Source organism: Syngnathus floridae, chromosome 12 (genome assembly GCF_059516105.1).
Source record: "Syngnathus floridae isolate MCC-2025c chromosome 12, RoL_Sflo_1.0, whole genome shotgun sequence".
Classification (NCBI taxonomy): domain Eukaryota; kingdom Metazoa; phylum Chordata; class Actinopteri; order Syngnathiformes; family Syngnathidae; genus Syngnathus; species Syngnathus floridae.
In genome coordinates this window covers 773,304-908,866 of record NC_142424.1, presented here as the reverse complement: position 1 = coordinate 908,866, position 135,563 = coordinate 773,304, and the positions used below count along the sequence as shown (strand labels likewise).

At 50.1% G+C, this 135,563-nt stretch overlaps 12 protein-coding genes and 1 long non-coding RNA gene across 52 annotated transcripts in view; 6 read left to right on the top strand and 7 right to left on the bottom strand.

The window, feature by feature from the left end:
* Positions 1–4,714, bottom strand: part of LOC148389318 (uncharacterized) — a 9,065-nt gene extending 4,351 nt beyond the window's left edge. Inside the window, exons 1-6 of one of the 9 annotated variants that reach the window (XR_015861897.1) lie at positions 4,598–4,714; positions 4,276–4,379; positions 3,688–4,016; positions 3,558–3,612; positions 3,436–3,490; positions 2,435–2,683 (exon numbers count right to left, since the gene is read on the bottom strand). This is a non-coding gene — a long non-coding RNA (uncharacterized LOC148389318). Of the gene's footprint in view, positions 1–2,434; positions 2,684–3,435; positions 3,491–3,557; positions 3,613–3,687; positions 4,017–4,108; positions 4,134–4,198; positions 4,380–4,445; positions 4,476–4,597 lie in introns of those variants that run through there. The other 8 variants (XR_015861893.1, XR_015861898.1, XR_015861896.1 and 5 more) reach the window with 8 other exon arrangements.
* Positions 4,715–14,111: 9,397 nt separating this feature from the next.
* Positions 14,112–24,617, bottom strand: nup188 (nucleoporin 188). The gene is made up of 43 exons (XM_088392779.1): positions 24,208–24,617; positions 23,811–23,865; positions 23,402–23,475; positions 23,251–23,335; positions 23,100–23,180; positions 22,965–23,009; positions 22,792–22,884; positions 22,579–22,698; positions 22,289–22,500; positions 22,085–22,199; positions 21,800–22,000; positions 21,638–21,718; positions 21,457–21,549; positions 21,253–21,372; positions 20,994–21,120; positions 20,758–20,916; positions 20,565–20,691; positions 20,399–20,486; positions 20,221–20,297; positions 20,021–20,135; positions 19,823–19,943; positions 19,674–19,740; positions 19,441–19,566; positions 19,124–19,364; positions 18,827–19,033; positions 18,577–18,746; positions 18,431–18,500; positions 18,269–18,336; positions 17,901–18,099; positions 17,749–17,826; positions 17,580–17,665; positions 17,373–17,518; positions 17,030–17,220; positions 16,761–16,961; positions 16,571–16,663; positions 16,351–16,503; positions 16,067–16,204; positions 15,919–15,993; positions 15,543–15,770; positions 15,273–15,404; positions 15,136–15,209; positions 14,918–15,047; positions 14,112–14,730 (listed from the first exon to the last, which is right to left on the bottom strand). The coding sequence occupies exons 1-43, from the start codon at positions 24,234–24,236 to the stop codon at positions 14,536–14,538; spliced, it is 5,286 nt and encodes a 1,761-aa protein (XP_088248905.1). The 5' UTR covers positions 24,237–24,617; the 3' UTR covers positions 14,112–14,535.
* dolk (dolichol kinase) lies at positions 24,601–28,072 on the top strand. Of its 2 annotated transcripts, none has more exons than XM_088392818.1 (2): positions 24,601–24,760; positions 25,243–28,072. In XM_088392818.1, exon 2 carries the CDS (start codon positions 25,324–25,326, stop codon positions 26,902–26,904), a length of 1,581 nt encoding a protein of 526 aa, XP_088248944.1. In that variant the 5' UTR covers positions 24,601–24,760; positions 25,243–25,323; the 3' UTR covers positions 26,905–28,072. The 2 variants fall into 2 exon arrangements, with proteins under 2 accessions (XP_088248944.1, XP_088248945.1); XM_088392819.1 differs by lacking the exon at positions 24,601–24,760 and adding an exon at positions 24,809–25,095.
* phyhd1 (phytanoyl-CoA dioxygenase domain containing 1) lies at positions 27,949–30,832 on the bottom strand. 2 transcript variants are annotated; one of them, XM_088392838.1, is made up of 10 exons: positions 30,690–30,832; positions 29,883–30,041; positions 29,430–29,505; positions 29,241–29,344; positions 28,986–29,048; positions 28,890–28,911; positions 28,689–28,817; positions 28,510–28,626; positions 28,283–28,409; positions 27,949–28,210 (listed from the first exon to the last, which is right to left on the bottom strand). In XM_088392838.1, exons 1-10 carry the CDS (start codon positions 30,720–30,722, stop codon positions 28,162–28,164), a joined length of 879 nt encoding a protein of 292 aa, XP_088248964.1. In that variant the 5' UTR covers positions 30,723–30,832; the 3' UTR covers positions 27,949–28,161. The 2 variants fall into 2 exon arrangements, with proteins under 2 accessions (XP_088248964.1, XP_088248965.1); XM_088392839.1 differs by lacking the exon at positions 30,690–30,832 and adding an exon at positions 30,319–30,468.
* Positions 30,833–31,135: 303 nt separating this feature from the next.
* Positions 31,136–35,944, bottom strand: lrrc8aa (leucine rich repeat containing 8 VRAC subunit Aa). Of its 3 annotated transcripts, XM_088392811.1 has the most exons (5): positions 35,512–35,944; positions 34,877–34,978; positions 32,612–34,748; positions 32,230–32,536; positions 31,136–31,284 (listed from the first exon to the last, which is right to left on the bottom strand). In XM_088392811.1, exons 3-4 carry the CDS (start codon positions 34,736–34,738, stop codon positions 32,261–32,263), a joined length of 2,403 nt encoding a protein of 800 aa, XP_088248937.1. In that variant the 5' UTR covers positions 34,739–34,748; positions 34,877–34,978; positions 35,512–35,944; the 3' UTR covers positions 31,136–31,284; positions 32,230–32,260. The 3 variants fall into 3 exon arrangements, with proteins under 3 accessions (XP_088248937.1, XP_088248936.1, XP_088248938.1); XM_088392810.1 differs by lacking the exon at positions 34,877–34,978; XM_088392812.1 differs by lacking the exons at positions 31,136–31,284; positions 34,877–34,978 and having other exon boundaries at positions 31,391–32,536; positions 35,512–35,943.
* Positions 35,945–35,950: 6 nt separating this feature from the next.
* dnlz (DNL-type zinc finger) lies at positions 35,951–37,122 on the top strand. Its single transcript, XM_088392846.1, has 3 exons — positions 35,951–36,289; positions 36,360–36,499; positions 36,700–37,122. Exons 1-3 carry the CDS (start codon positions 36,011–36,013, stop codon positions 36,845–36,847), a joined length of 567 nt encoding a protein of 188 aa, XP_088248972.1. The 5' UTR covers positions 35,951–36,010; the 3' UTR covers positions 36,848–37,122.
* Positions 37,123–37,246: 124 nt separating this feature from the next.
* On the top strand, positions 37,247–39,498 carry uck1 (uridine-cytidine kinase 1). The gene is made up of 7 exons (XM_088392843.1): positions 37,247–37,445; positions 37,718–37,877; positions 37,974–38,070; positions 38,185–38,327; positions 38,392–38,486; positions 38,578–38,626; positions 38,762–39,498. The coding sequence occupies exons 1-7, from the start codon at positions 37,353–37,355 to the stop codon at positions 38,959–38,961; spliced, it is 837 nt and encodes a 278-aa protein (XP_088248969.1). The 5' UTR covers positions 37,247–37,352; the 3' UTR covers positions 38,962–39,498.
* Positions 39,499–41,118: 1,620 nt separating this feature from the next.
* On the bottom strand, positions 41,119–120,000 carry rapgef1b (Rap guanine nucleotide exchange factor (GEF) 1b). Of its 12 annotated transcripts, none has more exons than XM_088392787.1 (32): positions 119,653–119,998; positions 119,479–119,573; positions 119,219–119,349; positions 118,796–118,959; positions 59,953–60,069; positions 56,864–57,508; positions 50,584–50,729; positions 50,330–50,511; positions 49,911–50,067; positions 49,751–49,839; positions 49,524–49,670; positions 49,306–49,371; positions 48,716–48,830; positions 48,468–48,651; positions 47,892–48,398; positions 47,276–47,478; positions 46,034–46,195; positions 44,795–44,935; positions 44,381–44,473; positions 43,884–43,969; positions 43,647–43,743; positions 43,203–43,278; positions 43,031–43,115; positions 42,842–42,934; positions 42,573–42,758; positions 42,407–42,491; positions 42,235–42,329; positions 42,080–42,158; positions 41,905–42,006; positions 41,725–41,822; positions 41,504–41,632; positions 41,119–41,417 (listed from the first exon to the last, which is right to left on the bottom strand). In XM_088392787.1, exons 6-32 carry the CDS (start codon positions 56,880–56,882, stop codon positions 41,267–41,269), a joined length of 3,573 nt encoding a protein of 1,190 aa, XP_088248913.1. In that variant the 5' UTR covers positions 56,883–57,508; positions 59,953–60,069; positions 118,796–118,959; positions 119,219–119,349; positions 119,479–119,573; positions 119,653–119,998; the 3' UTR covers positions 41,119–41,266. The 12 variants fall into 12 exon arrangements, with proteins under 12 accessions (XP_088248913.1, XP_088248912.1, XP_088248914.1 ...); XM_088392786.1 differs by having other exon boundaries at positions 56,855–57,508; positions 119,653–119,997; XM_088392788.1 differs by having other exon boundaries at positions 49,321–49,371; positions 56,855–57,508; positions 119,653–119,996.
* Positions 87,581–118,564, top strand: ntng2b (netrin g2b). 8 transcript variants are annotated; one of them, XM_088392797.1, is made up of 22 exons: positions 87,581–87,932; positions 89,449–89,962; positions 96,190–96,833; positions 104,592–104,764; positions 105,273–105,302; positions 109,189–109,284; positions 109,370–109,435; positions 109,517–109,654; positions 109,743–109,856; positions 109,990–110,148; positions 110,224–110,307; positions 110,383–110,463; positions 110,543–110,737; positions 110,814–111,011; positions 111,088–111,168; positions 111,263–111,478; positions 111,572–111,670; positions 112,713–112,835; positions 113,117–113,191; positions 114,670–114,837; positions 115,998–116,132; positions 117,173–118,564. In XM_088392797.1, exons 2-22 carry the CDS (start codon positions 89,675–89,677, stop codon positions 117,397–117,399), a joined length of 3,390 nt encoding a protein of 1,129 aa, XP_088248923.1. In that variant the 5' UTR covers positions 87,581–87,932; positions 89,449–89,674; the 3' UTR covers positions 117,400–118,564. The 8 variants fall into 8 exon arrangements, with proteins under 8 accessions (XP_088248923.1, XP_088248921.1, XP_088248922.1 ...); XM_088392795.1 differs by having other exon boundaries at positions 110,224–110,322; XM_088392796.1 differs by having other exon boundaries at positions 110,218–110,307.
* Positions 120,001–122,428: 2,428 nt separating the features above from the next.
* On the bottom strand, positions 122,429–126,180 carry dolpp1 (dolichyldiphosphatase 1). The gene is made up of 8 exons (XM_088392845.1): positions 126,068–126,180; positions 125,137–125,237; positions 124,961–125,045; positions 124,775–124,874; positions 124,581–124,679; positions 124,367–124,495; positions 124,127–124,216; positions 122,429–124,047 (listed from the first exon to the last, which is right to left on the bottom strand). The coding sequence occupies exons 1-8, from the start codon at positions 126,141–126,143 to the stop codon at positions 124,011–124,013; spliced, it is 717 nt and encodes a 238-aa protein (XP_088248971.1). The 5' UTR covers positions 126,144–126,180; the 3' UTR covers positions 122,429–124,010.
* A 153-nt stretch (positions 126,181–126,333) lies between these two features.
* Positions 126,334–132,316, bottom strand: miga2 (mitoguardin 2). 3 transcript variants are annotated; one of them, XM_088392815.1, is made up of 15 exons: positions 132,171–132,316; positions 130,529–130,747; positions 130,156–130,366; positions 129,972–130,087; positions 129,714–129,846; positions 129,504–129,634; positions 129,317–129,434; positions 129,102–129,217; positions 128,913–129,025; positions 128,731–128,803; positions 128,459–128,545; positions 128,228–128,326; positions 128,018–128,152; positions 127,779–127,949; positions 126,334–127,654 (listed from the first exon to the last, which is right to left on the bottom strand). In XM_088392815.1, exons 2-15 carry the CDS (start codon positions 130,622–130,624, stop codon positions 127,463–127,465), a joined length of 1,791 nt encoding a protein of 596 aa, XP_088248941.1. In that variant the 5' UTR covers positions 130,625–130,747; positions 132,171–132,316; the 3' UTR covers positions 126,334–127,462. The 3 variants fall into 3 exon arrangements, with proteins under 3 accessions (XP_088248941.1, XP_088248939.1, XP_088248942.1); XM_088392813.1 differs by lacking the exon at positions 132,171–132,316 and adding an exon at positions 131,729–131,871; XM_088392816.1 differs by lacking the exon at positions 132,171–132,316 and adding an exon at positions 131,729–131,871 and having other exon boundaries at positions 129,102–129,214.
* st6galnac4 (ST6 (alpha-N-acetyl-neuraminyl-2,3-beta-galactosyl-1,3)-N-acetylgalactosaminide alpha-2,6-sialyltransferase 4) lies at positions 132,089–134,057 on the top strand. 2 transcript variants are annotated; one of them, XM_088392841.1, is made up of 5 exons: positions 132,089–132,315; positions 132,413–132,574; positions 132,730–133,139; positions 133,236–133,343; positions 133,493–134,057. In XM_088392841.1, the coding sequence occupies exons 1-5, from the start codon at positions 132,304–132,306 to the stop codon at positions 133,551–133,553; spliced, it is 753 nt and encodes a 250-aa protein (XP_088248967.1). In that variant the 5' UTR covers positions 132,089–132,303; the 3' UTR covers positions 133,554–134,057. The 2 variants fall into 2 exon arrangements, with proteins under 2 accessions (XP_088248967.1, XP_088248966.1); XM_088392840.1 differs by having other exon boundaries at positions 132,096–132,315; positions 133,489–134,057.
* st6galnac6 (ST6 (alpha-N-acetyl-neuraminyl-2,3-beta-galactosyl-1,3)-N-acetylgalactosaminide alpha-2,6-sialyltransferase 6) overlaps positions 133,950–135,563 on the top strand; it is a 3,147-nt gene continuing 1,533 nt past the window's right edge. The window contains exons 1-4 of one of the 7 annotated variants that reach the window (XM_088392830.1): positions 133,981–134,067; positions 134,775–134,824; positions 135,157–135,363; positions 135,474–135,563. The exon at positions 135,474–135,563 is cut by the window's right edge and continues 326 nt beyond it. In XM_088392830.1, the coding sequence (XP_088248956.1) occupies positions 134,813–134,824; positions 135,157–135,363; positions 135,474–135,563 (309 nt within the window). In that variant the 5' untranslated portion in view covers positions 133,981–134,067; positions 134,775–134,812. Of the gene's footprint in view, positions 134,068–134,103; positions 134,577–134,774; positions 134,825–135,156; positions 135,364–135,473 lie in introns of those variants that run through there. The other 6 variants (XM_088392835.1, XM_088392829.1, XM_088392832.1 and 3 more) reach the window with 6 other exon arrangements.

Sequence of the window (135,563 nt, the reverse complement as noted above, 5' to 3'; positions counted from 1 at the left end):
TACATACAATACAAAAAAAAAACAAAAAAAACACATACAATACATACAATACATACAATACAATACATACAAAACAAAAAAACCAAAAACACAACCAAAAAAACCCAAAAAAACAATACATACAATACAATACATACAATACATATAATACAATACATACAATACATACAATACATACAATACAATACATACAATACAATACAATACATACAATACAAACAATACAATACATACATACATACATACAATACATACAATACAAAAAAAAAAAAAGAAAACAAAAACAAAACAATACATACAATACACACAATACAATACATACAGTACATACAAAACAAAAAACAAAACAAAAAACAAAAAAATTAAAATAAAATAAAATAATACATACAATACAATACATAATACAATACATACAATACGATACATACAATACATACAATACAATACATACAATACAATACATACAATACATACAAAACAAAAAACAAAACAAAACAAAACAAACAATACAAAACAATACATACAATACATACAATACAAAAAAAACAAAAAACAAAACAAAAAACAAAACAAAAAATACATACAATACAATACATACAATACAATACATACAAAAAAAACCAAAACCAAAAAAAAAACCCAAAAAAACAAAAAAAAAACCAATACAATACAATACAATACATACAATACATATAATACAATACATACAATACATACAATACAATACATACAATACAATAGATACAAAACAAAAAACAAAACAAGAAAAACAAAACAAAAAACAACAAAACAAAAAACAACAAAACAAACAATACATACAAATCTTGGGATTTCCTGGGTTGAGCTGGATGAAGTGGCTGGAGAGAGGAAAGTCTGGGAGTCCCTCCTAAAGCTGCTGCCGCCGCAATCCGACGTCCGGATAAGCGGTGGATGGCTGGGTGGCTGGATGGATGGGTGGCTGGGTGGATGGATGGGTGGGTGGATGGGTTGGATGGATGGGTGGCTGGGTGGATGGATGGGTGGATGGGTTGGATGGGTGGGTGGCTGGATGGGTTGGATGGGTGGGTGGCTGGATGGGTTGGATGGACGGGTGGGTGGACGGACGGATGGATGGATTGACATAGAACACATACAATACCCTGCCATACGCTACCATACACACAATGCATACAATACAATACATACAATACAATACAATACATACAATACATACAATACAATACAATACATACAATACAATACAATACATACAATACATACAATACAATACATACAATACAATACATACAATACATACAATACAATACATACAATGCAAAAAAAACAAAAAAAACAATACATACAATACAATACATACAATACATACAATACAATACATACAATACATACAATACAATACATACAATACAATACATACAATACAATAGAAACACATACAACACATACAATACATACAACACATACATACAATACAATACAATACATACAATACATACATACAATACATACAATACAATACAATACATACAATACAATACATACAATACAATACATACAATACAAACACATACAATACATACAATACATACAATACATACAATACAGACAATACAATACATACATACATACATACAATACATACAATGCAAAAAAAACAAAAAAACAAAACAAAAAAACCCAACAAAAAACAATACATACAATACACACAATACAATACATACAATGCAAAAAAACCAAAAAAAACAAAACAAAAAAACCCAACAAAAAACAATACATACAATACAATACAATACACACAATACAATACATACAAAACAAAAAAAAAAACAATACATACAATACATACAATACAAAAAAAAAAAAAAAAATACATACAATACAATACATACAATACAATACAAACAAAACAAAAAAACCAAAAACACAACCAAAAAAAAAAAAAAAAACAATACATACAATACAATACATACAATACATATAATACAATACATACAATACATACAATACAATACATACAATACATACATACAATACAAAAAAAAAAAAAAAAAAAAAAAGAAAACAAAAACAAAACAATACATACAATACACACAATACAATACATACAGTACATACAAAACAAAAAACAAAACAAAACAAAAAACAAAAAAATAAAAATAAAATAAAATAATACATACAATACAATACATACAATACATAATACAATACATACAATTACATACAATACGATACATACAATACAATACATACAATACAATACATACAAAAAAAACAAAAAACAAAAAAACCCCAAAAACAAAAAATACATACAATACAATACATACAATACATATAATACAATGCATACAATACAATACATACAATACAATAGATACAAAACAAAAAACAAAACAAGAAAAACAAAAAACAAAACAAAAAACAACAAAACAAACAATACATACAAATCTTGGGATTTCCTGGGTTGAGCTGGATGAAGTGGCTGGAGAGAGGAAAGTCTGGGAGTCCCTCCTAAAGCAGCTGCCGCCGCAATCCGACGTTCGGATAAGCGGTGGATGGCTGGGTGGCTGGATGGATGGGTGGCTGGGTGGATGGATGGGTGGGTGGATGGGTGGGTGGATGGGTGGGTGGATGGGTTGGATGGATGGGGTGATGGGTGGATGGATGGGTGGATGGGTTGGATGGGCTGGATGGGTTGGATGGGTGGGTGGGTGGATGGGTGGGTGGGTGGATGGGTTGGATGGACGGGTGGGTGGACGGACGGATGGATGGATTGATTGACATAGAACACATACAATACCCTGCCATACGCTACCATACACACAATGCATACAATACAATACATACAATACAATACCATACAATATCATACCATACTATTTGCTCTGCATCTGGGAGTTACAATTATAGACATTGAGTAGAGTGGCAATGGCATGATATTTTTGCAACAATTACACATACCAACTCCAGTTTTATATTTAAAATATGTATACAATTATCAGTATATTGTAATGAGTTATAATAATTACAAAAGTATCCGAATTATAATAATTTAATTTTATCATCCATCAACTCACTCAAAAATGTCGGCATGAATCGAGCAGTCCACTAAACGGGAGAAAATCACGCTCGCAAATGTTTGTTGCATAACGGAAGGCGGGCGGGCGGGCGCCATCTTGGAATAGATTTGAACATGACGTAACAAATTTGTCACATTCATCAGTTTGCATAACACGGAAATAGCACACTATATGTAATGCAACATTGTTAATTTGACGAAACACAACGCCAAAGAGGTTTGAAATACTGTAGCGGCAAAACGACAGTCGCGGTGGCCGGGACGAGTGTGAAAAGGTTTTCAAGATATTTGTTCGCATCAAACAAACAAGGCGTCCGTCGTGAGAAACGGCAATGAACGACAAACATTTGATAGCTTACCCGAGAAACCGCCACACGGTCGGTGGCGCCTGCATTTGATGACTCGCCTTGAATCCTGCAACAAACAAACAAGGCGTCCGTCGTGAGAAACGCCAATGAACGACAAACATTTGATAGCTTACCCGAGAAACCGCCACACGGTCGGTGGCGCCTGCATTTGATAACTCGCCTTGAATCCTGCAACAAACAAACAAGGCGTCCGTCGTGAGAAACGCCAATGAACGACAAACATTTCCTAGCATGTTAGCTTACCTGAGAAACCGCCCGCTGCGCGGGTGATTGCACCGGTATTTGACAACTTCCCCAATTCACCCGAAGACATGACGTCACATCCGTCAATTCAAATCTTCCTCGCCTGCTCGTCCAATGGTGCTTTGCACACTAGCGTACCACGTGACAGGCCACTTCACACGCGGGCGGTTGCACCTGTCGCTCACCTCAAGACTGAAAACTGCCTTCAAAAACCTAAGTGCCACTTTGCCCGCCTCCTACCTCTGCCCAAATTCAGTCTGACCAATCACAGCGCAACTGAAATTGGCTTGACCACGCCCACCTCTCCGACAGGCAAGACTGAAACCTGCCTTCAAAAAAAAAAAAAAAAAGTCACAAACTTTATGCAGAAGTGAGTGAAAATCGACAAAGCACAGCTCGCGGGTAAGGTCGGGTCCCGAACCATGGTTCCATCGTGTTAGAGGCAATGACGTTTACCACTTCACCAAAGACTCGTGTCCATGACAGTGACAAAAGGGCAACCAACGCTCACCTCAAGACTGAAAACCCAAATAGTGTTGGCTCGTGAGTGAACGATTCGTTCAAAGAGATTCTAAAGATTCAGTTCACCTAAAAGAACTGGAATGCACATCAGTACTTGGGGAGCTTCCGTAGTTGGTCTTTTAGCAGGCCCCGCCCACAAGTACCTCCACATTGGGTCACGTGACTAACAGCTATTTACATACAATAAAATAAAGTATGAAAACGTTATTAAAAAACACACACAAAATCATACATACACAAGACCAATGCCGCTGGAACGAGCTGGACTAAAGGAAGACATCCGTTTAAATTTGGTCAGTTTTAAGAAATAAGGAAATCATGAATATTAAAAGAGGATTTTTTTTTTAAACGACAAAGACGACAAACATTTGCGAGCATGCTCGCTTACCTGAGAAACCGTCCGCCGCCGCCGGCCCGCGCTCGGTGGCACCTGCATATGATAACTCCCCTTGAGCGAGCACACCTGTCTTCAATTGACCTAAAGCCCTGACGTCACATCCGTCGATTCAAATCTTCTTCTTCTCCTGATCGTCCAACGGCGCTCGGCACACTGACGCCACCAGGTGGTCGCCTGTCATGGTGACTACTGTGGAAAGGCTTGCTTCGGACTATCCGTTGAAACTTTCAACACCGAACATGTTTGGATGGAGGATACCCTATCAATATGACCAAATCTCCTTTGGTTCCCGAGCAGGCTCTGGTCGAGTGGTTAATGCCATTGCCTTCAATCAAATGAAAATATTTATATCGAGTATATTTGTATTGTATATTTGTAAACGTGCTTTTGTTGTGCAATTAACCCTTTATTTATTCTCTTTTTTTTTTAACCTCGTGTAGTGTACCTACACATATTGTCATATAAAATGTCTGATTTTTATGTTTTAATTGGCGAATATAAAAACAAGGAATAAGACGCCAGACACGTTTTAACATAAATGTTTATTAAAAATAATAATATCAAAAGCAAATTTCAAACCAGCAATCTAATGTGAAATTGCAGTAGATATATTGGATGACAATATTTAGGCGTATATAGGTATACACGTTATTTAAAAACGACTATAAGTGTTATACTACGACACAAGTGTTTACCAGCTCAGTGGCCTAAGAGGAGAGTGTCCGCCCTGAGACTGGGAGGTGGTGGGTTCAAACCCCTGCCGAGTCATACCAGTGACTATAACAATGGTACCCATTTCTTCCCTGCTTGGCACTCAGTGGAAGGGGTTGAAATGGGGCCCCCCCCCTGCTGCTCACTTATACTCCGGTGCGACTTACAGTCCGAAAATTACGGTAAGTTCAAAAATATCAGAGGAAGTGATAAACAACTGAGGTGATTTGGTTGCATAAGCAAGCCTAACCCTAAGCACAGCAAAAGCGAGAGCAAGCCTAACACAAACCCTAAGCACAGCAAGAGCTCTGGTCGAGTGGTTAACGCCATTGCCTTCAATCAAATGAAAATATTTGTATCGAGAGTTCATCCTAAAATGAATTGTTCTTGCAAAAATTCTGCCGCCGTTGCAGTGCTCCCGTGGACTCATTTTCAAGTCAGTTGCTAAGAAACACCACACCGTTGCACAGAGACAATTCTTGAGTCATATCAAATCAATGATTTTCAAACGGGTCCAAACAAGTTTTTCCCTCATGGCTACAAAGATCTTTAGATCTTTTCGTTCACTCTCGTTCACTGAAAACATTCGTTCTTTTGAACCCATCGTTCACTCACGAGCCAACACTACACTGCAGTAGTGATACACACACACACACACACACACAATGATACGACAAACACGATGACACGACTTTTCACGCACCTGCACTTAACGAGGGAATCTTGGGAAACATGTTGGAACGCGGCCCCGAGGACTAGAGCTTGACACCTGTGACCTTTGACCATGATATTTCCCTCATAAAGTGGCCTGTTATTAGGTACACTTGAAAAGGGCGGTGTACCTAATGGAGTGTCCGTGTGATTCCCTCGTTAAGTGCACCTGCGGGAAAACTTTTAGCTCCTGCAGAACGTGAAAGTTACCAAAAACTTTTCCCGCACCTGCAATATGGCAGTAAATGGCAATATTTTTTCATTTTTACATAGCTTGGAAATGTATTATGATGGAGGAGTTTACAGGTGCAGGCCGGAGGGGGCTCGGCCCAAAGGAAATTAACAGATGGAAATATTTAAAAACACTTGAGGTCACCATTAGATTCAGATTTATCATATATATACACACGTATATAAATTAAATTTCCTTGAAGGGGATTTACACTGTACATGAAAGTATTTGTAACACCATTATCAGTATCTATAAAAACCTTCAGAGGGGAAAGAAGACAATAGCAAAGTGAAGGGATGGACTGATTTTAGACATCACCATATTTCATATTTCCACAGACAAATATAATTTTGATGTAATTCAATTCAATAAACAAATCATAATGTTAATGTACATTCTTGAAGCATACATCAAGTTGTGCAGGACTTGTGCCATAATGTATACATGTCTGATCATTTCTTTTTTATGGAACAGTCGCCCACCACCCTGCCCAGCCCCCCCTTGCTGGCACTACAGTGCTAACAAAAGTTCCACAAGCCTTTTTTTAATTTTATTTATTTTTTAAACTCTCATACGTTTCACCCATTCAGTAACATTTTTTAAAACTATATATTGGAGGAAATTCGACCTTTTAATTACTATTTAAAAAAAGCTGCAAGTGCAGCGTCGATAAGTTCGTGCTCGACTCTTATTGTACATAGACAACTAGGGGCACAAACTTTGAAATAAAAACCCCCTTAATTTGATTTCCGATTGAGGTCTGCAGTGGAATTTGAAAAAGATACACAATGGTACAAGTCGTATGGCAAAATTGGACATTCAGCTCCACGTCAAAGTTCAGTTTGACAAGTCCTTGAAAAGTGGTACCACCCAGTACATGTACCGAGGCTGGCCGTGTAGTTACGCAACTGCTTTGAATTGAAAGCTAAGGTCCTGGAAGTTACACGCTATGTTTATACATTAAATTGACTATAGCAGCAACCTGGACTGGACAGCAGCAGCCTTCTTTGTAGTCGGACAGCCAACGGGGACGCCAAGCCCTGCAACAAAACATGCAAGAAGTTTCACATTCAAGAGATGCACCATCGGTTGAGGCACATCGCCAATGATGACTTTATTATTATTATTATTACTTATTGACTTTATTTACAAGACCACCAACAGGAAGCAAACACACCACTGTTGATTTTATTCACAAGAATGCATGACGATTCAAAACAAACCAAAAAATGTCTCTGACCACATTAAAACAGCTTTTACTCGTACAGAAAAATGTACCAACATTCTGCAAGATTCTGAGTTCGGTGGCCATTTTAAAGCAGGGTTGCCAAAGATGACTTACTGATCGCAACAGAGACCGTTTGTACACTTGTCGTTTGCATCTATGGGTGTCTGGCTACTTGGCTTTTGTCAACAATTTAGAATGCATGCAGCTTTTCTTTGTGTGGTTAAAAAAATAAATAAAAAGCCTGACACTGCATATTTAACAAGTCAATTTTGTTTCAGCCTAACTTTACAATTGTCTTGTCATTGAGAATGTCTCAAATGATTCCAGTTTGTATGCGCGATAGACTGCCAATGCCAATGTTTAAAATGGACCACTTGAATTCAGTTCACAGTTTAATTGCAGTTCAGTGGTACACACACACACAATTACAGTACAAACAGTTCATTTCATGATTAAAAAAACAACAGTAAAACAACAATATTGCAAAATGACGCAGCGCTGAGAGAGAAAGAAAGAGGCATCATGCAGATAGCCAGTGTGCACACCCAGTGAAAAAGTGGAGGGAGGGATTTAGGAAAGAAAGGACAAAAGAAAAAAACAGTCATACTCTCCTTAAATGCTGGCTGGGCGTTTTGCCCTCGCCGCATCCGCACCCGTCCGTCTCGTGTCGGCCGCTCATCACGGGCGAATGTTGGCTCCCCCCCCGGCCGGTATTCGACGTTCGACTCATCCTCCGCCTCGTGCCACTGCAAAAAGAAAAACGGCACTCTGTTGCACGCGGTTCACTTCTGTGGACGTACTCATTACCTGTCTATTAAAGCGTGCTCCTATTTTAAGCTCCTTTATTAATAGCGTATGTACACATGAATGTTTTTGTTTTCTTTTTATGTCTGTTCCTATATGAAGAATTCAATGCTTATAATTTCTTTGTTGTAAAGTGCTTTGAGCTGCATTTCATGTGTGAAAGGTGCTCTACAAATAAAGTTTTTTATTATTACCCTCTGGTCTCGCGGTCCTGTCCAGTCCCTCTCTGTGCAGGCACCCATCAGATCCAGTGCCCCAGCAATCCTGAAAGGCAGACATTGTGGTGGTTTTTGCAAGGGGAAAAATTTCACTAGCACCCCCCCCCCCAACCTTGACTAAGGTAAGTTTGAATCAGGTAACTAGCGGCACGCACGGGCTGGCGCATGTGTCATACGGCCCTCCCGCATTGGAGCGATCCGGGTTATGAAATGTTTAACCCCTTACAAAAAGGGAGGGAGGGAGGGAGCGAGAGGAGATGAGAAGAGGCTTTGGTGCGCACTTAAGCGCAACCGGCCAGTTCCCCCTGAGTAGAGCTGGCTTGGCCCCGAGTGGGAAAAAAAAGAGGAAAACGTGACGTCACGGAGAGCGTCACGGAGAATCTCCTTGTCCTCGACACCGTCGACGACACTGGGACCCAGTCTGGCAGACATTATACCCTGGTATTCCACAAAGGGCAAGGTATAGCCACGTTCCACCCTGAGTGCACCAGGCCATGCAGGTACTGCCGGGCGCTTTGGAGAAAGAGTGAGAGAGAGAGCGAGAGAGAGAGCGAGAGAGAGAGAGAGAGGGGGGGAGGGAAGGAGGGAGGGAGGCAGGGGGTGTCTACTTTGCCGATTCGTATCTAGAGGGTCACAGCAACCCAAATGCCCGTGCGTGCTACTAGTTACCCTATTCAAACAGACAGGGGTAGGGAAAGCACAAAAGAAAAAACAAAGTCATACCCCCCCGAAACGCTGGCTGCATCGGCACCCATCAGTCTCGTGTGGGCCGCTCGTCACGGGCCAAGGTCCGGGTCTGCTCCGGCCGGTGTTGGACTCGTCTTCCGCCTCGCACAAGTGCAATAAGACAAATGGCACTCAGTTGCATGCGGCTCACTTCTGTCAACGTACTGATTACCTGCCCCCTCCCTGGTCTTGTGGGTGCAGCCCAGTCCCTCTCGGTGCAGGCTGGCGCTCGCCCCATCCGCTGCCAGCTGAAAGGCAGAAAAATAAGGAAATCAAATTAAAACCATCAGTGTGTACAGTACGCTTGCAGATTGGATTGCCATGTCACCGCCTCTGGCCAGCCTTGGCCAGTCGTGCATCAGGCTCCTCTTCAACACTTGGCGACTGCTTTCTTTGGGTGATTCCTTCCTTTGCACCCCGCTCACCAATCGCGGGTCTGGTGTCCTCCGTCCACCGGCTCTTCGTTTCATACATCGTCTCCCACCTAGCAAGACAAGCACAAAAGTCTCGCTTGCGCTTGCCGTCGCTTGCGCTTGCCGTCGCTTGCGCCTGCCGTCGCTTGCGCTTGCCGTCGCTTGCGCCTGCCGTCGCTTGCGCCTGCCGTCGCTTGCGCCTGCCGTCGCTTGCGCCTGCCGTCGCTTGCGCCTGCCGTCGCTTGCGCCTGCCGTCGCTTGCGCCTGCCGTCGCTTGCGCCTGCCGTCGCTTGCGCTTGCCGTCGCTTGCGCCGTCGCTTGCGCTTGCCGTCGCTTGCGCCGTCGCTTGCGCTTGCCGTCGCTTGCGCGGTCGGTTGCGCGGTCGCTTGCGCTTGCCGTCGCTGCGCGGTCGCTTGCGCTTGCCGTCGCTGCGCGGTCGCTTGCGCTTGCCGTCGCTGCGCGGTCGCTTGCGCTTGCCGTCGCTGCGCGGTCGCTTGCGCTTGCCGTCGCTGCGCGGTCGCTTGCGCTTGCCGTCGCTGCGCGTTTGGCACTCAATGAGGGCTGCACAACATATTGGAAAATCAATGATATGGCAGTATTGGGCCAGACCACTGCATTGAGGCAAGTTGTGCAAAATTCTTGGATGGAGGTTAACTATTTGATCGCAATGAGATCAGTTGGATGAGTTAACTTTAACTTACATCAATGACTTATCGTCTTAACTCATTACAAATAGTTAGGCAAGAAAACGTTTCATTTGAGACATGAAAAAAAAAAACCTTTGCTGTCTTAAAGTGCATGTCAATAACCTAGACCACCATATGGCAGTTTTCCAATACACGTGCAGCCCTCCACACATGTCACCATTGGTGTCCAAATGGCAGCCTCGGGGCAACTTGATCAACACCCCACACGACTGAACACGACACTGCTTTGTAGCACTAAATATCAATGGCAACATTTCGTGATTGATTGAATGAATGAATTTGCGTCAAAGAATTCTGAATTTGTTTCAGTATGCAGCCCTCAGACATTGGGACACCACTGGTGTAATTTATATAAAAAACAAAACAAACAAAAAAAAACATTTCACACGTTGAAGCTGCGCAGGTCGACGCCTCCAGGGAAGCGGCTCTCCCTCAGAACTCTGCGACTTCAGAGGGATGCCACAGCGGTCCGTTCACCTCTGATCAGATCGTGTCACATCCCGGTCGCCATCTGCAGAAACAGAAACAAATGTTTGAAACTCAAAGAGCACCCCAAGCTGTCGGTCACTTGCTTACTTGATCACAGCGGCTAGCTACGGTTGGTGAGCATCGCCCGGTCGGATCGGGCCGTGCGCCCCCCCCCCTTTCGCGTCCGGCCTGCAAATGGCAGAACATGCAATGAGTTGGGTGCTGCTCGCATCATTACGTCTTCCTCGTGGACCGGCTCGCCCAAACACCGCCCCCTACACCTAGAGAACAAAGGACACACAGCTTAGATCAAGCACGACAGTGGTAGGTTAGAAAAAGACACAAAATGTTACCGTCTCGCTCCAATGCTGCCCTACACCTAGGGGAGAACAAAGAACGCAAGTACCACAGCCGTGGTAGGTTAGGGTTAGATGAAGTGCAACAGTGGCAGGTTAGAAAAAGACAAAATGGTACAAGTCAAATTGCAAAATTGGACATTCGGGATCGGCTCGCTCCAACGCCGCCCTACACCGATGGGGGAGAACAAAGGATGCAGCAAGTACAACAGTGGCAGGTTAGGAAAAAGACACAAAATGGTACACATCATATGGCAAAATGGAACAATCGGATCCACATCAAAGTTTCGTTTTGTCTCCGTCTACGTAACCACGTCCTCCCCCAAGTGAGCCGTCAATGGCAACAAAGCACAAGACAACGCTGATCCAGACAAGCCACAACCACAGCACACCTCTTAAGCAAGACCAACCATCAGAGCCCCAAACACTGGCCACACCTGCAACCTTTCCGTCGTGCACCCATAACCAAAGGCAACCACACTGCCCCCTCCTGGGCACATGATCCGCACATGTTGACTTTTGCAGCGTGCTTCTTGATTCTTGACTTGATATAGCATTGCTCCTTTGGATATGGCATTGCTCCTTTGGATATGGCATTGCTCCTTTGGATATGGCATTGCGCCTTTGGATAGGCCATTGCGCCTTTGGATAGGCCATTGCTCCTTTGGATAGGCCATTGCTCCTTTGGATAGGCCATTGCTCCTTTGGATAGGCCATTGCTCCTTTGGATAGGCCATTGCTCCTTTGGATAGGCCATTGCTCCTTTGGATAGGCCATTGCTCCTTTGGATAGGCCATTGCTCCTTTGGATAGGCCATTGCTCTTTTGGATAGGCCATTGCTCCTTTGGATAGGCCATTGCGCCTTTGGATAGGCCATTGCGCCTTTGGATAGGCCATTGTGCCTTTTCATATGGAATTATACTTATCCCATGCGGCTCCTCTTGCAGCCTACAAAAAAAACAGACAGCCATTAATTGTGTGCTGGGAAGCTAAAACTCGACAACCATTGTGTGTTGGGAAGCTGAAACTTGACAAAAACAGGTTTTCACCTGATTCAGTACTACTCTTCCTCAGTGTCAACATCACTGAAAGGGCTCCTTCAAGAGCTTCCCGCTTGCTTTGTATAGAAGGATGCTGGCTGGGCGGCCTTTTTTAGTCCTACAAAAGACAAGCATATTGCAACAAAAATAGACATTGAGTAGAGTGCCAATGGCATGATTTTTTACCAACAATTATACATACTAGGAGTTTTACATTTGAAAAAAAATATTATTATTATATTGTAGTAAGTTAGGATAATTATAGTTAATATTTGAATTTTATACATTCTAAGTAGAGTTTTACATTTGAAAAATATATAATCATTATATTGTAGTAAATTATGATAATTATTTAGGATTATAATTCATATTTTCATTTCATCATTCATCAACTCCCCTCACATTGGACAGATGATCCAGGTTGGCGGGAGAAAATAACCCGCGCAAATGTTTGTTGCGTAACGGAACGAGAGCGGGCGGGCGCCATCTTTGAATGGATTTGGTCCGATTGGACACGACGTAACATACGTTGCATTCACCAGCTTGCCTGACACGGAATTGGCACACGCACAATATAAAATAATAAAAAATGGATTAGTTGACTAGAGTCAAACTAACATTTCCTACAGTCAGACAAACACGCGCTTATCGGCGGCGTCATCGACGAACCGTCTACAGACAGACGAATGAAAAAAATGCTGGCCAGCATTAAAAAAAACAAAAAAAACCGCGAAAGACATTTAAAATACCACCAAAACGCGCAACGACGCGACGCAAAGTGGATTGTGGCGTGGCGTGCCGTGCCGAAACCTCAAGCACTCCCTAGACAGCGAAAATCCTGCAAGAAATAATAAAAATGGCATCGTAAGAAACGGCAAACATTTGCTCACGGGCTAAACGGCCTGCGGCCTACAATTTACCTCCAGGCCCACCGTCGCGGTGGACGTGACGTTGCCGAGTCACGAGAGTACGACAATCCTGCAACAAACAAAATAAAAGAAATAAGAAAAGCGTGCCAATCGTGCAACAAACACGGCGTCCGTCGTGAAAAACGGCAGGAGACGACAAACATTTGCTAGCATGCTCGCTTAACCGAGGGCCAAGCGCTCGGTGGCACCTGCATATGATAACTCCCCTTGAGCGAGCACACCTGTCTTCAATTTGCCTAAAGCCCTGACGTCACGTCCGTCGTTTCAAATCTTCTTCTCCTGATCGTTCAACGGCGCTCGGCACACTGACGCCACCAGGTGGTCGCCTGTCACGGTGACTACTGTGGAAAGGGTTGATTTGGCTGTTTTGTTTGTGACGTGCCTCCCGGACAAATGTGAAATACACCATAAGTGGCCACGCCTAATAACAGCCCATTGCATTTGTAAATGTGGGCAAAATTGTGATAAAGTTTTAAAACTCAATATCTGCTGCGTCAGCGACAAGCAAAAGAAGGAAACTTGGCAAGAACGCGCTTGGTTCTATTTGAATTGAGCTTTCTCGTTTACCGTAGGGACGCCGGTTCACTCAGTGTGACGTCAAGTGACCTCGTAAAAGAGGACGTTATATTTAAATAGGACGCTTCCCCCCCCCCCCCCCCGTCTTAACTGATATTTTGTCGTTCTCCCGTCATTTCCGACAAGTACATGTAGAGAAACGTATACATGTTTTCTCGATGCATATTGATTTTACTGACGTTTTATATTTGAGGCTATGAAGTGAATCACATTGTCCACTGGGTGTCACTGTTGTCCCATCTGTTTGCTTTTCTTTGTCTAACGTTGAAACCGAAGTGACTTTTTTGAAGCCGATGCAATTCTTGAGTCATATCAAATCAATGATTTTCAAACGGGTCCAAACAAGTTTTTCCGTCAGGACCATGTATAGTAAGGCTTCAAAGGTATGATGTATAATAAGGCTTTTATTTGAAAAACTGAACACAAGTTTAATGAGTAAGGAGTAAATTAAAGCTTTGTATGTGCATATAAAAAGCAAGTTTTAAACATGTTCAAAACTTCATTCAGAATCATCTTTTTTAGCATTGAAACAAAAGCTGTGAAGTATGCACATGCTAAATCGCCAATGTTAAGTGAAAACTCGCTTGCAAATACTTTCAAACATACTTGCAGCTCAATGCTGTAAATGCAGCATTTGTCTATAATCACTTGTGCACATTTTTAATCCACACTGGCAACGCATCCAAAGTGAATGGTGAAGGTCGTCAAACGGACCTATAAAACTAGGCCTTGTAGGAAAAAAACCCCATACAAGTTGCCTTTTGGGCAGCTTTTCAATGAACACTGGCTGTGGTATTTCCATGGTTGCATTCATCTTTGCACCAGTCGTACGAAGGCCTGCACCAGCTGGATGATCGGCTCCTGGCCCTCGTGGATCGCCTTGGAGCCTGGGGTGGGTGGTTTAGACTGAGGTGGGCACGGGAGGGCCACTGCACCGCTGCCCCCTGCCGGGGACGAAGGCGAGCCGCGGCGGAAATGGCGTGCGAGGCTGGATAGGAGAGTGCTCTGTGGAAAAACAAAGAACCTATCAAAAGAAGAGAATGCTGTTCCTGGAGAGAGAGAAATTGCATGTGAAGGAAGGCTGAGAGGCTCAATGAAAACATATGGAATGACTAGGAGAACATTTTGAAATGTAAGCATAATAATAAAGACGCACAATCAAGACTGACAGCTTGGTTGAAAACAGCCTTACCAGCTCTGAGCTGAGTTCCTGCTTCAGCCGCTGCTTGTCTCGCGGCGAGATGGCAACGTCTTTGAGGCAGTGCAACGCCTGTGACACCAACACGTAGAAGCAGTTCTCCATGGTGAACATCAAAAGGGACCTCAAAAACACACGAGGAAAAAAAACGTGCATATTTAGGGCATCTACACAAGAAGGCAGTGTTGCTTGCATGGGTTCAAAGTTCTCACTTAAGAGCCTGGATCTCCTCGGAGGAGGCGAGAGCCACGATGCTGAGCAAGGCCGTCTCCTTCTTCTTCTCCATCTGATCCAAAGAAAACAAACCTGTCACGTCACGCATGCGCTTTCTCATGCGTGTTGATGGTACCTCGGTGAGCATCCCGAGCGCCACGTTGACAGTGGCCAAGAGGGTCCCAAAGGACGGAGACACGTCGGGATCGAAGGCTGGGGCCGTGAAGCTCAGCGCAAACAGCGTCTGGTAGGATGACAGGTCCATGCACTGCGCACATTTTGCAAAGTCAAAAAACAAGTCGAATGTAAACCTTCACGTTATTATAGCTGGGAGAGCAAAAAAAAAACAGCAGTCAGACACGAGCGTGCATGCGTGCGTGCGTGCGTGCGTGCGTGCGTGCGGTACCTGATCCAGTATCATCTGGCAGCAGTCGGGCGTGAAATGTTGCAGGCTGGCGAGCGTCTTGCTGAGGATCTTGAGCAGAGCGCACTGGACGGCCAGCACGGCCTTCTGCTCCACTTCGTCGCACTCGTATCGCCCCAGAGCTGACACCGGCACTTCCTTGGAGGGGGTCTGTGAGGGGCGCTGCGTCCTGGGGAGGGGCCCGGGGGGCAACGACTCGCCGTTTTTAGGCTGCAGGAGGAACATTTGCAATTGTATCAACAGGGGAGCATGAAATCACCATTTTTGAAGAGAGTGCCACCGCCGCTTGTCAAATCCCCCCAAAAAGTGCTGCTGGCAAAAACATGACAGATGAAGGTGGCGTGTGGCGGTCGGTCACCTGGAGGTAGTGGTGCAGCATCTTCTTGCTGTGCAGCAGGTATGTGCACGTCTGACAAAGGTAGCACAGATTCACCTGAAAGCACATTCAAACACGTTTCAGGAACAAACTCTTTTTGCATGAGGAGGAGGGGTCCTCCGGGACTTGCCTGCACATCCTGGAGCAGCTTGGGCAGGTGGAACTGCCACTCGTCGGAAAAGCTGGAGAGCTGCAGCAGGAAGCCAACGGTGTGGTCGGCCTCGTCCAGACACGCCAGACTCTGCACGGTGCGCACGGCGTTCAGACACTGCACGAGAAGAGGAGGCGGCAAGTTAGCGCTGGCTGGCTGGCTGGCTGGCTGGCTGGCTGGCTGGCTGGCCGGCTGGCCGGCCGGCCGGCTGGCTGGCCGGCCGGCCACAGTCGTGTGGAAAAAGTCATTCGATGCCGACACACCTGCAGGATGCGCTCCTGGTGCACGCCCACAAAGTCCAGCGCCTCGCTGATAAAGTTGTAGCGCAGCGTCTTGAGCAGACTCTCCATCAGGGACACGCACAGGCGGTAGACGCCGGGCCAGCACGCGCAGTCTTGAGATTTGCGGTTGAAACTCTGCACAGGAGAGGGCGCCGTTTCACGTCACAGGCCAAAAGGGAGAGGAGAAAAACGACCGTACTACCTGGGACGCTCCGTTGGTGGAGACTTCATAGACGCTGAGGAGAGGAAGACATATCGTTTGGATGACTCCTGCTCCAGCCACAGCTGCTGCCCCCTGGTGGAGGGAGGAACAAAAGCTTGAGACTTCTGAGCGCGCGAGGAGCTGGTCGTTGAAGGCATTTGTGGCGGCGGCCATGTGCGTTTGCGCTGACCTGCGGCGTGCGCGCCAGCGTGAGCAGCAGGTGTAAGGCGGCCTCGGTGAAGTAGAGGTTCTGCTTGGAGCGCAGACTGAGCTCCATGGCGCTCAGCACGGACGGCAGCACAGGGACCTTCCTCATCACGGCCACCCAATGCTCACCGTCCTCGTCGCTGCGGCACAGCTCCTTGGCCAGGTGCAGCGCCAACACGCACACCTGAAGAGCGCCGGTGTGAAAAAAGACGGCAACGTGTCCCAAAGACCAAAGGGCTGAGGCGGACTCACCCCGTCGCTCTGGTCCTTGTGGGGTCCGCGGGGGAAGTCGGTCTCCATGTTGTCGTCGTCGTCGTCGTCGTCCTCCGGAGGCTCGGCCGAGCGCTGCGCCTGACGGGTGCTGTCCCTCAGCGACGAGGCTTCGTCTTTCACCGTCTCGCAAACGCACAACAGCAGCTGGGGCAGCTGCGACACCTCGCCGCCTGGGTCGGACACATTTTCACATCATCAAGCGCCTTGCAAGTGGCTTTTTAAAATGTTGACTCGGGCGGGGCTTCAAAAAGAGAAAAAAGGCTGGACTGCTTTCAAAGGGTTACAACCGAGAGAGAGAGAGAGAGAGCGGCGCCCCTCGTACCGTTGAGTCCTTGGATCTGCAGCACGGAGATGAGCGCTGACAGGATTTTGGCTTTCGTCCTGTCAATCATCTGCTGGTCGGCTTGCAGGACGCACTCCAGCATGAGCGAGAGCGGCGGCAGGATGTCGGGAGCGGTCGCCACCACGCTGGGAAGGAGGAACCAGAAAACATCAGCTCATTCCAAAATTGACCACTCGTCTTTGGTACCTTCTCCACTGCTTGAGGAGAACGAGGAGCAGCGTGGCCGTCATGGAGCCCAGGCGGAGGCACGCCATCGACGAGGGTCTGGTCAGCTAAGGGACAAAGAAGGTGAGGTGAGGTCACGCCACAGCGGGCGGAGCGACGGGCGAGGAGGGCCGCAACGCCGGCGACTTACGGCGGCTTTGGTGGCATCCAGCACATCCATGAAAAGCTTCAGCTTCGTCTGGTTGTCCGTCAGCTGCATCACGTCGGACTGAGAAAGAAGGGAGGGGAAAAACAGATGAAATGGGGATAAACACAAAGTTTAAAAATGGCGAACGCACTCACGTGACCGGTGGCGAGGATGAGCAGCATCCGCCAGGCCAGCATCAGCATGTGCGTCTGCTCGGGGAAGTAGCAAACGCCCTGGTCCTCCATGGCCGCCACGTGGCACACCAGCGACTTGACGTACTGGGACCAGTACTCGTAACGCCGCGCGTTGGCCAACCTCCGCAGGGCGTCCTTCAGAGGCTGCTCCAGAGAGGTGCTGTTCAAGTGAAAGGAGGAGCTTCGTTGGCTTGGCTCATAGCTCCATCTCGTACGCTGAATTATCCATTTCGATGAGTATTTTTTTCCCCGTTTGACATATATCCTGGAGTCTAATAATGACACTACCCTACAAGATGCTATTTTCAAACTTGAGAGAGACAACTTACCTATGGACGTAAAAGACCTCCAGGCCGACGATTTTCATGACAAAGGCACACGTTTCCAAAACGCAAGGCTGAAGGGAATGAATGAATGAATGAATGAATGAATGAATGAGTCCACTCGCTTAGGTTACATCTTCCATTTAGTGAGCGTTTGAAAGGCCATACCTCAGTGGTGTCTGAAGGCGGCGCCAGCATTCCAAAGAGCGGCATGGTTAAGTTCTCCCAAAACCTCTCTCTGCGTTTGGGTTAGGGGAAAGAAAGTCAAATGATGCTACAATTCGTCACCGTTGCACGAGGCGGCGACTTTGTACTTGGTGCGCAGGACAGAGATGGCGCTGTCCCGCCGGTCCTGCCACAGCGCCAGCAGGAAGGCCAGAGCGGCGCGGTGCAGCAGCGGAGGGCACCAGTACTTGCCCTGCTGCTTGGAGTCAATCAGGTCCAGCACCACATGCAGGCAGCTCCACTCGCCCAGCAAGAACTCCTGCGTGCGCACAAGACAAACGGGTGACTACATTGGCAGCAAAATCACGCAAGGTCACCCGGAGCGGTGAAGGTCCGAACCTTGGAGCCCTCGTTGCCGTCTTTCACCTCCAGGTTGAGGAAGAGTTCGATGAGGCCCGGCTGCGTTTCCACGGCGACCGTCAGGAACTCCAGGATCATCACCTTGATCCGCATGTCCTCCGTCTTGCTCTGCAGACGCGTGAGGAAGGCGTCGCGGATGGCGGCCGCGTCGCTGCCCAGGCAGGCGTAGACGGACATGGGGGCCACCTGGCGGGCGGGGCCAGAGGAGCACGTGCGTTCGGCACGATGAACAAAAAAAACAAATAGATAAACGAATCAATAGCAACAGCAACTTACGGTGGCGAGGCGCTTGAGGAGCTGGATGGCCAGCCTGGGCAGCGCCGGGTCATGTTTGTGGTAGATGTACTTGGCCAGCACCACCACCAGGTTGTTGCCGTGGCCGCCGTGCTGCGTCAGGGCCTGCTCCAGGGGCGACGCCACATCAGAGGGCGGCTTGAGGCGGATGGCGTTGTTGCTGACCGAGAAGGCCAGCTTGACCATCTGGATCAGCACCTGACCCGGGCCCTCGGAGCCGCAGCTGCGCAAAGGCGACAAGGTGAGTTGTTGACCGTTGCGGGAGGACACAAAAGCGGCACCGAGGACTTGCTGCCGACCTGCTGGGCTGAGCGGCCAGAACCATGTCGATCTTGTCCACGCCCACTCCCATGATGTTGACCACCGCCTGCCCGGCCTCTGTGTTGGCCAGACTGTAGATGCAGAGCGACTGCAGGGTGGGCATGCTGTTGTCACAAGAAAGGAGAGAGAGAGAGAGAGAGAGAGAGAGAGAGGAAAAATGGAATGGCATTTTTAAAATGCCTCCCGACAACATTTCGACTTGATGCCCTACCTGCCCTGGTCCCCGCCCTCTGGACTCAGATTGAGGATGGCATGGATGAGCTCCAAAATGAGACAGCCTGAGGAAACACTGCGAGTTGACTTTCCGCAGCAAACGTGGAAAAACAAAACAAAAGCACCATTCGCTGAAATGCGCCTCACCAATCCTCTCTCGGACGCCGTAGGCGTTGTAGCGCCACTTGTGGTAGGTGGGCAGCATCTCCTTCAGCACCAGCAGCACGCAGGGGATGAGTCCTTTGTTCTGAGTGCTGCCCAGCTGACCCTGAAGGCAACGCGACAGCAGTCTTACCGACAGCGGCACTCGCTTGCCTACATCTGATCACGACGGGCGCGGCTCACCTTGACCAGGGTGGTGACCAACTTGAGGAAGGCCATGGTCACGGCGTACTCCCCTCTGGGCTGCTCGATCTGGACCAGCAGGTTGCCGTAGTTACCCGCTTTCATGCCCTCCGCGCTGGAGGGGAACAAGACGGCGAGAAATTCAAGAGCGCTCCTGCCTGCTGCAGCTCGCCTTGAAATATGGCGAAAGGGGACGGCACCTGACACACTGGGCCATGCTGTTCACGGGGTGGGAGGAGAACGGGAGGAAACCCGTGCGCTGCAGGCTGGACCACACCTGACGAGACAAGAAGCAGGTGAGGAGAGTGCAGGGACAAGTGGCGGCGAGGCGAGGCGAGGCGAGGCGAGGCGAGGCGAGGCGAGGCGAGGCGTCAGCACCTTGCCGGGCATCCTGGCGGCCAGCACTGACAAGCAATTGACGCACGAGGCGATCACGTCCACCGGAGGGTTGATGACTGACGTTAACCTGACACAAGACACGTGACCTTTACTTCTTTGAAAGACCTTTCTCCCAAATTGCATTCTTTTGGTGAAAGAGTTTTACCTCTGCAGAAGCATGTAGATGCGCGACGTGAGGGGCAGCAGGCAGTCCGACACGGTCCAGTCGGTGCTGATGATCTTGTGCACCAGGTCCAAGATGGGCTTGACGCGGGCGCAGTGCGCCATGACGTCTGCACACGGAAGGAATGAGCTGAGCGGGGGTGGGAATGTTCCAGGACTGAATAGACGTGGCGTACCTGCGGTGGAGACCACGTGGAGCAGCATCTCCACCTCGCACGTGAACAGCGTCCAAGAGCTGTACGGGAAGTCCCAGCGCACCACGTAACCTTGCTCGCCGCCAAGCATCACCTGGCCCAGAATGCCCTGTGGCATCCACAGGTTGGTCTGGCCCGTGCCTGCATACGTAGACAAAATCTTGTTAGAATGTTTTACCGTTCCTGGTGGGGGGGGAATCCTATTCAAACAAACGAACCTAGCGGGTAGAGAAGTTTAGGAGTCTGTCTCTTCCACAGTGTCTCGTCCTCCTTGGCGATGATGTCGTTGGGCTTGTGCTTGTACGCTTGCGTGTAGAAAGACATCTTATCCAAAAAGTTGTACACCTGCCACACACCAAGGAACAACACAGCTTTTTGCACAAGTATTCACCTCCACCCTTTGGCTTTTTCCACATTGGTACAGAATAAAATATTCCAACATTGATTGACTTTTCTTTTCCTTTCATGGCAATTTACCTTCTTGACAGTGGACTTGTTAGACAAGAGCGCAGTGAGGAGCTGCAAAAGAGGCGCGATCTTGTGAGGGAACATCCCGACGGCGCTGTCAAGAATCATTCCCAAGCCCATGTTGGGTTTCTGTCACGGGATTCCGAACAAAATAGGCAAAGATGAAGATAATCTTTCCTGCGAGATTCTTTGGCGATGCAAGTCGGCGCCTACCATTTCCCAAATGACCTCGGCCAGGCTGGGCGCGGAGAGGACCTCGCAGGCGGCGTCGATCAGGTGGGAGCTCTGTGACCCGCCGCTGCCAGTCTGTCCAAAGTAGAAAAACGTGTAGTTTCTTCATTTTAGGATGAATAAATAATAGTCGGTCTCAATTGTGTGAAGATAGCTCACATACCTGCAGGCTTTCTTCTTCAAAAGACGTGATGACAAAGGACAAAAGGCCGTAGACGCACATCTTGGCTGTGCTTGCTGTGCACTGCGGCAGAGATTTCAAATCAAGACTACTTGAATCCAACCAGCAGACAGATGGTAGGTACCAAGGTTGGCGCCGTCTTACATTGTTCCCGGAAACTCCCAGGCCTTTCAGCATGGCGGCGAGGTACTTGAAGACCTCCAGCTGCAAGGCTACGCTGCCGATCCGCCGTACCACGGGGTTGGATTCGTCGGGTCTGAGCGTGTGCCGCAGCAGGACCCAGGCCAGCAGTACCGGCCCGTGGTGGGGGATGTCCCCAAAGGTCAACAACAGCTGGTCCATCTCCTGACAGGGATGAACAGATGTTCACTGAAATCCATTTAAAAAAAAAAAAAAGCTGCAGCGCTATTTTTGCAGCATTGGTCAAACCTTGACAATGTCGGGAACACTGGAGAACTGATGCTGCTCTGTGCAGTCCTCCAGGGCGCACTTGTGAAGGAAGTCCACGTCCATGCCCTCCACCAGGATGAGAGAGCTCAAGTAGCTGCATTGCACCAAAACAAGACGTCAACATGAGCTGCATTGTCATCAAAGCGCTATTTTATTTGACATATCCATTTATTGTGTTCTTACCCGTTGCGATTGACCAGCGCATCCATGCTCCGGTCCACCAGGTGCCTGTTGGTCTGCCGCAGTCCGAAGCCCTGCTCCTTGAACATCTTGGTGAAGGTCAGCAAGTCAGACGGGCTCATCTCAAAGTAGGCGTAGTACAAGAAGATGATCTCCAGCAGCAGCGACTGCTCACGCAGGCACTGCAGGAACCAGCGCGACACCTGCCGCTCTGTCTGAGGGACGGCAAGAAAAACTTTAGCGAGCCATCTTTTCAACTCGTCTCCACTGGATGTGCGGCGGCGGAGCGTCACCATGAGGTTCCCGTGAGTTTCCCACGTGGGCGCCTCGGCTTTGAAGAGGCTTTGGAACTGAGTCTGGTAGCTGCTCACCAGGTCCTTCTCTAGCTTGTTGACGCAGTTGGAATACTCGCTCTTGCCAAGGAGAAGATAAGCCACGTCACAAAACCAAACAAGGACGAGAGCGTGTGTGTGTGTGTGTGTGTGCGTGTGTGGTGATCTTCTAACCCTGTAGGGATGACGCTCGTCTTGGAAGTATGTCAGCAACAGGAGGACGCAGCGGAGAAGACACATGCGCTCCTCGTAGTAATAGTCTGCTACCTGTGGACGCACACACACGCTCGATTTTAACAAAGTGTTGTTGTTTTTTTTTTTTAAAGCAGGAGCACATATCTCCAGACCTTGAGCAGCAACGCTTGACTTTGCCGCTCATCCTTTAGCACAACCTGCGCACACACGAACAAAATGTATAAACATCACTCGAGTCCTCCTGCATGTTTATTTAAAAGCGGACACGACGTGCAGTGAGAGCTCACCTTTAAGGAATCCCGGGTTCCTCTGTAGTCCTCCTGCAGGTAACACTGTAGCAGCTGCACACTCTGCAGCTCATCCAGGCCCTGCCATCACATCGCACCAGTCAGGTTCAAATAAACTGACAAACAAAGAGCGCTTGTAACCACATCTTACCAGTAGCTTACTCAGCCTCAGACCAAAATCCTTCAGCGGCTGAGCGACATCTTTCTTCTCCTTTACTTTGGTGGCCGAGCAAGAGCTAGACGGGTACATTCACACAGTTACTCCCCTTCCATGTTTGAGATCAGAAGTCTACAAAGTATACCTGGGTGGCTTGTAGTAGCTCAGGCCTTGATGCAGTCGCTCCCAGTGTGTTTCCAGCTCTGATTCTATCTGAGCCTTCAGAAAACATCAGGTTTATTCATCTTTTGATTCGTGCATTGTGTCAAGAAAATGGCTGGATTTGTACTTAGCATAAAATCAATGATAAATTCAGTTTGCCCATGAAGAGTTTCACATTATAGAAACTGACTTTCAGTACTAAATTAAACGGTTTGGTTGATCATTAGGCGGTTTGAATATAGAGATTAGATTTAAGCTAGTTCTTTTATGAATATGCAACAGTAAATGTAAACACATATCCTATCAGCTAGGTAAATAAACAGCCAAATCCATCCAACACAGGCAATCAATTGGCCACTTAGACTAGGGCTTACAACAAAGAAAACTCATACTGGCTCTCTCAGCGCAGAACGTCCCAGCAAAATGGTCCATAACTCTCGACAGCTCCTACGGGAAAGAAACAAGGCCAATAAACTACAAGTCACTATCTCGACTTGTACATTCGGTGGTGACGAGTGAAAGCATTGAAAGGCGGAAATGCCGCATGTTCGGCTAGCCTTGATAGACTCCACACCGCCGAGCCATTCGAACGGTTCAAATGTTAGCGCTGTTGCTAAGCTAAGTTAGCGTGACGCTAAGAGCCGTCGGCTGAACGGGGAAATATGCCATAAAAAGGCGGTCTGTTGGGGTAACAACTGCAGCACGAAGGTCGCCTCGTAAGTTTTTTCGTCAATTTTCACAGCGCATATCGGCCAAACGAAAAAAGTGAGCTAAGTTGGCGGCTCGTACCTGAAACTCATCGTGGAGTCCGCCATCATCGATGCTGCGCTATGATTGGCTGATAGGCTTTTACGTCACAACAACAACAACAACCCTAGACTTCTTTGTGGTTATATTCGTCGAGATGCAATACTCGATTGCCGTCTTGTGGACGACAATATAACAACGCCACACGGGTACTTATGGAAGTTGTACGCAATAAATGATCGTCAGTATCTTAATGGATATAAATTGTTAAAAAAAAAAATCTAACATAGCAATGGAGTTCGGGGTTAGCAGTTACTGCTGTCATCTTGTGGACGGCGAAAATCGTATCAATTATGATTTACATTTACTTAATGTATTTACCGTAATACTATTATTTACTCAATCAATAGCCACACCAAATTATAATTTTATGTAAAATAAACAAATCAATCAAATGAAGCAATGGAAAGTGGGGCTACCACGTGACCCGGCTATCGAAACATGGCGGCCTCCTACTGGCTGGGAGACGAACGTTCTCTGACAAAGGGAAGACACCCTTTCATTCGCCTCGTCCGTATGACAACACAATAACGCAGTAAGTATAATTTAATTCTCTCTCTCTCTCTCTCTGTGCATCCTCGGTGGTTATGACGACCATTATATGTTGATTATTTGCAGTGTTTCGTTACGGATAACGCTGTGTTGTGTCGCCATCCTGCAGCATCTCAGCAAGCCTCAGATCCGAAATAAATAAGCTGAAAAATCATGTGCTTGCTTTTTGCCCAAAATAGTCATTAATAACAACTATGCATCCCCAAGGGGTTAGTTAAAAGTGTAACTAGCAAGCCCTCGCAGGGACTAAAGGTTATTGTGCAATGCAAGCGTGCGTCAATGGGAGTGTGTGAAGGTTCACCCCGGTAGGAAGCAGCGGTGAGCGCTCAGTGACAGCAAGGCCTTCTCACCTGGCCCACATTTACATTCTCAGTTCGAATATCTGTTCTATGCAATTTGACTGAGTCGTTATAGTCTCTTCTTTTTTGCCACCTGTGTTTCACCTTCCAAATGAACCGCTTTTAGAGTGAGCCGTGGGCCAAATGAAGAAGTGACAGACGGCGGCCGCAAGTTGATCGCAGCAAGCCCGCCTGGCCATCCGCAGCCATGACGCCGCACGTCGACCCGGTTCTGGTGGAGTCAGCCGTGGTGTCGGCGGTGGTTCTTTGCGTCCACACCGCGCTGTGGAACCAGCACTCGTGGTGCGCCGTGGCCTTGCTCATCCAGGCCTTCTACGTGCAGCACAAGTGGGACCGCTTGCTCAAGTCGGGCGGCGCCGTTTTCCAGTTCCGCCCCGCGGCCAACAGCGGCATCGTCCCGGCCTCCATGGTGATGCCGCTCCTGGGTCTGGTGCTGCGGGCCAAATGCGCGTCGGCGGGCAGCGTCCACTTGGAGCGCTTCACCATGGTGGTGACGGTGAGCGGCATGGTCCTGGCGCTCTTCCTGTCTCTGATCGCGCTGGGCGTCACCAGACCGGTGCCCGTCAACACCTGCGTGGTGGCCGGCCTCTCGGCCAGCGCCATTCTGTACACCGCCAAGCAGACCCTGACGGTGTCGGAGGTGATCGAAGTTCTGGAGGTGCTGCTGATCTTCGTCTACCTCAGCCTCATTGTGCTGTACCTGCTGCCGCGCTGCTTCACGCCCGGCGAGGCGCTCCTGGTGGTGGGCGGCGTCAGCCTGGTGGTCAACCAGCTCATCAAGCGCTCGCTGAGCTGGGCCGAGGCCAAGGGGGCTGACCCGGTCCACTACCTGCTGCCCGTGCTGGTGGTGGGCTCGCTGCTGCTGGGCGTGGTCTTTGCGCTGCTCTTCTGCTTCATGGAGTCGGAGACGTGGGTGTCGTCGCTCTTCTTCCACACCATGACGGCCGTGCTGGGCCTGGGCATCCTCATGCCGTGGCTGTCGCTCTTCATCGGGCGCCATCCCATCATGTGGTTGTGGGACTTTATCACCTTCAGCCGGCGCCGCCTGGGACTCGTGGCGTACTGGGCGGCGCTGTGCTTGGCCGCCACCGGCGTGGTACTGCACCAGAACTACCAGCGCCGCGCCGGCTCCAAGAAGCACCAGGCCTCCACGGTGGTGCGCAAGTACTTCCACGTCATCGTGGTGGCCACCTTCGTCCCGGGGCTCCTCTACGACAGCCAGCTGCTGCACGTGGCGTCGGCGGGCTGCCTGGCCGTCTTCCTCTTCCTGGAGTACGTGCGCTACTTCCGGATTAAGCCGCTGGGCCGCCCTCTTCGCCAGATGCTCACCTTGTTCCTGGACGAACGCGACTCGGGCCCGCTTATCCTCACCCACATCTACCTCCTGCTGGGCATGGCGCTGCCCATCTGGATCTTCCCAGGGGCCTGCGCGCCCAAGGGGACGCTCCCCGGGGCCGGCGGCTTGGTGCCCTACGCCGGCGTGCTGGCGGTGGGCATCGGCGACACGGCGGCGTCGGTGTTGGGAAGCGCCGTGGGCGAGATCCGATGGCCGGGCACCAAGAAGACCATGGAGGGCACGGCCACGTCCGTGTTGGCCCAGATCGTCGGCGTGGCCTTGCTGCTGATTTTCGACGTGGGCGTCAACCTCAACGGCGCCTACTCGTGGATCCTGAGCTCAGTGGCGCTGGTGGCCATGCTGGAAGCGTACACCTCGCAGATCGACAACCTGCTGTTGCCGCTCTACCTGCTCATCCTGCTCACGCTCTGACAGGACGACAAGAGCGGCGGGCGGGCGGGCGAAGAATGGCACAAAAGACGCAGACGGCAAAACTTCTACTGGAACGAGCGCAAGGCTGTTGACGTGCCTACAGATGGCCTTGGAAAACATTTTCTGGCATGAACTACTCAAAGTTAGGGCTATGACGCTTTGGGTTGAAATTTCAGAATGAAACTAAATGATGAAATGAAACATGATGCATAGTTTGAACCTTGATTCTAAAGGTACCTAACCAACAATTCAATGAAAATATGTTGTATAAATACAAGATTTAAAAAAAAATATCCGTTCTTATTTGCATACAAGTGAACTGTGCAGTCTCTTTTGCACACCGCTAGAGGGCGCCCGCATACCGCATGACAGCGTTCCTCATATTTGCAATTTGTGCATTTTTTAAGGGGAAGAGGGGGAGAACCTGTTATTTTTGCCAATCAAACTGAAATATAATACATCCCTGAGATTGAATAAGTTAAGTCATTCATTATTGTTAAATAAAGTGAAACAAAAAAAGCAAAAATGAATGCCCGTCTAAGCAATTATTTTTGACGAGGCTACGCAACAAAGTTCGTTTTTCAGTCAAGGATGGATGAACAAATTGGCGAATTATTCATTCGCTTCATTGTGAAATTTCAGTCATTTTCCCAAAGCTCGTGAGTAGTGAACAATGTCCTGGTATCAAAGCCTTAAACGGCGAGACAATTAAAGTAGATGCTGTTTTTTCAGCTTTCGTGGGACCCTGTTCGGTATTTATTATGATTTAAAATTCCCCCATTCCACCCTAAATGATCACGACTGAATGTTTAAGCTAAGTTTAATGCTAAGATATGAGCCTTTCCCTATATTTTTAATCTTGCATGTGAAAGAAAAAAAAAATTGAAGAAAAAAAATCTTAGCCCTAGTTGATCACTATGTGATGTTGCCTCATGATCCACTATTGGCACATTTCATGTTTCGTTTTCAATGAATCATGTTCCGAAAGCACTTTAAGGAGTGTTTTCTCCGTTAAATAGTCACGATTGAATGTTTCCTCCAAACGCGAGATCTCCCTGCATTTTTATTTCATCGTGTCATTTTGCTTTGAATCTATTTCCAAGTATCGAAATTGAATTATTTGTACAAACGTCCTGTCACCATTATTAAAGTACATGCACAAATATCAGCTGTGTTTCTCGTTCATCTTTTTTCCATCCCTAATCATTTGTATGAATGCTTTTAAGAAAAATTAGGAAGAAACCGTCATCCGCGACCTCATTTGGTGTAGAGGGGTGGGAAAGGAAGTTCTTCGGTGGGCTGCAGCCTGAAAGAAAAAAATGGGAGCAACGTCAAAAGTCTTTTTTTCGGTCGTCGTCTTTGAGTTTGAAAGGCTGACCAGTTGTCTGGACTCCAGCGGGTTTGGTGGGCCTCCATGAGATGGAAGGTGAAGACGTGGCGCGTGTCCTCGGATACGTTCTCAGCGCTGCGGTGCACCACTTGGCCGTGGATCAGCACCACGCCACCTACAGGTCGTTTACTGCGCGTTAGTGACTATCAAAAGTCAACACACCCCAGTTGAAATGCCAGCGAAACATTAGAAACTGAAAAGAAGTTTCGATGAACCTTTTTTAACTTCTACCGGGATAAACTTGTCAGCGTCGTAGTCCCGCTCCGTGCCGATGAAGTCCGTCAGGGGGAAGGTGCCCGGCGGCGTCCTCACCATCCGTCGAGTCACGGCGCCTGCCCGGGTGGGAGGCGAAGAATTGGATGGCGCGGGCGTGCCGATAAAGGTGTCCGCTTACTGTTGTGCGAGGCCGGCAGGAACCACAGGCAGCCGTTGTTGACGGTGGCGTCTTCCAGGGCCACCCACAGGCCCATCACCCTTCCCAGGGGCTCCGTGTACAAGAAGGTGGCATCCTGGTGTGGCGTCACTAGGGGGCGCGACAGCAAATATTCAATGACATCAAAAGATCAGATCAAGCCTTGTACTTTTCTCCACCCACCTTCTCCGCCAATCCTGGGTTGCTGGAAGGGTGAAACACATAACAAAAAATGTCAGTAATATTCACTGATATCTTTTGCATGTTGCGCAGGCTGACCTTGAAGATGTACATGCTCTGCAGAATGACAGGATGAACCAGGCCAAGCTTCCTGGCGATTCCCTGAGAGGATCATGAGCGCGCAAGACATTCACAAATGGAACGGACGCTTTTACAAACGCCAGTGGAATGCTCTCGTACACATTAACAATTTTTGTGATTTGTGAAAGGATTTCACCAGCGTGTGTTTGAGCCTTTCACTTGCAAAAAAAACCCCATAAAAAGTCACTTGTGGTGTGCGGTGAACTTTCTCACCTGAACTTTGTCTGAATGCGTAACTTTTTCATACAAAGGTTCATGAGCATGCAGCGCATGTCCCACTTTATTGAGCGATCGATGCTTGGGCACCGCAAACTCTCCTGCGGGTGAAAAAAGAAAAAAAAAAAAAAAAAAAAGAATCACTTCACTGAAGATGATGAGGAGCTAATAAATACGCCAACTGACCTTTATCGTCAAAAACTCCCTTCTCGAAGAAAAAACGGATCTTATCTCCACTGGTGATGAAATAGTCGGCGTTTCCCTGCGGGTCAAAAGCACAACAGCTGATTGACTTCATCAAACGCATTCAACATTCACAAAAAAAATTGGGGAAAAAAATGCTGACAAGTGTGACCCACAAATTCTGCCTAGCAACAAGTATTGCAAAAAATATATGGACAATGTTAGGATGTTTTTTTCTTTTGCTGTATGATTCAATTATGAAACTCAAAAATATTCAGTATGGCCGCCTTTCTCGAACCTTACGAAATTGGGTCTGCTAAAATGAAATAAGAAGGTCACATACCTGCATCTGCAGTGTGACATCAAGGAAGGCATTTGACAGAAACCCGCCGAGTTGGATCAAATCAGTAAGTAAGTATATGTACTTGACTACTTGCCAGCACCGAAGCAGCTAACCTGCTCACTGAGCTGCTCCTGCTGGTAGGTGGTGAAGGTGGTGCGGCAGTGCGCCGGCACATCCATCGCGTCCACGATCTCAGACATCCTCTGACGCAGCTCGTTGCACTCGCCGGGCGTCAGGAACCCGTCCAGAACCACGTAGCCGTCCTCAAAGTACTAAAAAAAAAAACAACACACACATCAGGGACAGCACCAAGTTCCACTCACACTTGATTCATTTGGAGTTGTTTTTAAACTTGTATCCTTTTTTTCCCAAAATAATTGAATTCCTCTTCTGTGGTTATCATCACACTGAACTGGTACAAAACATGTTTTTGTATTCTAATCAACTGAATGTGCAGCTAGGTCCTTTGCTACTGTACATTAATGTGCATAATTCAAGAAGAAAATATTTCCAGTAACTCCAAATATATTGGCAGTACTCGCAGCTTACCTCGTCACTGGCAAAGAAAGCTCAGCGCCGCCTGTACTTCCTGTGGAAGCTCAGGCGTGCATGTGCTCCTCAAGCAGTCCTGTCTACATTCTACCCTGGCACCATTGAGAGCGTCCTCACCAGTTGCATCGCTGTCTGGGGTGGTAACTGCACTGAACAGAACTTGAAGGCCCTGCAGCGCATAGTGAATACGGCTAGTAAGATTATTGGTGCTTCGCTCCCCTCCCTGAAGGACATTTACACCTCCCATCTCGCCCGCAAGGCAACCTCGATTGCCAGAGATGTGGGTCACCCGGCTCACTCTTTGTTTGACCTTCTGCCCTCTGGGAAAGAATACACGGTCTCTTTATCAAATGATATGCATTTCTCACCTTTTGCACATCTCGGTCACTTAGGAAGTCCATGTTGTCTTCACGGCTCTGAAAAACAAAACTGTGTGCCTTCTGAGAGGAGGAAGCTTCTGCTGATTCGTTGGCTGAGCCAGTAGCAACGTGACCTACCTCATACGCCCGGATGTAACGGATCAGCTCATGGGATTTTCTCTTTTGCGCATGGCTATGGAGAACTCAATTGTCTAGCGCCCCCTAGCGGCTACTTAGTTGAGTTACAAATCACAGTTATACGCTACGAGTTAAATTCAGTGGCACACAAAGTGAATGGCAACCTGTTCAAGCTGCCGTGTTTAACGCAACAATGTTTAAGCTCAATGATTAAAAAAAAAAAAAAAAAAAAAAACTAACAGCAAGAAGTGTTTATTGTGTCTTTCCCCCAATTACATTTCAACGTACATTAAACTTCACACTTGCAAAATGCATTGCGCCACTTACCAGAACTTGAACTTGAATCTAAGCATCCAATAAAATACAATGCAGCTCTGCTTACCTGTTGGCTTTGTCATGATCGCTGCGGTGTCACAGGTGTTTTCACAATCTGGCAACTTGAAAGTGGCTCTGGATCTTCCCCAATCTTAGCAGATCAAGTGTGCAGAGAAACTCAGTGTGGGGGCAGTTATACAGTATATATATATATTTTTGCCATCAACTACTGCACAAAAACACCAAGTAAACCCTAACTGTGTCAAAGCGTTTAATATTAGAATCAAAATACAAAACAATCAGGCAACTGTAAGAACGCATTCTGTAATTGGGTAAACATTTAGTGTGCAGCTTAAGTTTTTTTTTTTTTTTTTTTTTTTAAAAGACATAAATTAAGGCCATGTTAGCAACATGCTAAGCCACGTGAAGCGGTTCAAAGCAGTGGACGTGAGCAGCTAAAAATGTCCATTTAGCTTGCAAAAGCTAAAAACGAGAGGCCTCCACATCCACGAAATATTGAGGCGGCCATTTTGGAGTCGTGTCGGAACGTGTAGTGAGGGTTAAGCGCCACCCCGTAGATGCGCTCACGATACATTTCCGTACAATGGTCACGATCACCAGAAAAGCAATACTTTGGCCCATGCGTTACGGCAGCTAATAGAGGCAAAGCGACAACGCGACGTTTGTCTGCATTTTGCGAGGCCACACCTTTCTCACCTATCCGTTAAAAAACAAAACCTATACGCCTATGGCGCTAAACGAGCAGATTCCATTTGGCAAATATAAACGTCCACCACTTTCTGATTTGATGAGTGAACTTTGTAGTCGGCTCCATAAAAAGCCAGTTGAGTGAATGATTACGATTCTGTTCAAGCAGTTCCTTCCGGATGTCCGATTCTGGTCCATTGGCACGTAGGCAGTGCAAAAAGGAAGAAAATCACTTAAAAACAAAAAAAAAAGGGGGGGGGGGGGCTTGGCACAGAGCCCAGGTGGCACGCCCCAGGCGGTTCTGATTGACTTTTGAGGCCCAAAGTGTTAAGCAAGGAACATTTAAGGCTTCTCGGGTACATTAGCGAGCGTCACACGTCCCACTTACCTCGCCGAGGCAATAAAAATGAGACGAGGCGTCAGGCTTTTTCCTTGTCTGCGCTCAGCAGCTGCTCCTTGACCTCGGGCGGCAGCGTGTTGAAGAGCTTCTCCTCCACCACCAGGCCGCCGCGCGGCAGCAGCCGACACTCGCCCAGCTCGGGCGGCAGGCTCTCCAGGTTGTTGCCCCGCAGCTCCAGCTGGATCAGGCCGGCCAGCTCGCCCACGCACGCCGGCAGCGTCTCCAGGCAGTTGTTGGCCAGCTGCAGCACGCGCAGCTTCTTGCACTGGAACAATTCCATGGGCAGCGCCTCGATCTGGGGGAGGAAGGCGTACGTACGGCTTCAGAAGGTGCAGTGAACCTGGATTTATCTGCACAGTGAGCTTCTTACTCGGTTTTCTGTGACGGCAAAGTGCTGCAGGTTCTGAAGCAAGCCCACGTCGGCCGGGATGACAGTCAGGTTGTTGTGACTCAAGTCCAGAAAGCGCAACTTGTGACAGAAGAAGAGCTGGCCGGGCAGCTTCTCGATCTTGTTCCTGTTGAGGTAGAGCTTCTCCAGGCTGTTGAGGGTGCCGATCTGAATGGGGATGTAGGCGATCTGGTTGTACCAGAGCTTCAGGCACACCAGGCGGCGCAGGTGCTGGAAGCTGATGATCTCCTCGATGGTTTTCAGGTTGTTGTCCTTCAGGTTGATCTCCTGCAGGTTGTACAGGCTGAAGATGGAGTGCGGGATGCGCTCGAGGTCGCAGTGCACCAGCTCAAGTTCGCTCAGGTTGACCATCTTGTTCATGCTGTTGAGCACCATGAGCTTGGTGCCCTCGTTGTTGATGGAAAGCTTCTGGAGGTGCGCGCTCAGGTCGGTCACCACCTGCGGCAGCTTGTACAGGTTGCTCTTCAGCCGCAGCACCTTGAGCCTCTTCAGCTCCCGCAGCCCGTCCAGGGCCACGTAGCGGTTGTTGTCGGCGCTCAGGTTGCCCGTCAGGTGCAGCTCGCTGAGGTTCTTGAGGCTGTAGATCCACAGCGGGATCTCCTTGACGTCGGTGAACTTGATGTGCAGGGACTTGAGCTTCTCTCGCAGGAAGGTGAGGGCGGCCGACTCGATTTTGGCCGGCGTGTGGTAGAGCCGCAGCTCGCGCAAGATGGACAGCTTGGCCACGATGGGCGGGATGGTGACGTCGGGGATGAACTCCAGCTTGAGGCTCTCCAGCTCCGGCAGGTCAAAGACGGTCTCGGGGATGCCGCTCAGCATGCACAGGTGCAGCTCCAACTTCTCCTGGGAGTTCTTGGAGACGTGCTGCCGCAGCTTGTCCTGCGTCCACTCGTTGTTGAGGTTGAGCTGCCGCAGCTTGTTCTCGCTCACCTCCGACAGGAAGACGGCAAAGCGCTTGGAGTAGAGCGGGTCGTACTGGTCCAGCATGTGCAGCATGAAGGCAAAGTCGTTCTTCAGGTCGGGGATGTCGCTGTAGCTGCCCTCCTCGCGGATGGCCTCGAAGGAGTAGCGCTTGAGCGTGCGCCGCAGCATCCAGCACAGCGTGTACATGGCGATCAGGCCGTACACCAGCACCAGGCTGATGTAGAAGGACGCCAGGATTTGGAAGAGGGTCGCCAGCGGGTGGGCGCAGTAGAAGGTGCCGAAGCCCGTCAGCTTCTCCGTCTCCACCGTGCACATGACGCCGAAGCGGATGTAGCAAACGTAGTAGCTGGCGTAGCTGATGATCAACAAAAACATGATGACTTTGATGACCGTCTGACGCACGTACAGACGGTGGATGATGTCGCCTTCTTCTACGTGGATCCTGAACTTCTTCACCTTCTCAAAAAGAGCCTTGGCCTGCTCCCCTTCCTTCTTGTCCAGAACGCCCGTTTCCGATCGCTCCACGATGCCCTGCTCGATTTTGCTCCTCGTTCTCTGGAGCATGGGCACGCTGGCCTCCACGTCCTTGCTGGCGGCCAGCGGCTGGTACAGGGTCCTTTTGTCGTTCGAGCCGTTGGCCTTCCCCAGAGGCTTGGAGTCCCTCTCCTCCACCACCGTCTCCGACAGCGCCCTGGTAGTCCACGGAGAGTCGAAGCACTTGAGCAGGATGGAGACAAAGTGCTCCAATTTGGAGCTGGTGCGCGGGAACTTGAACCAGAAGTTGCTGCAGGCCAGGAAGATGAGCGTGTGGAGCAGCACCAGGTAGGGGAAGTACTTGGCGAACCAGTGCAGCTTGCTCTCGTAGCACACGGCGTCGATGTAGCTGTACTGGTGGCGGTCCAGGTCGTTCTGAATGCCACGGGGCTCCCCCGGCCGCGGGGCCGACGGGGCGCCGGCGGGCGCCGCCTCGCACGAGTCGTTGGCGACCCACTTGCACGGCAGGCAGATCATCTTGTCCTGCGTGATCTGCAGCGTGCCGCCAAACACGGCGATCATCAACATGACCACCGAGATGTAGTCGTTGAAGACGTCCCACCACGGCTTCAGGATGCGGTACGCCGGCTGGGTGTCGGCGAAGTAGCGCAGCTCTGTGATGGGGATCATGACGGCTTACCTGCGGGGATGCAAACGACACGAGCGGCTGGTTAGCCTCCGAGCGCACGCCGTGTGCCTTTCGCACATAACCGGGCTGCTGCCGCCTTCATCGCTGCTCTGATACCGCCTCCAGAGGCAGAAAGTTACCGTCTCAACTGTCCCACCGGTCCGTGACGAGGCGGGAAAGGCGTTTCTGTCTAGGTCATCTATATCAAACCGCACTCAGCTACTTCCCCTTCTGAAAAGAATCTGAAACATGTTGCCATTCTTCAGAGCACAATCCAATACTCAATTGTTGATCGAATGTGGGAGATGATTGGGGGGAACTAGGTCAAACTAGATTTTTTACAAGTTGGTGATGTCACAATCCCATGTGATGCCATCAAAGCACGGGGGTTCTTTCTTCAAATACTAATTGCAAGTCTACATATATACGGCAGGTGGTGTCAGTGGGTTACAGATAGCAAATTGGCAATGAACTGACTTTTTCAAAGTTGTGGACATCCATGAAAGCCGTCTAGGCATTTATACGATTTTCTGGACATTCAATTTCAGGTGCACATTCATTATGCTATTTGTCCTCACTGGCAAAACAGCGAGTCAGCTTGATGACGTACAAGTAGGCCGAAAGCAGAGCCGGAGACAGATAAAAACACGTTAGGACAAATCAAAGACCTGCAATAAAAAGGCTGCCCACCCCTCCGGAGCTCTTCACTTCCGGGAGGTAAAAAACAACAACAACAACAATAACAACTAATACAACAACAACAAAAACAACTCACCACTTTTAAGGAGGCTGCTGTCTCTCAGCTCTCCCACACGCCAGGGAAACATTTCTCAACCCCGAGGCCGGCCGGACGACATCGGTTCGGTGGGTTGGGTGGGGACCCGGGTGGGGTGGGGACCCAGTTGGACAGCCAGATTCGGGAAAACCAAAGGCTGCAAATCCCGGAAAAGTCGGTTCCAAGATCGCCGCTGATTGGTCAGTTAGCACGCACTTGCCGGAAGTAGCATATTTCCTGCTCTCTGTTTTCCAAATAAAAGCAATAGGTTACAGCTGAATACAAAAACAACAGCAACGTCGGTTCCGCTCGCTCAAACAAAAACACAACGCTCAGATTATTTGACACAATATATCATTGAGACGTTGCAAACAGATATAGAACTAATGTTGTATGAATAAACATCAAAACACGACGCTCCAGTGAAAAGAAAGCTCGTAGCATGAACATGACGTCATAAACATGCGACGACCCAGCAGCTGCAAACGTAAACAACCTCATGGCGTTTCACGGCTGTCTAGCTCGTTTACGGTCGCCACAGATGTCCAAATCGACGATGGGTTTCGTTCGGGGTTTGCAATCTCGTTCATCGCTTTGTCGACTTTACCCCCGCTGCAACCCTGCGTTTGGGCCGATAGCAAGCCTTTCTAATTTGGACCGGTGCAATGGTCGCCTTCAGGCATACTCGGAAAGAGTCCAGACCCCTTGGAGAAGCTTTTCAAGCGAGGCCGTTGGGAAAATCCAGTCGACACATTACCACCTGGTGTACACATGCAAGGTACTTCTGTTTAACCACATCCTTTAAGCTTCGCTCGGTGATGAACTGAATGCAAATTGAAACTTGGCAGGTATGCTCCGCCAGATCCACGCAAAAGATCTCCAAGCAGGCGTATCACAACGGTGTCGTTATTGTGACATGTTCGGGATGCAAGAATCACCACATTATCGCCGACAACTTGGGCTGGTTCACCGATTTGGAAGGGAAAAGGTTGGTCCATTTGTAAGATTGGCTCATTGTAGACATTTTAGTTGTTATAAACTCCCTACACAACGTCCTAAAAGTTTCATTTAAAAGGTTACTCACCCAATGGCAGCAATGCTTAGATGGTCAACAGAAGTAAGCTCTAATGTGCAAATTGACCATCTTGCGTGAGTTTGACTTGGCCTACTCGCTGTTAACGTTGTCAGGAACATTGAGGAGATCTTGGCTGCCAAAGGAGAGACGGTGAGGAGGCTGGGAGGAACGGATGCCCTCCAAGTTGTTCTGAACGAGTCCAGCCAGGAGAAATGTCCTCAATCGGAAACTGCAAACAAGGACTCGGACAAAGATACATGAATGTGTGAATCATCGAGTTTTATTTTCTACAGTGGTTGTCGTTGTTTGGATGGCGGATGAGCTTGTTGTCTATTTGAGTCCATTCACGCCTTTGTTGAAGTGAACATGGACGTGATGGAGGTAGCTGGAGAAAACCCACACAAGCACAGGAGGGAATAATTTGCCAACTCCAGCTTTGGACCCAGAACATACTGTTAAGCACTGGACCACCGTGCTTCTCAGGAACATTTGGTTCGGTTTAACAGAAAAGCAAAAATAAAATCATGAACCCAAAACCGTCACTAAATGCATTTAATTTCCCTTGGCATACGGTTTAAATGCATCATTTTAGTTCTGTTTATTTTTGAATGGAAAACAGCAAATTCGGTGTATTCCATGTGACGTGGGTCACATGATCTCGTCACGTCACGCGAGAACGCAACCTGCTTGTTGGCTAACTGTGTAGGCTCTGAAGCGGGCTAGCGCGTCAACGCTTTCGTTTTGCCCCCTTCACGTTCGGACTGCGATGGAGGTCCTCGCAGCCGGAGAGGAGGCCGAGGAGAGGCCGCATCATCGGCCGTTCCTCATCGGTGTCAGCGGGGGAACCGCCAGCGGGAAGGTTTGTTCGAACCAATTAGCTCTCGTGATTATTAGCGTTAGCCGAGCTAGCATTGCCTGTCACGACAGTTGGTCCGCGCACATAACAAAAACACAAAATCGAAACTAAATATGTAGTACGTACAAAAACAAAAAGCTTCAAACATCAACATAGTTTACTCGTGGTTAGCACATCTGCCTCACAGTTCTTAGGATCAGCCTTCCTGTTCAGTGTTTCTTCTTGTTGAATGATGCGTTCCTTTGAAAATGTTTCTTTCTGCGGTGGCGTGCCAGTCGACGGTGTGTGCCAAGATCATGGAGCTGCTGGGCCAGAACAAGGTGGACCGCCACCAGAGGAAGGTGGCCATCATCAGCCAGGACTGCTTCTATCGCGTGCTCACTGCCGAGCAGAAGGCCAAAGCTCTCAAGGGCCAGTACAACTTTGACCACCCAGGTAGATTGCCTCTATGTGGTCACCATGTGTCAAGGCATTCGATATCGAATTATTTGAGGAAACACCACACTTTGCCACTCTCGCTGGGTCTCACAGAAGCCTTCGACAACGAGCTGATGTACAAAACTCTGAAGGACATCGTGGAGGGCAGAGTGGTTCAAGTCCCCACATACGACTTTGTCACCCATTCCAGGTGAGATATTGGACTTTCTTTCAAAAGAAAAATGGTCCAGGGTGAAGGAGGCCATTGTTTGAGGACATCAGCGCAAAGGAGGCGGCAACAGGTTTTTGCTTCCTATGCGTTCAGGTTGGATGAGAGGATCACGGTTTACCCGGCCGACGTGGTCCTCCTGGAAGGCATCTTGGTCTTCTACCCGCAGAAAGTGCGAGACATGTTCCACATGAAGCTCTTCGTGGACACCGACTCGGACGTGCGGCTGTCTCGCAGAGGTACGGTTCACGCTTTGGATTTCTCTGGCGGTTCCTTGCCGAGCTGAACGTTTTGCTTGGTCAGTGCTACGGGACATGACCCGAGGCCGGGACCTGGAGCAGATCCTGTCGCAGTACACCACCTTTGTCAAGCCCGCCTTTGAGGAGTTCTGCCTGCCTGTAAGCGTGAGCGTTTTATCAAACAGGTTCCTTCCTCCCTTCTATTCTTGAAGGCTGTTTTCTCCCCCTGCCTCTCCTTGCTTTGTTTTAGACCAAGAAGTACGTGGACGTGATCATTCCCAGGGGAGTTGACAACATGGGTGAGGCTCCTTTGTCTTTTGAAATCGCAAAAGAACCCTGAAAATGGCAAACTCCTGAGCACTCATTTGATTCAATCTAATAACACCGAGCTACACACAGCATCTCCAGCTTACCTTTTGTTTGTGTGCTTTCAGTGGCCATCAACCTGATCGTGCAGCACATCCAGGACATCCTCAACGGCGACATCTGCAAATGGCAGCGGGGGCCCGTCAACGGGCAGGGCCACGGCCAGGGCCGCCCCTTGAAGCGGGCCATGGCGGGCGAGTGCCACCTGCAGAGCGCCAACCCGCCTGGAAAGCGGGCCCTGCTGGAGCCCAGCACTCGGCCACACTAGCGGCCAGCACGATTTCCAGAGACCTTTATCTGATTTGGGAATTTGCTGTTACACAGGCAAAGTTGTATCGCATCACACTCAACCGGGAAATTTGTAAAATGTTCCAAAGTGGACACTTTCAACGAGAATTTGGGGGAAATGTAATCAGATTGCAATGTAAATATCAACATCCGAAACAGAGATTCACCTTGTGCTGCTTTTCCTGGTGGCCACCAGGGGGCAGTAGAACACAGGTCTCCAGATTGCTAAACAGAGTTTCCCATTGTGCTTTATTCCCATTGAAAGTTTCCAACTTTCAAAAAACGTTGCAAGCATACATACGGTCGGTCTTGTTGTTAGACTAATAAGCTGATTTAACGATTTCTTTTGCACTGATTGTCACCCATCTTGTTAATATATTTCAAGTTTGAACCCAGTGAGAGATGGTTTTTTTCCACTGGAGATGATTCAATGCCTTAAACACTTTCCATGTAACAGGAATGTTTTTTGTGTGTGAATAATATATGATGACGATGATAAAGTGTTCATGTATAGAAACAGCTGTTTTGTTTTTATTGAGGGCACAGTGTGACGCATTGCTTCTGACTGCTCTCCCAAAGAAAAGAAAATCATTTACACATTGGAATGACAAATGAGCTCACCCCCCATCCTGAACATGACCTGATTGTTTTTGTATCTTTTTTTTTTCTTTACATATGACCACAGCACACCATGACATAACAGATCACAGCATCTTGAGTCATTTCTCCTTGTTTTTTCGTGCGTTCGGCACTTGAAGGAGACACGTCCGAGTTCTCCCGGTACGCGCAAACGTCCTTTTCAAGAACAAAAGGAGCGGCGGGTGTAGAAAATACATTTCATGAGCACGCGTGATTCTTCCGCAAGCTAACGAGCAAACCTACCCCTCGGCGGCAGGAGGCGCTGCTGCTTTGAGGGGAGCGGCGTGCTCGACTTGAGGCCACCAACTCGACGACACGCGATAAACACACCTACATCAATATATACACACACTACTTCCAAAAAGGAAGGGACTCTCGGCTTTGGATGCAATCTTCTCACATTTTTGCGAGTAGTGCGTGTATTTCGTCGCTGTTGGGCGGAAGCCCCGCCGTGACCAAATATGGTCAATTTCAATTTTTCACATAATGACACGGTCGGTCTTTCTCCGCAACTTTTATTTTACACGTTGCCCAATAAAACTAGAGAGCAAATTTGTATATGTGAACGCTTCTTTGTTCTGCAGGAGCTGGGCAGCATTATGTTGCCTCAAGATCCGAAATCTGGATTCTTTTTTTTTTTTTTTTTAAAGACAATAACAACGCAAAATAGGTTATATACATTTGAGTAAGCCGGTTCTGTATATAATAAAAAAAAATACTGCAATGACTCAGTCATATTTCATTTCATCAAAGTTTGGCATGATAATGTAATCACTTTTGGGAAGTCAGCAGTAATTGCAGACTTTGTCACGGACGGAGCGTAATATATATCTTTTTTGATTTTAGCACGTGAACAATTGTTCGTACACGATTTTGGTGGTGCTGTGGTGTGTTGATGTATGATAGCGGTAGTACTTGAACAATATGGCGTTAAAGTGGAACTCAAGGTAAAAAACGTCTCTGCATCGCGTTGGGGGAATGAATCAGAATTAGGCAGATCACAACATCCATCTGGCATTTTGTCCGACACGGCCCTCCGCCATCCGTCAACCCAAATCAACATCCAAGGGCCCCCGGGCTCCCATCGCCGACGTCACACGGGCAAACCTAGAAAACCGGTGAGCCGTGGCGATGCGTGCGAGCCCGAGGGGCGCGTGGACGTCAATGTCGGTGGCCAGCAGGGGGCGCTGTCGCACAAAATGACAGCATCCTGAGACGGATGCCTCGAGTTCCCCTTGAAGTAACTGGCGATTTTCCAGATGCCAGGATTTTGCCCGACAGCGACGACATAGAAGAATACAAAAATGTTGAAAAAGTTGAAAGCGTAATGGACCTTCTCACCTCGCTGTCTGTCACACGCTCGGCCGGCCGGCCGTCTCCACTTGACAAGAGGGCGGACTTTGGTTTTCCCGCCGTGGTGTGTCCGCTCGCTCCCAGTTAGTAAGAAGTCTCCGAGCCTGGTACGGCTCCTTGTAAACCTCACTCGCGCTTCCGATAATCGCTCTCCTGCAACGAATCTCCCGTTAGCTCCCGCCAAAATTCAAAGCGTCCATTTGGCGGGCCTATTAAAGTGGGGTTAGTGTCACTGAAGCACAGTTGGAGGTCAAGTTTTTTGCGGTGCTGGGGGGGGGAGGCCGCGGCCGCGCTTAAGTCTTCTCGTCCCGCTCCGTCTTGCGCCGGGCGATGTTCCGCGGCTTGATCTTCAACGACAGCTCCCACAGCGCCTCCTCGGCCAGGTGGTCGCTGAAGTCGTTGAAGAAGGAGACGATGTCGTCGTTGCGTTTCAGCTCGTAGTGCCTGCAAACAAAAACAACCAAAGTTGCAGTTTACGGGCAAGTCGGAAATTTGCGCCCATTGTTTGCAAATAGCGATTGGTTACGCACACTTGCTGGAAGCGGCGCATGCTGTCCAAGATGTTGAATTGCTGCCATCGCTTGGAGAAGTTGACTTTGCCGTCGATGAGGTCTGGGTTGCCCAGGTGGACGAAGGTCAGGTCCTGCAAGATCAGACCCCTGCAGGGCGGCAGGAGAGGCCAGAAAAAAAAAAGTTTTAAATACCATTTGAGGTGACAAGCCACAAGCCACAAGCCACGCGCTGCACTTACAAGTACGGGATGCAGGGAGGCTCCACTTCAGCCAGAGCGGCCCGGTACGCCCGGAAGGACGACGAGCTGTCAATCAACGTGCAATATTCCTCCAATCCCTGGTGGAAAGATTGAAAACAAGCGATCAAATATTATTATTTATTCATGATAACCACGAGCCACCCGACTCGATGCGCTCACCTCCGACGTCTGCTTCTGCCACTCCAATCTTCGGATGGGGGCGGAGTCCAGGGCGGAGAGGATGGCCAGGTACGAGTTGAAGTTGTTCAACTTTCTTAAGTGCTGTCGAAGGAAAGGATCATGAAACCGACGGACTATAAAGTTGGATTTTCTCTGTGGGCACGCGAGGAGCCACCTTCATGATCTTGATGAACTTGAGCAGCAGCTTCTCTCGATCCTGGGCTTTTTCTTGCTGAATGATTAATGAGCGCACCCTGGTGGACGCAGACGGTTAAAACGGGAAGCGGGCGATGGGAGCTTCCTGACATTTCTTGGAGTTTTTTTACTCACCAGTAGCTCATGTTGTTAAAGTGCTCTGTGAACTGCGTCAAGTTGGGACTCTTTTCTTCGTTTTGCTCTTTGGCCCAAAGCAACACCTCGGGAATCTGACGCAGACAAAAAATAAAAGTTGTCAATGACAGACCAAAGTTTGAGTCAACTGCAGAGGCATGAGCTGCCCTACCTCAATTTTGTAGAAGAGCTCGGCGTCGAGAAGCGTGAGCTGGTCCGCGATCTCGTGACTGCGGAAATCGTGCAGCGTTCCGGGCCTGGCGGGACGACGCCGACACGCACGCTTGTTTACAACAGCGTTTCGGATGCCCGCCGAAGGCCGGCTCCGTCGGACGTACCTGGCTGAGACGCCGCGGGCGGCCAGCGGCTTGAGCGAGTTGGTGTAGCGCAGCAGCTTCTTCTGCTCCACCTTGTCCAGGATGTTCTTGCGCAGGACGCGGGCCAGGCTGAGCTCCCCGTTGCAGACCAGCGTGAAGACCAGGTCCATCAGCTGCTTGAGGATGTCCTCGGTCAGCTCCACCAGGCTGTGAGCGCAGAGCCGGCCGGCCGGCCGGCGTCAGGCTACCGCTTGTCTCATTTGATCCTTTTCGGAGGCGCAATGACTCACCAGAGCTCGTCCACCACGCGCACCAACACAAAGAAGGTGTTCTTGCTGACTCGCTTCTTGAACGTGTCTGGACTGTGGCAAAAACTTGTATATGTGCTTGGTGGTCAAGGAACATCAGAACGTATGCCGGCAGATTCTTTGGAGCACACATGCCCACCCACGCAAAGGTGGCAAAGAGTGAGAGGATATCTGTAGTGTAGCTTCTTAATGAGGTCCTCGGGGGATATAAACGTCCTATATGTAGTCAAAAAGGCTTCACAGTACAAAACCAGATCTGTGAGGGAGGGCAGAGGGAGGGGTTAGTCACGGAGCGAGCGAGCGAGCGCCAACGACACGACAACCTGTGAGGATCGGTCTTTACCTTTGCGGTCCGTCTCTGTGGCGTGGACTAATAAAATGTCTCCCGATCCAGCGCGCACATCCGGCCCGTCGTCTTTCTGGGGGGACAAGAGATGTCATTTAGATTTCAGGCTGCATTAAGACAAAAGCAGTGCTTAGCCACCATCTTGTAGCTGAGGATTCACAAAAGTAGGGCTTTGCTGACATCCTGACACGGGCAAGTTTTATTTGTGCAAAAGTAGTGCTTTGCCACCGTCTGAAACGTATCTTTATACCTGTCAAAAAATGTATTTATTGTTTTGATAGTTTTCATAAACTAGAATAACCTTGTCACTGACTCACAGTGACCTTTGCCCCCCACAGAACTAGGGGGGCAAAATCAAGCTGGCGTTGCAGCGGCATGCGCTTCCGTTGCAGACTGGTGGCTAAAAAAAGAAAAGAAAAAAACAGGTTTCGGTCGTCTTACTTCCTGTTTTAGTGTTATCCTGCTCATGATCTCCTTGTGATCGATGAGCGACAGCTCGTCCACGTTCTCCTCGCTCTCCTCTGCTGACTCCTGCCTCCTGAAAAACAAACATTGTCAGCATCAGTCACTTTGTCTCCAAACTATTCCTGTAATAATTTGATGTAGTACCACAGGAAAGTAATGAGAAGACATTATGACATTGACTTCATGTCTTTTCCAAGCCGAAAAACGCCTTACCTTTCCAGTTTCACGGCCTCTTTGCTATTGGTGGAAGGCGTCGGAGGGGCGGGGTCTTGGAGCACGCCGTCGGCCGTGACCGTTTCCTGATTGGAAGGCAAACAGATGCTCAAACTCGGGTCTTTGAAAGCTTTGGGGAAACGCTGCAATTTGGCAAGCGAGACAAACCGCCGCCACCGCCGCCGTTTGCCCGACGACAAACACCCATCACAGCACGACATGCTACAGTACACGCCGTACCCCAAACGTCAAAGCGAACGAGGACAACCACGCACAGTGCACCCACATGCACAAGCACTTGACAAGGAGAGGGGGACACACCGCACACGGGAGGTGTTAGCTTGGAGGCTAGCGACATTAGCGGCAAAGGCGGAAAAGCCGAGCGGCCTCGGAGGAAAGCGCGCAAGCCGGTCCGTGAGCAAGCCACGCTCGGCGCATTTTGGCTTAGCATCCCCAAGTGGTCTGCACCTGGTGGCGACCTCATCGCTACTACTTACTCTGAGGGAGAGAGGCAGCTCGCCATTGGCCCGGCTGGACGAGTACAAGTTGACGTACTCGCCCTCCCCACCCTCGTCATTTGCGCTCTCGCTCTACGGGAAGGGGGAAAAAAACCGAGACGTGAGGCAGCGTGAAAGGGCTGTGAGGGAGGGGCGGGGGGGGTCCTGGCTCAGCATCATCACGACCAGCAGGTGCCACGAGAGTTCATGCAGAGTCAGAAGTCATGCTCCCCCCTGAGATCTTTGATGGGCAGGCTGTGTTCGATGATCACGAGCAAGATTCCAACGGGTCAACCGGTCATCGCCCATTGCTTTTTTTTCCCCCCTGCCCTCCTTTTACTTCTACGTAAGAATCGAACAAGCCCGTCCCGCCCGTTCAATGTCCACAACAACGCGTTCGACATCCGTGCTCACCGCCTGGAGCGAGTCACCGAGGAACGACTCGGAGGGAGGCCGGGCCGCCGCCGGCGGGGCGGACGGGGAGCCCGCGGGCCCGGGTCCTCCCCCCCTGCCGTCGGGAACGGTGGCGCTGGTCAAGGCGGCCTGGTCCACGCTCTGAGGCCAGGGGAGTCGCCGGAAAGCGCGGAAGCATGAAAAGAGCAAGAGGAGGAGAAGCAAGAAGAAAACAAAGAGCCAAAAAGATCAGGTCGCTTTAAGGAGGAAACAGAAGCGAGCGCCACAGGCGGAAGAACGGCCTCGACCCGGACGACAACGCAAAGGTATCGCACAGCAACCAAGACGCACAAGACAAACATCGCCTCAATTCCAACTTGCAATTTGCCAGTGTCGTCAGCAGGGGGTGCTGCGGGCTTTAACGGCTTTGTGTGTGTTGGCAAAGGTCAACTGCAATTTGACGATCCCAATGATTACGGAGGCTGATGTTTTGGTGCTTTTGACCAAGGCGTGTCTTAACCGTTTGGCAAAAAGTGACGCTGTACCTTTAAGAACAAACGCGTGCGCGCTCCAAACTAAAATGATGTCTGTCTACTCGCACAAGCGCAAACCTGTGTGAACATGCTGCACATACCAGCTGTGTTTCAACACATACCAGCACGCGCGCGCACACACACACACACACACACATACACACACACACAAACGCGGGCAGACACACACACAAATGCACAGAGACAGGCGTGCAGAAATATTCTTAGGAAAATGCTGCTTGCTCTGCTCTTTGGACTAGCTCAAGATGAAACGTGAACCAAGGCTACTTTGAGGTAACGCAGAGCAGCAACACATACGCAATCATTGCAGGCAAGAAAAAAAAACAAAAAAAAAAAAAAAACTGGCGGGTCACTCCAAATGATGTCATGAGACACGCCCACACGGGAATAACCCAGCCAAGTGACTCACGCAGAGCACCTTCCCCTGACATGTCCGCGCTGAGGGCCAAACATCACGCCTCCCTCCGGGGGTGCGAGGAATGCAAACATTCCACACAAACACGCAAAGAAGGGGGAAGGGGGGGTGTAGCACCGAGGGAGAAAATAGGCGAAGTGGAAAGATGAGCAAAAGCGAGAGGAATGTGTTTTCCATCTGCTGCGGCATTCCGCGGCATGGATGCACACGCGGGACAAAATCGGACGCTGGGGGGTCGACTTAAAAAAAAAAAAAAAACGCTCCTCAAAGTTGTAGCGCGCGGACACTCACCGTGGGCGTGGTCACGGCAGCTTGGCCAATCAGGTGGCAGTTAGAGACGGACATGCTGAGGCCCAGCGCAGAGCCCGCCTCCTCCGAGGCCGCCGCGGACGGCTGGAGGTGGCAGGAGAGCGAGGAAGAGGAGGAGGAAGAGGGGGAGGAAGAGTGCGAGGCCTGGAGGAAGCAGAAAGTCCGCACAAGGCATAAAGGAGCCAGAGATGAGGGGAGGACAAAGTTGATTAAACGAGTGAAGCCATTAGTAGTAGAAATCAAGTAAGCGGGGAGGAAAATGAACGAGTGAAGCGGGGTTTTTTTCGCTAGCGCTGTTCAAAAAATCCATATTTAGTGATTAGGGACCGGCTGACTGATTCCAACGTGTCACTGGGTTCATCTCGCCATTTTGCCGTTTATGGTGACACTGGAGCGAAGCGGCGGGCGGCTTTAAGAGCCTTACGGAATTGAGGCCAACTACACGAAAGCACTTTCCAAACACGGCCAATATGATCCCATCCGCTTTTTTCCCCCCCTCCCTCCCTCCCTCTCTCGACACACACGCACGCACACAGCGGCAGAAATGACTTTTGTTTCTTGCCAAAGCCGCGCAAAGTCGCCAAAGCATGTAAAGTTGAAGCACGGGCTTACGGCCGAGGCAATCAGATTAGGAGTCCAGATAAGATGGACATCCACTTGCACCAATCTTTCAGTTTCTCTCTTTGCGATGGCGTGCCGTATAGTCATTTGAAAATGGTGACTTCTGCCAGTCGTGTAAAATTGATTTGGGATGATTTAACACGTTATGTCCCGATGCTGGTTGCACGATGAGCTACTGGATCAGGCAAGTGAGGAGGAGGGAAGGGAAGGGAAGCGAAAGAGAAAAAAGTGACAACGAAGCGCTTCCTCTTTTCTCGACTGTCGCTCAACTCAAGACGAGCCCGACCGGAGCGCCTGATAAAGTCTTATCTCCCAACGACACCATCCATGCGCAGATGTTTGCTTTCAGTCGCGGGAACGGCGATAAGGAGGCAAATCGTCAGCGGAGCCGACCGGACGGGAGAGCGGCTTCCGACAAAAGCCGATAAGGACTTTGCACCGCCGACGTTCTTTCGACACCTGCTGCCATCACGCTATGTCCGATACTATTGCGTGCGGAGCACATCCCCGGGAAACAGGCTTGTCGTGGAAACCAAAGAGCCCCTTTCGTTTTTGTCCGCGACGGACTGGCGAATCCCGACCCAAAATAAAAGGCCCTCTTACCAATTGTCGTTGCTTGGGCGGCAGGGCAGGCGGCAGGAGCGGCTCGTGGACCGAGTCGGTGCTGCTGAAAGAGTCGTTGAAGCCGTAAACCTCCTGGAAGCGCTTGTTGCGCTGCTCGTAGATGCTCTCGCTCTGCGGCATCTGGTAGAAGACCGACGGCTGCGGCTCAGAGTAGTCCTCCACGAACTGCATGTACTGCAGGACTGGACAGACAGACAGACAGACAGAGCGCACAAAGGCGTTAGCGCCGCCGCCGCTCGCTGGCACATCTTGTTCAATTGACAAGAAGACCACATTTATTTGTATCTAATGAGTTGAGAAGTTCAACTGAAATTCAGTATTCCTCAAGCAATTCAAAACGATTTGAAATATCCTGTCTTCTTTCGATCCAATGACCCGACGGCCCTCCTACAGCGAGAAGAATGCATGGAATGACCTCAATGCGCAGGAAGTGATGTCAAGGGCGTGTCAGGAAATGAGCCCTGCGCAGCTGGCGCCATTGTAGTACATCCTGCTATTCTCTTCCTGTCCAATATTTCCTCGTCACCGTCTACGCCTCGGCGAAACGGCGGCCGCTTCCCAAATTGCTCCCGGTCTCCTTTCACCAGATACTCACTGTGTTTGCTTTTCTTTTCCGGCAGCGGCGGCGGGCTAGCGCCCATGTCGGCGTTGTCGCCGCAAATGTACTGGGCCACAAAGACGCCGCCGTTGGTCTGCGGCATGGACGAGATGGGCGTGAAAAGCGGGAAGGGCGGCGGCTCCTCCTCCGACAGGTTGTCGTACTGGGAGGGGTAGCGCTCGTACACCTTGCAGCCGCCGTCGGGGAAGGGCGGCGTCTGCGTGCTGCGCCGCTTCTTCTGGGGCAGAGCGGGCGGCGCGCTAATGCGTGCCAGCGGGTTGCCGTGGCCGGGCTGCGGCGTCCAGTACTCGGGCGGATGCTGGGGGGGAGGCGCGCTGAAGCGGGGGTGCGCCGGATGCTGCCCGGGGACGGGCGAGGACGACTCGCTGTGCGACTCGGGCAGCGGGCTGAGGCAGCCGCCCACCGGCATCGGCGGCAGGCCGTCCCCGACCGACAGGTCCTGGTGGAGGAAGTCGTAGTCGTGGTCGTAGTTGTCCGTGTTGTCTGAAAAGAGAAAGGACGCCAGTCGGTCGCCGCCGAGAATTCGGAGCGCTCCGCGGCCGCGGACCTTACCGAGCGTCTCGCAGCTGGTGTTGCGGGAGCACTGGCCGCTGTCCTGCTCCACGGAGGAGAGCTGCTCGTCCGACTTGCTGAGCTTGCCCATGCTGCTGCAGGGAGACAGGCGAGGCGAGTCGCCCCCGTACGACTGGCTGCCCCCCGAGAAGCGCCGCTGCAGGAACTCCTGCTCGTGGTCGTGCTGTTACGACGAGACCAATGGTTTAACTTTCCGGCCCGTTCGAACGCGTGCGTCTGCCACGGACCTGTCTGTGGACGCTGCAGGGCAAGCTGGATCCCCGGCTCATGGGGGCGACCACGGCCACGCGCGTCGGCGACGGCGCCGACTGCCGCTTCTTGGGCGGGAGGGCCGGCGGAGGGCTGTCGGCGGAAGACAATCAGTGAGGAGGACAGCCAAGCCACACATTTCAAAGCGCACACCCACAAACACCACACGGTGGAACCTCGGTACCGCCTTGGTTAAGCCAAAATAGATATTTTGTCTGGATATCAAATTTTTCAGTCCCCTTCAACGGGAAACCAACCAAGCTCGGAAACGGAGGTTCCACTGCACGTCGTCCTCGCGCAAGTCAGCGGCTGGCGCCTTCCGCTCTGCAGAGCGACATTCTCGCATGAGTTAGGTGGACGCGAGCAGAACGCCGCGTGCGTGCGTGCGAGTAATGGAGGGGGGACACTGCATCGGGTCAGCCGCACACATTCATGCGTTTTGGGGGGATTGGCAGGACTGCCCGAAACAAGAAAATAAAGAATACAAAATAAAACGCTGGACAGAATGAAACCATGCAGGTCATCCAATCCAGAGGCTTGATGAGGGGGGAGATGTTCTAATGCTCACATTGGGCTAACATACTTCTCCTTGGGAGTGGGCTTCCTTTGGCCAGCGTCACAACTCAACTGTGCTCTGTGCCCAGAACCCACAAAGGAGACAAAAGGATGAAACAGGTTGAGAGAAAAAAGAAAAAAAAAAAGTCCTGCGCAAGTAGAGGTTGGCTGGAGCATTTCACCAAAGTCTGGACATTTGAACCCGGTTCAGGGAGACAACAAAAGGTGCACCTGAGCTCCGCCATCTTGGCTTCGGGAAGCGGAGGTTTGGGAGGGGCCACGTCCTCGTCGGCCGCGTCCGAGGGGGCCTCGGCGGGACCCGCCGTCGGGGCCGCTTTTGCCGCCGTCTCCGACTCTATCGACTCCGAAGGAACGCCGCTGCCGTGCGAAAGGAGGACAAAAATAAAATGGAATAGTCCAAAATGTACCCGCTCCATCCAAAGATCTGGTGAGCTCACCTCTCGGCCGCGGTGACGGGCAGTGTGGGTTTGTTGGGGTTAGTGGGCGAGGGCTGCTCTTGTTTCTCGATGGTCAGCCTCACCAGCTCCTGTTGCCGCAGCGACCCACATTTTAAACGCCGACCTCACGCTCAGATGCGTCGGGCCCGACTCGTCTTACCTTCACGCCGTCCAGTACCGCTTTGATGACGTTGGTGACCGACGTCACGTTCTCCTTGTCGTCCAGGTCGATGCCTTCCAGCATCACCTGGTCGGCCCAGCGGATGAGGTTGGCCAGGCTCTGGTACACGCGGTTGTGGCACGACGACAACGCCGAACTGTGGAGAGCGGGCAGATGGAAAGTTGCGCTAGAAGCGTTCAAGTTTGAGAAAGAACAAACATGACGGATTCAAGGATTCATTTCGACACTTGCGAAAAACATCAAATGGGTTTGAACGACGCAGCCGTTGGCGTGCCAGACGCAGTGCGTCATCGCGCACTTCCGAGATTCAAATCGGCTTCATCAGTCCCGACGAGTCTCGACGTGCACGCATTCTTGCAGTCCGGCGGCAACGAGAGGAGTGTTTAAAAAAAAGTCACCTGTGCTGTATGCGGGCCTCCCCCTGAACCAGAGGTAAGATGGCCTCCAGCACTTTGCTGGCCGAGCCAGGGAGCATCTCCAGCACCTTCTTCTTCTCCACCACCATCTTGTCCACGATGGTCTTGAAGTAGCGGAGGGCACTGACCACATCTTTCTCCTGCTCCTCCAGTCGACTCACCTTCTGGATTGGCGTGGACAAAACGTGAGACAGGAGAAAAAAAAAATGGGTGCAAATTGCGAGTGCACGCTTTACCTTGTTGACGGGCTTTTCGGCGCTCTTGGCGGCGGGCTCGGGCTGCAGCTGCTTGCCTTTCTTGGATGGCGTCCTCTTGATCTTGGGAGAATGGAACTTGTCCATCAGCTTCATGGTAAATGAGGACAGGTGGGACCGCTGCGAGTCTACACACAATTGAGGAAGAAACCTTTTGGTCGGAAAACTTTCTTCTAGTCAAAGTCTCATCCTCGTTGGGTACCGAGTGTATTTGTACAGACCCGGAAAAAGTCACGAGGCTCGCAAACATCTCGTCTTTCATAACGCGTGGCCTTTACGGCAACAGTGGTGATTGGTGGTGGAAACCTTTCGCGCTATCTGGATTTCGAGATCCGCTCACACTGGACCCCTTTGTTCACTCCAAAGTTTAAAGAGGCCCCGGAGGACCACGTTTCACAGCCCGGCCGGGCATGAGGTGCAGTGAGTGACATCAGCGCTGAGTCACCGCCACAATCGATGCGACGCTTCCGTCGTGCATCGGCGGGATTTACAAGTGGAGCGTACGCGGCCCACGGAGGTCACGCTAGCGCCGTTAGCATGCACTCGGCAAGCGGGCTTCCTCAGTGGCATTGAGGTCATCGACTCGAACTTGTCTGGCGCTCAGTTTAAAGCGCGGCGCACCGAGCATAGCAAACCGCAGCGTCATAACATTTATTTTCTCCTTTATATTCTGCCGAGCTTTCACAACCCTGTAGAAATCTTTGTAGTCACTGTCGTCATAGTGATGATTTATTTTTATTTTTTTTAACCACTTTGAGCAAACACACAAAGACTGAAAATAGTCTCGTTAGTATGAAACAGAACCGGAAGAAGCCCGATTGCTGTGCACGTCATCACTCAAACCTGTTCCTGATTCTCACTGTGGCGAGCTATCACTTCTGCTATTGGACATTTGTGAATGTTATTTTGAATCGAGTTGAACCGATACGCCTCCATGTTGACAGCTTGGTCTGCTGGCCTTCTGCTTTCATTTTATTTTTTTTCAGACAGTTAAATCATGCAAATGACCCAAAATGTCTCATTTGCATTGCTTGTTTTGTTGCTCACAAGAACAGGAAGGAGAAGCGATGATGAACTTCCTTGCATCTTTGATCAAAAACAAACCAAAACAAGCAACAGGTGATGTCTGAGCTTGTGACAGGCCCGCCCCGGCCCGTGTTGGTGTCCAGGTGCGCTTTCAGACCTCGCTGTCATCAGCCTCGACGGGTGCGAGGGGATGCGCTCAAGGTTACGCACACAGCTTGCTTTTCGCCCCCTCCCCTTCCAGTTCCCGTCCGTCCACGCGCTCAAAGTGTGCACGTGTGCGTCACAAAGGTCGGTCGGCATAGCAGCTGGCGAGGTGTGCGGTGCGTCGGAAAGAAAACCTCACAAGCCAATAGAAGAATCCAAAAGGATCACATGGCCGTTTCTGTCCAGAAAAGTTGTCGACGTCGGGCGGGTGGCCCGTTTTGCGTCGTAACTAATCGCAGGGACGCGGTGCCAGGATGGAATTTGGAGCGAGACCGGAGTGCCTGAGCAGATGCAAACAGCAAGGTGGCAAAATTGTGAATCATTTATTGGTTCCTCGGTCGAGCTTTCAAGGGCCACCGCTGGGCGAGCGTGCCTCGGGTTGGAGCCAGGTCCTGGTTAATGGTACATTCAAACACAGGAGTGGAGATAAAAGAGGACGAGTCACAGAGAGGAAGTGACCAAAAAAAAGGAGGTTTGACATGACGGAGCCCTCGGACATCGGTGATGAGCAAGGCGGACGCCCCCGTTATGTTATGTCGCTGTTTACAAAGTGTTGCTATGGCGACGACACGTTTGCGTCTCTCTCCGGCCTTCCACAGCTGCTGGACATGAACTCCGGCGACCGCTCGGAGGTGCGCCCAATCACTCCGCCGTGACTCCTATCGGCGTCATGGCCGCGTGGACACGTGTTGATAGCGATTGTTGCGTCACACAAAGTGTCCCTTCAGTGTGAAACCATATTACATCGCGGAGCACAGGCGATTCCTTCAAGAAAAGACCACTTCATCCCGATTCCATCGAGTGCAAATTCACACAAGATTCTGACAAAACAGTCCATTCACCAGGTCGGAGGCAGTACCTGAGCGTGTCGTCGAGTACGGCTGCGTTTACAGCCCCCCCCCCTGTCCCTCCCCCTCCGGCTTGAACGGCACGTCTGTTTCAGGTCAATGCCGACAAAGCTCCTTCTCTGTGCAAGCTTTCTTCCATCTGCGTGGTCATTCATGGCTCGTTAGGTCACCCGTTTCCGCTCTTCTCGGTAAAGCTGGCGTGACGTGGCCAATTGCGCACTCGCCGTTTGCATTTGAGTGAACCTTTTGACGCATGACGTACAAACAAGGGGATACCGCAGGGCCTGGTTCTAAGCACGGGACACATTGAGAAATTTGCCAGCGCGTGGCTGAAATGTCAGTGGCCGATTCCCCGTCGCTGCCGGGATGCCGTTTCCAACTTGAACGAGGACCGAATTTCACCCGGCAACGGCCGAGCTGCAAATTGTCCCGTGAAAGCGCCGGCTAAATGGGGCCGCTGACAAGCTCGCACGTGACGCTGAGCATTCAAAGTGGGAAATAACACACCCCGTTTTTTTTTTTTTTATTTGGCGCTCCCCCTCCCGTTCCTTCCCCCGTGACGCCGAGGCCGCCGGCTGCGTTTCCTGTCCCTCGGTGAGCGCCGCTCCCTCTTTTGTGGACATGACGACACGGTCTGTTCACAGCGGGCGGGACCGTGTCGGAACCTGACTCACCGAGCCGGGGCAGGCCAAATAGATTTTTTTTTTTTTTTAAATGACATGGAGCAATTAAGGTACTTTGGTGGCCTCACATGTAAACAAGGAGGCTGTGGGTTTTTGTTAAATGGAGTTGACGTTGTCCGGCCGGGCGCGGGAAGTGAACATTCCTGTGCCGACGCAGCTACTTGGGATATTGTCTGTCGCGTTCCATTTTCCCATCTGACAGGCAGACGTTCGTTTGTTCGTCGGTTCACCTTGGGTGAAAACCAACAGACAAAAGAGAAGCGCCAGGTGCTATAAATAGCCGGCCGGCTTGTCAGCCGCTGCGCCAGCGTCAAGTCTGAAAACAAAGCGATCTGCTGAGATGAGTTCGGAGCCGCCGCCGCCACCGCCGCCGCCAGACGGCAGCTGCTCCGATCCGAGCCAGAGGCCCGATAAAACAACTTTGCCAGAGAGCGAGCGAGCGGCCTTAAGCGGCAAAACAACTCACGCTTTGCAGAAGTACGCACACTTCCATAAGTAAACGTGGAGCTGCCGCCGCGCTAACGCAACCTTGCCCGAGGAGCGAAGCGTGCCAGCCAGATGATATCTCGGTAGGCAATTTACAGTCACAGTCAGGTGAAGAGCCGAGGAGTAGGAAGGTCAAAAATGAAGCAATTTGGAGTGGAAAGCCATACACACACACACACACACACACCCCCTCATTGGAAAGACTAGCCCTTCATATTGGAGCAGCAGTCACCTCAATGGCCCCCCCTAGGGCCACATGGCCTCCACCACCCTGCCCCCGCCACACTCACAAGGCCCGCGACGGAAGGATGTGGCCCGGCTGGCTCCGCCCAGGCTCGGAGCCCAGCAAATGAGCACCTTGTGTAAAGCCGCACGGCACCGAAAGCCCGGCGAGGAATGTCCCCTGCTGCAGTTCAGCGTGCCACAGAGCCCGTTTTTGCATTCTCGGCCTGGCCCGGCCAGCGTGGACAAAAACAAAAAGTCAAAATAAAATAGGTTTGGCTGGATTCTCGTGGCACAGAAGCTCACGAGCCGTTCGCTTCTCCGGTCAACAGACCGCCGGCCAGCCGGCCCGCTTTACCTGAGAAGTCATCGTCCAGGTCCCCTGGTAGAGAGGAGTCCGAGTCCTCGGAGGAGGCTCGGCTCCTCCGGCTGGCGTTGCCCATCCGAGAGAGAGAGAGAGAGAGAACCCGAGTGAGCGAGCGAGCGAGCGCTCCGCCGACACTTTTTGTCTGCTAACTAACGGCCGTCTGCTGGCATTTTTCGCAGGCCTGCTGAGAATTAGTCACCGCTCGCTCATGGTGATCACGCTGGCTTGACCCTCTTCCAGGGAAGCTCCACAAATAGCAGCGCTGGGCAGAGGAGGAAGTAGCGCTTCAATAAAGCAGAAGGCCACCACAGGTGCCGCCACAGGTGCCAGCCACCCAGCTAGATGGCGTGGGGACCAACCCAAGCGTGGCGGGGATTGGAAAAGGCCCGCGGACGGCCCGCTTTGACACCAGCAAATGACTCATCTTCAGAGACAAACGCAAAGAAGTCACAGCCATGCGCGAGATCCAGCACCTTCCAAAACAAAGTCCACGTCCATGGTTCTCGGGTCGGCGACCGTGGCCGAAGCCTCGCCGTTAGCTTCGCGTGGCTAATCACTAGCGATGGCCACTGCTCTGAGCCATTCTCCTTGTTGCGCGGAGATTCCCACCGCTTCCCCACGGAACTCCTGCTCCCCCCGCCTCCCTCTATTTGCTTTCCCATACAAATCACAATAATTACAGTGCAGCCAGCTAGCAGAGAGAGAGAGAGAGAAAAAAAAAAAGTCTTTCATATAGTGGCTGAAGCGCTTTGCAGCCGTCAAACCTCAAAACTGCAGCGTCTCTAGAGGAGCTGCCCGAGGGGGTGGGGGCTTGTCAAGGGTGCACCCCCTGGGTTGTTTGCTGTTTCCCCACCTTAAGGGGGGCAAAAATAGGACGTGGCTGTCTACTCCCATTGACTGCTGACAGACACACAAGGGCTAATTATAAAACACAACTCCTCGCAACGCTCACATGCCAAAGCTGTTGTGTCACTCCGGAGGGGTCCAATCACTTTTTCCAACAGACAGCAAAATAACATGAAGTCAGAGATGCACCCAAAAAATACAAACACTCACAAAAAAAAAAGATTCATTCAAGTGGTTGATTCCAACAGACAAGCAGTCACTACTCAGGGAGTCCCCCTTGTGCGTTCGCAATCATGCTGACTGACAAGAACAGCAATGTTGCAGACACCAAAGCAATAAAACATTGGCAGCAAACAATAGCTGTGATGGAAATCCAGACAGAAGCATGCAAATCCCAAATGAAGGGACATTTCAAGAGATCCAAATTTTCACATCAGCAATGGAGTCGCCCAACTGGATGGCTTGCACGCTCCAGCTTGAAGCAAGCATACTTGGCGTCTAACGGAAGAACCGTGCCAGAGTCTTCTCGTTTCCTCAAAGTGATGCTGCGCCGCAGCGAGAGAGCGACAACGCATTCATCCTCCCAAACATCACCGATTGTCCAAAACAGGACAAACGAATGACACGGTGACCATGGTGACGGGGAAATATGCTGATGTGAGACGACGGGCTGGACGTCTCCCGTCAAGTTCCGTTAGTTTACATGCGCATTGATTGGCCCTCTTGCTCTGCACGCTATGGCAACCGTTTGGCCTGATGCATTTTTGGCAGAGTTGCACTACAATAGAAGCCCCCACCTAAAAGACTTTTTGTACGCTGGCATGCCTCTACAATTAAAACTCGCTCGTATTGTCACTCAACTTGCCTCGCATGCAAAACAACCCCTGCTGACCACAAGTCGTCCAAACAGTGAAAATGCAACGCAACGCAACGCAACGGAATGAAAGCAACACAACGTTGTGAATTGTCTGTCAATCATCCTGTAAAGGTCGAATTGAAGCAACTGGACTCTTCTTGCTTGTTGAATTGATTCTGCTTTTGAAAAAGTCAAGTCAAGAGGAGACTTGACTTGGAGGATTTGACTTGCCATAACACTTTGAACATTCTTGAGACTCGGGGATTGCAAATGGAGGCCATTTGAGGCACGTACGACTTGATTAACGACCACAAGTGCAGTGGCGTGGTGGTCTCGGGAGCCTACACGTCAACGAGCCGAAGCAGCCAGCCGAGCCCAAAGCTAACCGTTAGCCGCGCGACTAGCTCCCGGTCCAAACGCCGCCCCGCGCTACGGACTTAGCTGGCCCGTCGGCTTGCTAGATCTTGGGCGAAAAGTGAAAGTCAATGTGCAGTGGTGAAAACACAGCCAAGTCTCGCATTATCGCCGTGTGTGCGCTTACGAGGAAGGATGCCGGTGATGGGGGGGGGAAGGAAAAAAAAAAAAGCTAAAGAGCTAATAAGCTACAAGCAAAACGTACGAGGCCCGATTGGACAAGCGTACACAATGAATGTTACCCCCGGTAGCATAGCGAGCATCCCCGGCCTCGGAGTACCGTTACACGGCCGAGTCTTACCTTGCTTACTTTCGATTTTGCCCGACATTTTCCTCCTCTCGGTGGCCCGCACTCGGCGGTTCCGACGAAAACGCTGGCGCCTCGCAGCTGGTTCGTCGCCGTCGCCACCGACGACGACTATTCCCTCCTTTTCCGTACACCGTAGTGTCCGTCAGACGGTTCCGGTGGGCTCAAATTCTGGTATCCGTCTTCCACACACATGGTGCGGGTCCAGGCGAAGGGAGGACGAAAAGAGGCCGCTCCTCACTCGAGTCGGTCCGTCGCTGAGGGATCTCCGCTTGCTCCACACAACACGCGCACGCGTTGACGTCTGGTGGCGGAGCCCGTCAACTCGCGAGTGGGAAAACACAGCGAGCGAGCGAGCAGCCAGTCAGTCAGCCAGCCATCCAGCCAGCAAGCCAGCCACTGTCGAGCGAGCGAGCGAGCGAGCGCTCAGCCGACGCGACAGCGACGCGCCGTGGCAGGAATGAGCAACTGCAATCTGTCAACACTGGGATGGGCGTGTGTGTGTGGAGCTCCGCGCCCGCTGAAGTTTAAACCGGGGAGGGGCACTGTGGTGGTTTGGGGGTCGAAGTGCGCCGATCCGCGGCCTGGTAAACACGTTCGGGGACCACTTCCGTACTGTTCCGCAGCTCCGCTCCTTCTTGCGGCTGCCTGTGTGATCACAGTGGGGGCCACCGGGGAAAATTGTTAGTGTAGAAAACATTTCACCAGCCAAAACTGAGGGTAAATGTTGAAAAAACATTCCACTAATGGGGAGTCCTTTTTTTTGGAAGCAAGTGGCCCCCACAAAGCCTTTCGTCCACGCATCCTACTCGCAGTGTTGTTGACCCTGAGCGCACGCAGCTGCAGCGAGCTTAACATGAAAAGATTCACGAGCCAGCCGCCTTGCCATCAAAACAGCAGTTGGCCGCCGGAGGTGTCCCTCCCGAGTGTTGTCGGTCTTTTCTCTTTCTTATTTCCTTCTTTATGAATTATTGACTTGCTTCTTTTATTGCTTGAGTGATCTAGGTCAGCTGGCGCGTTCAAGTGCAGACACGCGCGCACATACGTCACATGTGTTGAATTAGTGATCGGCCCGGTTGCTCGTTGGCCCATATTCGATCAATGCAACCGCTCGCTGCCTTCGCCTCGCACACGGCAGGAGGCCGCGCCCGTGAAAAGCGGAATTCCTTCCCCGAGGCTACGATAAAGTCACACGTAGGCAAGACAATGAGCTCCTTAGCAGACTTGTTCGGGCAGGATGGACCTGCACTCTTTACACTCGCTTGCTTCCTCGGCTTTCATACTCGCGGATTTTTTGAAAAATTTTATTCGGTGCACAGTGGAGCCCCATCCCACGCCGACCCGTAAATAGCAAAAACCCGCCTGTTCGAATCCCAATGAAATAGGTGGGGGACAAAGTAGGAGACAGCATACATGACGTGCATGATCGATATTGCGTGGGTCTGACAAAACGGTCGTTTTGACAGCGTTACAGTCCTTGCATCCAGATTTGTGCACCTCACTGTCCATTTCATAGAGATGCAACGTGACTCTGCTGCCACCTGTTGGCCATATGCACATATGACAACTTGAAGTCCATTTGTACAACTTTCAATGCAATACAGGATCAATTATGAAAGTACTATCTGTTTGAAAGTGTCCGCAGTGTGATGCCGAGGCCTGTGACATGCACATTCTGTACTGCTTACGAGCTTTACTGCGCATACAATCCCGCCATCATACATTTGGCCACAAGGTGGCGTGCAAGTACTACTTTTGAGAGCGTCTTGCTGGAGCGCTGTTGTCGCTTGGACAGAGAGAGATGCTGCTTAATGAGATGTGATCTAAGATGCGGGTCTCCAAATGGAAAGGCGCTGTAAGTGCTGGCCTCGCTCTCTGTTCTTATGATGATGATTAATTGAAACAAACGTGTTGCGAGGAAGGGAGCACTGAATGCTAGTTTACTCGGCTCCTTTCCTCACCCTGACGGTCTCATGGGCCGTAAACGATGCGTTGCTTGAGTGCAGTCTCGTTGTACTACGAGCTCAATGATTTTTTAAAGCCTAAATTGTCATTGGCATTCAAATGAAAACTGGGTTCAGTGTACACTAGAAGAATTTGTGCAAAGTAAACCACGTTAAGGCGGGGCTTCCCTGTCCGGCCGAAGACATTAAGGATGGCATTTGATCCCTGGCGGCCATTTTTTATTTGTATTTTTTCAAAGGGCGAGCCGAGACGCAGCTTTAAAGCTCCGTTAACCTTGGTCGGGGGTCACGACCTCTCGTACAGGCGGCCAGATCATAAGTGGGGGATTCGTCAGACTTCGACCGGAGACACTTAACCGAGAAAAAACACACGCGAGTGGTCTATTTTTGTCCTTTTCCATGGTGGAATTAAGATGAATGGCCCTCGATATGTGTGTGTGAGTGACGATAGAGAGCTGCTGGATGAAGAGGACAAGATGTCTGGGTCATAACCTGCTCAATACTGCATGAGAATGGAACACTCTGTCACTGCCAAGAGCTAACGTGCCGCGTGTTGACAAGGTCGCGCGGATGACAAGGAGGTGCGGGAAGGAAAAAGAAGCCAAGCCAAATGGAATGTTTTGGCCAGTAGGCCGCAGGAAGAGGCTTGACGACGGACGTGAACGCGTGCTGGGCTGGGCTGGGCTTGGCAGGAATTATTTATGTGCTGATGCAGGCGCTGTTGGACTGCTCTATGGAAACGGCGCCTTTCAACATCTCGCCATCTCCTTTCGCCCGAGACGCACTCCTGAGTGACATTTAACTGAAGCGGGCCAAAGGGCAGCAAACCCGAACCACCGCCGGGCTAAAACGCTCCCGCCTACTCGCACCTCGGCCTCCATTAGCCTTTGGCGTCTCTGGGGGGAATGGAGGGGGGGGCGGGGGTCTCTCTCTGAGGCGACCTTTTGCCCACTGCCTGAAGTGTAAATGCACATATAAGTGCGGCGAGCCTTAAACGAGTTAATTGCATAAAAACATTTGGTGCATCCACTTTTTCTCAGCACGATTAAATAATCCATCCAAATAATAATAATTAAAAATCAAATTGGCAAAACGGAAACCCACAAGACCAAAAAATGAAAGTCATACCTATTTGTCCTTTCACCGATGTTGTGAAGTCTGCTTGGCGCCATCTAGCGGCGGAGCGCCTGAAGCTCATGCCGGCTTATCAGGATAACGGCAAGAGCGGCAGAAGGCAAGAAAAGCCTGCGAGTGAACACAGATTGACAGATAAACATCATCAAAAGCTCCCGGACAATCCTGTGGGAAATTTAGCATCTCTAATCCGCCTGATTGTGTGCGATGAGCGCTCGGGAAGCGCCGAGGAGGAAGAGGAGGGGGGGGACCAGCTCAGCAGCATCGATCCCCTGGAGGTGAGGTCGCCGGCCGGGCCTTTAACCTGCAGCCTCCATCGACTCCTTCCCGCGGTGGTTTGGGTTACTCGCACACACTGTGACAATCGCAAGCGTCTATCTTAGTCGTGAAGCCGCTCGAATTTGGACAAAAAACAAGTCAAGCTACTTGATGAGCACGAAGACTGCCGGCAAGCTTTGACAATGACCGTTAGTGAGCAGATGTCTGACCAGAACGGTAGGATTTTCTTGGAGCTTAGTCGCGTTGATGGAGTGCGCACAGGTGAAAAGCGCCTAAATTAGCCACGGAGTGACAAGGAATTATGCGGATTCCCTTGTAAAGCCACACAAAGATGAATTTGCGCTCTGGTGTAAAAGGAGGACATGGATGGCGGTGCGAGGAAAGAGGGAAAGAAAAAAGAAAGAAAAGGAAACAACTCGGCTCATTATCTCACCGCAGCCAAAGCCACAGAAGAAGAGACGATAATATAATTGAAAAAGGCGGCGGAAACTGGCGTACGCGTTGAGCCAGTGGGCCGCCTGCGCCCCGACACTGATGGACATTTTTATGTAGACACACTAACCTAGTTAGCCAGGCACGGTCGTGTATATTAAGCTTCGTTTAATTGGCCACCAGACAAATTGGCCAATGAAACGCCCGCACACGCACAAGCACATGCGGGTCATGTTCATTTCTTGCTCACTCGCCTGTGAAGTGAGCATCAGTACGCCATTTGCTGAAACGTAAAAGGCCATTTGGGGAGAAAAATGGACCATTTTGTTAAATAGCTGTTCTCTGACTCAAACAAGATATAGCTCCGTCGCAAGTCTCTGTACACAGTTAAGCCCCGCCCCTAGAATCCAATCCATGGTGTTTAAAGAGAAGCGAGGGGTCACCGATTGTGGTCCACCTGACCCCGAGGACTGGAATTGGGCCCACTCTTGGTGATTTGAAAAAAAAAACATTCCTAAGCTTGCCCACTTTAGATGCAAACTTGGCAAAGCACAATGTGAGGCAGAGTGAAATGTTCACGCCGCTTGCCGTTGAAGGCGAGCGTTGCGCCGCCCGCGGCAGGCTGCCCGCGAGAGCGTGGAAAGTCGCTCGGCTCGCCTGTCAGTGCGGCCCAGTTCAAAGGCCAAGCGGCCCGCTCTTTGATCCGCAGCCTCCTAATGAGCTTTTCAGACGAGAAGCCGAGATGAGAGGGTGGACGCTTTCAAACGCAACCTTCCTTCTGGGGAGGAAAAAAAAAAAAAAAGAAAAAAAGAGAGCTGCAAGCAGGCCTAAGATGTTGCCCTGACCAACATTAGTATTCCCAAAAGTCTCCCCATCTGCATTAGTAAAAGCCGGCCGAGCGGCCGTCCTCAAGGTCACTTTCTTCCCGACGAGCCTGACGAGACCTAACGCCACGCAGAACAGCCCCCCCCCCCCACTGTAAACACAGATTAATAATGCCAATAAATGTCTTTGTAGCCCCGCCCAGCCTCGGGGTGGATGCGCTGCTTGGGATTTGTCGGGAAGGATTACAAGCGGCGGCAAGAAAAGCACCGATGGGGCCAACGTCGTTCCGGGGGAGGACTATTTGTTAAACTGTGTGCTTGTGTACAGCACGTTAGCTTAAAGGCGAAAAAAAAAAAAATCCCCCCAGGCGAGAATCCGCAGTGTGCAATCAAAAAGAATTTTTAATGTCTCGTTCGTATTCAGCCGGCTTGCGTTTGCCGCTCGGTGACAGGCATACATTACCCACATTACGCCTCATCACGCCCAGCACATGGGCTGCCATTTTCAGCAACATAAAAAAAAAAAAATATATATATATATATATATATATATTACAGCCAGCACCCCAAAAAAAACTGCCAGTCCACTTTAGTCGTCCACTCTACGATGGAGGCGGCTGCATTTTTAAGAAAAAACTATTTCAATCAAGCTCAAGTCAGCCCATCTCAAGAATAATTCATTAAAATCTTCAAGGTCCACTTTAGATAAAAGTAGTGCTCCTGCACGGTGTGAATATTCAAGGGCTCACTGTTGATTTTATCTTCCCGTCGCTCAAAATGCAAATTTTGGTTGACATGGACCTCGTGACTGCTCACAATTCCGAAATGGCGTCTAAAAAAACAAAACAAAATAAGACTGATGGGCTCCTCAATAAGAGAAGGAGTGAAATTCCTCTGGATTCTCCTGATGATGATGATGAAAAAAAAAAGGGAGGTGTCAGTCATCTTTGGACGTGCCAACGCTTAATGAAGGGCGAGCGGCGCTGCGACATCAAAGCACGTCTGACAGACGGACGGACGGACGGACGGGCTTGACGCGCACGGGCTGACTTGCATGTTAAAAGCCCGTTCGCATGAAAATCTAAATAAACTTCTGCACACCAAAGAAATCCCGCCACCATCATCATCTTCATCTTCTCCACCTGAAGACATACTTGGAAATGCATCTTTTTTTTCCTGGATTTCTGAAATGCTTCAAAGGGCTCAAAGTCAGTCATGTTCTTTTTTTTTTCTTCCTCATCATCCTCTTCATCATCATTAGAGCCGCCGCCGCCGCCGCCGCCGCTGCTGCTGCCGCGTGTTCTAGCGACAGCAGCTCAGCTTTAGCCAAACGCGAGCGCAGGCCTCCCTCCGGGTGAATTTGTTGGGAAAGAAAGAGAAAGCCACAAAGGTCACTCAAATAACTTGGGGGGGAAAAAAAGTATGCCGGCTTTGACAAACAACAAAATGTGCCCTAGACTGCCGATGTTAATTTGATGACAATTTGGATGCAAAGCTAGCAAGTCCACTTTCTGACCGTTTGGATTGTTAATGAAGTCTGTTTTTTTTTTTTTTCATGCTGCATTCCTTCCTCTCATCTTTGGCCTGTCAACTTGGAGTCCCGAGTTATTTTTTAAAGGCGGCACGAGACCAATTGAGTCGCAACCTTCTTTGCGAGTACCCAAAGAGCAGATCGGGTTTCAAAGGTCGTTTTGCTAAATGGGCTCGTTTCACAGTAATAAAAATAGAAACAATAATAATACAAACATTAACAATAGTGACAGTGGGAGATACTTTTTTTTGTAGATTTATAACAAGAGAAAAATAGCAAAATAAGTTTACATGCCCAAAAGTGCTTCCTTCTGCATGTACTGAATATCCCCGAGCGTGTGTGTGTGTGTTTGCATGTATGCAAATTTAATCAAATAAATAAAAGCAAATTTCTCCCTTGAGGGTCAATTAAAAGATTCTTCCTTTTCGGCCTCACGGAGGGAGCGTGAATGTGCATTCAGCGAGCGAGAGGAGCAGCGAGATGTTCACAAAGCGCTGCACTTTCTCATGAACTCTCTCTCTCTTGCGCTCTCTCTCTCTCTCTCCATCCCTCTCTCTTTCTCTTGCCTGTCCACTCCAAGCTGAATAGCTGATTAAGCAGGCATTGATTAGCACAGGCTTATTAGCAACCCGTTTGCGTTGACCCTGCATGTACACACATGCGCGCACGCACACACACACACGCTCTCACAAACACTGCAGGCAGTGGCGCGCCGATGGATTAACAAGGCCAATATTTCTGGCCGGGACAGGAAATCACTGAACACTTGTCAGGAAACTGGAAATCAATAAGATCCACATCATTGACCAGCACGCAACGCACTCCTTCCGTCTCCTCCCGAAAGCCTCGTTGACCAGACGCAATTTCCCCAAATATGGAGGAGGAAAGGAACGTTTCTGACAAGAAATATGGATGGAGCGAGTGTGGCTTAAAACAAGGTGTGAAAATCAAGCCAGCTCAGTGCTGCCCAGGCATGTTGTGGCACAAAGTGGTACTACACTGACGGCGCAACACTAACTGACTTGCCTCTGTACTTCAACAAAACAAATAAAACGTAAACATGGGACCTGACTAAGGCCTTCAATGGGCCTCAACTTGACATGGAGCCCATGCCGAGTGATGTAAGATTACAAAACAAACATCCGGATGCCACTGAAACGTGTGTGTGCGTGGATGTCCAATTGAGACACATTTTGTTAAAATAAGCGTCGGAAGAAAATAAACGTGTTGCTGATTTCTCCATCGGCCATCTGTTGCTGGAAGATTCACACAGAGGGAGCAAAAAAAAAAGGGGGGGGGGGGGGGGGGGCCGCAACACATTTTGTATGCTTTTTATGTTTTGTGTCTTTCCTGCAACTCTCTACAGGCAACCAAAGGCGCATTTTGCCAGCCATTGGGTGGATTTAGCGCTTAGAAAAAGATGACAATTGTTTAAGGGGGAAAACAATTCCACACGCACAATAACACACACTGCCGTCCATTGACCAAATGACACACAATGCACCAAGATACACGCACACACTTTTGCACCCACGCGAGCACATATTAAATGATTTTGATTCCTCAGCACTCTGGCCCCACGGGACAGACAAGCTATCCACTAGGGCGCCGTGCTGCCACCAGTCAACAAAAGCATCCGTGTTGTTGTTTGAACTTTTGTGTCACCGCGAGCAGCGTGACAAACGACCTGGCACGCAAACAACGCCTGACAACGACATGAATATTTCACATATAACGCTCCACTAGCTTAATGCTAACATAGAGCTCTGCTAAAAAAAAAAAAAAAAAAAAAAGGAGATTGTTGTGTCCAAAACCAAACGGACACGCTCTCCACACAATCCTAAAATACAGATGGAGCAAAGTAAATTAGCATGACTAACTGATACTGATAATGTGGCCTCCATTTTTTTTTTGTGTGTGTGTGTAACCCAAGTGACGGGTTCACAGGCAGGATGATTGTAAAGCTTCCAACAGCTGCTCCTCAACAGATGTCCGTAAGAGAAACGGAAAATTCAAAAGGCGCCATATGGGGCGCAGGTATGACGACATTTGCGCCGCCGCCGCCATCAGTGACAAAAACACGTGCCGTCTACCTGCTCGGCCCTCGACAGGTGGCACCGTCAGATGTGCCGATGACTCGTACGCGGTGGCCATTAGCGGGTACAGCATGTGTGCGCGGCACATTGCGTGGAAATGAGACAAACTGTTGAGCAACCGAAAAAACGCGTCAGCTGGCGCCGGCCAACCTGGCGGGCGGGCTAATTTTGTTCAGGAGGCGCTGGCGCAATCGCCAGCCAGCCCCAAAGTGTATGTTACGTGACGTATACGTGTGCGTGTGCGTGTGTGCGGAGCAGAGACGCAAGGAACAGATTGGCGGGGGAAGCGGACTCCTGCGCCTGAGGAATACTGCGGCGTCGAGGATCCGAGCGCCGCCCACGTCCCACCCTGGGCCGCCGGTTACCCGCTGCAGCACATGGAGCCCGGCCAGCCCGCGGCCCCCCGCGCCATCTGTCTCCCGGGACTGACGACTTCACCCTCCGTCTTTCCTCCTCCTCCTCTTTCGACAAGAAGAGAGAAAAAAAAAAAAAAAAGTATCGGGCCCTACGGTGGCACCAAAGTGTGCACGAGGAGGAGGACGGCGGGAATATTGGCGGGATGATTCACGTGGGTGATGAGCCCAACGCGAGGCCCGCCAAGATGGAGGCGATGTGAGCGACAGTTGCCGATTGGTGAGTCTTGAATTTATTTTTTTGCAATCCTGGTACACTTAGTAAAAAAAAATGTTTTCTGACTTTGCTGTACGTACACAAGTTTCCTAAATAATCAACGTCAGATTTGACCAGAAAAAGCACGACACCAAACAAAATTGGCATCCAAAATTGCTCCGATGCACTAAAACCCACATAAATTTGAAAACTATTACTGTAGGGAAAGTGAGAACAGATGCACAAGTTTCAACGTGTCCAGAATGCCCCCCCCCCCCAGCGCATTAAACGAGTGCTGCATGTGTACTTGACTACTTTCCCCACACCTCCCACAGCATAATAATTACGATTTTGACTTTGGCTGATTTAAGCGCAGCCTCCCGGGAAGGTCTGAAGTCCCACAATGCCCCGCGTCGTCTGCCGAGATAATGAGGCTGCCGCCATGACACCATGCTGGGTGGGAAGGTCGCTTTGGGTGCCGTAAGGACCGATAATGAGGGACAAACTGGCGCAGGGCATGTGGCGGTGGCGGTGGCGGCGGCGGCGTAGGTGGGCGGGCGCCGGTTCGGAGGCAAGCGCAGCGGGGGCCGGGGGGGGGGCTTGACATGAAGCGGAGGAAGAGACGAGGGAACAAAGATGCGCACCCCAAATGAGAGATTCCATTCACACCATACTGAAGAAAAGTGCCTGACGCGAACGCTAACGAGTCGCCGCTTTGCTGGCCGCTCATTAAGCCACGGGCAAACAAAAACATGGGCTCCCTTTGGGCTGCTCCGCCGAAGCCCCTGCTAGCGCACTAACACGTTGTGCTCGGACGGGTACATTTGTAAACGGCTCCCTCGCAGGTGGCATTCTTTGTGCGTTTCTTTGCTTTTTAATCATCTTGACATGCGTTTATCAAATCTGTCTTCAAGGAGACTTTGGTTTGTTTGTTTGTTTGTTGCAGCCCACACACGAGGATTTAGTAGCGATGGACGCATTGGACTATTTGTTAGCATGGAGCTAGTCAGGTCCTAAGCGGCGCTCAGACAAATTCGGCCACCCGGGTTTAGTTGGATTATTGACAGCTGACCTGAAGCGGGGGCAAATGCGTAGTTTTGCTTTTAAGCTTTACTCCCAAAGGACGGGGAACCTTTTGCTCCGCCTGACTCGCTGACGTCTGCGCTTTTTATACAAATTGATTCCCTAACGAAGGAAGCTCACAAAAACCACTTGGTTGTGCGGTGTAAAAAAATGGAAAGGATGAGCCAGTTGATTTGGGAAAACATTCCTTTCCTCTCCCCGCAATAAAAGGCGGCCTATTTTGCATCGGCCTCTTCAGGTGTCGTCCTTCAGAAGGATCAATGAGTCTTCCTTATTTAGATCAATGCCGACGCTATTTTGGTTATGGCAGGAAGCGTCTCGATCAATGACAAGGCGTTTTTTTTTTTTTTTTAAATATCTTCACTTCAGGCAGGCTGATGGGAAAAAAGCGACCCAACGGTGCGTTCAAGGCCGCGCCGTCTGGGAACGCTCGACGATCGTTTATCTGCCGGTAATCCGGCGGCACGTCACCAAGTGTGACATCACTCAGGTGATGTGGGTTTTTTTTTTTTCTCCCCGGCAACGGTTGTCCCCGCAGGAGGCCGCCAACTGGAGCGTGAAAGCAGCGGGCAGGCGCGGCAGGTAGGCGCCGCCTCGGATCACCTGCTCCCAAATCCAATCTGACAGGTAGCGGTGGGACGTAAACGCAAAAGGAGCGCTCACCGAGGGGGCGTGGCGTGGATCGGGAAGGCTGCGGCGGGCCAAACAACACCGGATGGTCCCGCCAAGCCCATCTTGAAAAGGCCGTCGTCGTATTGTTTCAATAAAAAGATAACGACGCGCATTTATAACACGAGCGCGAAGCTTGCGCTTAATGAGCGGGAGCCATGGTAGGCTCGTTAGGGCCGCCCTCCCTCCCTCCCTCCCTCCCTCCCTTCCGTGTTGCCTTTGAAATAAAAGCGCTGCGGTCAGAGCCGTTTGGCGACATCAAAATCCTTCAACGATTTATCAAGCAAAATTACAGAAAATTTGACTTTGCCATCAAACTTCTAAAGGTCACTGTGTGGATTAATTTGGCTCCTGACATTTTTCCTTTCAAACTAAGACGACCAAAACAAGTCAGAGTCTTCCTGGCAAACAAACAGTGGCGGTGAAACCCATCTATTTTTAGCGGGACGGGAAGGCCTTCGCCTCCACAGCGGGTCATCAAAGATTAAAGGCGCCGTCAGTAGCAATTAAAGTGACAAAATCATGTCGGTTTTCTGTTGACGGACAGCACCAATGCTTTTGTAGACTCGTACGATTTTGGAAGTTACGTGATCGTCGGCCATCTTTAGATTCAAAAGGCAAAGTCTGCAGCATTTTCAGTTTTAATTCTTAGGTGAATTTGATTTTTTTTTCATTATTCATCCGTCATTCTGAAATGATCATTCATTTATTTAAAAATGTTCCTTTTCACTGAAAATGTTGCTATTTTGTGCAGCGCAATCCAAATATCGCTTTCAGTAGCGCTCAGTGCTTCCGGACATGTTGTGGCACAATGTGGTATTACACTACCTACCCCCTGCAAAATAATATCAAAATTGCAATATAGCGGCTGCTCACTTTTATTTGCTTTTACGGCGGTTACTGATCGCAAGCAACGGCTGCGACGTGATCAACGGAGCGTAACGCCTCCGAATCTAAACTTTGATCTTTGACAAAAGTTGCGTTCTCCGGCGTCGTCGCCCTCATTTGTTTCAATTCAGTTTGCCGTTTCCGCACACATGTTCGCGCCGCATATGATGAGACGAGCGTTAAAGCGGGGTGTGCGACACGTGTGTGTGTGTGTATAGGAAAATGTGAAAAGCACACGCTCCTGCCATTGATCTTCACACACGCAATTCATCGTCAATATTCAAAGTGGTAACATCAATGATATCATCTCGCAAGATGAGAAAGCTTCCAACAACACATACAAACAAAAGCGCCAAAGAATACTCACAGGCATATTTTCCACTAATATTCCGACGAGGTTTTCTCAGTCAAACTGTGACTGTGAACAAGAAAGTAAAGCTGCTAGAAATGAGGTCCTCCGTTGTCGTGTCAAGACGACCATCGATCAGCAGGAATCAGATGAGCCTGCACATTGCGTGTCGGCAATTAAGGCTGAGCCTTCACTAAGGCCTTGCAACCCTCGACCTTTGCCGTAGTCAGCAAACGTAACGCGACGTGGAGGAAAGGTATGACATCAAACATTCATAATCCCCAGGCAGAAAAAAAAACTCTTATAAACTGCAGCAGCTTTAAAATATTAACCTTTTTATGGCACTCTGATGGCTTAATCGCCAATCAATAGCAGTCCGCGGCGGTGGCCCGGCCGGGAATGCCGTGGCGGCGCTGATGAAAAATGCATGAGCAGGGGCGGTGGCGTAGCGTAGCGCAGCGCTTCAAGGTGGTGCAAAGAGGCTGGGGGGTAGCATGAGTGTGTGTGGGGTCGGTCAGAAAATTAAACCTCGTCTGCCACATTTGCTGAGTTGCACCGGGGAAGTTTGCGGCGCGTGTGTGTGTGTGTTTCTGTACATCCAGCGGTGCCACTGAAATGATGAAATTTAGATCCGTCTCCATGTGTGGCTCCGCTGATTTTCCTAAATTAGCCGTGAGCGTGTTAGCGTCATCGTATGGAAAGTGCTAATACTTTTATTGTCTTGTAGCAAACTCAAAGGCGGATGGATCGCCATGTCTCGGGGACATTCTCGGGTGGACTTTCTTTTCTCCTTTTTATGATGTAAGAGCCAAAGATTCACAGTCATCTTCAAGCATAGCAGTGAAATCGTTTGTCCGTCGGTCAGTCGGTCGGTCGGTCGGTCGGTCGGCCGGCCGGCCTCTCTCTGAAGGACGCGGCAAAGACGCTCAAAAGCGATAACAAATCAAACTCTTCCCATATCAAACGGGCTCGATGTCAGCATTTATTACAGGAATCACATTGGTATCGCTCACCGACGCCACTCCGCTTTCCTCCCCCCCCCGTCTCCCCTGCCTCCCCCTTTCTAACACTACTCCCACTTGCAGCATTCCAACACACAGCGGCGCTTTGAAGTGGGAAGAATGCGGGATGGCAAATTACCCGGGAGACGAGGATGCGCGGCTTTGAAGCGCTCCTTTGATAGCGTTGTTTGCTAGCGCACCGAGCGCCGCCATCTCTTCCATTATTTGATTTTTTTTACCTACGCAGCGACGGGATTACTCGCATGCGGGGAAAAAATTTCGGACGAGCGGCGACAAGCGTAGAGGGAAACATCCTGAATACCATTTGCTAGTCACGCCAAGACAAGTTAGGATCCGTGGCACAGGCCAGACGAGTTAACGGCTAGCTGCTGAGATTAGCCGGGCAAAATGCTAACATATGCTAATGTAGAGCGACAGCACTAACATCATGTTATCACTGCGGCAACGGCCAAATGCTCATGCTACGCGAAGCTAATGAGACTCGCTACTCTGACTCCCTTCATGTAAATTTGAGTATTTGGACTTTTTGGAAAGTGTCAAATTCCCCTGGAGTTTTCTTTTCTTTTCTTTTCCACGTCACGGACGAGATCTGAGGGCCGGCTAATGATCGTCAACGGGCTCCTCTTGTTCAAACCACCCGAGAGTTGGGATCATTCTCCTCTGAGATGATGCAAGTCATTTGAATTGGGGCGTAATGACACACGCGTGATTGTCGGTGGCTGCTCGCGACGCTTCCACGCGTCGCTTGCGCTTCATTAGACACGGAATTTCATTGAAGCGCTTTGACAGCTGCCTCCATTTTGAAGCCTCGTCGTAGATGAAAGGCGGCGGGGCGGGTGACCGACCGCTTTTGCCAAGGTGACCGAGCCATCTACCATTTTACCCCTAACGTTTCAAACATTGAAATGTATTTTCAAGAAAATTTCTGAAATAGTATGATACACATCCATTTAACATCTATTTCATAATCGCTCAATACAGAAGCAACGTATGAGGAACTTTTTTTTTTTATTCTCTGGCCTGTCTTCCCGTTTTAAAAGTCAAAAGTTTGCCCACCTCCGACTCAGATGGTTAAGCGTGATCAAGGGTCCCCCCCGGTTCCTCAAAAGGAGTCCAAGTGACAGAATGTGCAATGCCGGCTGATCGCGCCATCCGTCCGTCCAATCAATTCAGAGCGGCCACGTTTTTAATTTTACAAGGGCAGACAGACAGACAGACAGCAGAGCTGCTCTCCATGTCTGAGCAGGACTTTATGCGACCCATTTTTAATAATAGCTGTTGTCCAATATACAATATTGTTTTCTTATCTTACGGCCAAGCAGTCAAGTCCCCTTTTTTTCCAAACCTATTTGGCAACACGGACCCTACTACTCGCTTTTAGCACTTCACAGTCTCCATGGAAAAGCAGGAGAAGGATGGAATGTGCAGGAAAAGAAAGAGGCCAGCCCATTACTCTGCGTCACTGCATCTGGTAACGGCCGCCATGACGCGACGCTGCTGATGGTTCACGTTAAAAAAAGAAGAAAAATCCCAAAACTGGTGCGTCTGTGACCTCACGCAGAGTTTCTTTCTTTTCTATGTATAATTCACATCATGCTCTTTCTAAGCTTTTTTTCCTTTTTCCAATTGAAATCCACAAAGACTCCTTTTTAGAAAAAATAGGTTAAGTCTCCGTAAGTAACCAAGTCCCTTTTATTCAGGTAAATGGGGCAATATTGCTAGTTTAGCTCGTAAAGACACGCGTCATTGCCACAAGGAAGGTTTTAACAATGCCCCAAGTCTACACACACACACACAAAGGACCGCATGTGCACACACACATGGGTGCGGTGTCTTTTTAATCTCCACATTACCAGCATGAGACTGCTAATGAGAGCCATCATGATTTTTTTTCCCCTCGTTTTAAGGCTATTGAGCATGCAGCTGCTGGTAGAAACTCTGTGCGCGTGTGTAATGAGGGTTGAGGAAAGGGGGTGGACGGGTTAAACCCAACACTGCGGCGAGCGCCAGCCGCTGGGGGAGTTAGGGGGTTAGTCGGAGTGGGGGTTAGGGGAGGGGGGTGGGGGTGATGTGCAGCGAGAGAAGTGGGATCCACTCTTGTGATACAACTTTCTTGAGTGTTTCATCACCCTTCGCTAAGGAATGGGAGGGAGGGGGGGGGGCTTCTTGTGGGACCGCAAGGGCTCCCTCTCATCTTAAGGTTGAGGGGGTGGAACTGATGAATACGCGTTACAAGTGGCGGGCATCCGGGATGATGGCGGCCAAATAAATGTGACTTCATGCTACGCTGACCTTGTTTGCCTTTTTCTTCACCCCGCTGGAGCAAAAGCGCGCTAGTCCTTTGTTGCGAGCCCAGACGACAACAGCGGTCCCACGTAACACAAACAATTTTAGCGACCGATGACACAAAACGGAGATTTTGGAGATTGTAGTGCGGCGCGAGCGTGCAAGATCAGCGCAGTCGGCATTTTGCGTGTGGGTTTCACGTGCCGGGCCCGGCTTATGAAATATGAACGACTTGCGGTGCATCTTCTTGACATCGGCCGTGCGCACGCGCACACCGCAATGTCGTCAAAGCGTCAGAGGCCGCGTCGCAACACGTGGCCAACTCACTTCAAGTGCTCGCTAGTTAGCAATGAAGCTAACGACAAGTGGGTCAACAAAGCATCTCGCCTCTCTGACATTGTAGAGGAGGAAGAGAGGAAAGGAGCACATCCATATTGAACTTGGCCTCCAAGCCGCCATCTCTTTCTTGGCCTTAATTGCGCCTCCATCAAACGCCGGCCGGCGCTCATTCGCCACCCGGGAGCCGCGCCGACACCTCGGAGGTGTCGCGGTGACAAGATTGCGGCGGCTACGCGCTAAACGACAGTGAGCTCACATGCGGCGGCAGCGGCGATCAATAGCGCATCGATAGCGGCCCGCCGGGTAATCGCAAAGCGCGGTGATTAACGGCGGCCGATCGATGGCCGTTAACCCTCGCGCGTACGCATTAGCCGGCCCGTCGGCGTCAAGCGGGGGCTGACGGATGCCGCGCCAGACGTCACGCGGCCAGATGCCCCGTCGTCAACTTCCATTTGCTAGCTGGGCCTACGGTGGGGATTTAGCAGACTGACTCACAATCATCTCTACCACTGGATACAAAAGCAAAAGTTCAGACAATTCTGAAGGGAATTGGATTAGATTCAACAACAAAAAAAAACATTCATGAGCGTTAACTGAACTGCGACGCTAACACTTGCACTGACTGCTTTGAACCAGAAGAGGGCGATGGCAGCAGGGAGGGGCGCCCAAATGAGGTCAGAGGAAGAGGATGCGCCTCTCTGCCTCACACCTGGCGATCCTGCTCGCGTTTGCTCCCTTCCTCATCCTTGTCTTTAATGCACGACTCAGCACACCTGGCCTCCCCCTCCCTCCCTCCCTCCCTCCCTCCCCCCCTCCCTCTCTCTCTCACCTTGATAGGCGGCCATGTTCCACGGAGTGTGGATCGATACGGCCGCCGCAAGGTCGCACTGGAATTGGATTAATAATAAAGTAAAGCAAGCGCAGCGTCTCCTGATCAGACCTGCATCAAAGGAATATGGAAATGCGGCGGATGCTCGTTTATTTCACATCCACCCAACGCCGCAATATGGAGCAACCGCACACAAAAATCATCGGAGGTCGTTTTTTATCTCGTAATGTGTTCATTGCGAAGCCCACCCCCACAAAACGTGTCGTGCGCTTTGCAAACATGAATGCGAACAATGCGCACCCACCCGGCCCATATGGCAAGAGAGCTTTTATTAGCCGAGTCGACGGCGTGAAAGGGGGCAGCGGGGGCCGTCGGAGCGCGGCCGCCGGGACCAAACTGCTCACGGCCAAGCTTGAAGCAAAGAGCAGAGAAAGAACGTGACCCGCAGAGACCCAGGTGATGCCAGCGTTAATTACCGTCTGCTAATTACGAGGGAGACGCATCATTAAGCGGAGCGAGCCACCGGAGGGCTGGGAGGCCTCCCCGCGTAGCCCTCCCCCCACACTATCCTTCCCGACCCCGATCTTCTGTCCCAATTATCACGAGCCGGTTCGCTGCTCCTCCTCGCCATTGTGCACGCTAGCCACAAACAAGTGAGGGCTGCATGGGGGGAGGGGGCGGGGCTAACGAGGGTGGACTTGGGCTCGGGCAACCTTTCGATTTTAGGGTTAGCAGGCATCTTCATTCATTAGTTCAGGCTAAATATGAATTTCAACCAGAACACATTCCAGATATTGAGTCACGGATGTTCTTTTTTTTGAAGAAGCGAATCACACACGATTGTGATGTCTCGCTTAGCGGAAAGACGGTCCGAAAGCAGGCAGGCCGGGCGCGTTGCGCGCTTCAACTTGTTATCTTTGTCAGCTGGAGAGACATTCCGACTTTGGGGCGGGGAAGCGCTCGGAAAACAAGCCGCCGACTGTTTGAGGACGAAGACGCGGGAAGTGACAGGTTGGGCTGCTAAGCAAATCTCCCGCCCCCTCGCCTGTCCTTTGCCGCTTATCGTGTTCCCGCCCAGAACCCCCCTGAGGTTTGAGGTAGGACCACGTCCGTCGCTCCACAACTGGGGGGCGGGGCCAAAAGGCCAGCTCTGGCCCTTAGCTTTTTTTTCTTTTTCATTTCCCCGTATTTGATTAGAGAGCCATCATAATTCATTTGGAATGGATGCAGAAATCCTTTGTCAGGTACAAGTCATCAAGCACTTTTGCCTTTGTTTACAAGCTATTTATGTGACTGATTTGGGTGAACGATGGCAGACGAGTCATTACCGGCCTCGTTCTTCAACCCCCGCCTGCCCGCTCGCCTCGCCGGCATTTGCAGAAATTGCCACATCGCGCCATTCTTTGCGGCCAAATTGGGGGCGTGTGCTGACGGATGCTAAGCTAATGATCAAAGTGTGCAAAATGCACGGCGGTGCACAAATGGAGGACGACTGGATGGGCGCTTAATATTGCAAGAGCCGTTCCTCAAAAGAGCGGCACAGACTTCTTCAGGCTCGCACAATGGAGCTGCCCCAATGTAGAAAATTCAGAGAACTAGCGCGCCTTTCCAGGCGCAGTATTCAAGTTATTTCTGTGCTTTTTGTTGTCAACAAATCCATTTAGCAGAATCACTTTCATCTCTGTTGGCGGGCCACCTAAAAAGAGATCTTGGGCCAAATGTGGCCCCCGGGCTGCAGTTTTGACACCCACCGGCCACGCGCAGCAAACACTTGGTGTGCACTTTCGGTCCCAAATGCAAATGAGGCATCGGCGCCATGACAAATCCCTTGATTGGAAGGATTTCATTTACTTTGTGTCACAGTCGATCCGCAACTTTTCCCCTCGCCTGGCGTGCCGGCGTCCTTGCTCACGGGAGGAGTCAGCGCTTTCTCTCCCCCCCCCCCCAAGCGATCGTTGAGCCGATGGCCTGTCAGCGCGCCTTAAGGACGCCGCCGGGAGAGTGCGGCCTCACCTTTGCCACGCCTGACATTTTAATTTGTCACCGGCCGGGCCGTCCCGCTTCCGTCGATAGCGCGTCAATGCATCAAAAGGCACGCGAGGGGATTTCGGACTTGCGTACTATCGATGCGTGCTTCCGATGAAGCGCCGGACGGATACGAGAGAATGAGGACGAAGAGGAAGATTCATATCGGAGGAGATTATGAATTTATAAATCTGTATATGCAGCAACTGCGGTGATGGAAAGAGGTGAGCGTAATATTGTAGTGAAGCAGCATGTTCATGTTCAAATGACATTTGAACTCATTTACAGTTCATATCAGGCACTGAATGAGTTAATTCATTCCAACGGCCAAAGTCGACTTTATAAGTAGAGTTACGATCTTGCTCGGGGATGGAATAAAAGTGGTCAAAGTCAAAGCGGCGGCGGCGGCGTAATTGTTTTCCATCTCATTCCTCCAACTTTTCCCTCATTAAGTCATCGCGGCTCAAGAGACAAGTCTCTCCTGGCAGTGTCAATATCGCTTTGGCGCACTTTGGCCCCGCAAAGACCTCGCCGACGTCCCGCTGCCCGCGTCAGCACAAACGCCGGCCGCCGTGTCAGGCTCCAAAAGCCCTCCATCAATACCCCCCCTCGCCACCCTCCGTGAGATCCCAGGGGCGGCGGGTCAATCCTAATTGTATGCTAATCAGGGCAAAGCTCACTAACTGCTGACAATGGACAGGTGACACACAGCTATCGTGGCCAATGCAAAAGAGGGAGGGGGGGCCGGGGGGCGTCCGCCCCCGGTGAGCAATGCGGCGGTGGCGGCGGCGGCGGCGGCAATAAGGTGGATCCGGACCATGCCGGCTGCTGTCGCCTTGAATATGCATGAGGCCGTGAGTTTGCTGAGAGATGCTCCCGGCGTGAGCAAGCACATTTGAAGTTAGTTGACCCGGCCGGCTCAAGTTTTTAGGGAGAGACGTGGCGTGATCGAAGTGTGATCGAATGACGCGGCGCACTCCAAGCCTTGCTTGGCGTGCATTCTTCTCACAACACGATCAATCTGTTCTCGGCGCAACGTGGCGCTTTCCCAACGGTTGCCATGTGAAGAAAAAAAACATGACAGGTTCCTCGTCGATGGCGTGCGGAACATTTACATATCAAAGTGAGCAAAGACGCTTCCTTTGTCGGCTTACGCGGACATATGTGACTTTATTTTTATTTTTTGCTTCACGTTCATCTTCCCGGGACGATAATTAGCATCCGTCGTCCTTTCAACGCGGCCGCACCCGACTGCCGGTTTGCGCTTCCTCTCATCTCTGCTCATTATTGGCCGAGGCTCCCATATGTCCCGTTTGAATGTTCGCAACTAATCCTACGATGGTTCACGAAAAAGAAAAAAAAAAACAGGCTGTTGAGTAGTGTGCGATGAGCGATGACAGTCAGCGCTAATCCTGCTGACGGGCGCCGTGCATTTCCTGTGGTCGTTTCGCCGCCTTGTTGGTTGCACTTAAGGCTAAGCGCTGGCGGAAAACGCCGCCTCAGCATTCCTGGTAACTGCGGAAAACGAGCTCCAGGAGCTCACGGGGGTGTTTGCGAGGAAACAAAAAAATATATAGATTGACCAATCTAAAGAGTTGAAAATTGCTTGCCGACGCGACGGCGTTTTGCTTCTTCTTTGGCTTTTTATACCTTAGATTTGACCTTGGAAGAGACATTTCCGGATCATTTGCATTCCCGGAGACGATGATGCTGAAGGTTTTTTTTTTTTGAGGCTACGGATGCTTTTGCTAACCACAATGTTCCCGCCATCAAGACATCATCAGCCTGCCTGCCTCCCTCCCGTCTTGACCCGGCGTACACTTTCATCTCGTCCCCGAGGCCTCACGATATGGAGGTCGGTGTAATCCCACCGTATGTAATCCCCCTTTTAATCGCCTCAAGCTTCACAATTTACACCAAAAAAAAGGCGGGGTAAAAAAAAAAAAGGAAAAAGAAAAATAGGTGATGAGGTAAGGCAGGAGGTCCAACGCTTCTGTTAGCCTGTCTATAGCGTTTGCCATTCTATGTTAGCATGACACTAACAAACTCTCATTGGGTGAAATTGCACTTCAACGTTTTGCTGTTTAAATAAACAATGTTTCATTTTTTTGTCCGTTTTTCAATGATGGACTTCACGTCAAGCCTGGGGGGGATCAACTCGTCACTTCTACAGGTATTCCGGAGGTTAGCCAGAGAAGGTCGAGGGAACATGTAATTGGGTGCCGTTAAGTAGCAGCGGATTCGCGGCTGACAAGGACGCTACGGCGCCACTTTGCAGCTTTTCTTCCGCGAAAATGGCCCGCTGGTGACTTCCCACCCGAGCGGTCAGGAGGGAGGTGACCTTGCGGCTGTCTCGGGAGTCGGAAATGGAAGCGGACGTCTTTGCACTTGGTCACCACTGTCCAAATGGGGAGATCAGAAAGCAAGCAAGCAAGCAAGCAAGCAAGCACACGTGCCACATTAGATTCCCTCTTTTCTCCTTCTTGCTCTTGAACACAGCAAGAAAAACAATTTGAAGGTCGCCCGTTCCTGCACCGCAAGCCCGACGGGCCGAGGATGACAAAACATTCAACTTCCGCTTCTCTTCTTTCACCTGCTTATGAGAATCCGATAGCACCCGAGCGCCGCAGGCCAACCCGCCCGTGTGTGTGCGTATATGTGTGTGTGTGTGTGTGTGTGAGGGACATGAAGCTAAAGTGATGGAGATCGGGTGTCGGTAAGATGGGTCAGGGATGCTGCTCGTGCAAACACACTTTTATGCCGCTGGCCAAAACGCGAGCTGAAATTGAAAGCTAAATTGCAATATTTGCTCCATTTTACAAACACACAACGTTTTACAAATTTGACGTCACCGTTTTTCTGAATCGGCCAATCATCTCGTTTTTTTGGGGGGGTTTCTCCCACTGCAAGGTGATGGCGGGGCTGTTCAACTTGCCGCCGCTGGATTTCAAGTTGCTCCAAGGATGAGGAGAAAGCAGCTGCTTTGGTGCAGCAGGAAGAGGAAGAAGCCCCTCATGTGAGGAGGAGGAGGAACGTGCATAATTCATGTTCAGCTCCTTTTAGAAACAGCGGCTGGCTTCGTCAGGACGCCGTGCTTCACTCTCGCACTGCAGCGCCTCGGCTGTGTCAATTCTTTTTTTTATTTTCCCTCTCTTAGTTGAGGCGTTTTCTCTGGGCTTTCGCAGCGCTGTGTGCAAAGTGCGTGCGTGCGTGCGTGCGTTGGTTCACCTTGCTCTGCTCTTCACCCTCACTCCCCCTGACTGCACTCTACAAGGCCATTAGAGCTCCCCGAGGTCCGCCGAGCCTGCTCGACTCTGTGTCGGCTTTCATGTGTCAGGAAAGGGGGGCTCCCTTCTCCTCTCAGTGCGTGCGTGTGTATGTGTGTTTGTGCACTTTCACGCTTGTGCTTTTATTATCACAGCACGGACACAATGGCGTTTTTTTTTTTTTCCTCTCTCGTATGTGTCAGATCATCGAGTGACAGCTGGGTGGAACATACAAGCCCAGTTGTGAAACTAAGAGACGTCTTTGTTCCTTTTTCATGCTTTGGTACAGGCAAGTACAACTTCAGAGTTGAGAGGGAGCATTCGATGCAGTCCCATGTTCTGCCACAAAATGCTGAGGACGGCAGTGAGATTTTCTGGAGGATGCCCAGCGTCATGTGCGTTTTTGGTTTCTTAATACGCGAGTGAAAACGCGCAAAGACTGAGCACAATTTGGGATTTCGTATTGAATGATGCTTCGCCCTCTCAGGTTTCGGAGCGCCGTTTTTCGTCACCGTTGCATTTTACGGAGGAATAAAACTACAACTACTGTGGGCAGTTAGCGGCGAGTAGCACCTTTGATGTTATTCAACAAAGTGACTTTGGCCGATGCCTCTCCCATATTCGTCGGGATTATTAGGTCGGGTCCAAACGCGTTCGTTATGCGGCTGTCTTGGAGTCCCGACGGATTATGGGATATTTAGCGCGCTCGCCCTCCGTGACCTTTTCCACGTTCCCACCTGCTTGGGCGCGGCGCGGGTCATGGGATGACACGGCGGCGCAAATCCACTTAAGTCCAGCACAGAACAAGCTGTTTTTATGTTTTTGATTCCCTCTAATTACGCCACGGTTAAACATTCTGCGCATGGCGCCGTTGAGCCGCGGCGCCCTCGGACGAGGCTCGTCAATTAGCGGGCGGGCCGAAAGAGCGGCATGTTAATTTGAGCTGAAACATTTGGACTGCGCCGCTAATTAGGCGTGAGCCGCGGCCCAGGGTGCGCCGCTGCCCGCCGCTCCCCCGGTGTCGCTTGGCCGGCCCTAGCCGCCGTAGCCGGGAATTATTTTTAATTAACTGCTATCGCCTTCTGGAGCTTAATTAAGCCGCTCGGAACGGAGCTGATACGTTGCCGTCGATCGGACGCGCCGAACTCGCCATTGTACGACGGCTGCAGAAAAAGGAATATATTTGTTAAAACGTCCACGCGTAAGTAAACGCAGACATCTTCCTTTCAAATGAAAACGGACAGCCCAAAATCCAAAGCGGGTCAGCAAGCAGGCAAAAAAACTTATCTTATCTATGTCTTATCTCAGCGGCCTCTCAACTCCACGCGAACGCCAGTCATCAAGGTCATTTGATGGTGGTGCGAGCGCAACGGAAATGCACCGGCCGGCGGGATTGATTCCCCCCGCGCGTCCTAATGATCATACCGTGGCAGATATACAGCAAAGTCAGGACCCTTAATGAGGTGGCGGCGGGCGGGCTCGCGGGGAGGAAAACGAGAGTACAGTACGGTAAGCAACGGGCGGACACAGCCCAGCAACCAAAGACAAACTTTACGAGAGAATCTCGCCATTGTCAATTTGCCGGCCGGCAAGCTAGCCTAATATCGCCATTCCGATTGGATCATCGATGCTGCCAATTAAATGTGAACGGCGAGCTGAAGGAAGAGGAATGTCAAGACCCCTTGTTGTTTTATTTCTGGATATACTTTAGTGATTGACTTTCCATCAAGACTTTTCTAACTTTTAATCAAATAAATGCGATACGAGCATTACATCGGAACGGTGCACTCGGAGCGGCAGTGTAAACGCAGCAACGGCGTGATGTACGACGCGCGTCGTGTCCAGAGAACCGCTCCGGTCTAATACGGCAACAAGAAACAATCACGTGCCATTTGCCCGCTCGGCCATAAATCAGACTTTCATCAGACATTTGGACGTGAGCGAGTGAGTCCGTGGCCAGAAACTCATTTGGGATTTAAACGCCGCCGTCTTTGTGTCGCCGGGGTGATTGAGCAAGTTGACGCGAGCGTGTGACAGCAAAGCGGCGAGCGGCCGCCTGCAGCCAACGGTCGCCTAATTCTCCCGCACCTTCCACCCCGTGACTTTATTAAAAGCCGGACTGCGAAGCGTTGACAAATGAGCTCCAGTCAATGCGGGCTGAGTAACGGCGGCCCGCTCGCGTTTGCCGCGGCAACGAGAACACGAAAGCCAAGCCGCGACTTTCCATCTTTTTTCACAGCGTCCCCCCCGCTGTATTTGTGCCGCCGCTGTTTTTATTCTACTCACAAATGTTTCAGAACACTTTTAACTATTGTCGTTGAGTCTGGAATGTATCCCGACAATAAATGGAGTTTTCACCGCTGCCACAAGCTCAGCTGACTTCACTTGGTAGCCCCACAGAATTTTACCAGGCCTCACATTAGCATAACAAGATTGCTAGGCAAGAAAGCAGCACAGCTAAATAGTTCTCCTTATTAGCTGAGCCGGCTTCATTCGCTAGCTACTAAGGCTCACAGTCGTAGCTTGCTAGCGCTTATGTTTTTGAATGGTTTCTCTTTCTTACAAAAGTTTTGTGGACGGGTGTGGAAGATATCCCACGGGGTAAACGGGGGTTGACTGCAAAGGCAAAACATGATCAGTGGACACCCGCAGGGGTGCGCATTTGGGAACCCCCGGTGTCGTGCGCCCCCCGCCGAATTCAAAGGCAAACTTGTGGCGCGGCTACAAGTCGCACTGATGAAAGCCTCGGCGGAAGGGTCCACATCGGCGGGAAAACAACGCGGCGTGGGCGGCCGTTTAAGAGAAGGCGAGCCAACGACGAGTCGATGGGCATCAAAAGACGCCCCCCCCCCACCCACTAGGATTCAAGCCAAATTTTGCATCCGCGCTGCTGTGTTCTTTGACACGTCCCACGTCAGCCCGTCTACCGTTAGCTCCTGGAGAAGTTGATTTCTCCATGACACGCTTTTTCAGTACACCTCTTTCAAGGCGATGTCACAAAATTGGGCTAAGGGGTCCCAAGGAGAATCCAGCTGTCTCAAAGAACGACGAGCTTCGGCACAGCAGGAAACAAGTCCTGAATTTCATAACAATGTCCTTGTCAGACATTTATGCAAGGACGTTAAATGTAGAAGAAAAACATGTCAATATTAACATTAGAAGGAGATGAAAACAGAAGTTGCGAGCGATGCAACGCACAAGTCAAACTCGACACATTTTAACGAGACAACTCATCATGTGAAAACGAGAACATGTGAAACTAGCACATCGTAACGGTACGCGGGACTTTTTAAACCTAATAGCAGCAAAAATGTTCTGTAAATTCTAACTAGCTTTATCACCAGGCTCGTCTCATCATGTTTTGTTATGGGAAAAAAAAAATAGAAGAAAGAGCCCAGCAGGGCCGCACGATGGTCACGAGCTTGTTGCGGCTCACGCCTGGATGTGTTCTCATTGATTTCTTTGAGGCTCACACACCAGTTGGCGTGTGAGCCGGCTGCTTATTAGCGGCTCGCTCGGTGCCGGGCTTTGTCGCTACGTCGCTTCGCGGGGTCATTAGCCGAGGAGCAGAAAAGAGGCGCGCCGTGCCCGCCAAAAAAAAAAAAAGAAAAGAAAAAAAAGACCGTCAACACACGTGGGTCAGCCGCAACTTTTTTTCCTTGAAGGCTACAAACGCGCTGCGCAAATGCGGCTTTTGATCAGAAAAACGCAACGAAGCGGGAGAAGATATTTGGCGACCAGAAAGCAGGCTAATGATGTCGCGCCCGCACAATCGAGCGAGGCTAATATGGCCGCCGCATTTTCACCTCGTCTTCCTGCCGCTCATTAGTCAGGAACGCCGGCCGGTCGGCCGGCCGCTCCCACGCAACCTTTTTTCTCCCATCCGGCGGAAAGGAAAAGAGCGCCGGCGGCAAAGTGACCTTCCTGGTACGGGGGCGGGCCTGGGGAATTTTCTGGCAGCCACTGATCCCCGGCAAAACTCGCCTCTGATGTCGTTAGCGTTGATTGACGAGTGCGCGCGGGGGGGTGAATTTTAAGCGGCTCTTTTGGAGCGTCATGTGACTGCTGATCGTACAGCGAGCGATCAACGGATGAGAAGCCTTCCCCTGATGCCCGACGAACAAAAAGGAAGGCATCAGAAAGTTTCCACCACATTTCCACCCATGTTGGGGCAAGCGTGTCGGTGTGCTTGATACATAAAAGCAAAAGGTGTAAAAAAATAAATAAATAAATACAAAATAAAAATAAGGGGCATGATCACAAGCTGTGAATAGAAAGCACGATACATTTGGTATCCCCCGCAAACAACTCCCGTCGTTTCCTCCTTGGAAGAAGACACGCTTTGCCGGATATCTGCGAGATTGTCTCAGCTTGATTTGTTTTGACACAAACACACATGCCAGGCTGCAAAGATTGAAGAAGCCTCGCCATCAAACACTTGCCAAAAGGAAGAGGAGAAGAAAAGTCACTACCTAGCGTCTGACGCTTGCCGAAAACCATGACGGACCAAAAAGACTTCATGTTGCTAGCTTTGGCTAGCTCGCCCAATCACCGCTAGCCTTTAGGGAGAATGACAAGGGAGACACCAAAAAAAGTTCCAGCAAAGATTTACTCATCGCTGATTGTGTTTTGGCAGAATACGACGGGGCTCATTTCTATCTTCTCATGATGCCGCTTCTCAGCACGTTCCTGTGACTGCATTCGTGTGCGAGGTCACCGCTTGCCCACACGCAGTCACTCACACGGGGCACCGCAAATGCCTGCAGGGAAATCGGCAGCTAATGCGACAATGATCTAGTGACTCTGGAGGGAAGCACCGTGCGTGCGTGTGTGTGTGCGCGCAGCCAACGATATCAGGGCGATAAATGAAGTACAAATTACTTAACGCTAACGGCGAGTCACAAGCTGCTACAGTCACCGTCGTTTCGGGCCGCTCTCTCTCTATCTCTCTCCCTTCCGATCCTTCTCTCACGGCTTTTACGGCGGCCGCTGAGTGGTGCGCTAATGCCTCGGATAGCATCGAACCGCAACGCTGACTCGACGCGCTGGTCGCCGGCCGGCCGGCCGGCCTCGGGTCAATTAACGTCTTCAAAAGGAGAAGCTAAGCACAAAGATGGAGAAGATAAACGCGAGCATGTCGACAGCGAGTGGTTAGCGTCTCTGTACACTTGCTAATAAAAATGAGTTCTCTTGAAGATTTACATTGATTCGACCGGCAGGTGTGCTAACAACAATTCATTAGCATCACTTATTAGCTTTGATGAGTTGATCTCTCCGGCCAAAGTGCGGTGGGCGACAGATGGTCGGAAGAGCAAACAAATGTAAAGAGCGAGCGAGTGTGTGACTTCCGTGGCAGCTCTTTCTGTTTACTGCCGCGATGACAAACGGACGACAAAAGCACGGCCATCTTGTGTCAGTCAGTGTAACTTTGCTCACACGCAGGCGTCCGCTAAGAGCTGCTTCAGCTTAATGGTGGCGATACGCAAGGGTGAGTGTGCAAGATTTCAATCTTCCGGCCCGCTAGTTGCACGTCTTGCCTTTTAGCCGTGCGGCGCTCCCAACAAACGTATCGATCGTGTTTACATTAACGGCTACACAGGCGGCGGGTGCAGCGGAGGAGAGGCCGAGCCATGCCTGCCTGCGCCGCAGTCTGGAGCCGCGCATCATCATTATCATCTCGCGGCTCAGGGGCTAAGCTCCGGACGCGCCTCCATCGCCCACCCGCCCACGCTGCCTCCCTGACTCTGAAAGCTGTGGGAAAGTTCCTTGAAAGGAGGTCAAGGTGCTGCTGACACGCTGCGCTGCGATGGGGCGTTTGCAAGCTACCAACATGTTTACGTTTACAGCGGCGCTAAAGCTAGCCTGCTATTTTGGCGAGATGTTCTCTGTGACTTTTAAAATCAGAAGCCATTGGGAACACCAAAAACTCAGCACGTAACCAAATACACTTTGAAAATGAAAAATTGGTCCGAGAAATATCTAGCAGAGTAAAAAACGTTGAGCAAACATTTACGCACAGCAGGTTTCCAACAGACATTTTCATACGTGTAGGCCTCATGCAAAAGCACTGCTGTGTATAATCAGCAGATGTTCATGAAAAGAAAACCAAAATGCGCCGGCTGCTTCAAACACACAGCAGTTGTGCCGTGCGCTGGTCAGCGGCTTGTTAGCGCTCGATGGGATGCGTCGCGCGATTGAAACGCGACGGAAACTCAACTTGTTAACTGCTGCCAGGCCAATTAGCATCTCGGAGGTTTGTATTTAGCCGCATGTGGCCAGTAAATGACTAAAACGTCCGCATCGGCCACACGACACAGAACTGGACAGTAATGAGTCGATAAGGAAAAGTTTCCGAGTCAAAGGTGCAAAAACGCACGGCTCCGTTGCTGCGGCCCGTCCGGAACTTGAATTGATTTGCTCGGGGTCCGCTTTCAAATGGAACTACTGGCTGGTGTAAATGTGTTTGTAAAGCGAGAGCACGGCTTAAAAATAGCCCATAATGCCATTACACGCCGTCGTATCCATTTCTCTCCCATATATCCATCCCAGCTCCACCCGTGACCCCGATCCATGAGATTCCGAAGACGGAAGCCTAATTACACGCAATCCTCGGCTCGGTCACGTTTACCCCTCGCCCCTGCGGAAGGACGGCAATAAACACGACACCGCAAAAAAAAAAAAAAAAAAAAAATTGTAAGGCCACTCCACAATGAAAAAAAAAAAATCAGCTTGTACGGACTAAAGAGTCACTTCCTGTCCCCAGTGATGACATCACCTGACCTTTCCCGCACACAAGCGGACGGGCGTTTTACGCAGCTCGGACGAGTGAGTAACGGCAGGGTCGCAACCTTTCGGGGCGGGGTGAGCAGATCAATGCGACCAAACGCTGCTATCGATCCAGCTGGATTTATCCCGCCCCTGCGACGGCTCCCCCCCTCCCCATCCCATGCCCTCAAAGTCAACACAAAGCCCCGGCAGTCGACGAGAGGAACTGTAACCCGCTTGACCCGAGAGCAGCGGAATAAATCTCACCTTCTCTCTCAGCGGCTCGGTTAATGAAGGACATAATGGCCGAAGCGCTGGTAGCGTGGCGGCTGCCGGGCCGGTAAATCTCCCGTACATCTCGGGGGGGTGGGGAGCCTGCGCGTGAGCAACACTTTGCAGCTGAGCGGCAGCCGATAAATCTGACACCGGCGTCACCGTCAATAAAGTCGCACTTTGCACCCATTCACTGGACCGATTTTGCCAGTCCCCTTTTAAGTGATTTAAAGTCCGGCGACTAAATAACGCATTGTGTGTTACGCGAGGTGTCCCTATTTTTGTGCAGTCGAATTGTAGAAAGGGGTGTTTGCGCCGTTGTGCGAGTGAACATTTGATTTCTGGACAATCGTTTATCAATTAGTAAAAAAATAATACGTAATATAATGATAATAAGAATAACAAACAAAAGACAGCAACACGTACAAAAGCAGAAATATTTGACCAATTAAGAATTCATTTTCAGTTCATTTCAAATATAATAATCATGTCAAATATTCAAATGACACTGAGAAAAGCTGTGAAGCTGCCACGCCTGATGTCTGCAATGAACACACTCGACTTCTGTGTGCGCATGTACAGTGTGTGTGTGCGTCAGGTCTCCTTTGTGGAGCAGTTGGCCGGTGACGGTGCCTCCACGCGGGTGTCATCGCACGATCGGTGATCGATGCAAACCTTGTGGAGGTGCCTTTCAAACGTGCGCACACACACACACACACACGCTACTTCCAAAGGGTACAGTAACATCCTCGTTTCGGCGTCATAAATTAGCAACAAAAATTGTTGTTTGTTATGGGGGAAAAAGGATTTCGTTCTTCGCAGAGGATAAAGAATACTAACTTTGTAGCATTTTTGTTTCTAAAATATCAGCAAAAAATTCTATCGTGGAAACGCAAGAATGAAACTTGAGGGAGGAAAAAAAAAAAAAAAAAAATACAAGAGGCAAGCGTCAATGCCAACCGCCTCGACGGCTCTGCCTTGTGTGTTTTAGGGTCACTAGGGGGTTATTTTTGGCCTTCCCTGGTCGGCGATGCACCTGATGCAGGTGGAGAGAGCACGGCTTCCAAGGTGAAACTCCTAACTAGGAGTTGCTAGGAAACCACGACACGCGTGTGGCGTGCGTGTGTGTGGTTGTTTCCTGTTTGAAGCACACGCTACGACAGGTGGCGCGTGGTCTGATTCATTTCTGGCCAATATGGGGAACAAAAGGCCTGAAGCATTTAAACATACGGGGACAGAGATTACATGAGGTCCACCCGCACTGCACTGACTGGTCACCCGCCAAGAGTCGGCCAGCCGCAAACAAACTATCGAGCCTTGGCTGTGACTTGTCATGACGTGAACACAAAGGTGCAACGAACCACATCACCGCAGGTGGAAAGACTTTAAAATCCAAAGACGTGCAACCATTTTTGTATGACGTTATTTTTGCATGAAATGCAAAAAAAAAGTGTCAACAATTTTGGTTTTGGTTCACCAAAAAAATCTTCCCAAAGTTTTGCGTGATTTTACTCATTTATCTGGGTGACTGTGAGGTGGGAATAATTTCATGGCTCATCGTGGGCTCACCTCTGCAACTTTGAACCGCAACGTTATTACACCGCTCGCCACCCGAAAGCTAATGTATTCATATCATTTTCCCAAGTGTAAAAAGATGTGTTAGATAAGGTCATTATGTGAGGGGGGGGGGGGGGGGAGTGGAGGTGGTGAGGGCGGGGGAGAAAAAAGACATCTGTGAAGAGGAGGACGAGGAAGAGGAGGTGTGTGTGCGTGTGCGTGCGTGCGTGCGTGCGTGCGTGCGTGCATGCGTGCGGCAGAAACGAGTGCAGGTTTTGCATCGTTGCAGCTCGGGACCACTCGGGATGGGGACGGGGCGGGGTGCACCGGGGCGGGCTGGGGGTGGACGTCAGGACCGGATAGTGATTGAAAGTGATGGGCAGAAGGATTTAGCCTGGGCATTAGAGAGAGGGGCGGAGAGAGAGAGAGAGAGAGAGAGAGAGAGAGAGAGAGAGAGAGGGACTGGGGCAGGGAGAGAAAGCAAGGGAGGGAGGGAGGCAACGAACAAACGAGCGAGCGCCCTTCAGCATCCCGCGTGAAGCTCGTAAAGTGAGCAAGAGGAGGAGAAAGAAGAGGAGCGGTGAGGAGCGAGAGAGAGAGAGATAGGGAGGGGGAGAGGGAGGGAGAGAGGAGGACGACAAGCAAGCCTTTCCCTCAAAGTCAACATTTTCTACTTTTGATACTCCTTTCTGGCGCCGCACCCTCGAGGACGTCCTCGCAAAGCTCATTTTTGCTTTTCACTTGGATTTTGCCTCTTCACGACGGCCAGGAGAGGCGAGAGCGGATGATCGGCGCCGGTCCCGCCAAGAGAGGGGAGGACGGCCAGCGTCCCGTGGATGCGCGCTACCACTAGTAAGTGCACCACAACGGAGCGAACGCTCGCTAGACTTTTTCATTCGGCTTGGCGGCCATTCGCACGGCCGAACGTGCGGCTTTTGGACTTGGGAGTGGGACAAAAGGGACGGGCTGCCTTGCCAACCCGATTGGATCGAATTAAGACACAACTCCACGTGCTGTGTTAAGTAGGGCAAGGGGGGTGCAGGCGCCCCGGACAGGCGGGCGGGCGGGCGGGGGTTCAGCTCAAATCAAGGCTGTCCAAAGTTTGGGGAGAAAAATGTCTTTCAACGCCACTTTGAAATTCTCACTTTTCATTCAAGGCCGGGTCCGACACATGAACGAGACAAATTTGAATGAAATCAATACGTTCTTGCTTTATGCCACAAATACATCATTTATCATTTCATGGAATCATTTGAATTTCCACCACTTAAATCGATCAACGACACAAAAGTCATATTTTCTTCAAGTTCTGAAGACGCACCATTAAAAGTATCAATTCACGACTATGCAGAGCCAGTGCCGGTTCTGACAGATTTTGGGGTGGCTCGGTCCCGTATTCGAATTAGAATAGGTCCACCCCTGCACCAAACAACAGTTCAGTCTCATCTCTACGTTTCACAATTATGCGGCAAGTTGAACATTTTCACCTGATGATGTGTTCACTCGTCGGAGCGTCACGCAGAAAGTGAAGGTAAAAATAGTTTTAATTTGGAAAATCAATTTTGACATGCTACTATTTTACATAGCAAAGCATTTCTAAGGCAAAGTCAACAGTTAAAAAAAAAAAAGCCCATCGCCCCATGCCATGAGATGCGGTCGTCACAAAAAGTCCCTGACACCCATTTTTTTTCTTTAAACTAAACGCGTTTGCCGTTTCATATTTTGAATTTTTGAATTTGGAATATTTCTCAGAACAACAGAGGATGGACGCCAATCGGCCCCCGGGCCTCATTTTGAACACCTCTGCACTAAATGGAATAAAACAATTATATTCCGGGTGCTTTTTTGAGGTTTTAATTGGAAATGATTCTTTTGATTGAAGAAATACTAATTCCAAATATCCCAAACTAAAAGTAGTGCCGTCGCAAAGAACATACCTCATGCCCAATTTTCTTCAACGGCTTTCTGACGTGACCTTTTCTTTCTTTTCGTTATATATATTTTTTCAATTTTGTTGGCTTGAAATAGTTTTCAGAACGACCTTGTTAGTTTTTATTCATCAATATTTTCAACCAAAACCTCCCAAAAGTATCATTTGGCGGCGTTTTTTTATTGGATGAAGTGGCTCCTCTGCCACGCCCACTAAGAAGGCCAAAATTCCCAGACAAGTTTTGGACCTTCCTTCAGCAAGACTGTCGTTGATTTGGCCACAATGTCCGATCTTCATTATCATTGCACTGGAAAGTCATCTTGAAAGACGACCAATCTCGGGTGTGCGCCAGCTCCCCCCCTAAGAGGATCACGTCAAGAGGATTTGCTTTGAAAGCAACAAACAAGCGTCTAAACTTGTCATCTTGCACCTTCGCAGGACAATCCAGAGGTCTGGATCCAGCCGGAGGAGAAGCGCCCCCGCCCGCGGCGGCCGTGAGGCGCGGATCTGCGTGAGCGGCACTATGCTCACAGCGCACGCCCGGTTCATTCCCCAAAAGCTGCTCCTGGAAGTCCGAGCCAGAAAGGAAACGCGTCCCGGATCCCTCACCAGTCGCTTCGTTGTCGGCCAGTGAACGTCAGCCGAGGATGCCCCAAGTCTCCCTATGATCGGCGCCCCATGCGCGTCGGCCCTCCGCCTCGCCCTGCCCGCCCGCCGCCCCGCCCTGCCCGCCATGCTTCTTCGGGTCGCGCTCCTGCTGCTGCACTGCTGGGCCTCCGCGCTGGGGGGCCAGTACGAACTGTGCAAGTCCCTGGTGAGCACGGATGACGGCTCCGTGTGGGAGCACTACGCGTGCCAGCCTCGCGCCGAGTCCATGAAGGACTACATGAGGATCAAGGTGGAACCGACCGGCATCACCTGCGGGAACCCGCCCGAGAAGTTCTGCACCCTGGTGAGTTTTTGCTGCCGCCCGCCGAGGGTTCGGTCGGGGCGGGCGGGGCGGGGCAGGGCAGGGGTGGGAGTCTTGCTCTCCCGAATGTGCCGGTGACATCATCCACTCGGCCACGCCCAGATTGAGATTTTCAACTAAAATGCAAAGATGCACGGCAAGGACAATGAAGGGCAAAGCTCGGTGGGAAAACTCGTTAAGATGTCAGCAATATTTAACGCGGCCCAGCCTGCGGGCCACAACCGTCCTCACGGTATTCATATATTCAGGCTTTATGGACGAGAATTAAGCAGCTAACTCGTCAGGAGAGAACCATCCGGTCATCGGTGAGCCCAAAACTCTGGCGTGTTAACAAACAAGCCGCCGTCTCCCGTCCCGCGGGCTTCCGCCATCATTGGCGTCCGACAGGATGCGGCGGACGCTTAACAGTTAACGATTTGTTTCATGTAGACCAGGCGGAAACAAGTCTCTGGAAAGGCTCTCAGATGACTCCTCCAAAAGGGAGGGGGGAGGGGATTAGGGGGGGTGGCGGCCGCAGCTGACGTATTGACGTCCGCCCCCTAATGGCTCGGGCCTGGAAAGTTCTCTGGCTCTGCTTCTGAGTGAGCTCTGATGAAATATTGATGGGCTCCTTAATGGGCTTCCTTGCAAGAAGGGTCGGCCCGGCGACGGCCCGTCCACGGTTGGGCGGGGTGGGGAGCAGCGGGGTCCGAGTCAGCGCTTTAACGCCACGTCGGCGTCTGAGGCCGAGTCGGTGAAGCCGAGCGCTGACAGTTTCCTTGGCAGCGCCGCCGCCGCTGCCGCCACCTCGCGTGGCCGTCATTCGCTGACTAATTTATGCCGACCATCTGAAGGCCTCTTTTGCCCAAGAAAAGAGAAAACTTTCACAGTATGTCTGCTCTTCTACTTTGGGGAAATAGCCATCACATGCGTGGACTTTTAACTTCCGACATTTGTTTCATGAAGAAAAACAAACACAAGTTGCTAAGTCTTGTGCTGCCAAATAAAAAATCAAAGTTTCAAATCAGTTACGTGAGGGCGGGGTTGAAGTAAGTTATTGAAAGATCCTCTTTTTTTGTTTTCTTTACTTCAAATATTTAGTTTGGTGCCGATCCATTCTCTGCATGTTACTTCTGATGTTGGCCCCTAAACGTTTTTTATCATTGAAATGCGACGGGCAGCATTGGTCAGATGATCGGTCGACGCGTTTGCACATTGGGATGGAGCCACGTTCGTCTTCTCCCTCGATCATTTATTTACAGGAAAGAAGCTTTCCCCCCCGCCTGAAGGATTTGGCAGCTGTACAGAAAAGTTGGACTTCTTATTTAATTGCCGCGCATTTGCATGCAATCCCACCAGTCGAGGGAAAAGTTGGGGCACAGGAAAAAGGGGGAGGGGGGAATCACCCCACGGGCAGAGCTGCTCGTCTTTAATAAGACTTCACACAAGCGACTGCGGCGAAAGATGCAAAATTGTGGCTTTTTTTGTTGTCCCCCCCCCTCCCTTCCCCCCCTCGCTTTCCCCATCACCCCGTGTCTGCGTGTTCCTAAAAACTGGAGAGGATTCGGGCCGTATTTGATGTGAGGCTGCGCCATCCCCGCCTGCTTGCTTTCGCTTTACTGTACTTCCTCCACAGGGAGGCTGCTTTTTTTTTTTTTTGATATCGCTCGTTATTTTTGTTCTTCCTTTTCGCCAGGAGTGCAAGAAACTCTGCCAAGCGCTAGCGCGCTCAGCGTCTTGGCTCGTTCGCAGTCGCTACCGCGCCGTACTGCGCAAGATGGCCGTCGACGGCGAGCACAAACGGAGACGCTCCGATTCCCGCACAAATGAAACGCTTTGCCTGAGATTTGGGCGTGGCTCAATCGGATCACCCCTCTCCCACCAAATAAGAACAAGGTTGGCTCGTTCGCTTAGCTTTGACTCCCTTTGCGCGTGGCCGCTCCAGAGCGCCTCGTTGTAGCGCCGCAATAACCCGCAGGGAATTCGGAAATCAATCGATAAATCGGAGTTGAGCAGACCTTTGCAAAGCAGAACCGTGGCATGGGCACAAACGAGCATTTTAAGCTCGCTCGTTATTTGGGCTTTGAAGGCCAAGCTTCCCAGTCTGCATTTCCCTCCAGCTCCGGCCCAGCGGTCGCCAACGGGCCGGCGCGGGAATATCAGCGCACGCGCCAGCGAGCACGTCAAAGAGACAAAAAACAACGCGCCTCCCTGCTCCACAACGCCCGTTTTAGAAGTCGGAAAGCAGCCAGCTCTAAAAATAGACTTGAGAAGGAGAATGGAGAGAAAAACAGGAACGGTGAGGAAGCAAAGAAAAGGACGATGACAGCTGCTGGAGTGGATGGGCGGACGGACGGGTGGGCGCCACCCCCAACCCTCCCGTCCAGCTGTGGGCCTTCAAGGCCACACGAAAGGGCAGGCCCCAGTACACTGCGCCTCCCCTGGACAGCGTCCTGATATGCCCCTGCCCTAACCCCACCCAAGACAGCAGTGGGCAGGGATGCAGCTTCTGGTGTTGGCAGAATGCGAGGGCAGTTCTAAGTGAGATTTGTGCCTGAGCGAGGCAGGACTAAGAGGGATCGGCCACAGGGGCTTAGAGGCGCTGGCTGGGCGGAGTGTTTTGCACCGACGGCTCGCAGTGTGGAGGGGAAGCGGCTCCGCCATCTGCGTGCAAACTTGCAAATGATTTGCAGTTGATGAAAAGTGCGCCAAACGTTTGTGCGGCCGCGATAACATTCGCAGCGCGATGAATGTCATAAATGAAAAAGCAATATCCTTGGCTTTGGCCCCTCGGAGGCCTTTTTAACAGGAGGGTCATTTCACTTGATGCCCTCCCCCCCTCCCCAAACAAAATATATTGCGTGTTTTGCTCAGCGTCCCTTATACACTATATTCCCCTCGCTGCTAATATAACTTACAGAAGAGTCCGGAAGTGGCTGGGACAACGAGGGGATGAGGACGGAGAGCAAGACGCAGGAATGCTGTGTCACTGCCGGTCTACATTTTCACAATATTCAAAAAGTCTGCATGTTTTACAACATGTACTTTGGGCTGTGCAGACACCTTTTATAGTCTCTCCGCATAAGTGTATTTTCATCAGGAAAAATAGCACTTGGTACTATTAGTATATATAAAAAAATACTGTAAATACGTACATTATAGAGAATTAAAACATTTGCGCATCATGAATAATTCCAATGGCCAATGTTGACTACTGTGACTCGCTATTTATTTTCCGCACTATTGAGGATTATAGTGTCTGTCTATGTGGTTGCCGCACCGATTGTGTTCAAAATATGACTCGTATATCGAAACAATCAATTGTTTCAAATCAACCAAAACAGGAAGTGGCTTAAAGCCGCGGCATCATGACGGCTGTTGTCGTGGAGACGGACGGGATGGCGGGGAGGATAATTGCTGGAGGGGCTTAGCAGTGCGGGCCACCTGCCGCAGCAGTTGGCTGGGAACTCAGCGTGCGGGTGTGTGTGTGTGTGTGTGTGTGTGTGTGTGTGTGTGTCCTGGCATAGATAGACTGAGCCGATGATGCTGGCAGAGCAGGACACGAAGGACATGCAGGGCACACAAAGGGCTTAAACGCAACCTTGCGTCCCTCATGGGAGGGATCATAAAAAATAGATAGATAAATAAATAAATAAATAAAAGGCGCCCCGCCCCGCCCTCTCTGGCGTACTGTATATGACTTCACATCCACAGTAGTTAATCCTCATAGAAGGTCAGAAGGAATGGCAGCATGTGTCATTTCCACCAGTCCAATTTTGCATGTTTTAATGTTCCACAGTGGGTGCTTTCATTCATTTTGTTGACCAGCAAATTAATTTCCCTCATTCATCCATGCCTCCTCCTCATTTTGTATTTGGCGCTTTGTCTCAGTCAAAAAATATGCATCGGTGATTGCGGCAAAATCAAATCAAATCAAATGACCTGTTATGTTGCTTTGCTCCAATGACGTTCCCCATGCGCGCCCGACGTCGCCTTGACGTCAATTTGAGGCCGTACAGGTCCAAATAACCGCCCGCTGAGATGGAGGAAAACGGATTCATGATTAAGCGCATGAGTTCTTCTTCCGCAAGTGCAACATTCAGCACAACGGACGGTGGCGGCACCTCGAAAATAAAATCCAGTTCCCCTTAAGAAGTATTGACAGGAGCGGAGCGCAATTCATTATCTGATGTAACCCCATTGCCATTTTGTCATTGTCGCGATTGACTCGGAAGGAGGCTCTTCGGGTCACGCAAAGAACTTTGCAAATGATTACTTTGAGCCTTCGTGTCCACGTCGGCGGCGGCATCTGGGCCGGCGGGATCACTTTCAATAGGATTTGCAGGTGGAGGGTCACCGCGAGAACAACAAGCCGGCTAATCCCGTCCTCTGTGTGTAAACGCGTGTCCGAGCCGAGGTCAGCTGAGGCGACGGAACGCACTCCAAGCATTTTCTTCCGCCCGACTTTTCCCGCTCGCCGCCATCAACGTAAATCAGATGATGGAGCGTGTGGCCGGGCCTCGAAGGCTGGGGCTGTAAATTTCACTTTCGCTACCTTGGCCGTGAGTGACGGCTCACTTCCACAAACAAGCGTACGCGCCGCTTCCCAGAAACGGATGTACGACGGCGCTCGTAAAACTTGGAAGCGCTGCCGCTTTCAGAAAATCTCCCAAAGATGGACAGATCAGGGCGCGGACGGTTCTCAAAAGCTGAGATTAGGTCGCTCGTAAAACACGCTGGCAGTTTTAACAAAATTGATTTTGCCATCGCTTGTTAAAAAAGGGAAAGAAGAAAAGCGTGCTCCGTTTCATCATTAGGCGAGATTCCAAGATCCCCGTTCCTCGTGCTCATTAGCTAGTTTTGCGCGTTGTTGTCGCGCAGGTTCAAGTCGCCGCCTCCCGCTGAGCGAGCAGCGGCCGCTCGCGACAAAAAGAACAAAAGTAGAAACAATATTAAATGTCGGCGGGGGGTGAAGGAACCGGCACGTGGTGGATTCCGAATGGAATCTAATTGAGGGGGAAACGCGCTATGTGCAAAGCGAAGGGGTCGCTAGGACTGGCTTCAAAACAACAAAAGCTTTAGGAACTTCCAGATGAAATCGAGAAATGACGCAAGTTGGTATAACACTGTCGTCGCCCGCCCGCTATCGGGCTAGCTAGCGCCGCGCTTGCTCCCGTTCGGATCGATCCCAAAACGGGGACGTAAAAGGCAACGTAAAAGCACCATATAAGCCGGCCGTAAAACGATATGGCTTATCATGTCGTGCTGGAAGCGCGCCAGAAGAGCGTGCGAAAGGCAGGAGGCTTATTTTAAGACTCTCCATCAGGAGCTTGTTAACATCCAAAAAGAATATTGCATGAGCCGCGGCTCCGAGAAGAACCGACGGTATTAAATTCCGTTGCAGGTACGGAGCGGGAAGTCGCCAATAATGCCAAATAAGGATGGCGGACGATGTCATCGCTGCCGGACGATTAACCCGGCCGTACAAACGATGGCAATTAGCGAGCCCTCTTTGATCCGACCAATGGCTGTAACTAAATGCTGCGATGATAATCGGCCTTTCTCTGTCTTGCGAATGTCCCCGTGGGGGGGGGGGGGTTGATGATCATTACCACGGCGAGAGCATCTTTTATTGCGCAAATGAAGAGAGCAAAAGAGAGACGACGGCGCGGCAGCTGCCGGGATCTCCTTGTGTCAATATTGAACTTCTGCGCCCATGTAAAATGTCAGACAAGCGGCTTACGTCTATTTCACAGAAATATCCGCCAGACTCGGAACACGTGGGGCCGGCTAATCCGCGCCGGGGCATCCCGGGATTTTCGGGATGTAACGGAGTGAAATGATGAAGTCCGCTTAGCTGACACGCTTTCGGCAGTGGGCTAGTGAAAGGAATTTTCTCACGGAGGCTGCGGTTGGCACGTCTGCCTCATAGTCAAAGGATCTGGGTTCAAATCCCCTGCATGTCCGTACTGTGCTGGAGAATCCAGATCAGCTATACAGAAAATGCTATTAGCAACCGGGCTAGGACACACGGTACGGAAAAACGCTATGAGCAACAGGGCTAGCACGCTCCGTAGAGAAAACACTATGAGCAACCGGGCTAGCATTCTCGGCACAGAAAAATGCTATTAGCAACCAGGCTAGCCAAAGTGTTCAGAAACCGCCTCAACCAAACGAAAGAATACGTTTGTGATCTGACGGAAGGCCTCATCTCGTCTTTCTTCCGGTAGGAGAACCCGTACCTGTGCAGCGACGAGTGCGACGCCTCCAACCCCGACTTGGCGCACCCCCCTCAGCTCATGCAGGACCGCGAACGCAACGGCCTGCTGACCTACTGGCAGACGGTGACGTGGAGGCGCCACCCGGAGCCCCTGCTGGCCAACATCTCCATGTCGTGGAACAAGAGCCTGGAGCTCACCGACGACATCCACGTCACCTTCGAGTACGGCCGGCCCACCGTCATGATCTTGGACAAGTCGCTGGACCACGGCCACACGTGGCAAGCGTACCAGTACTACGCCGACGACTGCCTGGAAAACTTCAACATGCCGGCCAAGCGCGTGCACGACCTGACGCCCGCCAACGTCACCCGCGTCATCTGCACCGAGCAGTACTCGCGCTGGGTGGGCTCCAAGAGCAACAAGAACGTCACGCTGGAGGTACGGGCGCGCTTCGCCGTCTTCGCCGGCTCGCGGCTGCACAACATGGACAGCCTGTACACGCGCATGGAGAGCATGAAGGGACTGAGGGACTTCTTCACCTTCACCAACCTCAGGCTGAGGCTCCTCAGGCCCGCCCTTGGGGGCACGTACGTGCAGCGGGACAATCTGCACAAGTACTTCTACGCCATCTCCAACATCGAGGTGCCTGCCAGGTGAGGCGCCCATTTTTTTTTTTTGCCTCTCGTTTGTCTGTGACGACAAACGTAAAGCCACTTTGAACGGGAGCTTTTTTTGGGTGTGGAGAGAACTAAAAAAAAAAAGTCAAAAGGTTTCTCCAAAAATAACAATTCTCGCATCAAGGGCCGAGTGATGGCGCCGGAATGTTTTTGGTTTGATTGAAGGAAGTAGAAAAGGAGATGAGATGGCGACGTCATAAAATGGCTGCTTGACGGACGGACAGACGGAAGGTTTTGGTGGAGGAGAAGAAGCCGTTTGTCCTGTTTTCTCAATTCCTCTGTCAGATGGCACGGAAAGTTTTGTTCTTTGGCTTTCGCTGGCCGGAAGTGACGACCCGGCGAAACGTTCGATTGATCGATCGTCGGGCCCCTCCCACGTCCGGAACGTTCAAAAGAAGCCGTACCGGCTGGCCGATCGACGCGTTGTCTGCCGTGGCGGACCGACTCGAGATGACCCCATCGCTCCCGCCGGGACGATGATTAACGACACAAAGACGCGGTCTCGGTAGTCGGGCGCAAAGCAACGTCTGTGTGAGGATCTCTTACGTGGCAACTTTGTGACAGTGAAGGATGCTCGGGGCCGTCACGCGGGCCGCTTAGCAACCGCGGCGCGTGGCTCCAACCTTTCAGAATTATTATTCCAATCAATATGGCAGGCTGACATTTGAATGGTATTTAACAGCCTTGTCGGGAGCAGCCTGGACTCGGACGGCAGAAGGGGCCGGCGCCGCGTTTTTGTGCAGCGAGGGTCTCGGGGTGAGGAGGGAAAGTGAAAATGAGCGACAGTTGGGGGTAAAGGGGCGCGGCTTTTGTGCGTGCATGTGTGCGCGGGCGGCTGGTGTTTAATGAAGTCTTGGCTGGATGCTGACACAGCACACACACACACAAACAAGCCTCTGGCATCCCGTAAAAGGCCTGCAGGTATTGATCATGGCTACTTTTCAGTCTCGGCACAGAGGCGGAGCGAGGCGGGGCCGGGGCCTCAAAGGCCGACCGATCCAAGGTGGCAAATATGGATGGCCGGGTGGACGCCATCTTCCGCTTCCTCCGCCTTTGATAATGCAACTGTTGATGCGTGGCAGCGCGCCGGTGACAGCAGGTGCCGCGTGGCGTCCGAGTGGGCCTTGTCCGGTAACGGGGCTCCAAATATAGCCCCCGCGGAGATGACAGAAAGCCGCCGCTCTTCCGTCCCTTCCAGCCCGTAATGTAATCGCCTATCAATAAGTTATTCTGGGCGGCTGCTGGGAGTATTAGATGATCGTGCTGTGGGAATTGGGAGGGCGGAGGGGTGGCGGGGGAGGTCCTGAGCAGTACTGTACAATCAGGGCCGCCTGCTGCTTACGGGTGTGAAATTGATTTTTTTCGGGTGGGGGGGGCAGGACGATTAGTCAATGTTCCCCGGACAAAAGGCTAAGCTATTTCATCTCATCTCATCTGGTGTGGCCGTAGCAACACGTTGGGCTTCCCAATGCCTCCAATTTGAATAATGAATATTCGGCCCGGCCGCTGCCGCTCCGGCGAAATGGGTTTTCTATACGGCGGTGCGCCGCAGGTCGCGGCGGTAATGAGATACGGCGCCATTACGGACGCAGAGGAGGGAGCTCGCTTCTTTGGACTGTTAAAAGTCAGTCTTGTTTTTTGGCATGGCGTCACCCGATCGGACGTTGGCTGGCGCCTCCAAAACAAAAGACTCGGCGGTTCAACTGAAGAGCGGTCAAAGTTGGAGAAGGTCAAACAAAGTGCTAAAAGACAAACTGAAGGAGAATCAATAGAAGATTGCGCAACCATTTGCTCACTCAAGGTCATCTGACAACAACAACGAGAGGCATCTGGGCCTTCTCCGTGCCTCTCCTTCCATTCGGGCCATTTCCATATCACATCAAAAGACAGAGAAGATGACTCGGAGTCGGAGATTGGAGCGTTTTAATGAAATAAGAAGCGGGTCATGCGCCGGGTCTTTCTAATGGAATCAAGCGAAGCCTGGAAGCTCAGGAAGAGTCGACTAAGTGGATTAGGCCCAAGACGGAGGGAGGCAAGGAGATTGAGCCCAATGACCAGGAAGTCGCCATCGTTTTTCTCCCCCCCCCCACCCCTATCCGTGTCGCTTACCCGCTGACTTTACACTTTGCTTTGACTGCTTGATACGAGCAGATGATCTATGAAGGAAGCCGGCCGCCGTCAGCAGGAAAGACTAACAACAATCTCGGCCGGCTCCAGCTCAGCCGGCAGCTTTCTTTCTCATTTCGGCCATCTTTCCATTCTAATTGAATTGACTACCCGAGTTCATCTTGGAAATTAGCACCGCGTTCAAATGCTAACGCTAGTCAGCGTTTCTTCACATGCGAGCAGCAGACAGACGGCGGCCATTTTGAAAGTTGCAGCCAAAGCCAACGCTCCTGGCGAGGCAGGCGCTGTTGTTTGCCGCAGCACCGTGGCGACAGGTGCCACCCAAGCCTTTTGGAAGGCTCCATTTCTTTTTCCGCAAAACCAGATGCACTTCTGTAAATAGCAGAGAACTTTGATTATCTGCTGATGACGCTGGAGACGGCTTTGAATGACACTAGGCGGGATTTGGCTTTTTTCCGTTTTCACCACTAACAGCAGCTAGCAGGTCGTCTTGCTAACGCCTAGTCAACAATGAAAGATTTTAATGGCCGCCTGAGGAAAAGCGCAAGCGATGATTTGGACACTCTCATCGAGAACAAGCGGTGAGCGAGTTTCCCGCTAGTAAACGTGGAACACCCGGGGTTAGCCGAGATGATTAAAAAGTAGACAACCTCTCGGAGAGGTCCGAGAACCTTGAATGACTCAGTCACAGCGCCTCCGGAGTGAGACTAATTAGACCCCGACTGGCTTACGGGGGCTTCCCCAGCTACAAAGGTTTATTATCCGGGCGCCGTTGAGCTCGCCGCCGCCGCCGCCCCGGGGCTCGTCCGTCTTCCGTCAACACGTGGCCGGCATCCTTTGCCCCCCCCCACCCATCTTTTGATTAGCCGCAGCTTTGACTTTGCAAAGCGACTATTTTAGAATAAAAGTTTTCCCCGTGCGCGTCCTCTGCCGACGTGAAGGTGAGCGTACGGGAGGTATAAGCCCGGATCAAAGGCAGAGCGGGAAAGAACGAGGGAGGCAGATGATGGATTAACTGCTAGTTTCACGGGACGAGCCGGGCGCGGGCGCGTGCGCATGCGTGTGCGCCGTTGCGCCGCAAATGATGTGAGGCCGGCCGATATTACCAGGGAGGCCGTCGACGCGGCCGACCCTTTGCGCTCTTTCGCCCTTGGCGACATTTTTCACCAAACTGCGATCGAAGGGCGAATCTATTGCTGCGCTGCTTTCAAAGCCAAAGCGACGTAAGGTCGCCACCTACAGGGCACTGTGAGTCATTCCAGTGGCTTGCAAATCGGAATTCCGAGCTGGACGAGAACCGATTGAAAATCAGGCTTGACAAATATATTCATCGCTGGCATTATACGCTTCCAAATGATTGGATTACAAATTATTTTCTGGACCCCTAAACGGCGCCTCGCCATCCCTCGGGAATCGGAGTTGAAAATAGCAAATTGACGAGCCCAACCTGGAAAAACGGCCCGGTGTCAAAAGCGTCCTCATGTGTGATGATTTATGAGACGACGCTTGTAAGTGATTTGATCATGGCGGTTGAGGAAAGGCAAAGTCAGCAAATTCCTGGCTTAGCCGCAAAATGGCCATTCTCTCAAACGCGCAAATACAATCAAAACTGCTCCCCACTGGCGCCTGCACTGCGTCTGACATACGAGGGGAATCTCTCGCTGCCGCCGGCGCTCAGATGCTGAAAGGCAGCACGAGGCCGGGGGAGGCTGTCCTCGGCTTGAACGCTAATTTGCGTCGCATCATTAGCGGCACCTCAACTTTCAAAGCGCATAAATAAGGCGACGCTTCTCGCGGGACTGCGGGCGACGTTTTTAGTTTGCGAACCACACCTACTTTGATGAGACGTCCTCAGATTGCCCACCCCCCAATACAAAAAGAAAAACTTAAAACTGCACGGCGGTGTCGTCACCTGGCCCCTTTGCCCCCCCACCCCACCACGCTCGCCCTCCCCTCCCGCTTTGCGGCTTGGGAAGCTCTCGTCTCGCTCTGACTAATGATGTTCTCTCAGTCTCAAGGTTTTAGCGGGATAATTATATTAACCCTTGTCCTCTGGGTGATCCCGGCCGGCTCAGCTCCTTCTCCCCGGACAGCCTCTCTTGACACAGTCTCGGCGGAATTACAAGTTAATACAAGCAAGGGCGCCCTGCGCTTGTGTGTTTTTGTTGCCGTTTTTTTTTTTTTTCTCTTCCCAGGCGTTGGCTCGGCTTTGTCGTTGAAAAGGAGCTCGGCGTTGTTTTCTCGCCAGGCGCGAATCCCCCACAAAGTTCGCGCGGCGGCCACTTTGCATCAAAGCCCAGGCCCGCGTCTCTTCTCTTGTCGACAACAAAGCTCGGCGGTCCGACGCGAGATCCATCACCTCGGGGGCTTTGAGGACTCGTTGGGGGATTTGCACAATAGGAAGAACCTCCGCTTAAACTCCCGGCTGCCGTCCTGGACATTTTTGTCTCTTCATCACTTTTGCACTCACTTTCACTTCTTGGTGTGCTTTACAGTTTGCCTACGCGACTAGTATCTTAAATGTTTTCCTTTTTGCGTCATTTCTCAACTGTTAGCATGTTGCCATAGCTGCTGCTAGCAAAATGCAGACAGTAAAAACTTAGTTAAAAAAGAAATAATAATAAGCTGGTAAAGATCCAGTCCTCGGATCGCTTCGTGATGAGATTTTTGCCTGGCGGACCTTGTGGGGAAAGCTAACATTAGCCAGAGCGGCATGTGTAGATGAATTAATGAGGGTCACTGGTGCAGTGGTCAGCAACTTGTGAAGGTCCTTCCATTCTGGACTAACGCTATGCGCAGCAAAATGCATTTTCATGTGCTGCTTTGTTGCAGCTCCTCAACTGCCGTCTCAACTTTTTTTGTATACAATAAAACATTAGTGAAGTCAAAGAACGAACGATGTCAGGTGGAGCTGTGAGTGAACTAGGACTATATTTTCAAACGCTTGAACAACAATAGCTGTGTAAAGGAAACATCTAAAAAGCAGAAAGCAATGACCAAAACAGCAAATGGCAAGATGACAAACAAAACAAAGCGGCACTGAATAAAAAAAATTAAAATAATGCAGGAAAACATGCATTTTAGCGCAAGAGCCAAAAATGGAAGGAGCCTGCTTGGCGTGTCCTTTGAGGTCTGGACTTGAGGACACCATGTGCCCGGCCGGCCTCCATTATTCAGCGTGTAGTGTGCATACTTGACAACGCCGGTGGCTCAAAGCGGGCCCGCCGCGATCCGACCAATCGGATCGGAGAGCTCTCGGGTGCGTGCCGAGGCACGAACACCGCTGCCATTTACGGAGTCTCTCATAAATAATTTAGCGTCGCCCTCGACATGCAAAGTTGACGTATAGGGAATATCGTCTGCGAGCCAACGCAACTTTTAGATGACGAACGAATAACGAACAAAAGACAAGCGCATCCAGTCCAAGGTCGAGCGAGGTCCTTTGAAGCGTTTTGGCAGAAAAGGGAAGCTGAGGCAGAGGGTTCCGGATCCCGCCCGGCGGTGAGGCAAAGGAGCGACGGGGGGCGGTACTCGAGGAAAATCGATTGTCTCCCTTCGGCGGGAGAAATTTATGAAGCTGCAACATAAACGCAGTCATGTCCAATTAGCCTCTGGGAATTTACAAGGCGGCGGGGCGGGGCAAAGACGGGGGGGCGGGCGATAAAGACTTGAGTTGAAAGCAATAAGGCGTGCGAGCGATCAATGATCGCGGCTTGACACGGTTACCTCGCCTCGCTCGGTCGCTTCCCGCTGCGCTGGCGACGGGACGCCGCAGCGACTTACGTAGCAGTGATTGGCCGTAAACAGAAAGCAGCACCAGCAGGAGGCGCAATGCAAGACGTGGCCTGATTCGGACTGTTTTTTTTTTTGTTGTTTTTGGCTTGGGCATCCACATTGGACTCCAAAAATGAGTACAAATTATATTTGAAAAACGGGCGAGCATGGCGTCCCCAAACACACACGCACAAACTCTCCGACTGGAGCTAGCACACAGGAAAGCATTCGCAGTCGCCGCGTAGCTTCGGGGCTTCACACAATCAAAGCGGCAAAGATATGACACGGCGCGGCACAAGTTGGCAGGCAGAGTTTGAGAGAAAGAGCGCCGGCGCGTTCTCCGCCTCGGGACGGCGAGATGGGGAACGGGCGACTACAGCAAAGAGAGCGATAAAGGCCCATTAATGGCTGCTTCCAGCTGCTTCCACCGCACAGCTCCCCCTTGATGTTTGTTTAGCTTTCCTCGTATTTAGACCCGTAATTGCGACGCGTCTGAAAACAGGCGGCGGCGCCGTCATTAGGGACACGACTTCACGGAGACACGTGCTCAGAGCGCAGGCACGGTCCGGGCGGGGCAAAACCCGTCATTGCGCGATTTCGAATTCACGTCAGTGCCCGCAACACGATGGTTTTGATTGTCGGAGCTGCTCGGCCGGTGTTGCAATAGCGCTCGCTTGAATCGGCGTCACGTCGATGCTAATTTCCGTTAGCCCGTAAATAGAGTTTCCCAGTATACGTTAGCATTAAGCTCACACGGAATGAAACCGTTTCAATACATCACGCTTCTCTGATTTCCTGACAACGAACTTGAGGATGTACACGCACGGCGGCGGCGTGAGAACAGGCGCTCGCTAAGGGATACCCACAAAACTTTTTTTTAATAAGTTGAAGTGTGTTTAAAACGTAACGCTTTAATCTTTGTGACGGCCGACACAGTCAAACTTTTGCAACGAGACGGGCGGAGAGTTTTAGAAGAGTAGACGCGGCGATGAATCGGCCGCTGTCACTCACTCAGTTTGTCGCCTGGCGGCCCGTTCGGAACACACCTGTCTCATTTCGCCAAAACGTCGGAGCTCCCGTGGCGTGTGCGCTAGCACACATAAAAAAAAAGAAATGTTCAATTTCCCTCGTCGTTTCGGCGGACAGCTCGTTTCCCTCGCCGGTCGAGGCGAGACACCCGTCTGATGGATGACGCCTACCGCGTCCCGTCAGCTCAAGCGCTTGATCAGACACAAGCCGAATAGATTTAAATTAAAAAAAAAAAAACTTTTGGAACATAACTTAGCGAGGTCAAGTCCGGTGGTGTTGACCAATTTTGCAAATAAAGTGAGATGGGATCAGCGGCAGATATTTGACGGAAACGGAACAAACTGCAATCGGAATCCAGGCGCTCATTTGAACATTTTGCCCAGTTGTTTCCTTTTTTTCCCCCTCAACCCGCTGCCTTCTTTTCATTTAGTTAACGCAAGGTCATAGCGTGATTGTCGACAGTGTGAGAATTAAAAAAGGCTCGAAGGAATACTTGAGCTCTTATTTTTGCGTGCTTGGTTAAGTTGAAAAGGGCTCAAAGTTTGACGCGCTCTCTTTTCCGCCGCGGTGCGCGGGCATCTGAAACGGATGCGCCGCGGTCCAAAAGGGACGAGGCGGCTCGTTCCGTCAGTCCCTCCAAACAACAACACGGCGAGATGAGTTTGTTAGTCGTTGCGCTTTTGATTTCCTCTGAGGAAAAAACGGCCACTTTAATAAACTGCGGCGTTAACATCGTCAAGCTCGTCTGCAACGCCAGCCTGGCCTCATCTCTGCCTTTTTTTTTTGGGGGGGGGTGGTGTAAAGGTGCAAGTGCAACCTGCACGCCTCACAGTGCCTGCTGCAGGAGGGCAACCTGCAGTGCCAGTGTGAGCACAACACCACGGGCCAGGACTGCCAGCGCTGCAAGAAGGGCTTCAAGGCCAAGTCGTGGAAGGCCGGCTCCTACCTGCCCACGCCCAACGGGACCCCCAACACCTGTAAGTAGCCGACATGTCTGCTTCACGAGTCTGTGGGGGAGGAGGGGGGGGATCCCGGAGGAGAAGGCTGCCGTGATGATGAAATAATAATCTAGGGCAGCAGCGTCTCCTCGGTTTTGTCCTTCCGAGCAACACTGGAAGAGACGCACGCAGTTGGCACAAAAACGCACCTGGGCGGTTTCTACTTGTCAGCCTAGCGACGTGTTGCTTTTACATTCACGCATCCCATTAGCCGCAGTTAAAAATTCAAAACGTTGCTCAGCGGAAGCGGTGGCGGCTCACGGAAACTTTGGGACATTCACTGAGTTGTACGGATATTTCTTTTTTGTTTTAAACTTTGCTCTGCTTTTTGGTCAGAAACCTTTTTTTTTTTTTACTTCAAATTTTAGGTTCTTGAGCCAAAGCACGCATAGTCAGTGTCAAATGTTGCAGTCAATGTGATCATCAAGACGAAAGCTCGACGCATACAAGTCAACTCATCTTCTTCGTCTTTTCTTTTCCTTTTCAGGTACGCTTGCTGGTTCGCCCTCCGGTTCTAGTAAGTAATAATGCAAAGCGGAAGAGCTTTCGCTGCATAGCTTTTCTTGCCTTTTCCAACTTTGAACCCCGTCGGGAAGGCTCCTTACACTCCCACCCCTGCACTCACTCACTCGCTCGCTCGCTTCTCTTCTCTTCTCTTCCCCCGCTAGTCATCTCTCTCGCTCTCTCGTTCTCTCTCGCTGGCTTTTTCCATCTCTGCTTCATTATTAATCGGCCCCTCTGTCGGCCGTGTCCTTTCATCGCCGCACATCACACAAACCTGCTCAGGAGGAATTCTTCCACAGTTTGGTTTTCAGACGCTAGCCGTTGACGGACTGAAGGAAAAGGGGGAGCGCAGAGCTGTCGCCCGAGTGGGCGCTGGCAAAAAAGAAAAGAGAGATTGTGTGCGATTCCGGGCGAGGGCCTCGGGGGAGGCGGGAATAAAACAAGGCGAGGTGATTAGGGATTCTCTCTGTGGAGAGTCTCTTCCACACGAGCTGGCGTCAAAGTGCCCACGTTGACTCCGGCTTTTATGCAGCGACGCCGAAGGGGCGGAGCCAGCCACGTCGATGGCAATTTTGCAACTTTGGGAAGTCGTGGCAGAGGCGGACAAAATCGGTACTCATCAACATCTGGGTCACGCACAATCCCCCGCAGATTTGGAAGCTTTCCTCATTTTAGCTCCTGCGCACAACGCCAAATTTATCTTCACGCTAGAGTCGGCGGGGACAGAACGCGCGGGGAGCATATGGCACGGCCGGACCCGACGCACGGCCCGGCCCGGCCCGCCTTCGGCGCTCACCGTAACCGTGCCGACTAATCCAAGTCACCGCGCTTACGTCAGCGAGCACGCTGGCGTGAGGATTAGGTTGGCTGGAAAGTCTGATCCGGCAAGCCCGCTTTCTATTGGTCGGCTGGACAGATGGGTCAGAGCCGCCAAATCCAACTCATCTGCGTACGTATTACACGAACAAACCCCCGCCACTCCCCATGACCCGGACTCGAGCTTGCACAATACAGACCGATGACGAGATGTCAGCTCCGAAACTCACTTCAACATAGTTCCTTGGCACAAAGACACCGCAAGAGGGTGCCAAAGCTTCACTTGTCTTAGACAGGGCTGCAACGCCACCATGTGGCAGTTTAGGGCATTTCAGACATCGCAAAAAACAAAACGGAGAACAGAGAGCTCAACTCTCACGTGACGGCGTGATGTTTTAAACACAACAAAAGCCGGACGTAGCACGTCGAACGAAAGGGAGCGTGCCTGGAAAACGGTGTGACGCATTAAGGCGTGGGCGTTAACCGGCGGGCGGCCGAATCGCAATGTCTTCATTAGTCGGCGGCCGAATCGACGCCGTACCTCGTCGCCGTAATAAGACATGAGGATGCTGCGAGTGACGGCTAGCATTAGAGCAATGATTGGGAGCGTTTGGCGCGGCGACGTGACAAATCATCTCATTATATGCAAATGCACTACGACCGCGTGTGTGTGCGCGCAGGAAAAGCACACAAGCGCCCGATGCTGTGCGCTCACTTAAGTCTGCGTGTGCGAGTGTGCGTGAGACAGTCCATCTGCGTAGTCAGACAGGCAGGCACCTGTCAAACAACGACGCCATAAATCCGCTTAGGTTGTCATAACCCACTTAAGAAAATACAATCTAGTCCTTCTATCTGTTTTCCATTGTGCCTATGGTCGCTAGGGTAGGGCGCGATCCTTTTGGGCGGCATTATTGTGCCAATGAGCAGATGTACAACAAAGGGAGTTCAAGGGCTTCATTTAGACATAAGTAGTGCTTTGTCACCATCTTTCGACAGGCTAGTGCCAAGCTATTATGGCAAAGTGAGTTGAGAGCTTCATTTAGACAAAAGTAGTGCTTTACCGTGCAACATTACAGCGCATTCGCGACTCGGCGGGAACGCCGACGACTAAAACGACAAAATGCGGCCCTCTCGAGGTCGCGCGCGCGGTACAACCTGCGTCGCCCCAATTGTGTCATTCGCAATTACGCTAACGCTTAGCCCGCAGTGGAGCTTGCACCGCTCTCGTTCTTATGATTAATTAATGATGGAGTCCCACCACCAGGGGTTAAGGCCAATTAATATTTGCCATGATATTAACGCAATTGGATGCCCTCAAAGTCCCTTTGGATCAGGGAAGCCCCAACCACCGGGTCATTATTGTGTGAATGCTAAACATGACAACCAGTGAAACACATGCTGCTGATGTCACTCGCTAGGCCACGCCCCCTAAAAACAGGGGGGAAAGAAAGGTTTTTGCCATACATGGCAAGAAATCATTTGATGGCAACATTAGCCTTTAAGAGTCACGCTGTTTCTCTGCAGGATAAAAAAATACATATTCTGCCAGCGATGGGAGGCTTGTGGAACAGCTTTGGAGTTCAGTCTTTGTCAGCAGTGTGAAATCGCACTTTTCACTGTGTGAACGCTCGTCACGCAGCGCATGTGTGCGTGCGTGCGTGCGTGCGTTTGAAGAAGAAAAAAAAAAGGATGAGGCGTTCTCTGGATAAACAATCTGAGGCAGCATCTCCTATGTTAATTCGCAAGCCCGCTCAGCAGCTCCTCGTTGCATTTACATGCCGTGTCCTCGTCTAACTGATGCAGGGCAGCTTCAAAAAAAAAAAAAAAAAAAGCACTTTCATGGCCAATTAAAAAGGCCCACCAGAGCGCGCATCTCTGCCGGTCCATTGGCGAGGATGCACACAAGCAGGAATGCAGCCCACATGCAATATGTGCAAGGAGCGTCCTGGAACTTGTGTCTCCCCCTTGAGGAGCCTCGTGGTACCGCTTCCAGACTCTTACATCGAGTTACCGCTCCACTTACTAAAAAGTGATACAATGACGACGATCCGCGCGCAGTCAAAACAGCTGGCAGAACCCCGGGAGGGATTGGGGGGGAGTAGGCGGCAGTGAGATTTGGCCGGAAGGGGGATGCTTACAGGATGCCCATCTCTGGGGACCGGCAGGGCCCGGGCAAAAACACCTCGAGGGGGTGAGGATGTACAGATGGAAGGTCTCTAGTGGGCTGCGAAGCGCTGGCCGCTCGACGACGTGTATTTTGCCTCGCAAGTGTACACAAAACGTCCCCCTCCCGCCTCCTCGGAAGTGGAAAATTAAAGAAAAAAAAAATTGGGAGTTTGAAATAATATTCTGCCTTCGTCAAGAGTTGTACGCCTCAATTTGCTATTCACGAGACGACACTCGGTTTCACTGAGACGTGAACTTCACGACGACGTGATGATGTCGTCAGAGGGTGGGGTTGATATTTTACTAGGGAATCCCCAAATTGCTAGCTTCAGATCTAATTTTGTCGCGACAGTCGGCTCTTGAGCCTCGAGGCTCGTCTTCTAGCGACCCATGAGGAAACGGTGACCAGAATCACCTGGTTGTTTGGCTCCGCGTTTCAAATTCCCGCTGGGGTGTCAGACGTTTCCTCTATGAACAAGCGTGAGGAGTCACAAGCTCCATCTGAACTAGATTCCCGTCTCCCTCCGACACACACAATAGCCCCGAGAACTTGATGCAAAGGATGCTGGGAACGGCAAAATGCCCTCTGGGAAAAGCAGAACATGGAAAAGAGCAGTGGGGGAGGGCTGGAAAAGTTGAGAGAGTTAAAAATGCAAAAGCGCCATGTACGTACATACTACGTACTACGTACGTCCGGGCTGCTCTTTGGAGCCTATACTGATTCAAGACGTTAGAGGAGATGTTGAGAAACATGGCCAGACAATCTCATCTCGTGGTACTCGCCTCCGATGTGTCAGTTGAGAAGAAAAGAAGCCCCGAAGGTATCGTTAGCTTCCCATAGACTCCGCCTTGTAGAAACTTGAAGCCCTCATACCTTCCACCTCCACTTGAACCCAAGTCATCACTTTTTGTATTAGTCTCTCACGAGGAACATGAGCCTTACAACCACAAAGGCACTTTCTCATCCCGGTATGAGGACCACGGGGAGGCTAAACGACAAGTTGAACAAGAAGGTATGGCTTTTCTAAGGATTGTAGTGACTACGGCTGACTCGTGCAACTCACGGCCACAGAGGCACTTTCTCATCTGTACATGAAGACAGGCATAGAAGAGTTTCTGTTCCTCGTGAGAATTATGGCCATGGGATGACAACCTCATCAGAAGGTATTGACAGAGACAGCACTGTAGACAGTAGAAGCCCTCCTTTTAAAACTTTACCTCCCTCTAAATGTTCACTATTTGTAGTATTAGTTTCTCATGTTCTTCAGGGACATGAAACTCAAGGCTACAGAGGCACTTTCTCATCTGAACATGAAGACACGCATAGAAGAGTTTCTGTTCCTGATGAGAACTATGGCCATGGAATGAGAACCTCATCTGAAGGTATTGATATCTCCCATAGAGAGCGCTGTAGAGGGTAGAAGGTCTTCATTCAAACCTTCACCTCACTCTAAATGTTCACCATTTGTAGTGCAAGTTTCTCATGTGCTAGAGGAACTTGATAATCATGGACACAAAGGCACTTTCATGTCTCATCATGAGAACAATGAGGAGATTCCCACAAAGAAGCTATTGGAAAATGAAGGTAAAACTTTTCAAAGTAGTGTAGTGGTCACCTCAGCAGATTCTTGGAGATGAGAATGTACATGAGACTCAGTCTTTCAGCAAAGCTACAATTGAGAAGAAACTGTATCAATATCTTGTCTTTGGCATTTTAGTCTCTCACTCACTTCAGGACCATGAACCTCATAGCCCCAGAGACACTTTCTCACCTGAGCACGAGGAAGGCAAACATAGAAGAGTTTCTCTTCCTCCCAAGAATCTTGGCCATGGGACGACAACCTCATTCAGTCATGAGGAGGAAATGATAGTTGCAGGTATTGTCATCTGCTAGTGTTGTAGAAAGTAGAAACTCTTTCCTTAAACTAAAACTTCACTCTTTATAGCATTAGTTGCTCATGCTCTTAGGGAAAATGAGACTTATGGCCACAAACGTTCTTTCTCATCTGAGCATGAGGATGAAGTTGAAGAAGAAGGTAGGCATAAAAGAGGTATGTTTTTCTTCAATTATTGGATAGTGTGCGGCAACCTAGCTTTCCTTTTATTAACAGTGTCCCACAAGTCTGAGAGACATGGCCATGAGAGTCATGGCCACAGTACTTCCTCACATGTGCTTGAGAATAAAATGGAAGGTCAGGAAAAAGTCACCCAAAGTCAATTTATCTTTTTCGGGTCCAGCATAATAGAAATAACTGGTTTTGTCCATGACAGTTTTCCACAGGTCTGAGGGACAAGCACATGAGACTCGTGGCCACAATGGCCATTTCTCATCTGAGCATGAGAAAGACAGAAAGGTTGAGCACAAAGACAGTCAACTGAGAGGTACACACATGTCTGCGGGACATGGCCATGAGACGGATGGCCACAATAGCCACTTCTCATCTGAGAATGAGAATGGCAGATATGGTGAGCGAGAAGACAGGCCTGCTGTCATTTTTAAAGATGGAATTTTGAACACTTGCCTTGCCTGTCTGTCGCATAGATTCTCACAGATCAGAGGGACAACATGTACACGTGACTCATAGCCACAATGACCATTTCTCATCTGAGCATGAGAATGACAGAAAGGTTGAGGACAAAGACAGTCAAATGAGCGGTACACACATGTCTGCGGGACGTGGCCATGAGACGGATGGCCACAATAGCCGCTTGTCATCTGAGAATGAGAATGGCAGACATGGTGAGCGAGAAGATGGCCCAGCCGTCATTTTTAAAGGTGGGAATTTGAACTCTTGCCTTGCTTGTCCATTACATAGATTCTCACAGGTCTGAGGAACATGGGCATAAGAGCCATGGACATCACATTTCCTCATCTCTGCATGAGAAAGACAGGGAAGGTGAGGAATAATTCAGTCAAAGTGAAATGAGAGGTGTCATTTTAGAGTCTAGCGAGACGAAAACGTGCACACCTGCTCTGCGTTTATTTGACAGTTTCCCACAAGTCTGAGGGACATGGGGATGAGACTCATGGCCACAATGGTCATTTTTCAGCCGAGCATGAAAATGACAGGGACGGTGAGCAGAATGAAAACGTGTACTCCTTCCTGTTTTGCTTTTCAGTGACAGTCTCGCACGAGTCTGAGGGACACAGTCATGAAACTCATGGCCACAAACATTTCTCATCTGAGCATGAAAATGACAGACATGGTATCATTTCAAAGTTTGAGAATAACGAGCAGTGAGCTCTAATCTGCACTCTCGTTTGGCTTGTCCCTCATATGGTTTCCCATAATTCCGCAGGACATGCACATGAGGCTCATGGGCTCAGCCTCAGCCACCATTTCTCATCTGAGCATGAGAGTGGCAGACATGATGAGGAAGAACTCGGACAAATGAGAGGTACTCGAGCTGGATAGTTTTCAGTTTCAATGCACCTTGAATGTGGTTTTCTTTTACAGTCGATGGAGAGGTAGTATTTCTGGGCTTTTGGAAAGTAGTGCTTACAGTCGACGCAACAAAACGCTTCCCTTTATCATCGGGTAGAGAGGGAGGAGGCATGGAATGCCACAAAGGGAGGCATCCAGCCATTTTATTTGCGGCGACGATGGCATCCCTGGACTGCCTGTTTACTTGAAACACAAAACTGAGGCGCTAGATATGTTCGACATAAGACAAGAGGGGGGGGGGGCTTGGAAGTACAGAAAAAAAAAATGATTTGCTGCACTGACAGCTGCAGCCATCAACTTTTCACAAAGAACAGCATCATTGTTATCCTGCCTGAGGGCCAAAGGGAGACAGAGTGAACTTTGTTGATTGTCTGTCTGTGTAGATTGTCAGTCAACCAGGTCATGAAATTCCTGGAGCACTGAATCCAAACAAGGTGAACTTATTCTATGAGAAGTTTTGCTTTTATTGCAATTTAGAAGACGCGGGAGGGTGACTGGCCAGAATTCAGCCCAACCTCTTGGCTGATGCTGCCTCTTTTTTACTGTACAACAGAAGAGCAAAGCTCAGTTTATCGCCATGAACACGTTCTGGAACGGATGGCCTTGCGACTTGCGGGGGTCCCCTGGGGCGACAAGATTTTATTGTTCAGATCTGGGGCGCAAGCTTTTGACGTGGGTCAATGGCAACGGCGGCTGTTTGGGTCTTCCGCAATCTTAAAGAACACCAGCCGCAAATCAACTTCTGCCGACAAGGAAAGGCATCGACGCAGAAAGCCCGAGAGGAAAGGTATCCGATTGTATGAAAGCGCCACGTGATTTGCTGGCATTTGAAAATAAACGGGAAGGAGAAAGATTTGATTTGAGGGTGACGGGGAGGTGAGCTTGTCATAAATCGTTAGACGTTGCAGTCTTGCCGATCGGTTCCGGTAAAACAGCCTGAGCTGGTGTGTTCCGCGTCGATACAAATTGATTTGCGAGATGTTGCTGCTTTGTAGCGCACCACGGCGAGAGGGATGGAGGTGCTCATGAAACGCCGGACTCCTTTGGGAACCGCCATCAAGACGGAGAGCAAGAGGAGGAGGAGGAGGAGAAGGAGGGGAGAGAGAAAAAGCAGAAAGGTAGAAGTGAAACAGGCGATTAGCCGTCACACTGGGATTTAGAATCGTCACGATGAGGTTACAAAAAAGGTTCCTTGCTTACAAAGTTGTGTATTAAAAACAAACAAGTCCGTAAAGGGAAACACCATAGACAGGCAAATCAAACTAACATCAATGCTACTTAAATGTGAACTTGCACAGACATTAGCTTGCTAAGTCAAAGCAGCCATTTTTCGGGAAGCGTTTGTCTGCAGCAGCACAATGTGCCGCTGAATCTCAAGCGTATTCCTTCACTCCTTAAGGGCTCCTGAAACTCTTGATGTCAAGCCAGCCCGGGGCGAGACATTTATTTGGAATCATATACGATCGTTTCAAAGGTAAGAGAGCGGCGGGCGGGCGGGCGGGCGGGCGGGCGGACGGACGGACAAACGGACCGACGGACGGACGGACGGACGGTCAGCCGCTACACAGCAGGAGGGAGCTTGGTGCAAATGTGACATTAAATGTTTGATTTAGCCGAGTTAGCGGTATTTCAAAAGAAAAAACTGTGGGAAGATTCCTTTCATTGCATGTTTTTTTTTTCCATCTTCATGCACCTGTGTGTGGATGTCTTTGCATTGCGTGCATGATCAAGGTAAGTGTAAACCAATTTGCACGCTTAAACCCGACAAGCGGCGAGCTTCCATTTCATAAAAGATGCTTGTTAGCTGGGGGGAAAAAAAAAAAGACGGTCGCGGGCGATTGATAAATGGCAATAAAGCTACATCTTGACTAGTGGCGTTGATTCGGCGAGCAGGGTCCCGGTGCCTCTCTCAAGTCTGCGGCGTAATTGGTCATTTATATTTAATCAGGCACTCCCCCCCACCACCGCTCGTCTCCCTCTGTGCTGAGAGAGGCACATTACGGCACCGCATTCGCCGACTTCCTTTAAACCTGCTCATTCATAATTCACGCCGCGTCGTCAACCAAACAATAATAAAATAATAATGTGACGGCTGATTAAACAGCTAAGCTGCCACTTTTTAATGCCCATTTAAATGCGTATTTGCATAAACCTGCCTGGGAAATGACTTCAATAAAAAATAAAAAAGCGTGGGGGCCGCGATGCTTGGCAGCTCACCGTGGGTCAGAGGCAATTTGTGAAGCTTAATAAAAGCGTAATTAGGCAGCAGGCTTGCTGAGGGCCATCGCAGCGAAACCTAGCGTTCAAAATCATTGGGCGGCGTGGGGGGGCCCCGCCCCCGAAGCTCATCCGCACCGCCGCTGCTTAACGTGGCAAAAGTCTCGCTTTAGCGTTTCTACCGAGCAGGTGTTGGCCAAACGAGACTGGCAAAATATCATCCAACCCTGCCGGTGATCCATTCATGTCGCTCAGTTCTAAGCGCAAACGTGCTAACAAACATCATTGGCCTCATTCTTAGTGTCGTTAGCTTCTAATCAGCTAATGGGCTAATGACACGACATTACACTTCCCCAAACACAATTAGCAGGTCTTGACTGGCGCCGATGCGAACGAGCGCGGGAGGCCAACGGGCGGGCTCGGAGGTCCCAGCAGTAATCAGTGCGGCAGTCGAGCCGAGTCAGCGAATCGCAAGCCGGCCGGCCGGCGAGCGTCGTAACGGTGAGGGAGTGGCCCATGTTTAAAGAGCCGACGCGGGGCTCGTAAAGCACGCCGAGGGCCGTCCGCTAGCTCGCTGAGGTGCAAAACTTTGCGACATCCATCACTCGCCGCTCTCGAGGAATCTTATTAGACCGCGCCGGTCGGTCGGTCGGTCGGCCGCTCGCTCTTGAAAGTTGAGCAGCGACGCCTTCAACTCATCTCACCCCCCTTTGCTCTTCTTCTTCTTCAATTTAGACTGTGAATGCTACGGCCACTCCAACCGCTGCACCTACCTCGACTTCCTGAAAATTGTCACGTGCGTCACCTGCAAACACAACACCAGGGGCCAGAACTGCCAACACTGCAGACTGGGATACTTCCGCAACGCCTCTGCTGAGCTGGACGACGAGAATGTCTGCATCGGTGGGGACCTTGTGTGTGCGTGTGTGTGCGCCTGCGTGTGTTTGTGAACGTTGCACGGCAGAATGTGTTCAACGCAGAGAAAATCTGGGAAAACATTGACAGGTTAAGGTTTAGAGTAAAACCGAGACTTAACGGAGAATTCGACGGTGCTCTTTCCCCCCAAAAAAACCTTGTCCGATAAGTTATTGTGCGTGTAATTTCGTCACCGTCTTGCAAGGTTGGAGTCAGCACAAATGAGACCCCGATAAAAGGCCAGAGAAAACCAACAGAAACCGGTTCAAAGTCTCCTGGGAAAAGCCGCCAACTAAGCCAAGCCGCCGGTTATAATCCCGATATTAATGCACATGACCCACAAACCCACAAACATGCAGTCACCGCTTTGCTGTCGGATTGCGTAATCTGGATTTGTGTAAATATTCCATTTTATAGTCAAGGATTCAATTTGAATCGGTCGCCGTCACCACGAAACGACTCAAGTATCGCGCCTCGCGATCAAAACGAATAATTATTACCGAGCCCGTCATCAGTCAGCTTCGACAAATACGTCAAACGAATTTATGTCGTAAAACTAATCCAAAGATTAATGAGCGTAACTCGCTGACCATTTCTCATTTCAATAAATCCAAAGAGCCTGTGACAGATGCTCGCAGGGGACGTTTGTTTTTGTTGTTTTTTTACAGCTCCTGCGTCACGCCGTTCAGCGACTCGACACATTTTCATCACGACGGTTGTGTCTTCGTCAGTGAATTTCATTTGCGTTCCAATCATCTTTCCCGACTGACACGAATAGAAATATTGTTAATCTCCCAATCTCGGGCATTGCACTTGCTGAACACACAGAGTAAATAAATAAAATGAGAAGATTAGACAAAAAAATGTTTGGAGGGGGGTGGGATCACATTGAGTACTTCAATTCAATTGACATAGAGTTCAGTTGCGGACCTTCTCTTGGTGTCCCGGTTGCACTGGGGCATGTGAGGACAAGCCCCGCCTCAGATGGCAACAAACTGTCCAGACTGCTCGTTGCGATACGGGAACAATGACTTTGTGCCAAAGGGCGCCGCGTGCTCGGATACGAGTCCGCTCGCCCTGAATACAAATGGATGCGCGCGAGGCTGCCGCGTTAACAAACATTTTCCTCGCTTCTTTGGCTTTGTTAGAGTGCAACTGCAACCAGATGGGTTCCGTCCACGACCGTTGCAACGGAACGGGCTTCTGCCAGTGCAAGGACGGCGCCACCGGGGCCAAGTGTGACGAGTGCCTGCCGGGATACTACTGGAAACATGGCTGTTACCGTAAGTCACCAAAAAACACACTTCATTATTTCAAATGTCCACATGTGCCCTCTCCAAATAGGTTCAAAGTCCCTATGATGGAGTGCTATTCACAGGGGGGGCGGGGGCTTTTGTGTGTCTAAAATGTCAGCGGCGCAACCTTAAAGGTCTGGCGACGCGTGTGCTTTGTCCAGCCCCGAGGGGAATAGATCACGTCGCTCATTAGCCGCCATTGCCTCGATTGATGGCGCCTTCACACCTTAACCCCATTACGGGGAAGCCGAGCTCCGGAGGGTGGGGCGGGGTGGGGCGGGGCGGGGCAGAGAGGCGGGGTGGGGAAGGCGCCTCCACCTCTCCAAACATCCACCTGGACGCGCGCTGCTTTGGTATCTTAGCGTGTGCAAAAGTGCTCATACCCTGTAACTAAGTAGGACAAAGCAGCTTGGCCGCCATCTTGCGTTGCCAAGGAACCAAGTGACTTTCCAACTTTTCATCATAAATAGGCAATTAGAAATCTCTCACTCAAGATTCAACGGCTCAACTAGAGTTCAAAGATAAGACGCAAAAGTGAATTTTTACTTTCAAATCTAAAGTTAGATAAAAAGAAAAATACTTCTGGCGCCTGAAAGTTTCATTCCTCTTTCTACTGAGAAGTAGCATTAAAAATGGGCAAAGTGACGGCAATAGTTTTTAGAGGAGTGCGATGACAACATACTGGTGGGGGAAAAAAAAAGAAAGAAAAATGTCTTCAACGGGGGAGAAAAGACGCAGGTGTTGCCTGCTGTTGTCCCTGAGGCAAAGGCGGAGGGAATTTATCTTGATCCTCTGGCGCCCCGGCTCCCATCTTACTTCTTCTTGGCCTAAATTCTTATGTTTACTGGGTCGCTCCTTTGGTTCTCATTTGCTCCCGGCTTCGGCCGTGGAAATTATATGCAGGGGTTGACTGTAGTTTTAAGATGTAATATCACTCGTCGCCACTAGGTGGCAGACATGTATGAGACACTGCCTCGCGAGACCAAAAGACGACTTGTGACGGGTATTCTTCTTTGCGTTACCCGCAGCCAACGTGTGCGACGAGGAGATGCTCTTGTGCCAGAACGGCGGAACGTGCTACCAGAACCAGAAGTGCGCCTGCGCCCCCGACTTCAAGGGGGTGCTGTGCCAACAGCCGCGCTGCGAGGCGGGCAAGGACTGCAACGGCGCCACCGCGTGGCAGCCCTCCGCCGCCGCCCTGCTACTTTGCACTCTGCTTGCCCACCTGCTGGCCACGCCACCGCCGCCCCACTGAGCCGCTGCCGCCGCCACCGCCGCACGCAACCGACGAGTGTCTGTACACTGCTCTCGGAAAGTTGGAGATATTTGACTTGAGCGTTGGGATTTTATGTTGAACTAAAAATGCGCCGGAACCTAAAGAGGGGGAACTTAGTTTGCGCGTCTCCAGACTTCTGGCTTTGAGTGTCATCAATAAAAAAGAATGGAATATGGGCTAACAAACCACATCAAGGCTCCTGTAGAACAGTACCAAAGTCCTCTTTAGGGCCCAAAAAGAGCCTCATGTGGGTCAGCTCAGGGCTGGAAAGATTCAAGTACATTTTGGGTTCACCCAGAAATTTCACCCCAAAGCCAAATATCCCCAAATTTTGGTTAATTGAGTGTACACGAGTGTGTGCGACCGCAGCACTCACGCCCCCCCCCCCCCCACACACACACACACAAACCCACTAACACACACTTCACAGGACTGACAGAGTGTGTGCTCAGGTGCCAGATGGACAAAAAGATGACAATGACCAATGCGAAGGTGAAAGAGACAAAAAAATATATTATATATATAGAGATATATAGATGACATATAATCCTAGCAACCACTGTTCCCTTTATTCCTGAGCAGGAGCAATGTGCATCAAACCAAAAAAAAGAATTAAAAATAGCAGAATCACCTAAATCACCACTGATTCACTTGAAAATGGAATGGCTGTCAACACGTTTTTTTTTTGTTTTGTTTTGTTTTTTGGTGGGAGGGACTTGCGATCCCTGTGCCGAAGCCTACGCGCTTTGTAAGAACCGGGTTTCATTTCTTGTAAAAAAAAAACAAAAAAAACAGCGCCAACACAGACTTGTACTCTTTCTGCTGCATTTTATGTTCCAAGCATATCTCAAGTCCATGTACGTATCTAATGTGCCCACGTAACGGTTCGCTGAGATTCTACATATATTATTCTATGATATCATAGCCAACGGGCCACGGCAGATAGATTTAGTCACAGTATTACGGTTGCTATGGGAATGAGTGATTGCCGCCACACTTTAGCCAGATTTAATCTTCACACAGTAAACAGGAACAAGAGCGAGAATGAATAATATATGGCATTATTTGAATATTTTTTGTAGAAATTATTTTCCCTTTCAGGTTACAATAAACGATGGAGGTAATAAAAAAATACCAGAACTGATCTTTGCAACAATCTGAGCGCAAGCATGTTATTCCACCCACATCTTGACTGGAGTCACTTACCTTCTGTCATTCACTTATTTTTTTATACATTTTGTTACACAACAATTTTGTCAACACATTAAAACCAATAATCAGATCGTCGAATCATGATGCTAAATTCGATTTGCAACGCCTACAAGCGATAAGAGCAAATTGATTGGCGACAGCAAAAATAAGAAATTTCACAGACCTGCTTCCTGAACAGCATTTCCACAACCACCGACGTGGCGTCGAGGATTTTTTTTTTTTTTGGTTCACTCAGCTTTGGAGATAGTCATCTCCAACTTTATCCAAGTGTGACTCCATTTGGACTGTTTTGAAGTCCAGTACAATAAGCAGATTTGGTCCACAAATCTGCAATACAGAGAATGTAATTATATTCAGGTATACCATTTACAGTGTACAGCTCTAGTCTTTCCAGAGGCTTTAAAATTAAACAATAAGTGATTCGGAAAATGAATGAGTGAATGAATGAATGAATGAATGAATGAATGAATGAATGAATGAATGAAAAGTCAAATGTGGTATGAGTAGTACCAGTTAGCGGTTCGCGGACTCCCTCTAGTGGTAGGTCAAAGAATCAATGTCCAAGTACAGCTCAGTTGTAACTTACTTGAAAACATTTACGTTTCTCTTTTTAACAATTAGTTGAGTTGGTGCTTGATGGAGAGGGAAACAGTTTGAAAATCGGTGTTTTTCTTAGCACCTGTTCTCGTTTTCTTGTTGTCAACAAATGGAAGACTTCTGTAAAAGAGGAGCCTCAGAAAATTAAAAACTCTTAAGTACATCTAGCTGAAAATTATATTTAGATAACAGTGACCAAGTATATATACACTTTACTTCTAACTTCTCATTATTGTTATTATTGTGTACCTCAGTCATCAGGAGCAGGACGGCGTTTTGTGTCGATATTTGGCGGTCGACACTTCCAACAATTGGTCCAAAATGAAGCTAACGTGCTGGCATAGCTGAAAATTATATTTAAATATCAGTGGCCAAGTATATATACTTTACTTCCTACCACTCATTATTGTTATTATTGTGTACCTCAGTCAACAGGAAGGCGCTTTGTGTCCGATATTTGGCGGTCGTCACTTCCAACAACAGGTCCAAAGTGAAACTAACGAGCTAGCATGCTAATTAACCGGCGTAAAAAGCGACAAAGTAAATTTGGGATGAAATGTCATAACGCAAACAAATTCATTCGAAAAAATAAACGAATAAATTCAATTTTAAAAAATCTTAATTCCGTCCTACACCTAAAACAAGACGAGACAAATTTTGACGGGCAGAAAGTTCAGTTAAACGCGGACGCCTGGAATTGTGTTCGTTACCAGCTTTTTGCTTCAGGTGCGTTGCAGTGGGGAGGCAAGCAAAACCAGGACTGGATTTCGACACCTCCTGTGAGCAACGCACTCGGTCGGGAGGCAAAATGGCTTCCGGTTCACATAATACAAATACTCCATGCCGGTGTCGGGACAAACCTTTCTTCTTCTTCTTCTTCTTTTTTTTCCGGCAGTATAAACACAAGATGGCCCTCTACAGCTACCTTACTACAATTACAGCTTTTTTTTTTCAAGTGGGCTAAAAGAACCCCCAAAATCAAATTCATATTGTAAATTCCTTTTCCTTTCCATAATTTATTCCAAAATTTCCTCGTCCCAAGGTGTTCACTTGTGCTTTTGTCACTCACCTCGATGAAATGTCACATCTTTCAAGTTTTGGTCGAGATACGCGAGGACAAAGCTTTACGCGAGTTCTCCAACTATGGCAGACTTTAGATATGCAAAAGTCTTCCAGGGTTATGGGGAAGCAAAAAAAAAAAAAAAAAAAAAAAACACAAACACAGCAGGGGGGCAATCAAAATTTCTGATTGATTTGAGAACTTCCGAATATTGCTAAAGAGCCACAAGGGGCACGTTTACGTAATCGCCTCGTTTAAAATGTCTGGAGCTAATGAGATCTGTCAAGTGCGCTTCAGATGGACTCGGGCAGTTTGCAACACCCGTTCCGAAAAAGATCAGCCGCCACCAGTCTAGTCAGTTTTATTAATACACAAAACAGGAAGAAGAACAAAAGAGTTACCAACTGTAACGACAAAATCCACCAAAAGCAGGCGTGTGAACCAGGAAGGCACAATTGTGTGTGTGTGTGGGCGGGGGGGGGCTATTTTTAGTACAGTATTCAAATAAATAAATGTTCCTGTTTCAAGCGCCCAACTCTTCCCGGATGAAATTTGGCTCTTGTGTAGCGGAAATGGCGGATAACAGGGTTACTTGTGTAAGCCGAGCGCCTCGCCTTGCCGCGCCAGCAGGCCGCCTCCGGGGCGCCTGAGAGCGCCATCTGCCAGCAGGTCTGCTTCGCCGTTTGTCGCCACCGAGCGCGAGGGCATGTTGGACCGGACTTGTGCTCCATCTTTGGCAGGATGCTCGATTATCAGCGTATGCCGTTTTCGCACGGGTGATTTTTTTTAATCAAAATGTACACGAAAAGTATTCAAATGTATTCAATGGGTATTGCGCTGAAAAGTATGTCGTGCGCACTTTGGCCACCTGAGGGCAGTAAAAAACATACATACGGTCGTACCGCTCCTCGGTAAGATGCAGTAGAAGTCGTTTTTTTTTGCTGGGAGTGGGTTTAAAATATTATGCCCGTGAGTTTGTGTGGAGAGAAAAGCCAAAGAAACAAGCAAAAAACACTTTTCTGACGATACAAAGCATTTTGTCTTGTTTTTGAATGAGAAGGCACGTCTCCAAAATTGTGATTGGTATAATAAGAGGAGAGCCTTTGCCAACAAGCCATCTTTTCGGCCCTCGTTATATCGAGAAAATGCTCTCAGTTATAATCCCGGACAACAGGAATCCTTTCCAAAATGTTCACACGTAGCTCATTAACACCTCCGCCAGCATTTTGCCGTCTTCCCTCCGGCTGGAGGTCAAGTTCGAGCTGGAAGGATTAGATGTGAAAATGCGCTCGCTCAACGTTCGAGCAAGTTGATGAGGGGAAATTACTTTTGGGGGAGTTCACATAAGCTTCCCTAAATAACCCATTTATAATTCTTGATTTGTTTTGAAATGATTGTCAGACCTTTTGTGCTTGCGCGATTGTGAGGTTGTCGCCAGACCTCGGAGCACCTGAGACCAACACATTTCCACGCCACATGCTCTAGTTTGTTCTGGGGGAAATGTTGCGCTTGGTTTGTTCATCAGGAAGGCATTTATATTTATCAGGGGATTTTGATTCTTTAGCAGCGCCGGTGCGATGATCGCACAAACGTGATCCGGGGCCTGATACAAAATTGATGAGGGCCCAGCTTGTTGTGGGTTTTTTTTTCTATTCCATGAATATGATCACGGGAAGTCGGTGGGGCAGAAAGAAACAATTACGGGACTGAGCAAAAGTATCCAACCAAGCGTGTGCCCTTTTGCACTGAGGACAAAGAGCTGTCAAAATGGATGCTGTGCGAGAAACTGCATCTTTTCAAAATACAACAGAACCTTACACTAACGTGTATTTTAAAAGTAGATTTCCATATGTTTGAACCACTTTTAAATTAGTTTGCCTAAAGTTACATTAATAGTAAATTTTAATGTTACAAGAGCAAAATAAAAAAACTATTTGGTAAAACCTAACACTAGTTGAGAGTATGTCGCCCTCTGGCGGACAAAAGAGGCATTTTCCGGGGGGTTACTCAGCGCTCAACGCAACTGTGTTTTTAGAGCATTTTTTTCTGGAAGGGGGGGGGATTACATATTTACGCTCCTGGGTCTCGAATGTTTGAGCTAGTGACAATTTAGTAAGGTAAAAGAGAAGACGTCGTATATCAAGTGGAACTTTGTACGTCAACACGTTTATTCAGCCTGATAGAGAATACACAAGGAAATAATATTTCTCTTTCCCTTTTTGATACTGATATGACACTCAGATCGCCAGTGGTCGGAATTCCACATCATCACATGCTACAACCAGCCTTGTTTATGGATTTTTATTCTTTTTTTTCCCTTTCTTCAAAAATGATTTTTAAAAAAAAAACAGGATTTAAGCGCTCTTGAAAAAGATGCAGAATGTTGTCTTAGAAATGTACAAAAAAAAACTTATATGAACAAGAACATGATCATTACAAAAATTCTTTAAAAAAAAAAAAAAAGTCCAAGACGCAAATGAGGCATAAAAAGCAAATCAAAAACACCTTGGTCCAAAAATGACCTGCTTTTCTGTAAACTTGGATTTGCACACAAACGTTCATGAAGAGTAAAACTGAAGGGGTAGAAAAAAAATCTTGGAATTGGACAAATAAATGGCAATGAAAGGACTGCAGTAATTTTTGCTTAATTTCTCAAAGAAGGTAACTGGAAAAAAATTGTTATAAAATACTGAATTGAGTTCATAGAAAAAGCTTAATTTCAGTAGCTCAAAAGCGAAATGTGTAAATCAGACATCCACTAAGGAGAAAATGGAACATCATTTTAACAACAATTCAAAATCTAGTTGAATGTTTCTTATCTTCGCTATCAGGCAAAAACACTGCATGTCCAAATATGGTCAATGTATTCTTTTTACGCTACGCTTCAAGTTTGGTTTGGTTTTTGACACTAACCAGTGGAAACGGTTTGGGCTTGAGTTGGAGAAAAAAAATTGTTTTCCTAACTGTCCGTTAGCTTCTCAAGCGAACTACTGAAATGAACCCACTGATTCACTGAAATGTACGGCTACATTTCATTTCTTGTATTACAATTTCACTTGTAAAAAAAAAAAAACAACAACCTGCAAATACATTCAAAAAGGATGATGAAGAAAGAAATTCCAGAAAGTTTGGTGATACAAAAAGAACTCGTTAATATCTAAGCACAATTTTGATAAGTGTCCAAAGCAATGCACGACAGGAAGATCCAACTTTACGGCGGCCCCACCGTCCGCGGTATCAAGCAAGGATTTTCGGGTGTTGGGCCACCCCGTCGACAGACTGTTCCAATCGGTGGGGGGGTCCTTAACATTTAACCAGCGCGTCATTAATTTTTTTACAAAGTGCATTTGTTTCCCTCTAAATCACAAATTTCTTCAGCATTAAGGAAAAACTCAGGTTTGTGTCAGAAGATTAAAAAAAATGCTGCAATGACAGTGTGACAATTAGTTGTGGAGAAAAGCCTCCAGTTCAGCTCCTGGGAGGTCAGGTGACCCCATCAGTGTGCGCTCAGTTCAAACATTTCATCTATTGTTTAAATAATTGGCCTCTTGCACGGCGTGGCATGCACGAACGAGCTGTACAAGGACGAGGCGTGCGTGTGTGCGTGTGCGTGTGTGTGTACAAGCTCACTGCCAGTGCCTCCCCGCTTGGTTTTTTTTCTACCCGGCAACTCGAGTCCACAAGTCCTCCAGTGTTTTTCTGTCAAATGCGTGCGAAGGGCTCACTGGAGTTTTGTGCCCAGCTTCCGTTGTCTGTTTCTGAAACAGGTGAGCAAGGCGCTCGTGTAACAAGCGGCTGGCTGACGCCGCGGCTGGCTGACGCGGCGGCGAGCCTTACCTGGCTTCCGAACGCGTCACCGTGTACTCGAACCACAAGATGTTGGGAATCAGGCTGGTGTCGCGCACCAGGAAGTACTCGGATACAGGCCTGCCCCAAAACACAAGGATAGATTGAGCTGTCTGGGTCATGATTGAATCATCTGAATTAAAACAAAAAGTCTTTTGAGATTTTGTCACACATTCTGCTGACCTATCTGTGACTGCGTGCGTCGGAGACGGAGAATGCAAAGCGACTTACCATGCCGCTATTTTGGGGAACAACGGGGTGAGCAGCTCCTGCGTGATGAAGAACCAGAGCACGGCGATGACGCTGCCCGCCACGCCGCCGTAGAACACCTGGCTCCACGTGTGGTACAGCAGGTACACCCTGCAAAGCGCAAACAGTTACGCGACAAGTAAAGTGCACACGCAGGAACGAAAATGAGGGCAGTCTGGATTTCGGGGCCGCAGACCTGCTGTAGGAGACGGCGAAGGCCACGCCCAACAGGACGATGGACAGGACGTGTCTCCACAGGAGGTCCACGCAGCGAGCGTTGTTGGTCTGGTGCATTCTGAGGGCGAAGGTGAGACAAGATCTTGACCTCGTTTTATTTCCATCACACCCACCTGGGATTTGCAGACTTTTTCTAACGCGTGTCACACTCACCTTAAATAAAGAAAAAGAAAAAAGTAAACAACAAAGAACCAGATGAGCTGGGAATGACTGGACGGCATCCCATAGTCGCTGGTCATGGCCGAATGCGTCCCTGCCGACAAACCACGCGTTCAGTCACTCGCTGGGCCCGCTTTGACTTCCGTTGGGTACTAAAAGGGAAGGCGCGGTTCGGCGTACCTGCACATGGCCGCGGCTCTCGGAGTATGTGTTTGAGCATCCAGTTCACAGCCTCGTTGAGGGTGAGCCCACCAAAGAAGGAAATCTGCGGAGAAAGTCGAGCTGTTTCTTTAGCCAAGGTTCCTTGCAACGTGTTCAACAGATGGAGCACTTGCGCTTCCCACCTAACGACCTACCGTGTGCAGCTCCCGTTTAAAAACAATGAGGGTCACAAAGCCCACCAGGATGGCAAGAGGCAGAAGGCTGATGTAGGCCAGCAGGTGTCCCGTCAGGTCATCTGAAACGAGAAACCGCAACGATAAGACGCGGGAAGTCACTCATTCCCTATTCTCAAATCACAATGTAAGGAAGGAGCTAGTTAGGTCCACTGCAAACAAAGATATATACAACTTAAATATTCTTTGGTACCGAGTCTTTCAAGTGCTGTATTTGCAGTCATTTGCTTATTCTGTACTTTTTTCTGCTTTTAAGTGGACTGCAGTGAACTATATAATTTTTAAAAAATTAAACTAGTAATATCTAACTATTACACTATCTCACACACATGCTAGATTCTGACCCAATTAGAAATCCACCCACGTCCTACTTAGAGCACTGAGCTTCGTTTTGGGAAACACAATCAAAGCACATTAGTCCTTTATTGAAATGTTAAATGATCATCTTTTAACATGCTGTTCTTTATGTTCGGGGCTAGCAATGCTAACACAATCAGCCCAGGGAGCTAGCGTCAGTGTTAGTAAGTCCTCAAAGGAAGAGCTTATTAATATAAAGCAACACTTTGGTTTTCACCTTTCACCGTGTATTAAATGTGAGAGGAGCTCGGGACGTGTGATGTTTGTTGAATTCCCTATGGGGAAAACAAACGCCTATATCAACTCTTCTCTTAAGCTAACTCGCTAGCCTTCATTGTGCCCACCGTCACAGAGTACGCATGCGCGTCGTCTCACAATTTAGCAAGCACGGTGACGTTTTGCGCTTCGCGGCGTCGCACAATTTGGCAACACTGGGCAACTGTGCGTTTCCATTCACGGGGGACGACACAGGAAAAGACGCCGGGCAGTCAACCGAGGGTCGGTCGTCAGGCGAAAAAACGTCGAGTCCACTTACCCTCGGCAAACTCGACGTGTGTTAGCGATATGGACCGCCATCGAGGTGGCGCCGAGCACTGCTCTTCCAACGCCATCTTTACCCGGACGCAACCACCGGTCAAGACACACCCATCGCGCAAGGCCAGCCAATGGCGAGCAGCGACAGTCCTTGGTGCCAACCAATCACAATGCGAGGGGAGCGGAGAGCCGGAAGTCCAAAGAATTATTGAATGAACAACGAATAAAAACACGAGCACTTTTGTATATTTAGTTAAATAATCTGAATAGTGGTATGGTATTGTTTAATAACAAAAACTAACATTTAATACAGAGAACCATCATCAATTTACAATTTTTACAAGCATTGAAAATGAAAGAATTAAAAGAAAAGGCAGGGTGACAACACAATAAATAAGATGTTTTGGCAATCATAAATCAACACCATTGGATAAGCTGTGCCGAGTCTAATTTTGTTCATATGAATTTCCCATGCAAGACAGAAAAGAAAAACTAACTTTTTAGTGTGAAACTGCCCATTTTTGATGCACATTACTTACTAGATGAGCATGGATTCTCCCTTCCACTGGGAGATCGAATTGCACACGCAGACAAAGACTTTAAATGAAAGGGAAAGCATAAAAATCACAAACCACGATGGCAGGTTATGGTTTTTTTGGGGAGGGGGAATATATCTCTTATGTACAATGTTCACCATATCTTAAGCCTAAACACATATGGCATGAATAAAGGTAAAGATATGTATCAGTGTCAATCATGTGCCGTCCCAAGCCACACGTAGCACTCCTGCTTTGAACTCACACCTTTACCATGGCACTGACATGTCGCTTTCATCCACTACAAACATTTGCATAACTTTCTCATAAATATATCAATATTTATCGCTCAATATACACTGACCTGTAAATGTCAGAGTGCATTTTAGGTTCACCCTGAAATTTCCCTCAAATATCCCAAACTTTTTGTGAGTAGTGTATACGCATCTGTAGGTTGAAATGTTTTGGATGTCTCTGAGGTTTGAGTGACCAAGCGGCCCGCAGGTTGTCAACCTCTGCTTTGAACTTTCAACAGGAGCTTGATGGCCTACAGCAGAAGACACGCGTTCGTTCGCACTCTCACAATTGGACTGGGCTAAATAGCTGCAGTACGACGAGATTCAAGTAGACTTTAAGGGCAACTTATCATCCTTGGAAATCAGTCATTATTTCATATAAAATGCACAAACACGCAGCAACGGGTTGTGCTGCGATCCATGCTGTACGTATGGATGACGTTTGAAGAGCTGCCGGTCGCGTGTTGTTCCGTGATGGACTTCTCGATAGTAGCTGATAACCTGATGAGTGAGTGGGAGGGGGGATGAGAATGACCCCCAGCCCTTACACACACCTGGTGCAGTTTAGTGGGGTCCCTGCATGTCGCCGTGCGGGCCGCCGTTGAGCTCCTGGAGGCCGTCGATGCCCAGGTAGCCCAGCAGGATCTCGCTGCGGCGGTGTGAGAGTTTCAGGATGTCCTCTGCCAAGCACTGCACTGTCGTGAAGCGCACCTTGTCGTGGTCAAACATGTCCTTGAGGTACTGCACGATTTGTTGCTGCAGACAGTTGAGTTGAGCTTTGTCATTCACCGGCACCAGCTTAAAAGCTTTTCTTTCAGGATGTCAAATGATTGCGATTGGGACGAGAAACATCACATCTAAGCACACACGTCCTCCTCACCTTGAAAATGGTACACACTTCGCTCAAGTGCTGCCTGGGGCCCAAAAAGCCAAAGGCTAAAACCGGGCTCACGTGCTCCGATATCGCGTAGAAGTGGGCGATAAAGCCGTCGGGAACCATGAGAAGTCGCCTTTTGGCCTTCAACACCGACCAGCAAGCCGTCGCCAGAGCCTGGAACACAAGCGCAACAGGCTCAGATGGAGCACGCCAGCAGGAGAGCGGGCGCCCGCCAACCTCACCGTTTCTTTAAAGCTGTCCGAGAGCCATCGGTTCCTCAGCACGGCCACCACGGACGAGGGCGGGTTCTCCAGGTCTTCAAAGGCGTCCATCAGGATGAAGTCCAGCACGATGTCAAAGAAGGTCATGCACACCACCTTCAAAACGTGCAATCCGACATGAAACATGACCGCTCATCCACCCGAGTAAGCCACGCCCACAAGACGGCTCACCCCGCGGCCCTGCAGCTCCATCTTGGTGACGGCCCACGCCTCCTCTCGCTGAGTGTAGAGCAGCATGTCCTCGTAGCTCTCCAGGAACGCTTTTGGACTCTGAACGCGACGGCAAAAATAGCAAGATTTATTCTCGAGCCAAGAAGAAGAGCGAGTCTCCATTTGAAGCGATGTTTGCGTGTGTTGTCCATTCCGTCCATCATTCTCAAAATTTGGGCTTGTTGTTTTCACCTTGTTGGCCTTCACCATCAGGCCGGCAATCATTTGCTTGCCCGTCTCCATGAAGAACGTGCGGTGCGTCTCATCCAGCAACAGCATCTGAATCACAAGTGGGAGTCTTTGGACTTTATTGGGTTATGTTCCCCCCCCCCACAGTGGGTGCATCATTCAAAACACTAAGTTACTTTTGATCTGTGCTTATAGTTCAGCATTCTTTTACTTTTGTTGGCTTCTCTTTGTACTCCTGATGCATAGGTATGGCGGCTGGGAAGGTGCGCACCCACCTGGAATGCTTGCCTGACACAGTGCAGCTTGGCCAGGAAGTCCTGGTCACCGTAACATTCAAGTAGTTCAGTCCTGGTGAAAAAAAATAATCTGGACTAGTGAATGCAATTTGGCGAATGCTGAACTGAAACGCCGGAGAACTGAATTCAGAAATGGAGGAAATGGTGCTTCCTCTGTGTACCTCAGCGACCTGTAGGCCACGCGGTCCTCCCTGACACGAGCCAGAGCTTCTTCGTAGAGAGCGGCGGGTTTCAGGAGCTGGTAGGGATCTTGTAGCGAAATGGCGTCAAACATCTGCACCCCAAAAATACAAGTTCTGTCAAATATCACGTTGCGGTCGCAACGGCGGCGACTGCCCAACGTGGCCGACCTCCACGGCCGAGAAGAAGGAGTCATCGGACGAGACCGTGGCGGCGTCGTCGTCGTCGCTTGCCGCCATGCGGAAACTCTCCAGCGGGGGTAAGATGAGCGTGCCCTCGCTCTCTACTGGGACGGGGGCGGGGGAGGTGACAGCACATTAAGCAAAAGGCTCGAATGCAAGATGCCCATCTGTTTTTTTTTTGTTTTTTTTGGTGGCTGTCTTACCAAAGTCAGCCAGCAGGCTTTCTGTGGGAATGCTGCCGCCAAAATCCTCCTGCAGGTGGTACGCCCGGTGCAGCAGCGTCTCCAGCTTATCGGCAAACACTTTGTTGTGAGCTTCCATCTGAAAGGAGTGAGAGCAATTATTTAAAAAAAAAAATTCAATCATAATAATTGATTTAAAAAAACTTACTGTCGGAGTGTCCCCGCACGGCGCCCCCTGCAGTGCCAAGCTGCTGTTGCTGGAACTCAAGTTTCTGCGGGTGTGACGAGCATGCAGCGCTTGCTCCCATTTTCGGAGGGCCTCCTCGAAGAGCTCCATGCCTGACGGCGGCGCGTACAACGGCCTCGCTTTGTCACTGACAGGGAAGGTCGTCATATGTCCGTCCAAATTTGATTTTACCCATTAAGTAGAGATTCTCCGCATTGGCGTCCTCGACGGCCGCCGCCGCCAACGGCTCCCCCGCCGCAGCCTCCTCAGCCTCCCAGGGCGTCGGCGGGTTGGCCGACTGATTCGGCGAGCTCGCGACTCGCATCTGTGGGAGGGGGACATAGCCATTAGATGACATGTATGGCTGCTGAGAGAAAATGTCAGCTGGTGTCTTTAAGAGTGGCTGTCGAATACCCAAGTCATCTTCGCAGAGAGATGATGGAAACTTACGGACGCCAGGCTGTGCGAGGAGCTCGAATGTTTGCTGGGCGCCAGGGAGGAGATGCCGCTCAGCGTGTCGTTGCTGCGAGTACCGGGGCTCATCACCTGTCGGCCCGTCGGCGGAACTGCGGGGTGGAAGTGACGTCACGGCGGAAAAGTACGGCTGGCAAATATTGGGCGGCCAGCGAGCTACCTCTCCTCAGCGACGACGGCCTCCCCGTCCTGAGAAGCGCTTCGGGCACGCCCGTCGGCACCCGGTCCTCCTCGGTGCGGACGGCCTGCTTCCGCTTCCTGCCGCGCCGCTTCAGCTGGTGGGCGGTGAGCGCCAAGGCCACGCTGCCCAGCGCCGTGGCAAACAGCACCTTCTTCAAGCTCGGGCTCAGCCTCAGCTGCGAGAAGATGGACTGAGAGGAAATGATTGTAATATTATTATTTTGCATTTTTATTTTTCAATATACATTTTGTTTGGATTTGATTACAAAGCAGTGCAAATCTCTCAAAACATGGTTTGACTTGTGCAACATTTTTAAAAGAGGTTTCGGTAACGACACTGTAGCCCTCTTTACCTGGCCAAACGTAGAATAGAGGAACACGGGTATCTCTGCGACCGTCATGGCCAAGGCCTGTGCGACGGACACGCCCTCCGTTCTTCTCAAGGACATCTCCGGGCGAGGCGAGAGGCAACCGCTCTCCGAAGAAACGCCAAAAAGCCTTCACCTGAAGCGCTGGGGTGAGCCAAGCTCGGGAGATTTGGCTTTTACTTTGCCGTCATCTGTCGCGTTAGCCTGCAACGCAAAAAATACATCAGCAGAAGGTCTTCATCCTGTAAGGAAGGCCACCTCCCGCTGCTCCAGACAGGGTATTAACACAAGGCGAGGTAATTAAGCTTGCATTAACCGGTTAGCGGGGGAAAGGTGGCCAGAAAACAGGTACTTGGACAAAGAAAGAAAACAAACACTACGGCTGTGTTCTGAAACGTTTACCTGGTCGCTAAACACTACACAGGGACTTAAAATTCCCCGGGAATTTTTAGACACATCGAGCCCCCATTTTTTATATCTACAAATTGCAAAAAAAAAAAACTGGAATAATTTGTGGTTGCGCATAGGTGCCACAAGAGGGCGACAAAACATTTAAAGCAGGGCCGGTCTTTTCCATGCAACACAAACACTTGAATTAAATATTTTATCTAGCGGTTAAATCACTCACAACAAACTATCAACAGAATTAGCTAAGATACTTGCACACACTGCCGTGGCATGTCAGGTGGGCAAATAATGCACATTAAGGCATTAAACAAACCATTTGTCATTCTGAATTTTACAAACAAGGTGCAACTGAATAAGTACATTTGTGACCACGTCCAAACGAGATTATAGCTAAGTATACACACCTTTGAGTCATTTTATGGGCTATTTTGGCTTACAAAAACGTTAGAAAACATGACAGCTCATATGGCTCGCTTTTATTAAAATCAGAAACCGTTAAAAATGATACGAGCATAACTCAAGCAAAGTTGGCAACCCGCTAGAAAGCCTCCACGTTTATCTTCACACTCTTTATGTTTAACAACATTTGGAGGAAAACAAATGGACATTGCGGTAAGCGGCGTTAGCTATCAAGTTGGCTAGCCTAGCTCACGTCTCCTGTCAGAGAACATCACACCCGGTGCGACACCTGACACTTGAAGAGTTTTACAGCAAATTCCAACTCGGGATCATATTAGCAGCTGAATAATAATGACTGTAGAGGCATTTTGTCTATACCGTGGGCATCCGACGTGAAAAGGAAGGGCATTCTTGTGTCACGGTGGAACCGTCCCGCGGAACAAAATGTGTGGTGATGATACTGACACGACTGTTAGCCAATTGCATAAGGGTGTGGGGGGAGCTTCCGCATTATCGACCAATCGGATAAGCGAGTGTGAGGTTATGTATTTCTTTAATCCAATCAGATGTGTCAATGTTGTCTCGCGAGGTAAAAGCGCGCAGAACCAGACCGGAAGTAAAGTTCGATTGACACAAGAACTTGGGCTCAGTTTGTCACAAAAACGGTGATATATTTCAAATTAAAGGCATTCTACCTAACACGTGCTTTTGACGTTGTTGTATTCCGACACGACTTTGAAAGCGTAACACTGAGATTACAGTATCACATTTTTGTGTATTCAGCAATAAAAAACATAAAACCATGAACATTCGGGCTTACTTTTGTTTTGCTGTCGGAAACGCCTGGATGGACCGGAAGCTCTGCGCTAATGCAACCCTGCGAATGACTACATTGGATAAGATGAGTCCCGCTGAGATAACGGTCCCGGGACCTCCAAAGCAAAGCCCGTGACATGAAATCTACGGTAAGAACGAGTGTCTTTGAATGCATCACGTGCACTTCATGCTCGTTTGATCAACTTTCTTCGACGTGTGCATTGATGTTTGTGCGCGCGCACACAGACGCTGCTGCACTGGCTTTGCGTGCTCAGCCTCCTAAGCCTCCCGGTGTTGTGGTTGGGACATGTGATCAGCCGGGGGGACCGTACACCACCGCGCCCTGCAGCGAAGCCCAAAGAAGGAATCTGGGGCTACGTCAGGATCCGGCCTGACAGGGTGGACCAGGTGACACCTTTCAAGCGTTTACATTATACTTGGTAAAACTCTTCCAATTGCCTCGAGAAGAAGGGCAGCAAATCACTGCTTTTGTCTAAATTCAACTTGTTTTTAAGCTGGATTCGCAATTTTTATTTTATCTTATTTTTTTCCATGCGTTTTAGTTCCTAAACCTGCACTTCAACCAGTGCGCGTTGATCTCCAGCTCCGGCCAGATGCGCAACGCCGGCCTTGGCGCCGACATCGACCGAATCCCATGCGTGATCCGCATGAACGATGCGCCCACGGCGGGCTACGAGGCCGACGTGGGTGCCCGGACCAGCGTGCGCGTGGTCTCGCACACCAGCGTGCCGCGCCTGCTCAAAGACGGGCGCCGCTACTTCCGAGAGGCAGCCGACACGGCGTACGTCTTCTGGGGGCCCTACAGGAACATGAGGACGGACGGGAAGGGCACCATCTTCAACGCGCTGCGGAGGATCGCCGCCCGCTACCCCAGCACCAGACTTTACGCCATGACCCCGGAGAGGATCCGGCTCTGCGACGACGTGTTCCAGAATGAAACTGGAAAGAATAGGTACGGTCGGATTCCAAGTGACGTGAGGAAGTCCAAGTAGTGCTTTGCCGCCACCCTGTGGTGTTTCTGCTTTTCCCGCTTGGACCTCTCTTTCAGAATCAAGTCTGGGGCGTACCTCAGCACGGGGTTCTTCACCATGATGCTGGCTACGGAGATGTGCGAGCGCATTCGAGTTTTTGGGATGATTAGCGCCGATTACTGCAAGTCAGTCACATAGCAATCGCATTCATCTACACCCCTAAATTCCCACTGAAGCTTTGCGACTTTTGAAAGTGGGAAACCCTAACTCATTAGGCGCTGTTTTTGATGCCGGCCCCGCTTTGCCCCCCCCCCCCCCCCCTGTGGTCAGACAGAGCAATCGCAGAGCGGCGCTATACCATTACTACGACCGGGCGGCGGCGGACGAGTGCCTGATGTACAAGGCCCACGAGCGCAAGCGGCGCGGCGGCCATCGCTTCATCACCGAGAAGGCCATCTATGCCAAGTGGGCCGCGCGCCACAAAATGGAGTTCACGCACCCCTCGTGGAATTTGTGACTTTCCTCTTTATTCACTTGTCGGCAGTCAGCGAGCGATCAACGATCTTATTTCTGCCACCGTTTACTTGGATAGAGTTATATTTTTCCGGTTCTAATCACATGGCAAAAACGTCTTTTTCGTAATCACAATCAAGGCCGCACTTGTTTTCCATCTGCTCTATCGGGGTCACTAACGTGGAGGTGGGCCGATTGGAGGAAGCGAAGGAAGGAAGGAAGGAAGAAAGGCAAAAACGTCAAAGCTGCTTCTGCTGCTTATTTTTTCCCCCCGTTTCTTCTTTTGTAATCGTCACTCGTCAGTATCATGTGTTGCCCGTCTCATTGCGGAATTCGAATTAATACGTTCAAACTGTTGAAGTAAAGTACCCAGTTGTTCACTGGCAGGCCAAAGTGGTATGTATGTTTTACTTTTGTATTTCATGTGTATGTTTTGTAAATTTCAGTTTATATACGTGTTTGTCTCACCAGTTCTACGGTGTGGCTATGACTCGCACAGTTGAAATGAACCGAGGATGAAAATTACAGAAGCAAAATGTAGCGAGGGAACAAAATTCAAAATCTCAAAAGGGGCGTGTGCGGTTTGGGGGTCGTCGACTTGCCGCTACAACGAGATAGCACCGCTGTTCTGCTTGCGCGTCAGCTGACGTCAGCGAGTGTCGCAGCAAAATGGACTGGGCTGCTGCTGCGGCGGTGGCGGCGGCAGCCAAGCCGGAGCTGCGCTCGCCCAAGACAGAAGCGTCACCATGAGAGCACGTCGAGGCGTCGCTCGCTCGCTCGCAACCCGCCTTCGAACCGCTTCGCTTCGTGCAACCACAAAACGCCCGAGCAAAACGGTGAAGCTTCGTGGTCATTCCGCTCGAGGGAAATCCGAGTCAATCACGCGGGGCTGAGTGAGTGACATGGTAATTTGAATTTCTCCTATTTCATTCTTGCCTTGCACGGATTTAGGGCGATGCATAAGATAGCGATTGATCATAATGTGAGCATGTTTACTGAGTGGCTTGCTTAGCATCGAGTATGGGCGAGCATGAGCTGTAAATAAACACTACTGCCCCCCCCCGCCCCCTCTCCACTAACCCCCCGCCCCAAATATGCTGCAGGACCACCACAGACAGCGTGTCCGCACACAACTAAAAGCATGGCACTCAAGGTATGACACACAAACACACACACGCGCACCCGCGAGGGCTCGGTAGGGCGTGGTCCGCACATCCTCCCTGTTGATTGATGACGTCAGCTAAAAAAAAAAAAATCAATCATGCATATGATATTATTGCATTAATAAACTAAAACAATAATCATTATGAGGAAGGATTAAAGTCAAATGAATTCCAAACTACGACAGGGAAAAAAAACAAAAGTGTTAAAATGTGAAACTTACCACATACGAAATAGCTCATTGAGTAGGTCTCCACTAGAGGGCGCTCACACGGCATTTTGATGGGCTACAATTTGTAACTGATGTGACTTTGGTCTTCTCAGGCGGGAGCGCAGACCCGGCGGGTGGCTATCGCAGTGGCCATCTTCATCCTGATGATGCTGTTCATCTTGTTCAGCTCCAGCGCCAGCACCAGCGACAGCCAGGCAGCCTACGGGCCCTTCCACATAGCCAAAAACCACACGCCCCGGCCCACCAACCTCAAGACGTGGGCCGCCAAAGACGACTACGTGGCCGTCTTTGGCGATGAGGTAAGGCCCACCGTGCCATCATGGAATCATTACATCGTTGATTTGGAGTTGATCATAAAGGCTCATCATTTTCAACCTGCTGCGATTGTTTTGTTTTGTTTTCCCCCCAGCGAATGACCCAGCACTGCCAGTACTGCGCCCTTGTCACCAGCTCCAGCCACGTGCTGGGCACCAAAGCGGGCAAGGAGATCAACGCCACC

What these genes read in the sequence shown, in the direction of transcription:
- nup188 (XM_088392779.1), bottom strand. Translation starts at nt 24,236, where the DNA reads ATGATGGCGGACTCCACGATGAGTTTCAG. An exon ending in GCGCTGGTCAATCGCAACGG is followed by an intron (nt 22,200 to 22,288) that starts GTAAGAACACAA and finishes GGTGCAATGCAG; the next exon opens with CTACTTGAGCTCTCTCATCC. An exon ending in CCGCCAGGATGCCCGGCAAG is followed by an intron (nt 20,298 to 20,398) that starts GTGCTGACGCCT and finishes TTGTCTCGTCAG; the next exon opens with GTGTGGTCCAGCCTGCAGCG.
- dolk (XM_088392818.1), top strand. Translation starts at nt 25,324, where the DNA reads ATGACGCCGCACGTCGACCCGGTTCTGGTGGAGTCAGCCGTGGTGTCG.
- phyhd1 (XM_088392838.1), bottom strand. Translation starts at nt 30,722, where the DNA reads ATGGACTTCCTAAGTGACCGAGATGTGCAAAAG. An exon ending in ACCCAGGATTGGCGGAGAAG is followed by an intron (nt 28,818 to 28,889) that starts GTGGGTGGAGAA and finishes CGCGCCCCCTAG; the next exon opens with TGACGCCACACCAGGATGCC. An exon ending in CGCTGGAGTCCAGACAACTG is followed by an intron (nt 28,211 to 28,282) that starts GTCAGCCTTTCA and finishes TTTTTCTTTCAG; the next exon opens with GCTGCAGCCCACCGAAGAAC.
- lrrc8aa (XM_088392811.1), bottom strand. Translation starts at nt 34,738, where the DNA reads ATGATCCCCATCACAGAGCTGCGCTACTTCGCCGACACCCAGCCGGCG. An exon ending in TTGCCGTCACAGAAAACCGA is followed by an intron (nt 32,537 to 32,611) that starts GTAAGAAGCTCA and finishes TTCCTCCCCCAG; the next exon opens with ATCGAGGCGCTGCCCATGGA.
- dnlz (XM_088392846.1), top strand. Translation starts at nt 36,011, where the DNA reads ATGGCGTTTCACGGCTGTCTAGCTCGTTTACGGTCGCCACAGATGTCC. An exon ending in ACCTGGTGTACACATGCAAG is followed by an intron (nt 36,290 to 36,359) that starts GTACTTCTGTTT and finishes GAAACTTGGCAG; the next exon opens with GTATGCTCCGCCAGATCCAC. An exon ending in ACCGATTTGGAAGGGAAAAG is followed by an intron (nt 36,500 to 36,699) that starts GTTGGTCCATTT and finishes TAACGTTGTCAG; the next exon opens with GAACATTGAGGAGATCTTGG.
- uck1 (XM_088392843.1), top strand. Translation starts at nt 37,353, where the DNA reads ATGGAGGTCCTCGCAGCCGGAGAGGAGGCCGAGGAGAGGCCGCATCAT. An exon ending in GGGGAACCGCCAGCGGGAAG is followed by an intron (nt 37,446 to 37,717) that starts GTTTGTTCGAAC and finishes GTGGCGTGCCAG; the next exon opens with TCGACGGTGTGTGCCAAGAT. An exon ending in GACTTTGTCACCCATTCCAG is followed by an intron (nt 38,071 to 38,184) that starts GTGAGATATTGG and finishes CTATGCGTTCAG; the next exon opens with GTTGGATGAGAGGATCACGG.
- rapgef1b (XM_088392781.1), bottom strand. Translation starts at nt 56,882, where the DNA reads ATGTCGGGCAAAATCGAAAGTAAGCAAG. An exon ending in GGAAAAGAAAAGCAAACACA is followed by an intron (nt 47,479 to 47,891) that starts GTGAGTATCTGG and finishes CTGTCTGTCCAG; the next exon opens with TCCTGCAGTACATGCAGTTC. An exon ending in TCGGTGACTCGCTCCAGGCG is followed by an intron (nt 44,474 to 44,794) that starts GTGAGCACGGAT and finishes CCCTTCCCGTAG; the next exon opens with AGCGAGAGCGCAAATGACGA.
- ntng2b (XM_088392794.1), top strand. Translation starts at nt 89,675, where the DNA reads ATGATCGGCGCCCCATGCGCGTCGGCCCTCCGCCTCGCCCTGCCCGCC. An exon ending in TGGTTCGCCCTCCGGTTCTA is followed by an intron (nt 105,303 to 109,188) that starts GTAAGTAATAAT and finishes TTTTTGTATTAG; the next exon opens with TCTCTCACGAGGAACATGAG. An exon ending in ACGACAAGTTGAACAAGAAG is followed by an intron (nt 109,285 to 109,369) that starts GTATGGCTTTTC and finishes CTGTACATGAAG; the next exon opens with ACAGGCATAGAAGAGTTTCT.
- dolpp1 (XM_088392845.1), bottom strand. Translation starts at nt 126,143, where the DNA reads ATGGCGTTGGAAGAGCAGTGCTCGGCGCCACCTCGATGGCGGTCCATA. An exon ending in ACACGTCGAGTTTGCCGAGG is followed by an intron (nt 125,238 to 126,067) that starts GTAAGTGGACTC and finishes TTCTCGTTTCAG; the next exon opens with ATGACCTGACGGGACACCTG. An exon ending in AGAGCCGCGGCCATGTGCAG is followed by an intron (nt 124,875 to 124,960) that starts GTACGCCGAACC and finishes GTTTGTCGGCAG; the next exon opens with GGACGCATTCGGCCATGACC.
- miga2 (XM_088392815.1), bottom strand. Translation starts at nt 130,624, where the DNA reads ATGTCCTTGAGAAGAACGGAGGGCGTGTCCGTCGCACAGGCCTTGGCC. An exon ending in GGAGAATCTCTACTTAATGG is followed by an intron (nt 129,635 to 129,713) that starts GTAAAATCAAAT and finishes CGCCGCCGTCAG; the next exon opens with GCATGGAGCTCTTCGAGGAG. An exon ending in GTGGCCTACAGGTCGCTGAG is followed by an intron (nt 128,804 to 128,912) that starts GTACACAGAGGA and finishes TTTTTTCACCAG; the next exon opens with GACTGAACTACTTGAATGTT.
- st6galnac4 (XM_088392840.1), top strand. An exon ending in GGCCTGACAGGGTGGACCAG is followed by an intron (nt 132,575 to 132,729) that starts GTGACACCTTTC and finishes CATGCGTTTTAG; the next exon opens with TTCCTAAACCTGCACTTCAA. An exon ending in ATTAGCGCCGATTACTGCAA is followed by an intron (nt 133,344 to 133,488) that starts GTCAGTCACATA and finishes CCCTGTGGTCAG; the next exon opens with ACAGAGCAATCGCAGAGCGG.